Source organism: Triticum urartu, chromosome 4A, assembly GCF_056163025.1.
Source record: "Triticum urartu cultivar PI428250 chromosome 4A, HENAU_Tu73, whole genome shotgun sequence".
NCBI classification, from domain to species: domain Eukaryota; kingdom Viridiplantae; phylum Streptophyta; class Magnoliopsida; order Poales; family Poaceae; genus Triticum; species Triticum urartu.
Genome location: NC_141876.1, coordinates 378803462 through 378947640, shown reverse-complemented (window position 1 = coordinate 378947640; position 144179 = coordinate 378803462).

The following is a 144179-nucleotide window of genomic DNA, read 5'->3' as shown; positions in this document are numbered from 1 at the left end:
ATATAAAGGCCACCTTCCCCTCCATTTTTTCGCAGACGAAACACTTGCTTCTTCCTCCCCGCGCCGCCGGACATGTCCGTCCACGCCAAACACGTCCGCCGGCCACGTCGCCCGGCCAATCGTGCGCCGCCACCTCAGCAACCGCTGCCCCGCGCCCAGTCCTCCGCCGCCACGTGTCGCCTCGCCGTCACCCTCCACCGCGCGCCGTCGAAGCACGCCCTCGGCCCGCCCCAGGCCGATCTGGGCCCGAGGCGCCCGCAGTCGCCGCCACCTCCTCCCGCTGCCCGGTGCACCTCGCCGTCACCGGACTTCACCACCGACCTTGCCTGCTCTGTCGTGCTGCCACCGCACGCCGGCACGCGCCACCGCCGCCTTGCCTTCGCCCACGCGTCGCTCCTCCTCCCTAGCGCCGCCGCCCGCCGCCCCACCGCGCCGCCCTAGCTCCGCCGTGCTGCCGTGCGCCGCCAGGCCGTTCCCCGCCATCTCTCCGGCCAGATTCGGGCCGGCGCCGCCCGGATCCGCCGCCGCCGACCTCCCCCGGCGCATCTCCGGCCACCCCGCGTCGCGCCGCCGCTCGTGGGCCGCGCTGGCCACCGACAGCCCAGTGGGCCGAGGTGAGTGAGCCCGTTTACTATCCCACCCGAGCATCGTATAGCTATTCCACGCTCTCCATTTTTTTTTCCAGAAATTGACTAAGTCCGTGAAATTCATCATCATGTGTGCATGTTCATCTGGTCATAACATTGTGCATATTGCTCCGTTTTGCATGTATGGTATGTCAAAATGTTCATCACTGAGTTCTCTTCACGCTAGTGTCATTTGAATTCATGTTACTATTCATATTGATGCCTTTATCCCTGTCGCAAAAGTGCTAAATGTTATAACCTACTAAAATTGTCGTAACTTGCTGATTTGTCTTTTTCATTGCATTTTGTGTGTGCATCTTTTGTGCAACATGTCTACATGTTTTAGGAGCATATTCATGCCATCTTAACCGTGGTGCAATCCATGTATTTTTATGTGCCTTGTGGTGACTAGCACAAGCTTGTGAAGTGTGCTACTTGATGTTGCTGATTTCTAAGATTTAGTGATTTTGCTAAGAGTGTAACTATTACATTGTGTTGCTATGTTAGTTTGAAGCTACCATCCATTCCAAGCATAATCTGGAGGTGCCTAGTTGACATGTTTTGATGTCCTTGTTCTGCTCTATCATGAAATGCCTTTTGATGCCTCATACATGTCCTGTAGCATATGTTTCCATTGTCATGAACATGCCTAAATGATGTTCCAGTTTTCCGTTAACTTCATGATGCCATGTTGTGAGCTTGTTATCGATAAATCTATGCCTCTTTTGGAGATGCTCTAATTACATGAAGTGAAGTATGCTATGAGTACCTTTTACGCATGCCAAGTTTGTTAATTTTGGACTTCATATGACCTCTGGTCCAAGCTTGGAAACATGCTATGTTGTTGTTGCTGTTTTACACTTGCTGAAACTGTCACAACTTTCAAACTTGTCTTGATGGTTCCCACTAGTCCTTGAGTTATATGTATATGATGCCTTGATGTTATTTGCTCCTTGTTATGTGTAATTTGATGCCATGCCCTTGGTTGCCTTATAACTTGCTACAGATTGACTCTTTCTTGCTCTCAAGTTGCCATCATGCTAAATCTGTCATCCTGTTAACAGCATGTTCCATTTTGCAAGTATCCTAGTAATTACTCCATGCTTCATATGAACTTGTGCCCTTGGACTAAGTTCAAGTATATCATGTTTACTACATGCCCATGTCTTTTTCATCATTATTTAAGTTGCTATCCTTGCTGTTATGTGCCTCCAAAGTCAGCATCGTAATGTTATGTTTTGCATTCTCAGATTTCCTCAAGTCTGAGAATCAGCTTATATCATGTTGCATCTTGTCTTGTTGATTGCCTTTGATCTAGGGCTCATATGGAGATGCTTAGTAATCATATTTTGCCATGTTCAACCTGTTCTTTAATGCCATGCTTTTGTTTGCCATGATCTTGCACTATATCATCACTGTTTCATGTCTCCAACATGTCAACATGTTATTCCTGATCATGCATATGCTCTATTTTCGCTAAGTCATAATCTGTGTTATCAAGTTGCTTTTTGCATTGATCATCTTGGATTAATATTGATGCCTATGAACCTGAACCTTGATGATATTTGGAGCATGTTGTCTGTACTTGGAGAGCATGTCAAGTTTATGCCCATATGCTTTCTTTAGCTTGCTGTTTCCTTGATTGCAAAGTGCTTGGTTGCTGTTTGGGGCAGGTTGTGTTTGAATCTTGTATTGAGTGTATGTGTTGAACCGTGGCTCCGTTTTGAGCATGCTCTATCTGAAACTTGCTTCATTTTGCATGTAGTTTCATGTTACCTTGTTGCATTCATGTTTTGGAGTGTTTGTGATGTTGTTTTGCCTGCATTTGCATCAATGCCATGTTTAACTTGTTTTGCTCATATCTTCTAGGCCGTAGCTCCGAATTAAACAAACTTTATATGTAACTTGACTAGAAAACCGTGTAGATCATCTTTGTGCACTTTAACTTCACATTTAACAACTTCAACATTGTGTTCTAATCAGATCTGGACCAATTTCGAAAATTGCATATGAGGACTTACCGGAATTGTTATATGTTGTTCCTGGCCTCTTTTAAACTTGCTTTGATGTGTTGCTCTTGTATGCATCATCTCTTGCCATGAGTAACATCATGTAGCCTTGTCATGAATCATGCTTGGTTGAGCATCATGTCTTGTTTATGTATTGTGTGTTTACCATGTTGTTTGCTTCTTTCCGATTGTGCTCCTTCTTGATAGTTCCTGTTTCATTGCGATTGTGAGGATTCGTTCAACTACGTGGCTTCATCTTCTTCATGGACTCGTTCTTCTTCCTAGCGGGATTTCAGGCAAGGTGACCGTCACCTTGGATCTCACTACTATCTTTGCTATGCTAGTTGTCTTGATGCTATCGCTATGTCGTGCTACCTACCACTTGTTTGTCAAGCCTCCCAAATTGCCATGATAGCCTCTAACCTTTTTACCCTTCCTAGCAAACCGTTGTTTGGCTATGTTACCGCTTTGCTCAGCCCCTCTTATAGCGTTGCTAGTTGCAGGTGCAGTTGCAGGCTGTTCCATGTTGGGACATGGATATCATGGATATTTTTGGGATATCACAATATCTCTTATTTAATTAATGCATCTATATACTTGGTAAAGGGTGGAAGGCTCGGCCTTATGCCTGGTGTTTTGTTCCACTCTTGCTGTCCTAGTTTCCGTCATACCAGTGTTATGTTCCTTGATTTTCTGTATCGAACACGGTGAGGGGTATGGGACCCTCTTGCCAGTTCGCTTTGAATAAAACTCTTTCAGCAAGGCCCAACATTGGTTTTACCATTTGCCTAATAACAACTAAAGCTTGCATAGGGACTTGCCGGCCCCCGTGGATTTTTAATCGACCCCCCGGGCCAGTGCTCCTTTCAGTGTTGGTCCAAACTAAGTAGACTGCGGGGCCACCTCGGGGAAACTCGAGGGTTGGTTTTACTCATAGGATGTCTCATCCGGTGTGCCCTGAGAACGAGATATGCGCAACTCCTATCGGGATTTGTCGGCACATTCGTGTTGGTGAACACAATATTTCAAAAAAATTCCTACGATCATGCAAGATCTATCTAGGAGATGCATAGCAACGAGAGGGGAGAGTGTGTCTATGTACCCTCATAGACCGAAAGCGGAAGCGTTGAGTAACGCGGTTGATGTAGTCGAACATCTTCGCGATCCAACCGATCAAGTACCGAATGCAAGGCACCTCCGTGATCAGCACACGTTCAGCTCGGTGACATCCCTCGAACTCTAGATCCAGCTAGGCCGAGGGAGAGTTTCGTCAGCACGACAGTGTGTTGACGGTGATGACGAAGTTGCCGACGCAGGGCTTCGCCTAAGCACTGCGACAATATGACCGAGGTGGAAATCTATGGAGGGTGGCACCGCACACGGCTAAGAAATCAACTTGTGTGTTTATGGGGTGCCCCCTCCCCTGTATATAAAGGAGTGGAGGAGGGGCCCGACCGGCCTCATAGGGCGCTCCCCAAGGGGGGAGTCCTACTCCTACTAGGAGTAGGTTCCCCCTTTCCTAGTCCAACTAGGAGGGGGAAGGAAAGGGAAGAGGGGAAGAAGGAAAGGGGGGCCGGCCCCCTCCCCAATTCGGATTGGGCTTGGGGGGGTGCCCCTCCTCTTGGCCGCCTCCTCTCTCTTCCAGTAAATCTCATGAAGGCCCATTAACCCCTCGGGGGGTTCCGGTAATCCCCCGGTACTCCGGAAAATGCCCGAACCTATGAAAAACCATTCCGGTGTCCAAACATAACCTTCCAACATATCAATCTTCATGTCTCGACCATTTCAAGACTCCTCGTCATGTCCGTGATCACATCCGGGACTCCGAACAACCTTCGGCACATCAAATCACATAACTCACAATTCATATCTCATCAAGCGTTAAGCGTGCGGACCCTACGGGTTCGAGAACTATGTAGACTTGACCGAGACTCATCTCTGGTCAATAACCAATAGCAGAACCTGGATACTCATATTGGTTCCTACATATTCTATGAAGATATTTATCGGTCAAACCGCATAACAACATATGTTGTTCCCTTTGTCATCGGTATGTTACTTGCCCGAGATTCAATCGTCGGTATCATCATATCTAGTTCAATCTCGTTATCGGCAAGTCTCTTTACTCGTTCCGCAATGCAACATCCCGTAACTAACTCATTAGTCACATTGCTTGCAAGGCTTATAGTGATGTGCATTACCGAGAGGGCCCAGAGATACCTCTTCGACAATCGGAGTGACAAATCCTAATCTCGATCTATGCCTACTCAACAAACACCATCGGAGACACCCATAGAGCATCTTTATAATCACCCAGTTACATTGTGACGTTTGATAGCACACAAAGTGTTCCTCCGGTATTCGGGAGTTACATAATCTCATAATCATAGGAACATGTATAAGTTATGAAGAAAGCAATAGCAATAAACTAAACAATCATAGTGCTAAGCTAACGGATGGGTCATGTCAATCACATCATTCTCTAATGATGTGATCCTGTTAATCAAATGACAACTCATGTCTATGGTTAGGAAACTTAACCATCTTTGATTAACGAGCTAGTCAAGTAGAGGCATACTAGTGACACTCTGTTTGTCTATGTATTCACACATGTACTAAGTTTCCGGTTAATACAATTCTAGCATGAATAATAAACATTTATCATGATATAAGGAAATATAAATATCCGATGTGAAGTCGCAACTTGCTGATAGGAGTTGCCTCCTTGCCTTTAAGGCGTTTCACACCGGTAACCCTATGGGACCTACTCCTTCCTATCACACACATGTGTGCTTTTAAAAACTATGTGTGATACTTACATGGCCGGTGTGTCACCGCCTAGCCTTCAATGAGCACCGACACTGGTAGCAGGAAACGATTGGAGAAGAGGGGGGAGACCAATGAGAGGAGTGGCGGGAAATGGTAGCCTATTTGGATATCACAACATTAATACAGAAAACTTAGTAGAGAACGAAGCGTGAGCTAGCACGATGCATGCGCATAGTGCTTATCAATATACTACATGTGCTTTTGAAAGGGCTGAGGATTGTCATTTGATCTGGGAGCATCCAACGATGCAGACGTATGATCCATGGGGTTTGGGTTCTGGCCTATCAGAATGCACGACCCAGATCGCATGCGTAGCAGGGGGAGGGGGCATCGGCCACGGTTTGGTAGACACACGACTTTCTTGAGTGAACCGTGTGCTATTTTGAAAACATTTTGTGAGAAGAATCTCGGTTTTTAAATCCCCGTAAATCCAAAACTCACCCGAAAATCATGAAACTTGGCATGGTGTCACGACATGGCACAAATATGTCGAGGAATTTTTGTGTCCATTTTGGCGCAAGTTTTAGTAGAAGCCTCTTACAAACCGGAGCTTCTCTCAAAGAAGCCTTGTGGTTCTGATAGGGAAACGTGTCCCCTTGTGGGCGAAGCGATAATCACTACCTCTTTTCGCCTTGTATTTTGTTCTATGGGCAACATGGAATGACAAGATATCCGTGCTAACATTTAAACTTATTCGGGGTTTGTTTGGCCTTTTTATACACTAATGGAGTTTCTAAGGCATTTAATGTCCATAATTCCAATCTGAACTACAAATACGTGCTCCAGTTCACCAAAATGGCTAGAAAAATTATACATGTGAAGATCAAGGACTCATATGAAGATATCACAACACAACTCTAGACACAAAAAAATACAAGCTTTATATTACAAGCCAGGAGCCTCGAGGGCTTGAATATAAAAGCTTAAAAACAAACGAGTCAGCAGAAGCAACAACATCTGAGTACGGACATAAGTTAAATATGTTTGCCTTAAGAAGGCTAGCACAAATTAGCAACGATCGAAAAGGCAAGGCCTCCTGCCTGGGACATCCAAACTACTCCTCGAAGTCGAACTCCATGTAGAATTATCCTCAAGATCCTCTGGCTCCTGGACTCCATCATATGATTGCAATAACCGGGAAACGGGGAAAAAGAAGTAGCAAAGCAACTGTGAATACTCATCCAAAGTACTCGCCAGCAAGGCTCAACACTACATACGCATCGGTATCACTCAAAAAGGTAGTATTTGTGGACTGAACCGCGTAATGCCAGAATAAGAGGGGAATAACTAGTCCTATCAAAGACTACGCTTCTGGCAGCCTCCATCTGGAAGCATGTATAAGAGAGTAGCTGGTAAGTTCACCAAGTAACAACGTATAACATAAGCCTACCCAGCGATTCTCTCCTCGTGGCCCTGTGGGAAAGCGATCATCGGGTTATCTCTGGAACTTACCTGGGTTTATTTCATTAAGTTCTTGGTTCTAGTTGTCATGAGATCGGAATACAACTCCAGGTCGTCCTGTTACCATGAACACGGCTATTCAAATAGATCAATCTTCCTTGTAGGGGTGCACCACATTGCCAAACACGCTTTATCCCTCTGGCCGGACACACTTTCCTTGGTCATGCCCGGCCTCCAAAGATCAACACGTCGTAGCCATACCTAGGCCTAATAGAGAGGCAGCACACCAGTCTAAATCCTATGCCTGCAGGGGTCTTGGGCCCATCGCCCGTTGCACACCTACACATTGCATACACGGCTGGTGAGCAGACCTGGTAGCCTCCATTGCAAAGGAGCATGCTTTGCGTGGTCCAACCCGCCACGCGCCACTCTGTCGTTGACGTTTAGGAGGCTTCGGTTGATACTACGACGTCGAGTGCCTGTAACTGTTCTCACGTGGTGGTTAGTGCGTATAGGCCAGTGGCCAACTCAGATCAAATAGCCAGTCTCCTTAAGCATGTTATTTGAAGTAACCATGGACATTGACCAGTGATAAGGCCCACATGTCTACTAGGTGGTCACAACCTGCCCTGTCGCTCCGCCACAAAGTAACACTCGGGGGCCGTCGGGAACCCAAGCCCACCACTACCTGGATGGAACCACCTATCATTTCAGCCCCCACATCGGAATCCCTTATGGGTAGTCTACGAGCCGACCCGACTTTAGTCATATCATGTAACCTGCATAGTATGCATGTATATACCCATGATCACCTCCCGAAGTGATCATGGCCCGATAGTATAGCATAGCAGACGGACAAGTATGTAAGGCCACTGATGACATTCTAGCAAGCTATACTAAGCATTTAGGATTTCAGGTAAAGGTATGAACAATAGTAACAAGGACATGTTATCAAGCAGAATAGGATCATCTGAAAATAGTAACAGTACTCTAATACAAGCAGTAGAGGGAAAGAGTAGGCGATATCGGGATGATCAAGGGAGGGTTTGCTTGCCTGGTTTCTCTGGCAAGGAGGGATCGTCGTCGATGTAGTCGATCATAGGGGTATCCCTATCGGTCTTGGGGTCTACCAAAAAGAAGTAACAGAGGGGGAACACAATAAATAACAAAGCAATCAAAGCATCACAAAGCAAAACATGGCAATACGCGGGGCTAGGGGTGACCTAACTGAAGGAAATATGCCCTAGATGCAATAATAATGTTTTTATTTATATTTCCTTATATCATGATAAATGTTTATTATTCATGATAGAATTTTATTAACCGGAAATTTAGTACATGTGTCAATACATAGACAAACAGAGTGTCCCTAGTATGCCTCTACTAGACTAGCTCGTCAATCAAAGATGGTTAAGTTTCCTGACCATAGACTTGTGTTGTCATTTGATAAACAGGATCACATTATTAGAGAATGATATGATGGAAAAGACCCATCTGTTATCATAGCATAATTATCGTTTAGTTTTATTGCTATTGCTTCCTTCATGACCTATACATGTTCCTCTGACTATCAGATTATGCAACTCCCGAATACCGGAGTAACACCTTGTGTGCTATCAAACTTCACAATGTAACTGGGTAATTATAAAGATGCTCGACAGGTGTCTCCGATGGTGTTTGTTGAGTTGGCATGGATCGAGATTAGGATTTGTCACTCCGTGTATCGGAGAGGTATCTCTGGGCCCTCTCGGTAATACACATCACTATGAGCCTTGAAAGGTCACTAATGAGTTAGTCACGGGATGATGCATTACAGAACGAGTAAAGAGACTTGCTGGTAACGAGATTGAACTAGGTATGGTGATACCGACGATCGAATCTCGGGAAAGTAAAATACTGATGACAAAGGGAACAACGCATGTTTTTATGAGGTTTGATAGATAAAGATCTTTGTACAATATGTACGAGCCAATATGAGCATCAAGGTTTCGCTATTGGTTATTGACCGGAGATGTGTCTCGGTCATGTCTACATAATTCTCGAACCCGTAGGGTCCGCACGCTTAACATTCGATGAAAATTTGTATTATGAGTTATGTGATTTGATGACCAAAGTTTGTTCGGAGTTCTGGATGAGATCACGGACATTAAGAGGAGTCTTGAAATGGTCGAGACATAAAGATTGATATATTGGACGATGATTATTCAGACACCGGATGAGTTCCGAGAGGTACCGGATAATTATCGGACTTCCGGAGGGTTATCGGATCCCCCTGGGGAACTAATGGCCCTTCATGGGCCTTCGTGCGGAGAGAGAAGGGCCACAAGGGGCTGGCCACGCGCCCCCCCTCCTTGGGTCCGAATTTTACTAGGGGAAGGGGGTGGCGCCCCCCTTTCCTTCCCTCCCCCCTCTCCCTTCCTTCTTCCCCTTTCCTCCAGGTGGAATCCTACTAGGACTTGGAGTCCTAGTAGGACTCCCCTCTCCTGGCGCGCCTACTGGGGACGGCCAGCCTCCCCCTCCCCTCCTTTATATACGGGGGCAGGGGGCACCATAGAACAGACAAGTTTCTCTTAACCGTGTGTGGTGCCCCCCTCCATAGTTACAAACCTTGGTCATATCGTCGTAGTGCTTAGGCGAAGCCCTGTGCCGGTAACTTCATCATCACCATCACCACGCCGTCGTGCTGACGGAACTTGTTGGAAATATGCCCTAGAGGCAATAATAAAATATTTATTATTATATTTTCTTGTTCATGCTATAATTGTATTAACCGGAAACCGTAATACTTGTGTGAATACATAGATCACAATATGTCCCTAGTGAGCCTCTAGTTGACTAGCTCGTTGATCAATAGATGGTTGTGGTTTCTTAACCATGGTCCTTGGATGTCATTGATAACGGGATCACCTCATTAGGAGAATGACGTGATGGACAAGACCCAATCCTAAGCATAGCACAAGATCATGTAGTTCGTTTGCTAGAGCTTTTCTAATGTCAAGTATCGTTTCCTTAGACCATGAGATTGTGCAACTCACGGATATAGTAGGAGTGATTTGGGTGTATCAAATATCACAACGTAACTGGGTGACTATAAAGGTGCACTATAGGTATCTCCGAAACTGTCAGTTGTGTTGGCACGAATCAGGACTGGGATTTGTCACTCCGTATGACGGAGAGGTATCTCTGGGCCCACTAAGTAATGCATCACCATTACGAGCTCAATGTGACTAAGGAGTTTGTCACGGGATCATGCGTTACGCAACGAGTAAAGAGACTTCCCGGTAACGAGATTGAACGAGGTATGGGGATATCGACGATCGAATCTCGGGCAAGTAACATACCGATGGACAAAGGGAATTGTATAAGAGATTGATTGAATCCCTGACATCGTGGCGCATCCGATGAGATCATCGTGGAACATGTGGGATCCAACATGGGTATCCAGATCCCGCCGTTGGTTATTGGCCAGAGAGATGTCTTGGTCATGTCTGCATGGTTCCTGAACCCGTAGAGTCCACACACTTAAGGTTTGGTGATGCTAGGGTTGTTATGGGAAATTGTATGTGGTTACTGTCGGTGTCAAAACCGGCGGATCTCGGGTAGGGGGTCCCGAACTGTGCATCTAGGATCAATGGTAACAGGAGGCGGGGGACGCGATGTTTACCCAGGTTCGGGCCCTCTCTATGGAGGTAATACCATACTTCCTGCTTGATTGATCTTGATGAATATGAGTATTACAAGAGTTGATCTACCACGAGATCGTAATGGCTAAACCCTAGAAGTCTAGCCTATGAATATGGTAATGAGTATATGTAGTGTCCTTTCCGGACTATCCCCTTCGGTTTATATAGACACCGAGGGGATCTAGGGTTTACATGGAGTCGGTTACATAAGAAGGAATCTTCGATCGCCAAGCTTGCCTTCCACGCTAAGTAGAGTCCAATCCGGAAACGGTGCAATCTTCGATCTTCATGTATTCACAGCCCATCAGTCCAGCCCATGGATAACAGGCCGGACGCCCAAGGACCTCTTAGTCCAAGACTCCCTCAGTAGCCCCTGAACCTGGCTTTCAATGACGAGGAGTCCGGCATGCAGATTGTCTTCGGAATTGCAAGGCGGGTTCCCCTTTCACCGAAATCCAAGATAGTCTTCAGATGCGATGATAGTATCCGGACCTGTCACATACCACACACAATCGTAGAGAGAATATATATTTTCACATGAGTTCTATCTGCCGATAGCTTTTCACAACATGACATTACGTCTGTCTGGCCATAATTTCGAACCGCTTTTCGTTTGCCGTTCCATGTTTTGAGACGCGGTTGCCATTGGCACGTCTCATCAAAGCAGAGATCGTGTCCCCTTATCGCGGGATTCTCATCAATGCGGGCATGGGTAACCCAACCATGTCGTTTATACAGCCCAACCGTGTCGTTCATAAGGGGATAAGGACACTCTCCCTTTACCCACACGCTTCTTCATCTTCAGCCCTTCCGTCCTCGAGCTCTAGTGCCCAAGCTTTAGCTTTTCCTCTTTCGAGAAGGCACTGCAATCATGTCCGGATCCGGAGCTGGAGGCAAGTGGATGGCCTCCTCCGTTGAGAAGAAGAACATCACGGAGCTCCGGGAGGCCGACTATTTAGCCAAGGAGATTGCTCACCGACTCCCGGCAAAAGGGCCAATCGTCCCTACCCCCGAGCCCCATGAGAGGGTTGTGTTTCTCACACACTTCAGCCGCGGGCTGGGATTCCCTCTTCATCCATTCGTCTGTGGATTGATGTACTACTATGGGTTGGACTTCCACGATCTGGCCCCCAACTTTATTCTCTAAAGCTCTGCATTCATAGTTGTGTGCGAAGCCTTTCTCCGCATCCCCCTCACTTTGGCCTATGGCTGAAGACTTTTTATGTAAAGCAAAAGGTGGTGTGCGGCTAACAGGCCGAGTGCGGAGGTGCCATGGTGGGCAAGATGCCCAATACCACCTGGCTCAAAGGCTCCTTTGTAGAGACGGTGAAGGGATGGCAATCGGGGTGGTTCTACATCACCGAGCTGCGCGACGCCAACTGGGTGGTGGCTCCCAAATTCCGATCCGGAGTCCCGATGCAGCTTACCTCCTGGCAAGAGAAGGGCCTGACCTGGGAATCTTTGGAAGAGATCATGGGGCTCCAAACGTGCCTCCAGAATATGATCTAGGTCATGCTTGTACGCCGGATCCTTCCGTGTCAGCGTTGGACCTGCTATTTGTGGGAGTTCGATTCGGCCAAGCACCAGACGCTGCTAAGGCTTTTCGGCACGATGCACGAAGATATCTGGAAGGTGCTCTTCAAGGGCAGCGAGACCGCCACCCTTGACCAAAGACCGCGGGTTCAACTTTAAGCGTCAGGCCAATTCGGTAAGCCATCACGGTATAGTCTTTAAGGACAAACTTCAAGGAAGGATACTAAGCCTTCTTATCAATTTCTTTTTCAGGCCTGGGTTGACCTAGCGAGACGGATTAATAGTCCGGCTCCGCTGCCTGAAGACGAAGAAACCCCACTCCTTACGAAGATGCTATTTCCGGCGCCTTACGACGTACCGGAGAAGAAGGTCAAAACCACGACCAAGGGGACTAGGAGTGGGCTTCACCAAAGGAGCACCTTGGTCATCTTGTCTAACGTTGAGATAGACCCCTCAGCCGCCGATGATGACGACGAGGAGGGAGGTGACTCCCCTCCTGCGAGAGGAAGGGACAAAAGGGAGGCCTCCACGAGTTTGGAGGCGGAGGCGCCCAAGAGGGGAAGAGGCCCCCTTGCGAATAACGCCGCGTGGGATGTTGATAGCAGTCCAGAGCGACCTCGCTGGACCAAGCCTCGGGCCACCTCGTGAGTACCAGAATCAAAAACATCTGGCCTTCTCGGTTTGTAATATTGATACATCTTAAACCTTGTCATTGCAGTCCAGCACGCGATGGATCCTCATGTTGGAAATATGCCCTAGAGGCAATAATAAATTGATTATTATTATATTTCCTTGTTCATGATAATCGTTTATTATCCATGCTAGAATTGTATTGATAGGAAACTCAGATACATGTGTGGATACATAGACAACACCATGTCCCTAGTAAGCCTCTAGTTGACTAGCTCGTTGATCAATAGATGGTTACGGTTTCCTGACCATGGACATTGGATGTCGTTGATAACGGGATCATATCATTAGGAGAATGATGTGATGGACAAGACCCAATCCTAAGCATAGCACTAGATCGTGTAGTTCGTATGCTAAAGCTTTTCTAATGTCAAGTATCATTTCCTTAGACCATGAGATTGTGCAACTCCCGGATACCGTAGGAGTGCTTTGGGTGTGCCAAACGTCACAACGTAACTGGGTGGCTATAAAGGTACACTACAGGTATCTCCGAAAGTGTCTGTTGGGTTGGCACGAATCGAGACTGGGATTTGTCACTCCGTGTAAACGGAGAGGTATCTCTGGGCCCACTCGGTAGGACATCATCATAATGTGCACAATGTGATCAAGGAGTTGATCACGGGATGATGTGTTACGGAACGAGTAAAGAGACTTGCCGGTAATGAGATTGAACAAGGTATCGGGATACCGACGATCGAATCTCGGGCAAGTATCGTACCGCTAGACAAAGGGAATTGTATACGGGATTGATTAAGTCCTTGACATCGTGGTTCATCCGATGAGATCATCGTGGAAAATGTGGGAGCCAACATGGGTATCCAGATCCCGCTGTTGGTTATTGACCGGAGAACGTCTCGGTCATGTCTGCATGTCTCCCGAACCCGTAGGGTCTACACACTTAAGGTTCGATGACGCTAGGGTTATAAAGGAAGTTTGTATGTGGTTACCGAATGTTGTTCGGAGTCCCGGATGAGATCCCGGACGTCACGAGGAGTTCCAGAATGGTCCGTAGGTAAAGATTTATATATGGGAAGTCCTGTTTTGGTCACCGGAAAGGTTTTGGGGTTTATCGGTAATGTACCGGGACCACCGGGAGGGTCCCGGGGGTCCACCAAGTGGGGCCACCAACCCCGGAGGCTTGCGTGGGCTAAGTGTGGGAGGGGACCAGCCCCAGGTGGGCTGGTGTGCCCCCCACAAGGGCCCAAGGCGCCTAAGAGGTGGAAAGGGGGCAAACCCTAAGGGGTATGGGCCTTAGGGCCCATCCTGGTGCGCCTCCCTCTCCCCTCCCCTCTTGGCCGCCTCCCCTTTCCCATCTAGGGCTGCCGCCCCCCTAGGGGTGGGAACCCTAGAGGGGGCGCACCCTCCTCCCTCTCCCCTATATATAGTGAGGCCTAGGGGTTGCCCATGAGACGCGATCTGATCTCTGCCTGTTGGTGCAGCCCTCCCTCTCTTTCTCCTCATATCCCGTGGTGCTTGGCGAAGCCCTGCAGGATTGCTACACTCCTCCACCACCACCACGCCGTTGTGCTGCTGCTGGATGGAGTCTTCCTCAACCTCTCCCTCTCTCCTTGCTGGATCAAGGCGTGGGAGACATCGTCGGGCTGTACGTGTGTTGAACGCGGAGGTGCCGTCCGTTCGGCACTAGGATCATCGGTGATTTGGATCACGACGAGTACGACTCCATGAACCCCGTTCTCTTGAACGCTTCCGCTTAGCGATCTACAAGGGTATGTAGATGCACTCTCCTTCCCCTCGTTGCTAGATTACTCCATAGATTGATCTTGGTGATGCGTAGAAAATTTTGAATTTCTGCTACGTTCCCCAACAGTGGCATCATGAGCTAGGTCTATGCGTAGTTTCTATGCACGAGTAGAACACAAAGTAGTTGTGGGCGTTGATTTTGTTCAATATGCTTGCCGTTACTAGTCTTATCTTGATTCGGCGGCATCGTGGGATGAAGCGGCCCGGACCAACCTTACACGTACGCTTACGTGAGACCGGTTCCACCGACAAACATGCACTAGTTGCATAAGGTGGCTGGCGGGTGTCTGTCTCTCCCACTTTAGTCGGATCGGATTCGATGAAAAGGGTCCTTATGAAGGGTAAATAGCAATTGGCATATCACGTTGTGGTTTTTGCGTAGGTAAGAAACGTTCTTGCTAGAAACCCATAGCAGCCACGTAAAACATGCAAACAACAATTAGAGGACGTCTAACTTGTTTTTGCAGGGTATGCTATGTGATGTGATATGGCCAAAGGATGTGATGAATGATATATGTGATGTATGAGATTGATCATGTTCTTGTAATAGGAATCATGACTTGCATGTCGATGAGTATGACAACCGGCAGGAGCCATAGGAGTTGTCTTTATTTATTTATGACCTGCGTGTCAATATAAACGTCATGTAATTACTTTACTTTATTGCTAAAGCGTTAGCCGTAGTAGTAGAAGTAATAGATGATGTGACAACTTCATGAAGACACGATGATGGAGATCATGATGATGGAGATCATGGTGTCATGCCGGTGACGATGATGATCATGGAGCCCCGAAGATGGAGATCAAAAGGAGCAATATGATATTGGCCATATCATGTCACTATTTGATTGCATGTGATGTTTATCATGTTTATGCATCTTGTTTACTTAGAACGACGGTAGTAAATAAGATGATCCCTCATAATAATTTCAATAAAGTGTTCCCCCTAACTGTGCACCGTTGCGACAGTTCGTTGTTTCGAAGCACCACGTGATGATCGGGTGTTAGATTCTTACGTTCACATACAACGGGTGTAAGACAGATTTACACACGCGAAACACTCAGGTTGACTTGACGAGCCTAGCATGTGTACAGACATGGCCTCGGAACACAGAAGACCGAAAGGTCAAGCATGAGTCGTATGGTAGATACGATCAACATGAAGATGTTCACCGATGTTGACTAGTCCGTCTCACGTGATGATCGGACACGGCCTAGTTGACTCGGATCATGTAATCACTTAGATGACTAGAGGGATGTCTATCTGAGTGGGAGTTCATAAGATGAACTTAATTATCCTGAACATGGTCAAAAGGTCTTCGCAAATTATGTCGTAGCTCGCGCTTCAGTTCTACTGTTTAGATATGTTCCTAGAGAAAATTTAATTGAAAGTTGATAGTAGAAATTATGCGGACTAGGTCCGTAAACTGAGGATTGTCCTCATTGCTTCATAGAAGGCTTATGTCCTTAATGCACCGCTCAGTGTGCTGAACCTCGAACGTTGTCTGTGGATCTTGCGAACATCTGACATACACATTTTGATAACTACGTGATAGTTCAGTTAAACGGTTTAGAGTTGAGGCACCGAAGACGTTTTGAAACGTCGCGAAACATATGAGATGTTTTGAGGGCTGAAATTGGGATTTTTGGCTCGTGCGCACGTCAAGAGGTATAAGACCTCCGACGATTTTCTTAGCCTGCAAACTAAGGGAGAAAAGCTCAATTGTTGAACTTGTGCTCAGATTGTCTGAGTACAACAATCGCTTGAATTGAGTGGGAGTTGATCTTCCAGATGAAATAGTGATGGTTCTCCGAAGTCATTACCACCAAGCTGCTAGAGCTTCGTGATGAACTATGATATATCAGGGACATATATGATGATCCTTGAGATATTCGCGATGTTTGACACCGCGAGAGTAGAAATCAAGAAGGAGCATCAATTGTTGATGGTTGGTGAAACCACTAGTTTCAAGAAGGGCAAGGGAACAAAGGGATACTTCATGAAACGGCAATTCAGCTGCTGCTCTAGTGAAGAAACCCAAGGTTGAACCCAAACCCGAGACTGAGTGCTTCTGTAATAAGGGGAACAGCCACTGGAGCAGAATTACCCTAGATACTTGGTAGATGAGAAGGCTGGCAAGGTCGATAGAAGTATATTGGATATACATTGTGTTGATGTGTACTTTACTAGTACTCCTAGTAGCACCAGGGTATTAGATACCGGTTCGGTTGCTAAGTGTTAGTAACTCGAAATAAAAGCTACGGAATAAACGGAGACTAGCTAAAGGTGAGCTGACGATATGTGTTGGAAGTGTTTCCAATGTTGATATGATCAAGCATCGCACGCTCCCTCTACCATCGAGATTGGTGTTAAACCTAAATAATTGTTATTTGGTGTTTGCGTTGAGCATAGACATGATTGGATTATGTCTATCGCAATACGGTTATTCATTTAAGGAGAATAATGGTTACTCTGTTTATTTGAATAATATCTTCAATGGTCTTGCACCTGAAATGAATGGTTTATTGAATCTTGATCGTAGTGATACACATGTTCATGCCAAAAGATAGTAATGATAGTACCACCTACTTGTGGCACTGCCACTTAAGTCATATCGGTATAAAACGCATGAAGAGGCTCCATGTTGATGGATCTTTGGGATCACTCGTTTTTGAAAAGTTTGAGACATGCGAACCATGTCTATTGGTGTATATGCATGAAGAAACTCCATGCAAATGGACCGTTTGGACTCACTTGATTTTGAATCACTTGAGACATGCAAATCATACCACATGGGCAAGATGACTGAAAGCCTCGTTTTCAGTAAAATGGAACTAGAAAGCAACTTGTTGGAAGTAATACATTTTGATGTGTGCGATCCAATGAGTGCTGAGGCATGTAGTGGATATCGTTATGTTCTTACTTCACAGATGATTTGAGTAGATGTTGAGTATATTTACTTGATGAATCACGAGTCTGAATTATTGAAAGGTTCAAGTAATTTCAGGGTGAAGTTGAAAGATCATCGTGACAAGAGGATAAAATATCTATGATATGATCATAGAGATGAATATCTGAATTACGAGTTTGGCACAGAATTGAGACATTGTGAAAATTATTTCACAACTAATACAGCCTGGAACACCATAGTGTGATGGTGTGTCCAAACATCATAACTGCACCTTATTGATGGGTTAGGCATTAGAGACAACCACATTCACTTTAAAAGGGGCACCACGTAATTCTGATGAGATGACACCGTATGAACTATGGTTTAGGGAAACCTAAGCTGTCATTTCTTAAAAGTTTGGGGCTGCGACTCTTATGTGAAAAAGTTTCAGGCTGATAAGCTCGAACCCAAAGCGGATAAATACATCTTCATAGGACACGCAAAACAGTTGGGTATACCTCCTGTCTCAGATTCGAAAGCAATAAGGGATTGTTTCTATAATCGGGTCCTTTCTCGAGGAAAAGTTTCTCTCGAAAGAATTGAGTGGGAGGATGGTGGAGACTTGATGAGGTTATTGAACCGTCTCTTCAACTAGTGTGTGGCAGGGCACAGGAAGTTGTTCCTGTGGCACCTACACCAATTGAAGTGGAAGCTTATGATAGTGATCATGAAACTTCAGATCAAGTCACTACCAAACCTCGTGGGATGACAAGGATGCGTACTACTTCAGAGTGGTACGTGATCCTGTCTTGGAAGTCATGTTGCTAGACAACAATGAACCTACGAGCTATGGAGAAGCGATGGTGGGCCCGGATTCCGATAAATGGCTCGAGGCCATAAAATCCGAGAAAGGATCCATGTATGAAAACAAAGTGTAGACTTTGGAAGAACTACTTGATGGTCGTAAGGCTATTAGGTGCAGATGGATTTTAAAAGGAAGACGGACAATGATGGTAAATGTCACCATTAAGAAAGCTCGACTTGTCGTTAAGATGTTTTCCGACAAGTTCAAGGAGTTGACTACGATGAGACTTTCTCACTCGTAGCGATGCTAAGAGTCTGTTGGAATTATATTAGCAATTATTGCATTATTTATGAAATCTTGCAGATAGGATGTCAAAACATTGTTTTCTCGACGATTTTCTTGAGGAAAGGTTGTATGTGATACAACCGGAAGGTTTTGTCAATCCTGAAAGATGCTAATAAGTATGCAAAGCTCCAGCAATCCTTCTAAGGACTGGAGTAAGCATCTTAGAGTTGGAATGTATGCTTTGATGATGATCAAAGATTTTGGGTTTATACAAAGTTTATGAGAAACTTGTATTTCCAAAGAAGTGAGTGGGAGCACTATAGAATTTCTGATGAGTATATGTTGTTGACATATTATGGATCAGAAATGATGTAGAATTTCTGGAAAGCATATACGGTTATTTGGAAAGTGTTTTTCAATGGAAAGCCTGGATTAAGCTACTTGAACATTGAGCATCAAGATCTATAAGAATAGATCAAAACGCTTCATGGTACTTTCAAATGAGCACATACCTTGACATGATCTTGAAGGTGTTCAAGATGGATCAGTCAAAGAAGGAGTTCTTGCCTGAGTTGTAAGGTATGAAGTTAAGACTTAAAGCTCGACCACGGCAGAATAGAGAGAAAGGACGAAGGTCGTCCCCTATGCTTAAGACATAGGCTCTACAGTATGCTATGCTGTGTACCGCACCTGAAGTGTGCCTTGCCATGAGTCAGTCAAGGGGTACAAGAGTGATCCAAGAATGTATCACAGGACAACGGTCAAAGTTGTCCTTAGTAACTAGTGGACTAAGGAATTTTTCTCGATTATGGAGGTGATAAAGAGTTCGACGTAAAGAGTTACGTCGATGCAAGCTTAACACCTATCCGGATAGCTCTGAGTAGAGATGCCGGATACGTATAATGGAGCAGCAATTTAGAATAGCTCCAAGTAGAACATTTATTTGGAATAGCTCCAAATAGAACGTGGTAGCTACATCTAGGAGATGACAGAGAGATTTGTAAAGCACACACGGATCTGAAAGGTTCAGACCCGTTGACTAAAACCTCTCTCACAAGCAACATGATCAAACCCAGAACTCATTGAGTGTTAATCACATAGTGATGTGAACTAGATTATTGACTCTAGTAAACTCTTTGGATGTTGGTTACATGGCGATGTGACCTGTGAGTGTTAATCACATGGCGATGTGAACTAGATTATTGACTCTAGTGCAAGTGGGAGACTGTTGGAAATATGCCCTAGAGGCAATAATAAATTGATTATTATTATATTTCCTTGTTCATGATAATCGTTTATTATCCATGCTAGAATTGTATTGATAGGAAACTCAGATACATGTGTGGATACATAGACAACACCATGTCCCTAGTAAGCCTCTAGTTGACTAGCTCGTTGATCAACAGATGGTCATGGTTTCCTGACCATGGACATTGGATGTCGTTGATAACGGGATCATATCATTAGGAGAATGATGTGATGGACAAGACCCAATCCTAAGCATAGCACTAGATCGTGTAGTTCGTATGCTAAAGCTTTTCTAATGTCAAGTATCATTTCCTTAGGCCATGAGATTGTGCAACTCCCGGATACCGTAGGAGTGCTTTGGGTGTGCCAAAAGTCACAACGTAACTGGGTGGCTATAAAGGTACACTACAGGTATCTCCGAAAGTGTCTGTTGGGTTGGCACGAATCGAGACTGGGATTTGTCACTCCGTGTAAACGGAGAGGTATCTCTGGGCCCACTCGGTAGGACATCATCATAATGTGCACAATGTGATCAAGGAGTTGATCACGGGATGATGTGTTACGGAACGAGTAAAGAGACTTGCCGGTAACGATATTGAACGAGGTATTGGGATATCAACGATCGAATCTCGGGCAAGTAACATATCGATTGACAAAGGGAATTGCGTACGGGGTTGATTGAATCCTCGACATCGTGGTTCATCCGATGAGATCATCGTGGAGCATGTGGGAGCCAACATGGGTATCCACATCCCGCTGTTGGTTATTGACCGGAGAATCGTCTCGGTCATGTCTGCTTGTCTCCCGAACCCGTAGGGTCTACACACTTAAGGTTCGGTGACGCTAGGGTTGTGAAGATATGTATATGCAGTGACCCGAATGTTGTTCGGAGTCCCGGATGAGATCCCGGACGTCACGAGGAGTTCCGGAATGGTCCGGAGGTAAAGAATTATATATAGGAAGTGCTGTTTCGGCCATCGGGACAAGTTTCGGGGTTATCGGTATTGTACCGGGACCACCGGAGGGGTCCTGGGGGCCCACCGGGTGGGGCCACCTGTCCCGGGGGGCCACATGGGCTGTAGGGGGTGCGCCTTGGCCTACATGGGCCAAGGGCACCAGCCCCACTAGGCCCATGCGCCTAGGGTTTCCATGGGGGAGGAGTCCCACTAGTGGAAGGCACCCCGAGGTGCCTTGGGGGGGAGGGAAACCTCCCCTTGGCCGCCGCACCTAGGAGATTGGATCTCCTAGGCTGCGCACCCCCCTGGCCCTCCTATATATAGTGGGGGAGAGGATGGACTTGATACACCAGCCCCTGGCGCCTCCCTCTCTCCCCGTTACGTCTCTCTCGCGTAGTATAGGCGAAGCCCTGCTACTGTGACGCCCTGCATCCACCACCACGCCGTCGTGCTGCTGGATCTTCGTCAACCTCTCCTTTCCACTTGCTGGATCAAGAAGAAGGAGACGTCTCCCGTCCCGTACGTGTGTTGAACGCGGAGGTGCCGTCCGTTCGGCGCTTGGTCATCGGTGATTTGGATCACGTCGTGTACGACTACATCATCACCGTTCTTTGAACGCTTCCGCACGCGATCTACAAAGGTATGTAGATGCATCTGATGGCTCGTTGCTAGTTGAACTCCTAGATGGATCTTGGTGAAACGAGTAGGAAAATTTTTGTTTTCTGCAACGTTCCCCAACAGTGGCATCATGAGCTAGGTCTATGCGTAGTTCTTCTTGCGCGAGTAGAACACAATTTGTTGTGGGCGTAGATTTGTCAACTTTCTTGCCGCTACTAGTCTTATATTGCTTCAGCGGTATTGTGGGATGAAGCGGCCCAGACCAACCGTACACGTACGCTTACGTGAGACCGGTTCCACCGACTAACATGCACTAGTTGCATAAGGTGGCTGGCGGGTGTTTGTCTCTCCCACTTTCGTTGGAGCGGATTCGATGAACAGGGTCCTTATGAAGGGTAAATATAAGTTGACAAATCACGTTGTGGCTTTAACGTAGGTAAGAAGACGTTCTTGCTAGAACCCTAATTCAGCCACGTAAAACTTGCAACAACAATTAGAGGACGTCTAACTTGTTTTTGCAGCAAGTGGTTTGTGATATGATATGGCCAAAGTTGTGATGAATGATGAATGATCTATATGTGATGTATGAGATGTTCATGCTATTGTAATAGGATTCACGACTTGCATGTCGATGAGTATGACAACCGGCAGGAGCCATAGGAGTTGTCTTTATTCTTTTATATGACCTGCGTGTCATTGAGTAACGCCATGTGAATTACTTTACTTTATTGCTAAACGCGTTAGCCATAGTAGTAGAAGTAATAGTTGGCGAGCAACTTCATGGAGACACGATGATGGAGATCATGATGATGGAGATCATGGTGTCAAGCCGGTGACAAGATGATCATGGAGCCCCAAGATGGAGATCAAAGGAGCTATGTGGTATTGGCCATATCATGTCACGTTTATTATTTGATTGCATGTGATGTTTATCATGTTTTGCATCTTGTTTACTTAGAACGACGGTAGTAAATAAGATGATCCCTCATAACAATTTCAAGAAGTGTTCTCCCCTAACTGTGCACCGTTGCTAAAGTTCGTCGTTTTGAAGCACGCCGTGATGATCGGGTGTGATAGATCCTTACGTTCACATACAACGGGTGTAAGACAGTTTTACACATGCAAAACACTTAGGGTTAACTTGACGAGCCTAGCATGTACAGACATGGCCTCGGAACACAGAAGACCGAAAGGTCGAGCATGAGTCGTATAGAAGATACGATCAACATGAAGATGTTCACCGACGTTGACTAGTCCGTCTCACGTGATGATCGGACACGGTCTAGTTAACTCGGATCATGTAATACTTAGATGACTAGAGGGATGTCTAATCTAAGTGGGAGTTCATTAATTTGATTAGATGAACTTAATTATCATGAACTTAGTCTAAAATCTTTGCAATATGTCTTGTAGATCAAATGGCCAACGTAGTCCTCAACTTCAACGCGTTCCTAGAGAAAACCAAGCTGAAAGACGATGGCAGCAACTATACGGACTGGGTCCGGAACCTGAGGATCATCCTCATAGCTGCCAAGAAAGATTATGTCCTACAAGCACCGCTAGGTGAAGCTCCCGTCCCACAGAACCAAGACGTTATGAACGCTTGGCAGACACGTGTTGACGACTACTCCCTCGTTCAGTGCGGCATGCTTTACAGCTTAGAGCCGGGGCTCCAAAAACATTTTGAGAGACATGGAGCATACGAGATGTTCGAAGAGCTGAAAATGGTTTTTCAAGCTCATGCCCGGATCAAGAGATATGAAGTCTCCGATAAGTTCTTCAGCTGTAAGATGGAGGAAAATAGTTCTGTCAGTGAGCACATACTCACTATGTCTGGGTTACATAACCGCTTGTCTCAGCTGGGAGTTAATCTCCCGGATGATGCGGTCATTGACAGAATCCTCCAGTCGCTTCCACCAAGCTACAAGAGCTTTGTGATGAACTTCAACATGCAGGGGATGCAAAAGACCATTCCTGAGTTGTTCTCAATGCTGAAATCAGCGGAGGTAGAAGTCAAGAAGGAACATCAAGTGTTGATGGTCAATAAAACCACTAAGTTCAAGAAAGGCAAGGGTAAAAAGAACTTCAAGAAGGACGGCAAGGAGGTTGCCGCGCCCGGCAAGCAAGCTGCCGGGAAGAAGCCAAAGAATGGACCCAAGCCCGAGACTGAGTGCTTTTATTGCAAGGGAAGCGGTCACTGGAAGCGGAACTGCCCTAAATACTTAGCAGACAAGAAGGCCGGCAAAACAAAAGGTATATTTGATATACATGTAATTGATGTGTACCTTACCAGTACTCGTAGTGACTCCTGGGTATTTGATACCGGTGTCGTTGCTCATATTTGTAACTCACAGCAGGAGCTGCGGAATAAACGGAGACTGGCGAAGGACGAGGTGACGATGCGCGTCGGAAATGGTTCCAAGGTCGATGTGATCGCCGTCGGCACGCTGCCTCTACATTTACCTACGGGATTAGTTTTAAACCTCAATAATTGTTATTTAGTGCCAGCTTTGAGCATGAACATTGTATCGGGATCTCGTTTAATTCGAGATGGCTACTCATTTAAATCTGAGAATAATGGTTGTTCCATTTATATGAGAGATATGTTTTATGGTCATGCTCCTATGGTAAATGGTTTATTCTTAATGAATCTCGAGCGTATTGCTACACATATTCATAGTGTGAGTACCAAAAGATGTAAGGTTGATAATGATAGTCCCACATACTTGTGGCACTGCCGCCTTGGTCACATAGGTGTTAAACGCATGAAGAAGCTCCATGCAGATGGACTTTTAGAGTCTCTTGATTATGAATCATTTGACACGTGCGAACCATGCCTCATGGGTAAAATGACCAAGACTCCGTTCTCAGGAACAATGGAGCGAGCAACCAACTTATTGGAAATCATACATACTGATGTGTGCGGTCCAATGAGTGTTGAGGCTCGCGGTGCTATCGTTATGTTCTCACCCTCACTGATGACTTGAGTAGATATGGGTATGTCTACTTAATGAAACACAAGTCTGAAACCTTTGAAAAGTTCAAGGAATTTCAGAGTGAGGTTGAGAATCAACGTGACAGGAAAATCAAGTTCCTACGATCAGATCGAGGAGGAGAATACTTGAGTCACGAGTTTGGCACACACTTAAGAAAATGTGGAATAGTTTCACAACTCACGCCGCCTGGAACACCTCAGCGTAACGGTGTGTCCGAACGTCGTAATCGCACTCTATTGGATATGGTGCGGTCTTGATGTCTCTTACTGATTTACCGCTATCTTTTTGGGGCTATGCTTTAGAGACTGCCGCATTCACTTTAAATAGGGCTCCGTCGAAATCCGTTGAGACGACACCGTATGAATTATGGTTTGGGAAGAAACCTAAGCTGTCGTTTCTAAAAGTTTGGGGATGCGATGCTTATGTCAAGAAACTTCAACCTGAAAAGCTCGAACCCAAGTCGGAAAAATGCGTCTTCATAGGATACCCAAAAGAAACTATTGGGTACACCTTCTACCTCAGATCCGAAGGCAAGATCTTTGTTGCCAAGAATGGGTCCTTTCTAGAGAAAGAGTTTCTCTCGAAAGAAGTAAGTGGGAGGAAAGTAGAGCTTGATGAAGTATTACCTCTTGAACCGGAAAGTGGCACAACTCAAGAAAATGTTCCTGAGGTGCCTGCACCGACTAGAGAGGAAGTTAATGATAATGATCAAGATACTTCTGATCAAGCTCCTACTGAAATTCGAAGGTCCACAAGGACACGTTCTGCACCAGAGTGGTACGGCAGCCCTGTCTTGGAAATCATGTTGTTAGACAACGGTGAACCTTCGAACTATGAAGAAGCGATGGCGGGCCCAGATTCCGACAAATGGCTAGAAGCCATGAAATCCGAGATAGGATCCATGTATGAAAATGAAGTATGGACTTTGACTGACTTGCCCATTGAACGGCGAGCCATAGAAAATAAATGGATCTTTAAGAAGAAGACAGACGCGGATGGTAATGTGACCATCTATAAAGCTCGGCTTGTCGCTAAGGGTTATCGACAAGTTCAAGGGGTTGACTACGATGAGACTTTCTCACCAGTAGCGAAGCTAAAGTCCGTCCGAATCATGTTAGCAATTGCCGCATTCTACAATTATGAGATATGGCAAATGGACGTCAAAACGGCATTCCTTAATGGTTTCCTTAAGGAAGAATTGTATATGATGCAGCCGGAAGGTTTTGTCGATCCTAAGAATGCTGACAAGGTATGCAAGCTCCAACGCTCGATTTATGGGCTGGTGCAAGCATCTCGGAGTTGGAACATTCACTTTGATGAGATGATCAAAGCGTTTGGGTTTACGCAGACTTATGGAGAAGCCTGCGTTTACAAGAAAGTGAGTGGGAGCTCTGTAGCATTTCTCATATTATATGTAGATGACATACTTTTGATGGGAAATAATATAGAACTCTTGGACAGCATTAAGGCCTACTTGAATAAAAGTTTTTCAATGAAGGACCTTGGAGAAGCTGCTTATATATTAGGCATCAAAATCTATAGAGATAGATCGAGACGCCTCATAGGTCTTTCACAAAGCACATACCTTGATAAGATATTGAAGAAGTTCAATATGGATCAATCTAAGAAGGGGTTCTTGCCTGTGTTACAAGGTATGAAATTGAGCTCAGCTCAATGTCCGACCATGACAGAAGATATAGAAGAGATGAGCGTCATCCCCTATGCATCAGCCATAGGTTCTATTATGTATGCCATGCTGTGTACCAGACCTGATGTAAACCTTGCCGTAAGTTTGGTAGGAAGGTACCAAAGTAATCCCGGCAAGGAACACTGGACAGCGGTCAAGAATATCCTGAAGTACCTGAAAAGGACTAAGGAAATGTTTCTCGTTTATGGAGGTGACGAAGAGCTCGTCGTAAAGGGTTACGTCGACGCTAGCTTCGACACAGATCTGGATGACTCTAAGTCATAGACCGGATACGTGTATATTTTGAATGGTGGGGCAGTAAGCTGGTGCAGTTGCAAGCAGAGCGTCGTGGCGGGATCTACATGTGAAGCGGAGTACATGGCAGCCTCGGAGGCAGCACATGAAGCAATATGGGTGAAGGAGTTCATCACCGACCTAGGCATCATACCCAATGCGTCGGGGCCGATCAAGCTCTTCTATGACAACACTGGAGCTATTGCTCTTGCCAAGGAGCCCAGGTTTCACAAGAAGACAAGGCACATCAAGCGTCGATTCAACTCCATTCGTGAAAATGTTCAAGATGGAGACATAGAGATTTGTAAAGTGCACACGGACCTGAATGTAGCAGATCCGTTGACTAAACCTCTCCCTAGGGCAAAACATGATCAACACCAGAATTCCATGGGTGTTCGATTCATCACGATGTAACTAGATTATTGACTCTAGTGCAAGTGGGAGACTGTTGGAAATATGCCCTAGAGGCAATAATAAAAGCATTATTATTATATTTCCTTGTTCATGATAATTGTCTTTATTCATGCTATAATTGTGTTATCCGGAAATCGTAATACATGTGTGAATAACAGACACCAACATGTCCCTAGTAAGCCTCTAGTTGACTAGCTCGTTGATCAACAGATAGTCATGGTTTCCTGACTATGGACATTGGATGTCATTCATAACGAGATCACATCATTAGGAGAATGATGTGATGGACAAGACCCAATCCTAAACATAGCACAAGATCGTATAGTTCGTTTGCTAGAGTTTTCCAATGTCAAGTATCCTTTCCTTAGACCATGAGATCGTGTAACTCCCGGATACCGTAGGAGTGCTTTGGGTATACCAAACATCACAACATAACTGGGTGACTATAAAGGTAGACTACGGGTATCTCCGAAAGTGTCTGTTGGGTTGACATGGATCAAGACTGGGATTTGTCACTCCGTATGACGGAGAGGTATCACTGGGCCCACTCGGTAATGCATCATCATAATGAGCTCAAAGTGATCAAGTGTCTGGTCACGGGATCATGCATTACGGTACGAGTAAAGTGACTTGCCGGTAACGAGATTGAACGAGGTATTGGGATACCAACGATCGAATCTCGGGCAAGTAACATATCGATTGACAAAGGGAATTGCGTACGGGGTTGATTGAATCCTCGACATCGTGGTTCATCCGATGAGATCATCGTGGAGCATGTGGGAGCCAACATGGGTATCCAGATCCCGCTGTTGGTTATTGACCGGAGAATCGTCTCGGTCATGTCTGCTTGTCTCCCGAACCCGTAGGGTCTACACACTTAAGGTTCGGTGACGCTAGGGTTGTGAAGATATGTATATGCAGTGACCCGAATTTTGTTCAGAGTCCCGGATGAGATCCCGGACGTCACGAGGAGTTCCGGAATGGTCCGGAGGTAAAGAATTATATATAGGAAGTGCTGTTTCGGCCATCGGGACAAGTTTCGGGGTTATCGGTATTGTACCGGGACCACCGGAGGGGTCCCGGGGGCCCACCGGGTGGGGCCACCTGTCCCGGGGGGCCACATGGGCTGTAGGGGGTGTGCCTTGGCCTACATGGGCCAAGGGCACCAGCCCCACTAGGCCCATGCGCCTAGGGTTTCCATGGGGGAGGAGTCCCACTAGTGGAAGGCACCCCGAGGTGCCTTGGGGGGGAGGGAAACCTCCCCTTGGCCGCCGCACCTTGGAGATTGGATCTCCTAGGCTGCGCACCACCCCCCCTTGGCCCTCCTATATATAGTGGGGGAGAGGATGGACTTGATACACCAGCCCCTGGCGCCTCCCTCTCTCCCCGTTACGTCTCTCTCGCGTAGTATAGGCGAAGCCCTGCTACTGTGACGCCCTGCATCCACCACCACGCCGTCGTGCTGCTGGATCTTCGTCATCCTCTCCTTTCCCCTTGCTGGATCAAGAAGAAGGAGACGTCTCCCGTCCCGTACGTGTGTTGAACACGGAGGTTCCGTCCGTTCGGCGCTTGGTCATCGGTGATTTGGATCACGTCGTGTACGACTACATCATCACCGTTCTTTGAACGCTTCCGCACGCGATCTACAAAGGTATGTAGATGCATCCGATGGCTCGTTGCTAGTTGAACTCCTAGATGGATCTTGGTGAAACGAGTAGGAAAATTTTTGTTTTCTGCAACGTTCCCCAACAGTCTTATCTTGATTCGGCGGTATCGTGGGATGAAGCGGCCCGGACCGACCTAACACGTACTCTTACGTGAGGCAGGTTCCACCGACTGACATGCACTAGTTGCATAAGGTGGCTAGCGGGTGTCTGTCTCTCCCACTTTAGTTGGATCGGATTCGATGAACAGGGTCCTTATGAAGGGTAAATAGAAATTGGCAATTCACGTTGTGGTTTTGGCGTAGGTAAGAAACGTTCTTGCTAGAAACCTATAGCAGCCACGTAAAAAAAACTTGCAACAACAATTAGAGGACGTCTAACTTGTTTTTGCAGCATATGCCGTGTGATGTGATATGGCCAAAAGGATGTGATGAATGATATATGTGATGTATGAGATTGATCATGTTCTTGTAATAGGAATCACGACTTGCATGTCGATGAGTATGACCACCGGCAGGAGCCATAGGAGTTGTCTTAATTTATTTATGACCTGCGTGTCAACATAAACGTCATGTAATTACTTTACTTTATTGCTAACCGTTAGCTGTAGTAGTAGAAGTAATAGTTGGCGAGACAACTTCATGAAGACACGATGATGGAGATCATGATGATGGAGATCATGGTGTCATGCCGGTGACGATGATGATCATGGAGCCCCGAAGGTGGAGATCAAAAGGAGCAAAATGATATTGGCCATATCATGTCACTATTTGATTGCATGTGATGTTTATCATGTTTTACATCTTATTTGCTTAGAACGACGGTAGCTTAAATAAGATGATCCCTCACTAAAATTTCAAGAAAAGTGTTCCCCCTAACTGTGCACCGTTGCGAAGGTTCGTCGTTTCGAAGCACCACATGATGATCGGGTGTGATAGATTCTTACATTCGAATACAACGGGTGTTGACGAGCCTAGCATGTACAGACATGGCCTCGGAACACATGCGCAACACTTAGGTTGACTTGACGAGCCTAGCATGTACAGACATGGCCTCGGAACACGGAGGACCGAAAGGTCGAACATGAGTCGTATAGAAGATACGATCAACATGAGATGTTCACCGATGATGACTAGTCCGTCTCACGTGATGATCGGACACGGCCTAGTTGATTCGGATCATGTATCACTTAGATAACTAGAGGGATGTCTATCTGAGTGGGAGTTCATGAAATAATCAGATGAACTCAATTATCATGAACATATTCAAAAGGACTTTGCAAATTATGTCGTAGCTTACACTTTAGTTCTACTGTTTGATATGTTCCTAGAGAAAATTTAGTTGAAAGTTGATAGTAGCAATTATGTAGACTGGGTCCGTATACTGAGGATTGTCCTCATTGCTGCGCAGAAGGATTATGTCCTTAATGCACCGCTCAGTGAGCTGAACCTCAAGCGTCAGTTGTGGATGTTGTGAACATCTGACATACACGTTTTGATGACTACATGATAGTTCAGTGCGTAATGCTAAATGGTTTAGAATTGAGGCACCAAAGACGTTTTTGAAACATCGTAGAACATATGAGATGTTCCAAGGACTGAAATTGGGATTTCAGTTTAGTGCCCACGTCAAGAGGTATGAGACCTCTGACAAGTTTCCTAAGCCTACAAACTAAGGAGAAACGCTCAATCGTTGAGCATGTGCTCAGATTGTATGAGTACAACAATCGCTTGAATCGAGTGGGAGTTGATCTTCCAGATGAGATAGTGATGGTTCTCCAAAGTCACTGTCACCAAGCTACTAGAGCTTCGTGATGAACTATAACATATCAGGGATAGATATGATCCTTGAGCTATTCGCGACACCGCGAAAGTAGAAATCAAAAGGGAGCATCAATTGGTGATGGTTAGTAGAACCACTAAGTTTCAAGAAGGGCAAGGGCAAGAAAGGGATACTTCATGAAACGACAAATCAGTTGCCGTTCTAGTAAAGAAACCCAAAGTTGAACCCAAGCCCGAGACTAAGTGCTTCTATAATAAGGGGAACGGTCACTGAAGCAGAACCACCCTAGATACTTGGTAGATGAGAAGGCTGGCAAGGTTGAAAGAAGTATGTATTGGACATACATTATATTAAATGTGTACTTTACTAGTACTCCTAGTAGCAGCAGGGTATAAGATACCGGTTCGGTTGCTAAGTTTTAGTAACTCGAAATAAAAGGCAACGGAATAAACGAAGACTAGCCAAAGGTGAGATGACGATAGGTGTTGGAAGTGTTTCCAAGGTTGATGTGATCAAACATCGCACGCTCCCTCTACCATCGGGATTGGTGTTGAACCTAAATAATTTTTATTTGGTGTTTGCGTTGAGCATAGACATGATTGGATTATGTTTATCGCAATACGGTTATTCATTTAAAGAGAATAATGGTTATTCTGTTTATTTGAATAATACCTTCAATGGTCTTACACCTAAAATGAATGGTTTATTGAATCCTGATCGTAGTGATACACATGTTCATGCCAAAAGATATAAGATAGTAATGATATTACCACATACTTGTGGCACTGCAATTTTAGTCACAATGGTATAAAACGCATGAGGAAGCTCCATGTTGATGGATCTTTGGACTCGCCTGATTTTGAATCACTTGAGACATGCAAATCATACCACATGGGCAAGATGACTGAAAGGCCTCGTTTTTCAGTAAGATGGAACGAGAAAGCAACTTGTTGGAAGTAATACATCTTGATGTGTACAGTCCAATGAGTGCTGAGGCATGTAGTGGATATCGTTATGTTCTTACTTCACAGATAATTTGAGTAAATGTTGTATATTTACTTGATGAATCACGAGTCTGAATTATTGAAAGGTTCAAGTAATTTCAGGGTGAAGTTGAAAGATCGTCGTGACAAGAGGATAAAATATCTATGATATGATCATAGAGATGAATATCTGAATTACGAGTTTGGCACAGAATTAAGACATTGTGGAAATTGTTTCACAACTAATACCGCCTGGAACACCATAGTATGATGGTGTGTCCGAATATCATAACTGCACCCTATTGGATATGGTGCATACCATGATGCCTCTTATCAAATTACCACTATAGTTTATGGGTTAGGCATTAGAGACAACCACATTCACTTTAAATAGGGCACCACGCAATTCCGTTTGAGTCGCCACCGTATGAACTATGGTTCAGAGAAACCTAAGCTTTCGTTTCTTAAAAGTTTGGGGCTGCGACGCTTATGTGAAAAAGTTTCAGGCTAATATGCTCGAACCCAAAGCGGATAAATGCATCTTCATAGGACACCCAAAACAGTTGGGTATACCTCCAGTCTCAGATCCGAAAGCAATAGGGATTGTTTCTAGAATCGGGTCCTTTCTCGAGGAAAAGTTTCTCTCGAAAGAATTGAGTGGGAGGAAGATAGAACTTGATAAGGTTGTTGAACCTTTACTTCAACCAGAGAGTAGCGCAGCACAGGAAAAATGTTTCTGTGGCACCTGCCTCAGTTGAAGAGAAAGCTAATGATGATGATCATGGAGCTTCAGATCGAGTTACTATCGAACCTCATAGGTTGACAAGGGTGTGTACAACTTCTAAGTGGTAACCCTGTCTTAAAGGTCACGTTGTTGGACAACGATGAACCTATGAGCTATGGAGAAGCTATGATGGGCCCGGATTCTGAAAAATTGGCTCGAGGCCATAAAATCCGAGAGAGGATCCATGTATGAAAACAAAGTGTAGACTTTGTAAGAACTACTTGATGGTCGTAAGGCTGTTAGGTACATGTGGATTTTAAGAAGAAGACGGACGTGGACGGTAATGTCACTGTCTATGAAGCTCGACTTGTGGCAAAGAGTTTTTCACAAGTTCAAGTAGTTGACTACGATGAGATTTTCTCACCCGTAGCGATGCTTAAGTCCGTCGGAATCATGTTAGCATAAGCTGCATTTATGAAATCTGGCAGATGGATGTCAAAACAAGTTCCCTTACTAGTTTTTGTAAGGAAAGGTTGTATGTGATACAATCAGAAATGTTTTGTCGATCCTAAGGATGCTAAAAGGCATGCTAGCTCCAGCGATCCTTCCATGGACTAGAGCAAGCATCTCGGAGTCGGAATATAGACTTTGATGGAGTAATCAAAGTTTATGGGTTTATACAAAGTTTGTTAGAAACTTGTATTTATAATAAAGTGAGTGGGAGCACTACGACATTTCTGATAAGTATATGTGGATGACATATTGTTGATCCGAAATGATGTAGAGTTTCTGGAAAGCATATAGGGTTATTTGAAAGGTGTTTTTCAATGGAAAACCTGGATTAAGCTACTTGAACATTGAGCATCAAGATCTATAAGGATAGATCAAAAACACTTAATGGTACTTTCAAATGAGCACATACCTTGACATGATCTTGAAGGTGTTCAAGATGGATCAGCCAAAGAAGGAGTTCTTGCCTGAGTTGTAAGGTATGAAGTTAAGACTTAAAGCTCGACCACGGCAGAAGAAAGAGGAAGGACGAAGGTCGTCCCCTATGCTTTTGTCATAGGCTCTATACGGTATGCCATGCTGAGTACCGCACCTGATGTGTGCCTTGCCACATGTCTGGCAAGAGGGTACAAAGGTGATCTAGGAGTAGATCACCAGATAGCGGTCAAAATTATCCTTAGAGGAATAAGTATATGTTTCTCGGTTATGGTGGTGATAAAGAGTTCGACATAAGGAGTTACGTCGATGCAAGCTTAACACCGATCTGGATAGCTCTGAGTAGAGATACCGGATACGTATAATGGAGCAACAATTTAGAATAACTCCAAGTAGAACAGTTATTTGAAATGGCTCCAAATATAGCGTAGAGATTTGCAAAGTACATACGGATCTGAATGTGACAGACCCGTAGACTACAACCTCTCTCACAAGCAACATGATCAAACCCAGAACTCATTGAGTGTGAATCACATAGTGATGTGAACTAGATTATTGAACTCTAGTAAACTCTTTGGATGTTGGTCACATGGCGATGTGACCTGTGAATGTTAATCACATGGCGATGTGAACTAGATTATTGACTCTAGTGCAAGTGGGAGACTATTGGAAATATGCCCTAGAGGCAATAATAAATTGGTTATTATTATATTTCCTTGTTCATGATAATCGTTTATTATCCATGCTATAATTGTATTGATAGGAAACTCAGATACATGTGTGGATACATAGACAACACCATGTCCATAGTAAGCCTCTAGTTGACTAGCTCGTTGATCAATAGATGGTTACGGTTTCCTGACCATGGACATTGGATGTCGTTGATAACGGGATCACATCATTAGGAGAATCATGTGATGGACAAGACCCAATCCTAAGCCTAGCACAAAGATCGTGTAGTTCGTATGCTAAAGCTTTTCTAATGTCAAGTATCATTTCCTTAGACCATGAGATTGCGCAACTCCCGGATACTGTAGGAATGCTTTGGGTGTGCCAAACATCACAACGTAACTGGGTGGCTATAAAGGTACACTACGGGTATCTCGGAAAGTGTCTGTTGGGTTGGCACGAATCGAGACTGGGATTTGTCACTCCGTGTGACGGGGAGGTATCTCTGGGCCCACTCGGTAGGACATCATCATATGCGCAATGTGACCAAGGAGTTGATCACGGGATGATGTGTTACGGAACAATTAAAGAGACTTGCCGGTAACGAGATTGAACAAGGTATCGGATACCGACGATCGAATCTCGGGCAAGTACAATACCGCTGGACAAAGGGAATTGTATACGGGATTGACTGAATCCTTGACATCGTGGTTCATCCGATGAGATCATCGTGGAACATGTGGGAGCCAACATAGGTATCTAGATCCCGCTGTTGGTTATTGGCCGAAGAGGTGTCTCGGTCATGTCTGCAGGATTCCCGAACCCGTAGGGTCTACACACTTAGGGTTTGATGACGCTAGGGTTATAGGGAAAGTATGTACGCGGTTACTGAATGTTGTTCAGAGTCCCGGATGAGATCCCGGACGTTACGAGGAGTTCCGGAATGGTCCGGAGGTAAAGATTGATATATTGGACGAAGGGTTTTGGACTCCGGGAGTGTTCCAGAGGTACCGGGTGATGACCAACATGACCGAAAGATGTTTCGGGAGCCCCGACAAGTGTTGGGGGGCTTCATGGGCCAAGGGAAGGGGGCAAACCAGCCCACTAAGGGGCTGTGCGCCCCCCTCACCTATTCCCACATGACCAGGGGGTTTGGGGCACCCCATCTAGGGTTCCCACCTCCTGGCTTGGGGGCCAAGTCACCCAAGGGGGAGATCCCATCTGCCCTAGCCGCCCCCCCTAGGGGAAATCCTAGGGCGCCTCCCCCTCCCCCTTGCCCCTATATATAGTGGAGGTTTTGGGGCTGCCCAAGACATGAGATGAACTCTCCCAAGGCGCAGCCCTACCTCTCTCCCTCCTCGTCTCTCGTAGTGCTTGGCGAAGCCCTGCTAGAGTTCTGCGCTCCTCCACCACCACCATGCCATCGTGCTGCTGCTGGACGGAGTCTTCCCCAACCTCTCCTTCTCCCTTGCTGGATCAAGGCGTGGGAGACGTCACCGGGCTGCATGTGTGTTGAACGTGGAGGTGCCGTCCGTTCGGCACTAGGATCATCGGTGATTTGGATCACGGCGAGTGCGACTCCATCAACCCTGTTCACTTGAACGCTTCCGCTTAGCGATCTGCAAGGGTATGTAGATGCACTCTCCTTCTCTCGTTGCTAGATTACTCCATAGATTGATCTTGGTGTTGCGTAGAAAATTTTGAATTTCTGCTACGTTCCCCAACACCTCCAGCGTTATTGAGCCCGTACAATGGGCCTCTACGCCTGGTATGACTCCTTTAAATGTAGTCTTCGTGGGCTTGACCCATGAGGGGTCGATGCTCATTTTACGCACTGTATCCTGATATACCAGGTTGAGGCTGCTAACACCGTCCATTAGGACTCGCGTGAGGTGAAATTCGTCGATGATTGGGTCGACGACTAGTGCGGCTGAACAGCCGTGGTGGATGCTGGTTGGATGATCTCGGCGGTCGAAGGTGATCGGGAATAACAACCACAGATTGAATTTCGGTGCGACTGGCTCTAGCGCATAGACGTCCCTAAGTGCTCGCTTGCGCTCCCTTTTGGGGATGTGTGTAGCGTATATCATGTTCACCGTTTTGACTTGAGGGGGAAATTTCTTTTGCTCCCCAGTGTTCGGCTGCCAGGGCTCCGCGTCATCGTCCTCGCTTTGTGATTCTCCTTCATTGTTTCTGTTGTTGACCTTGCTAGCTTGTTTAAATACCCAGCAATCTCTGTTAGTATGGTTGGCCGGTTTATCTGGGGTGCCATGTATCTGGCAAGGACGATCGAGTATGCGGTCCAAGCTGGATGGTCCTCCGCTGCTCCTTTTATAGGGCTTCTTTCGCTGGCCGGACTTGGAGCCACTGAATCTGGCATGAACTGTAGTGTCATCGGCGTTATCGCCATTGCTTCGGCGTTTGTGTCTGTTGCGCCGGAGCTTGCCGGTGCTATTTTTGTCCTCGGGGGGGCCTGTTTCATTGGCTGTGTTTGTACTGCGAGCCAGCCAACTATCCTCTCCAACGCAAAAGCGGGTCATAAGTGCCGCGGGGGTTGCCATGGATCTCGGCTTTTCCTGGTCGAGGTGGCGGGCATGCCATTGGTCCCGGATGCTATGCTTAAAGGCCGCTAGGGCTTCAGCATCCGGACAGTTGACGATCTGGTTCTTTTTGGTTAGAAACCTAGTCAAGAATTTTCTGGCTGATTCTCTAGGTTGTTGAACTATGTGGCTTAAGTCATCAGCATCCGGTGGCCGGACATATGTACCCTAGAAGTTGTTGAGGAAGGCCTCTTCCAAGTCCTCCCAGTTGCCGATGGAGTTCTTAGACAGACTATTTAGCCAGTGTCGAGCTGGTCCTTTGAGCTTTAATGGGTGGTATTTGATGGCATGGAGGTCATCTCCTCGGCCATGTGTATGTGAAGAATAAAATCTTCGATCCATACTGCGGGGTCGGTTGTTCCGTCGTATGATTCAATATTGGTAGGCTTGAACCCCTCGGAGAATTGATGATCCAGCACCTCGTCTGTGAAGCAGAGAGGGTGTGCGGTGCCTCTATAGCGGGCCGTGTCTTGGCGTGTCTCCGACGACGTCCTTCTGTGATTATCGGCCCGGGTGTGATTAAGTTTGTCACATCCGAATAGGTAGCTGTCGTCCCGAGTATGGGAACATCCTCGCGATTCGTATATAGATCTGGTGTGTCCTGCTCTATTGTCCAATTTCTACCGAAGATCGTATTATGGTCCCGAGCTGGTCTGTCCCTGTTTTTGTGAGGCGGTGGGACATGCTTTTTTTCTGTCTGAGTTGCCGTTTTATCCCGACCACGGGGTGCCCAGTTTGCATTGTGTGAGGGAGGTATGGGTTCTGTTGCCTCCTCATCGAACTGAGGTAGCAGTCTGCGTTTTGGGTACCTCTTGGCTAGGCGCTTGAGGCCGTATTCCTCAGTTGTCAAGACATCAGTCCATCTGTCGACGAGCAAGTCTTGTTCAGCTTGAAGCTGCTGTTGTTCTTTTTCAGGCTTCTTGTAGTGGCTATGAGATGAAGCTTAAAGCGCTCCTGCTCGAGAGGATCCTCAGGCACGATGAAGTCTTCGTTGCCAAGGCTTGTCTCCTTCTTGGCGGGTGGATGGTAATTATCATCCTCCGGGTCATCTTCTATGGCCTGTTCGTCAGGGTTGTTTTGCCTGCTGTCGTGTTCCTGTTCGGATGTAGCCCCGACAGGGCCTTCATTGTTTTTGGCATCGCCCGGAGTACTATTTTCTCCAGTGCCAGTGTTTCCGTCCTTTGAGCGGCGGTGCTTAGAGCGGTGTTTGGGCCACCGGCGCTTGGACTGTGTCTCGGAGGTTTTATTCTTGTCTGGCTCTTCTTTGTCATCGCCGGATCCTTTAGGTGTATCAAACATGTACACGTCGTATGAAGAGGTAGCCATCCAAGATCCAGTGAATGGTGGGTCTTGGCTTTGCTCCTCGTCAGCATCATCATCCATACCGTCGATGTCTTCGAAGCCATAGTCAAGCACGTCGGTTAAGTCATCAATGGTGGCTATGAAGTGGGTGGCGGGTGGGGAGCAAAACTCCCCATCATCCGTTTCTAGCTCGAACCGGACATAGTTAGGATCTTAGTCCTTCTCCGAGGACAAATTCTTTAAAGATTTTAGGATGTCACCCCAAGGTGAGTGCTGGAAAACGTCAGCGGCGCTGAACTCGAAGATCGATAATCGATCTAGCTCGGTCTCCGCAGGCGTACACAATCCGGAACTTATAGCCGCAGACGAGTCTGAAGTTCCATTAAAGCGAATATTGCAGGGCATCGAGTCCATGTGTGGCTCCAACGTCGCGGACTATGAGTCCTCGGATGGCTCGATTTGCTTCGGCTCTAAGGTCGTTGCTGCCGCAGGAACCATCTCCTGGGTGTGATCCAATGATAGATTTAGGTCACGTTCATCGAGATGAGGGGGAGCGATCACCGCGGGCTCGAATGCCTCGAAGATCAAGTCTCCACGGATATCCGTGATGTAGTTCAAGCTTCCGAATACAACCGGATGGCCAGGGGTGTAGCTGTCGATCTTGTCCAGATGGCCAAGCGAGTTGTCCCGCAGTACGAAGCCACCGAATATGAAGATCTGTCCGGGGGGGATGTTCCTCCTTGGGCAGCGTCATTATTAACGATTGAAGGGGCCATCGAACCTTTTGTCGACGGAACAGTGGAACTCTCAATGAGAGCACCAATGTCGGTGTCAAAACCGGCGGATCTCGGGTAGGGGGTCCTGAACTGTGCGTCTAGGATTGATGGTAACAGGAGGCGGGGGACACGATGTTTACCCAGGTTTGGGCCCTCTCTATGGAGGTAATACCCTACTTCCTGCTTGATTAATCTTGATGAATATGAGTATTACAAGAGTTGATCTACCACGAGATCGTAATGGCTAAACCCTAGAAGTCTAGCCTATGAATATGGTAATGAGTATATGTAGTGTCCTTTTCGGACTGTCCCCTTCGGTTTATATAGACACCGAGGGGATCTAGGGTTTACATGGAGTCGGTTAAATAAGAAGGAATCTTCGGTCGCCAAGCTTGCCTTCCACACCAAGTAGAGTCCAATCCGGACACGGTGCAATCTTCGATCTTCATGTCTTCACAGCCCATCAGTCTAGCCCATGGATAATAGGCCGGACGCCCGAGGACCCCTTAGTCCAGGACTCCCTCAGTTACCGAAGGTTGTTCGGACTCCCGGATGAGATCTTGGATGTCACGAGGAGTTGCGGAATGGTTTGGAGGTGAAGATTTATATTTGGCATGCCCAGTTTCAGTCGCTGGAATAGTTTCGGGGGTTATCGATATTGTACCGGGACCACCGAAAGGTGTCCGGGGGTCCGCCGGGTGGGGCCACCTGCCCCGGGGGACTTAATGGGCTGAATATGGGAGGGAACCAGCCCCTGGTGGGCTGGTGCGCTCCCCCAAGGGCCTAAGGCTCCTAGGATTGGAAACCCTAGGGGAGGGGGCGTCTATCACCTTGCTTGGGGGGCAAGTCTCCCCCCTGGCCGCCGCCCCCATCTAGATGCATCTAGGGGGGCCGGCCCCTCTCCCCTTCACCCTATAAAATAGAGGGGGTTGGGAGGGCAGCTGCACCCCTTCCCTGGCGCAGCCCCTCCCTCCTCCAGCACCTCCTCCTCCTCCATAGTGCTTAGCGAAGCTTTGCCGGAGAACGACCAGCTCCACCACCACCACGCTGTCGTGCTGCCGTAGTTCTCCCTCAACTTCTCCTCTCCCCTTATTTGATCAAGAAGGAGGAGACATCCCTAGGTTTTACATGTGTTGAACATGGAGGTGCCTTCCGTTCGGCACTTGGTCGGATCTTCCGCGATTTGAATCACCGCGAGTACGATTGCATCAACCGCGTTCTTGTAACGCTTTCGCTTAGCCATCTTCAAGGGTATGAAGATACACTCCTTCTCTCTCGTTGCTTGCATCTCCTAGATTGATCTTAGTGACACGTAGGAAAATTTTGAATTATTGCTACGTTCTCCAAAAGTGGTATTACAGCCAGGTTTATGCGGAGATTCTATGCACGAGTAGAACGCAAAGTAGTTGTGGGCGATGATTTGTTCAATTTTCTTACCGTTACTAGTCTTATCTTGATTCGGCGACATTGTGGGATGAAGCGGCCCGGACTGACCTTACACGTACGCTTACGTGAGACTGGTTCCACCGACTGACTTGCACTTGATGCATAAGGTGGCTAGCAGGTGTCTATCTCTCCCACTTTAGTCGGATCGGATTCGATGAAGAGGGTCCTTATGAAGGGTAAATAGCAATTGGCATATCACCATTGTGGCTTTTGCGTAGGTAAGAAATGTTCTTGGTAGAAACCCATAGCAGCCACGTAAAACATGCAACAACAATTAGAGGACGTCGAACTTGTTTCTGCAGGGTATGTTATGTGATGTGATATGGCCAAAAGGATGTGACGAATGATATATGTGATGTCTTATAATAGGAATCACGACTTGCATGTCGATGAGTATGACAACCGGCAGGAGCCATAGGAGTTGTCTTAATTTATTGTATGACCTGCTAGTCAATGTAAACGCCATGTAATTACTTTACTTCATTGCTAACCGTTAGCCATAGTAGTAGAAGTAATAGTTGGCGAGACAACTTCATGAAGACAGGATGACGGAGACCATGGTGTTGTGCCAGTGACAAAGGTTGATCATGCCGCGCCTCGAAGATCGAGATCAAAGGCACAAGATGATATTGACCATATCATGTCACTTCATGATTTGCATGTGATGTTTGTCATGTTTACATCTTATTTGCTTAGAACAACGGTAGCATAAATAAGATGACCCCTCACTAAAATTTCAAGAGAAGTGTTCCCCTAACTGTGCACCGTTGCGAAGGTTCGTTGTTTCGAAGCACCACGTGATGATCGGGTGTGATATATTCTAACATTTGCATACAACGGGTGTAAGCCATATTTACACATGCGAAACACTTAGCTTGACTTGGCGAGCCTAGCATGTACAGACATGGCCTCGGAACACGAGATACCGAAAGGTCAAACATGAGTCGTATAGTAGATACGATCAACATGGAGATGTTCACCGTTGATGACTAGTCTGTCTCACGTGATGATCGGACACGGCCTAGTCGATTCGGATCATGTATCACTTAGATGACTAGAGGGATGCCTATTTGAGTGGGAGTTCATTAAATAATTTGATTAGATGAACTTAATTATCATGGACTTAGTGTAAAATATCTTTACAATATGCCTTGTAGATCAAATGGCCCACGCTAATGTTGCACTCAACTTCAAGGTGTTCCTATAGAAAACCAAGCTGAAAGACGATGGTAGCAACTATATGGATTGGGTCCATAACTTGAGGATCATCCTCGTAGCTGCCAAGAAATCATATGTCCTTGAAGCCCCGCTAGGTGAATCACCCATTTTCCCAGCAACTCAAGACGTTATGAATGCTTGGCAGTCGCGTAGTGATGATTACTCCCTAGTTCAGTGCGGCATGCTTTATAGCTTAGAACCGGGGCTCCAAAAGCGTTTTGAGCAGCACGGAACATATGAGATGTTCCAAGAGCTGAAAATGGTTTTCCAAGCTCATGCTCGGGTCGAGAGATATGAAGTCTCCGACAAGTTCTATAGTTGTAAGATGGAGGAAAACAGTTCTGTCAGCGAGCATATACTCAAAATGTCTGGGTTGCACAACTGCTTGTCTCGCCTGGGAGTTAATCTTTCAGATGACTCGGTCATTGACAGGATCCCCCAGTCGCCTCCACCTAGCTACAAGAGATTTGTGATGAACTACAATATGCAAGGGATGGAGAAGTCCATTCCTGAATTATATTCAATGCTGAAATCAGCGGAGGTGGAAATCAAAAAGGAACATCAAGTGTTGATGGTGAATAAGACCACTAGTTTCAAGGAAGGCAAGGGTAAAAAGAACTTCAAAAAGGATGGCAAGGGAGTTGCTGCGCTCGGTAAATCATTTGCCGGGAAGAAGCCAAAGAATGGACCCAAGCCCAAGACTTAGTGTTTTTATTGCAAGGGAGATGGTCACCGAAAACAGAACTGCCCCAAGTACTTAGTGGATAAGAAGGCCGGCAACGCCAAAGGTATATGTGATATACATGTGACTGGTGTGTACCTTACCAGCGCTCGTAGTAGCTCCTGGGTATTTGATAATGGTGCGGTTGCTCATATTTGTAACTCAAAACAGGAGCTGCGGAATAAGCGCAGACTTGCGAAGGACTAGGTAATGATGCACATCGGGAATGGTTCTAAGGTCGATGTGATCGCCGTCGGCACGCTACCTCTACATCTACCTTTGGGATTAGTTTTAAACCTCAATAATTGTTATTTAGTGCCAGTTTTGAGAATGAACATTATATCTAGATATCGCTTAATGCGAGATGGCTACTCATTTAAATCCGAGAATAATGGTTATTCTATTTATATGAGTGATATGTTTTATGGTCATGCCCCGCTGGTCAATGCTTTATTTTTATTGAATTTCGAACATGATGTTACACATATTCATAGTGTGAATGCCAAAAGATGTAAAGTTGATAATGATAGTTCCACATACTTGTGGCACTGCCGCCTTGGTCACATTGGTGTCAAACGCATGAAGAAACTCCATGCAGATGGACTTTTGGAGTATCTTGATTATGAATCATTTGACACGTGCGAACCATTCCTCGTGGGCAAAATGACCAAGACTCTATTTCTCTGGAACAATAGAGCGAGCAACCAACTTATTGGAAATTACGTTCTCACCCTCACTGATGACTTAAGTAGATATGGGTATGTCTACTTAATCAAACACAAATATGAGTCCTTTGAAAAGTTCAAGGAATTTCAGAGTGATGTAGAGAATCAACGTGACAGGAAAATAAAGTTCTTACGATCAGATCGTGGAGGGGAATACTTGAGTCATGAGTTTGGCATGCACTTCAGGAAATGTGGAATTGTTTCACAACTCATGCCGCCTGGAACACCTTAGCATAATGGTGTGTCCGAACGACGTAATTGCGCTCTTTGGATATGGTGCGATCTATGATGTCTCTTACCAATGTACCGCTATCATTTTGGGGTTATGCTTTAGAGACTGCCACATTCACTTTAAATAGGGCTCCGTCGAAATCCGTTGAGACGACACCGTATGAATTATTGTTTGGGAAGAAACCGAAGCTGTCATTTCTGAAAGTTTGGGGATGCTATGCTTATGTCAAGAACTCCAACCTGAAAAGCTCAAACCCAAATCAGAAAAATGTGTCTTCATAGGATACCCTAAGGAAACTATTGGGTATACTTTCTACCTCAGATCAGAAGGCAAGATCTTTGTTGCCAAGAATGGATCCTTTCTGGAGAAAGAGTTTCTCTCAAAAGAAATAAGTGGGAGGATAGTAGAACTTGATGAGGTAATGCCTCTTGAACCGGAAAATAGCGCAGCTCAGGAAGTTGCTTTTGTGATGCCTGCACTGACAACAGAGGAAGTTAATGATGATGATCATGAAACTTCGGATCAAGTTGCTACCAAACTTCTAGGACCACAACGACACGTTCCGCACCAAAGAGGTATGGCAACCCTATCGTGGAAATCATGTTGTTAGAAAACGGTGAACCTTCGAACTATGAAGAAGCGATGGCGGGTCCGGATTCCAACAAATGGCTTGAGGCCATGAAATCTGATATAGGATCCATGTATGGAAACGAAGTATGGACTTTGATAGACTTGCCCGATGATCGGCAAGCCATAGAGAATAAATGGATGTTTAAGAAGAAGACTGACTTGGATGGTAATGTTGTTGGGGAACGCAGTCATTTCAAAAAAATTCCTACACACACGCAAGATCTATCATGGTGATGCATAGCAACGAGAGGGGAAGAGTGTTGTCCACATACCCTCATAGACCGTAAACGGAAGCGTTATGACAACGCGGTTGATGTAGTCGTACGTCTTCACGATCCGACCGATCATAGTAGCGAAAGTATGGCACCTCCGTGGTCTGCACATGTTCGGCTTGGTGACGTCCCACGAACTCACGATCCAGCAGAGTGCCGAGGGAGAGCTTCGTCAGCACGACGGTGTGATGACGGTGATGATGAAGCTACCGGCGCAGAGCTTCGCCTAAGCACTACGACGATATAACCAAGCTGGATTATGGTGGAGGGGGGAACCGGACATGGCTAAGGGATCAATGATCAACTTGTGTGTCTATGGGTTGCCCCCTGGCCATGTATATAAAGGATGGAGGGAGGAGGAGGCCGGCCCTCATAGGGCGCTCCAAAGTGTGGAATCCTACTAGGACTCCCTAGTCCTAGTAGGATTCCACCTCCCACATGGAATAGGAAAAAGGGAAGGGAGAAGGAGAAGGAAGGAAGGGGGTGCCCCCTTTCCCTCGTCCAATTCGGACCAGTCCATGGGGAAGGGGCGCGACCACCCTTGAGGCGTTTCTCTCCTTTCCCATATGGCCCATTAAGGCCCAATACGAATTTCCGTAACTCTCCGGTACTCCAAAAAATACCCGAATCACTCGGAACATTTCCGATGTCCGAATATAGCCTTCCAATATATCGATCTTTACGTCTCGACCATTTCCCCGATCTCATCGGGGACTCCGAACAAACTTCGGTCATCAAACCACATAACTCATAATACAAATCTTCACAAAACGTTAAGCGTGCGGACCCTATGGGATCGAGAACTGTGTAGACATGACCGAGACTCATCTCCAGTCAATAACCAATAACGGAACCTGGATGCTCATATTGGTTCCCACATATTCTACGAAGATCTTTATCGGTCAAACCGCATAACGATATACGTTGTTCCCTTTGTCATCGGTATATTACTTGCCCGAGATTCGATCGCCGGTATCTCAATACCTAGTTCAATCACGTTACCGGAAAGTCTCTTTACCCGTTCCATAATGCATCATCCCGTAACTAACTCATTAGTCACATTGCTTGCAAGGCTTATAGTGATGTGCATTACCGAGAGGGCCCAGAGATATCTCCGATACTCGGAGTGACAAATCCTAATCTTGATCTATGCCAACTCAACAAACACCATCGGAGACACATGTAGAGCATCTTTATAAGCACCCATTTACGTTGTGACGTTTGATAGCACACAAGGTATTCCTCCGGTATTCGGGAGTTGCATAATATCATAGTCTGAGGAACATGTATAAGTCATGAAGAAAGCAGTAGCAATGAAACTGTAATGATCATCGTGCTAAGCTAACGGATGGGTCAAGTCAATCACATCATTCTCTAATGATGTGATCCGTCTTATCAAATGAAAACTCTTTGTCCATGGCTAGGAAACTTAACCATCTTTGATTAACGAGCTAGTCAAGTAGAGGCATACTAGTGACACTCTGTTTGTTTCTGTATTCACGCATGTACTAAGTTTTCGGTTAATAAAATTGTAGCATGAATAATAAACATTTATCATGATATAAGGAAATATAAATAATAACTTTATTATTGCCTCTAGGGCATATTTCCTTCAGTCTCCCACTTGCACTAGAGTCAATAACCTAGTTCACATCGTCATGTGATTTAACACGAATAGTTCACATCTTTATGTGATTAGTTCACATCTCCATGTGACTAACACTCAAATGGTTTACTAGAGTCGATAATCTAGTTCACCTTGCTATGTGATTAACACCCAAAGAGTGATCATGTTTTGCTTGTGAGAGAAATTTAGTCAACGGGTCTGCCACATTCAGAGCCGTATGTATTTTGCAAATTTTCTATGTCTACAATGCTTTGCACGGAGCTACTCTAGCTAATTGCTCCCACTTTCAATATGTATATAGAAAGAGACTTAGAGTCATCCACATTGGTGTCAAAGCTTGCATCGACGTAACTCTTTACGACGAACTCTTTGTCACCTCCATAACCGAGAAACATTTCATTATTCTACTAAGGATAATTTTTGACCGCTGTCTAGTGATCCACTCCTGGATCACTATTGTACCCTCTTGCCAAACTTATGGTGAGGTACACAATAGGTCTGGTACACAGCATATCATATTTTATAGAACCTATGACCGAGGCAGAGGGAATTACTTTTCATTCTCTTTCTATTTTCTGCCATGGTCGGGTTTTGAGTCTTTACTCAACTTCACACCTTGCAACACAGGCAAGAACTCCTTCATTGATGGTTCTATTTTGAACTACTTCAAAATCTTGTCAAGGTATGTACTTATTGAAAATATATCATGCGTCTTGATCTATCTCTATAGATCTTGATGCTTAATATGTAAGTAGCTTCACCGAGGTCTTTCTTTGAAAAACTCCTTTCAAACATTCATTTATGCTTTCCAGGAAAATCTACATTATTTCCGATCAAAAATATGTTCACATATACTTATCAGAAATGCGGTAGTGCTCCCACTCACTTTCTTGTAAATATAGGCTTCACCGCAAGTCCGTATAAAACCATACGCTTTGATCACTTTATGAAAGCATATATTCCAACTCCGAGATGCTTGCACCAGTCCATAGATGGATCGCTGGAGCTTGCTCACTTTGTTAGCACCTTTAGGATTGACAAAACCTTTTGGTTGCATCATATACAACTCTTCTTTAAGAAATCCATTAAGGAATGCAGTTTTGACATCCATTTGCCAAATTTCTTAAAATGCGGCAACTGCTAACATGATTCGGAGAGACTTTTAAGCATCGATACGAGTGACAAAATCTCATCGTAGTCAACACCTTGATCTTGTCGAAAACGTTTTGCGACAATTCGAGCTTTGTAGATAGTAACACTACTATCATCGTCTGTCTTCCTCTTGAAGATCCATTTATTCTCAATGACTCACCGATCATAGGGCAAGTCAATCAAAATCCATACTTTGTTCTCATACATGGATCCCATCTCAGATTTCATGACCTCAAGCCACTTTGCGGAATCTGGGCTCATCATCGCTTCCTCATAGTTCGTAGGTTTGTCATGGTCTAGTAACATGACTTCCAGAACAAGATTACCGTACCACTCTGGTGTGGACCGTACTCTGGTTGACATACGAGGTTTGGTAGTAACTTGATCTGAAGTTTCATGATCATCATCATTAGCTTCCTCACTAATTGGTGTAGGAATCATTGGAACTGATTTCTGTGATGAACTACTTTCCAATTAGGGAGAAGGTACAATTACCTCATCAAGTTATACTTTCCTCCAACTCACTTCTTTAGAGAGAAACTCCTTCTCTAGAAAGGATCCATTCTTAGCAATAAAATATCTTGCCTTCGGTTCTGTGATAGAAGGTGTACCCAACAATTTCTTTTGGGTATCCGATGAAGAAGCACTACTCTGATTTGGGTTCCAGCTTATCAGTTTGAAACTTTTTCACATAAGCATCACAACCCCAAACTTTAAGAAACGACAGCTTTGGTTTCTTGCCAAACCATAGTCCATATGGTGTCATCTCAACAGATTTAGATGGTGCCCTATTTAACATGAATGCAGCTGTCTCTAATGCATAACCCCAAAACGATAGTGGTAAATCGGTAAGAGACATCATAGATCGCACCATATCCAATAAAGTACGATTACAACGTTCAAACACACCATTAGGCTGTGGTGTTCCAGGTGGCGTGAGTTGCGAAACTATTCCACATCGTTTCAAATGAACACCAAACTCATAACTCAAATATTCGCCTCCGCGATCAGATCGTAGAAACTTTATTTTCTTGTTACGATGATTTTCCACTTCACTCTGAAATTCAATGAATTTTTCAAATGGTTCAGACTTATGTTTCATTAAGTAGATATACCCATATCTGCTCAAATCATCTGTGAAGGTCAGAAAATAACGATACCCGCCGCGAGCCTCAACACTTACCGGATCGCATACATCAGTATGTATTATTTCCAATAAGTCAGTTGCTCGCTCCATTGTTCCAGAGAACGGAGTCTTAGTCATCTTTCCCATGAGGCATGGTTCGCAAGCATCAAGTGATTCATAATCAAGTGATTCCAAAAGTCCATCAGCATGGAGTTTCTTTATGCGCTTTACACCAATATGACCTAAATGGCAGTGCCACAAATAGGTTGAACTATGATTATTAACTTTGCATCTTTTGGCTTCAATATTATGAATATGTGTATCACTACGATTGAGATTCAATAAATCATTTAGCTTGGGTGTATGACCACAGATGATTTTATTCATGTAAACAGAATAACAATTATTCTTTTACTTAAATGAATAACTGTATTGCAATAAACATGATCCAACCGTATTATGCTCAACGCAAACACCAAATACCATTTATTTTAGGGTCAACACTAATCCCTAAGGTAAAGGGAGTGTGCGATGGTGATCTTATCAACCTTGGAATCATTTCCAACACACATCGTCACCACGTCCTCAACTAGTTTTTGTTTATTTTGCAACTCCCATTTCGAGTTACTACTCTTAGCAACTGAACTAGTTTCAAATACCGAGGGGTTTGCTATAAACACTAGTAAAGTACACATCAATTACATGTATATCAAATATATACCTTTGTTCACTTTGCCATCCTTCTTATCCGCCAAGTATCTAGGGCAGTTCCACTTCCAGAGACCATTTCCTTTGCAGTAGAAGCACTCAGTTTCAGGCTTGGGTCTAGCTTTGGGCTTCTTCATGGGAGTGGCAACTTGCTTGCCATTCTTCTTGAAGTTTCCTTTCTTTCCCTTTCCCTTTTACTTGAAACTAGTTGTACAGTCAACCATCAACACTTTATGCTTTTTCTTGATTTCTACCTTCGTCGATTTAAGCATCGCGAAGAGCTTTGGGAATCATTTCCGTTATCCCTTGCATATTATAGTTCATCACGAAGTTCTAGTAACTTGGTGATAGTGACTAGAGAACTCTGCCAATCACTATCTTATCAGGAAGATTAACTCCCACTTGATTCAAGTGACTGTAGTACTCAGACATTCTGAGCACATGCTCACTTGTTGAGCTATTCTCCTCCATCTTGTAGGCAAAGTACTGTCAGAGGTCTCATACCTCTTGACACAGGCATGAGTATGAGATAGAAATTTCAACTCTTGGAACATCTTATATGCTCCGTGGTGTTCAAAACATTTTTGAAGTCCCGGTTCTAACCCGTAAAGCATGGTGCACTAAACTATCAAGTAGTCATCATACCGAGCTTGTCAAACGTTCATAACGTTTGCATCTGCTCCTGCAATAGGTCTGTCACCTAGCGGTGCATCAAGGACATAATTCTTCTGTGCAGCAATGAGGATAATCCTCAGATCACGGACCTAGTCTGCATCATTTCTATTATCATATTTCAACATAATTTTTCTCTAGGGACATATGAAAAATAAACGGCGAGCTACATAGCGAGCTATTGATCTACAACATAGTTATGCAAATACTATCAGGACTAAGTTCATGATAAATTAAAGTTCAATTAATCATATTACTTAAGAACTCCCACTTAGATAGACATCCCTCTAGTCATCTAAATGATCACGTGATCCAAATCAACTAAACCATGTCCGATCATCACGTGAGATGGAGTAGTTTTCAATGGTGAACATGACTATGTTGATCATATCTACTATATGATTCATGCTCGACCTTTTGGTCTCCAGTGTTCTGAGGCCATATCTGCATATGCTAGGCTCGTCAAGTTTAACCTGAGTATTCCGCGTGTGCAAAACTGTCTTGCACCCGTTGTATGTGAACGCAGAGCTTATCACACCCGATCATCACATGCTGTCTCGGCACGATGAACTGTCACAACGGTGCATACTAAGAGAGAACACTTATACCTTGAAATTTAGTGAGAGGTCATCTTATAATGCTACCGCCGAACTAAGAAAAATAAGATGTATAAAGGATAAAGATCACATGCAATCAAAATATGTGACAAGATATGGCCATGATCATCTTGCGCCTTAGATCTCCATCTCCAAAGTACCGTCATGATCAATATCGTCACCGGCATGACACCGGAAATACTGCGTTACACAACAGTGGCATCCGAGCTAGGTCTATGTGTAGATGTTATATGAACGAGCAGAACACAATGAATTGTGGGTGATAATAGTCATACTGCTTACCAGCAATGTCTTACTTTGATTCGGCGGTATTGTTGGATGAAGCAGCCAGGACCGACATTACATGACCGCGTTCATGAGACCGGTTCTACCGACTTGCCTCACACACAGGTGACTAGTGGGTGTCTGTTTCACCAACTTTAGTTGAATCGAGTTTGACTATGCCCGGTCCTTGTTTAAGGTTAAAACAACACACTTGACAAAATATCATTGTGGTTTTGATGCGTAGGTAAGAATGGCTCTTGCTAGTAGCCTGTAGCAGCCACGTAAAACTTGCAACAACAAAGTAGAGTATGTCTAACTTGTTTTTGTAGGGATTGTTGTGATGTGATATGGTCAAGACGTGATGATATATAAATTGTTGTATGAGATGATCATGTTTTGTAAAAGTTATCAGCAACTTGCAGGAGCCATATGGTTGTCGCTTTATTGTATGAAATGCAATCACCATGTAATTGCTTTACTTTATCACTAAGCTGTAGCGATAGTTGTAGAAGCAATAGTTGGCGAGACGACAACGATTCTCGATGGAGATCAAGGTGTCAAGCCGGCGATGATGGTGATCATGATGATGCTTTGAAGATGAAGATCAAAGGCACATGATGATGATGGCCATATCATATCACTTATTTTGATTGCATGTGATATTTATCTTTTATGCATCTTATTTTTCTTAGTACGGCGGTATCATTATAAGATGATCTCTCACTCAATTTCAAGGTATAAGTGTTCGCCCTGAGTTTGCACCGTTGCTACAGTTCGTCGTGCCGAGACACCACGTGATGATCGGGTGTGATAAGCTCTACATTCACATACAACGGGTGCAAGCCAGTTTTGCACACACAGAATACTCGGGTTAAACTTGACTAGCCTAGCATATGCAGATATGGCCTCAGAACACTGAGAAAGAAAGGCTGAGCATGAATCATATAGTAGATATGATCAACATAGTGATGTTCACCATTGAAAACTACTCCATCTCATGTGATGATCGGACATGGTTTAGTTGATATGGATCACGCGATCATTTAGATGACTGGAGGGATGTCTATCTAAGTGGGAGTACTTAACTAATATGATTAATTGAACTTTAATTTATCATGAACTTAGTACCTGATAGTATTTTGCATGTCTACGTTGTTGTAGATCAATGGCCCGTGCTACCGTTCCTTTGAATTTTAATGCATTCCTATAGAAAGCTAAGTTGAAAGATGATGGTAGCAACTACACGAAATGGGTCCGTAACTTGAGGATTATCCTCATTGCTGCATAGAAGAATTACGTCCTGGAAGCACCGCTAGGTGCAAGATGTGCTGCAGGAGCAACTCCTGACGTTTTGAACGTCTGGCAGAGCAAAGCTGATGACTACTCGATAGTTCAGTGTGCCATGCTTTACGGCTTAGAACCTGGACTTCAACGATGTTTTGAATGTCATAGAGCATATGAGATATTCCAGGAGTTGAAGTTAATATTTCAAGCAAATGCCCGGATTGACAGATATGAAGTCTCCAATAAGTTCTACAGTTGCAAGATGGAGTAGAATAGTTTTGTCAGTGAACATATACTCAGAATGTCTGGGTACCACAACCACTTGACTCAACAAGGAGTTAATCTTCCTAATGATAGTGTCATTGAGTGAGTTCTTCAATCACTACCACCAAGCTACAAAAGCTTCATGATGAACTATAATACGCAAGGGATGGATAAGGCAATTCCTGATCTCTTTGCGATGCTAAATGCTGCGGAGGTAGAAATCAAGAAGGAGCATCAAGTGTTGATGGTTAAAAAGACCACTAGTTTCAAGAAGAAGGTCAAAGGGAAGAAGGGGAACTTCAAGAAGAACGTCAAGCAAGTTGCTGCTCAAGTGAAGGAGCCCAAGTCTGGACCTAAGCCTGAGACTGAGTGCTTCTACTGCAAAGGGACTAGTCACTGAAGCGGAACTTCCCCAAGCATTTGGCGGATGAGAAGGATGGCAAAGTCAAAAGGTATATCTGATATACAAGTTATCGATGTGTACCTTACTGCTACCTCTTGAGCTTGCGTTGGATTTCCTCGAAGAGGAAGGGATGATGCAGCAGAGTAGCGTAAGTATTTCCCTCAGTTTTTGCGAACCAAGGTATCAATCTAGTAGGAGGCCACGCTCAAGTCGCTCATACCTGCAGAAAACGATAGCTACTCGCAACCAACGCGATTAGGGGTTGTCAATCCCTTCACGGTCACTTACGAGAGTGAGATGTGATAGATATAATATTTTTGGTATTTTTGGTATAGAGATGAAAAGTGAAAAAGTAAAAGGCAAAGTAAAAAAGCAAAGCAAGATTAAAGTGATGGAGATTGATATGATGAGAATAGACCCGGGGGCCATAGGTTTCACTAGTGGCTTCTCTCAAGAGCATAAGTATTCTACGGTGGGTGAACAAATTACTATTGAGCAATTCACAGAATTGAGCATAGTTATGAGAATATCTAGGCATGATCATGTATATAGGCATCACGTCCGTGACAAGTAGACCGAAACGATTCTGCATCTACTACTATTACTCCACTCATCGACCGCTATCCAGCATGCATCTAGAGTATTAATTTAACAACAGAGTAACGCTTTAAGCAAGATGACATGATGTAGAGAGATAAATTCATGCAATATGAAATAAACCCCATCTTGTTATCCTCGATGGCAATGATGCAATACGTGCCTTGATGCCCCTTCTGTCACTTGGAAAGGACACTGCAAGATCGAACCCAAAGCTAAGCACTTCTCCCATGGCAAGAACTACCAATCTAGTTTGCCAAACCAAACGGATAATTCGAAGAGACTTGCAAAGATAACCAATCATACATAAAAGAATCCAGAGAAGATTCAAATATTATTCATAGATAGACTTGATCATAAGCCCACAATTCATCGGTCTCAACAAACACACCGCAAAAAGAAGATTACATCGAATAGATCTCCATGAGAGAGGGGGAGAACTTTGTATTGAGATCCAAAAAGAGAGAAGAAGCCATCTAGCTACTAACTATGGACCCGAAGGTCTGAGGTAAACTACTCACACTTCATCGGAGGGGCTATGATGATGTAGAAGCCCTCCGTGATGACGGCCCTCTCCGGCGGAGCTCCGGAACAAGCCCCAAGATGGGATCTCATGGATACAGAAAGTTGCGAAGGTGGAATTAGGTTTTTGGCTCCTGTTGTGATCGTTTGGGGGTACGCAGGTATATATAGGAGGAAGGAGTACGTCGGTGGAGCACCGAGGGGCCCATGAGGCAGGGGGCACGCTCTAGGGGGGTGCGCGTGCCCCCCACCCTCGTGACCGCCTCTTTGACTCCTTGGAGTAGGGTCCAAGTCTCGTGGATCACGTTCAGTGAGAAAATCACGTCCCCGAAGGTTTTATTCCGTTTGGACTCCGTTTGATATTCTGTTTCTTCGAAATACTGAAATAGGCAAAAAACAGCAATTCTGGGCTGGGCCTCCGGTTAATAGGTTAGTCCCAAAAATAATATAAAAGTGGAAAATAAAGCCCAATATAGTCCAAAACAGTAGATAATATAGCATGGAGCAATCAAAAATTATAGATACGTTGGAGACGTATCACTTACTAATACTCGTAGTAGCGCCTGGGTGTTTGATACTGGTTCTGTTGCTCATACTTGCAACTCGAAATAGGGGCTACGAATTAAATGAAGACTGGCTAAGGACGAGGTGACGATGCACGTGGGAAATGGTTCCAAAGTAAATGTGATCACTGTCGGCACGCTACCTCTACATCTACCTTCGGGATTAGTTTTAGACCTAAATAATTGTTATTTGGTGCTAGCATTAAGGATGAACATTATATCTGGATCTTGTTTGATGCAAGATGGTTATTCATTTAAATCAGAGAATAATGGTTGTTCTATTTATAGGAGTAATAACTTTATGGTCATGCACCCTTGATGAGTGGTCTATTTTTGTTGAATCTCGATAAGAGTGATACACATATTCATAGTATTGAAGCCAAAAGATACAAGTTTAATAATGATAGTGCAACTTATTTGTGGCACTGCCATTTAGGTCATATTGGTGTAAAGTGCATGAAGAAACTCCATGCTGATGGACTTTTGGAATCACTTGATGCTTGCGAACCATGCCTCATGGGCAAGATGACTAAGACTCCGATCTCTGGAATAGTGGAGCGAGCAACAGACTTGTTGGAAATAATACATACTGATGTATGCGGTCCAATGAGTGTTGAGGCTCGCGGCGACTGTTGTTATTTTCTGACCTTCATAGATGATTTGAGCAGATATGGGTATATCTACTTGATGAAACATAAGTGTGAAACATTTGAAAAGTTCAAAGAATTTCAAAGTGAAGCGGAAAATCATCGTAACAAGAAAATAATGTTTCTATGATCTGATCGTGGAGGAGAATATTTGAGCTATGAGTTTGGTCTTCATTTGAAACATCGTGGAATAGTTTCACAATTCACGCCACCTACAACACCATAGCGTAAGGGTGTGTCCGAACGTCGTAACCGCACTTTATTAGATATGGTGCGATATATGATGTCTCTTACTGATTTACCACTATCGTTTTGGGGTTATGCTTTAGAGACGGCTGCATTCACATTAAATAGGGCACAATCTAAATCCGTTGAGACGACACCATATGAACTATGATGTGGCAAGAAACCCAAGTTGTCATTTCTTAAAGTTTGGGGCTGCGATGCTTATGTGATAAAGCTTCAACCTGATAAGCTCGAACCCAAATCATATAAATGGGTCTGCATAGGATACCCAAAGGAGACTGTTGGGTACACCTTCTATCACTGATCTGAAGGCAAGATATTCATTGCTAAGAATGGATACTTTCTAGAGAAGGAGTTTCTCTCGAAAGAAGTGAGTGGGAGGAAAGTAGAACTTGATGAGGTAATTGTACCTTCTCCCAAATTGTAAAGTAGTTCATCACAGAAATCAGTTCCAGTGATTCCTACATCAATTAGTGAGGACGCTAATGATGATTATCATGAAACTTCTGATCAAGTTACTACCGAACCTCATAGGTCAACCAGAGTAAGATCCACACCAGAGTGGTACGGTAATCCTGTTCTGGAAGTCATGTTACTTGACCATGACGAACCTATGAACTATGAGGAAGTGATGATGAGCCCAGATTCCGCAAAATGGCTTGAGGCCATGAAATCTGAGATGGGATCCATGTATGAGAACAAAGTGTGGACTTTGGTTGACTTTCCCGATGATCGGCAAGCAATAGAGAATAAATGGATCTTCGGGAAGAAGACTGACGCTGACGGTAATGTTACTGTCTACAAAGCTTGACTTGTTGCGAAAGGTTTTCAATATGTTCAAGGAGTTGACTATGATGACACCTTCTCACCGTAGCGATGCTTAAGTCTGTCCGAATCATGTTAGCAATTGCTGCATTTTATGATTATGAAATTTGGCAAATGCATGTCAAAACTGCATTCCTTCATGGATATCTTAAATAAGAGTTGTATATGATGCAACCAGAAGGTTTTTTCGATCGAAAAGGTGCTAACAACGTGTGCAAGCTCTAGCGATCCATTTATGGACTGGTGCAAGCCTCTCAGAGTTGGAATATACGCTTTGATAGTGTGATCAAATCATATGGTTTTATACAGACTTTTGGAGAAGCCTGTATTTACAAGAAAGTGAGTGCGAGCTCTGTAGCATTTTTGATATTATATGTGGATGACATATTGTTGATTGGAAATGATACTGAATTTCTAAACAGCATAAAAGGACACTTGAATAAGAATTTTCAATGAAAGACCTCGGTGAAGCTGCTTATATATTGGGCATCAAGATCTATAGAGATAGATCAAGATGCTTAATTGGACTTTCACAAAGCACAAACCTTGATAAAGTTTTGAAGAAGTTCAAAAATTAGTCAAAGAAAGGGTTCTTGCCTGTGTTACAAGGTGTGAAGTTGAGTCAGACTCAATGCTTCACCACTGCTGAAGATAGAGAGAAAATGGAAGTCATTCCCTATTCCTCAGCCATAGGTTCTATCATGTATGCAATGCTGTGTACCAGACCTGATGTGTGCCTTGCTATTAGTTTAGCAGGGAGGTACCGAACTAATTCAGGAGTGGATCACTGGATAGTGGTCAAGAACATCCTAAAATACCTGAAAAGGACTAAGGACATGTTTCTCGTTTATGGAGGTGACAAAGAACTCATCGTAAATGGTTAAATCGATGCAAGCTTTGACACTGATCCGGATGACTCTAAGTCACAAACCGGATACCTATTTATATTGAATGGTGGAGCTGTCAGTTGGTGCAATTCTAAGCAGAGCGTCGTGGCGGGATCTATGTGTGAAGCGGAGTACATAGCTGCTTTGAAAGCAGCATATTAAGGAGTCTGGATGAAGGAGTTCATATCCGATATATGTGCCATACCTAGTCCATCGGGTCCAATGAAAATCTTTTGTGACAATACTGGAGCAATTGCCTTGGCGAATGTATCCAGATTTCACAAGAGAACCAAACACATCAAGAGACGCTTCAATTCCATCTGCGATCAAGTCAAGGAGGGAGACATAGACATTTGCAAGATACATACGAATATGAATGTTGCAGACCCATTGACTAAGCCTCTCTCACGAGAAAAACATGATCAACACCAACACTCCATGGGTGTTAGAATCATTACCATGTAATCTAGATTATTGACTCTAGTGCAAGTGGGAGACTAAAGGAAATATGGCCTAGTGGCAATAATAAAGTTATTATTTGTATTTCCTTATATGATGATAAATGTTTATTATTCATGCTAGAATTGTACTAACCGGAAATTTAGTACATGAGTGAATACATAGACAAACAGAGTGTCCCTAGTATGCCTCTACTAGACTAGCTCGTCAAAGATGGTTAAGTTTCCTGACCATAGACATGTGTTCTCATTTGATAAATAGGATCACATCATTAGAGAATTATGTGATGGATCAGACCCATTGGTTAGCTTAGCATAATGATCGTTTAGTTTTATTGTTATTGCTTTCTTATGACTTATACATGTTCCTCTGACTATGAGATTATGCAACTCCCGAATACCTGCGGAACACCTTGTGTGCTATCAAACGTCACAACGTAACTGCGTGATTATAAAGATGCTCTACAGGTGTCTCCCATGGTGTTTGTTGGGTCGGCATAGATCGAGATTAGGATTCGTCACTCCGTGTATCGGAGAGGTATCTCTGGGCCCTCTCGGTAATACACATCACATTGAGACTTGCAAGCAATGTGACTAATGAGGTAGTCATGGGATGATGCATTACGGAATGAGTAAAGAGACTTGCCGGTAATGATAATGAACTAGGTTTGGTGATACTAACGATCGAATCTCGGACAAGTAACATACCGATGACAAAGGGAACAATGTATGTTGTTATGCGGTTTGACCGATAAAGATCTCCGTAGAATATGTAGGAGCCAATATGAGCATCCAGGTTCCGCTATTGGTTATTGGCCGGAGATGTGTCTCGGTCATGTCTACATAGTTGTCAAACCCGTAGGGTCCGCACGCTTAACGTTCGATGACGATTTGTAGTATGAGTAATGTGATTTGATGACCTAAGTTTGTTTGGAGTTCCAGATGAGATAACGGACGTGATGAGGAGTCTCCAAATGGTCGATACATGAATATTGATATATTGGACGATGATTATTCGGACACCGGATGAGTTCCGAGAGGTACCAGATAATTATCGGAGTGCCGGAGGGTTATCGGAACCCCCCGGGGAACTAATGGGCCTTCATGAGACTTAGTGGGGATAGAGAAGGGCCACGAGGGGCTGGCCACATGCCCCCCTTCCTTGGGTTCGAATTTGACTAGGGGAAGGGGGCGGCACACCCTTTCCTTCCCTTCCCCCTATCCCTTCCTTCTTCCCCCTTCCTCCAGGTGGAATCCTACTAGGACACGGAGTCCTAGTAGGACTCCCTCTCCTGGCGCGCCCTACAGGTGCCGGCCGGCCTCCCCCTCCCCTCCTTTATATACGGGGGCAGGGGGGCACCCTAGAACACACAAGTTTCTCTTAACCATGTGCGGTGCCACCTCCATAGTTACACACCTCGGTCATATCGTCGTAGTGCTTAGGCGAAGCCCTCCATAGGTAACTTCATCATCACCGTCACCAGGCCATCGTGCTGACAGAACTCTCCCTCGTCCTCAACTGGATCAAGAGATCGAGGGATGTCATCAAGCTGAACGTGTGCTAAACACGGAGGTGCCATACGTTCGGTGCTTGGATCGGTTGGATCGCGAAGACGTTCGACTACATCAACCGCGTTACTAAACGCTTCCGCTTTCGGTCTACAAGGGTATGTGGACACACTCTCCGCTCTTGTTTCTATGAATCTCCTAGATAGATCTTGCACGATTGTAGGAATTTTTTTGAAATACTACATTACCCTACACTAACGCAGTACTAGACCATACTAGCGAAGGGGGAAAACATCGGGAAAGTATTCCTAGTGTTTAACGTTTTTGGGCAGACAGACTTGAGTGGGATGGTTGGATGCTCTCTATGATAGGGACGTGTGGCAGACGAACGGAATGCGTATTCGGATTTGTCTCGAAAATTTGAGCTACTTTCATGTGCAAAGTATTTTCATCGGAGTTACAGTTTATTTTATATTATTTTCCAAAGTTTATTAATATTCTATAATTTATTTAAACCAAAACAAATGGTTAAATCACTATGGGTACACAGAAGTGTACCTAGCTATTTGCACCAGGGTCTGACAGATGGGGTCCAGTTGACTGCCCAGTCAGCAGTCAACTGGGACAATTAACTAGTCAAAGTGCCTAGTGGGCCCCCTGTCAGTGTCACAGACTAGATTATATTTATTTTAACTGTTTATTCAAATGAAAGGGCCCACATGTGAGTGTCAATTAGAGCTATCAGGGGGTAGGCCTAACTTAATTAGGCCTTCCTAATTATCTTGGGCAGGAGCCCATGTGAGAAAGGCCCAGCCGGGCGGCCACGCACTGGGCACACATGCGCGTGCGCACAAGCGCCCAGCGGCTGCGGCCAGCGACAACCTAGGTGGCCAGGCGATGAGGGGTGAATGGTGCGAGGCTGGGAGGCACTGCCGGATCTAGCGGCAGGCGGCGGCGGCCGCAAGCGCAAGAAGCGATAGCGGCAGGAGGTGAGCAACGGCAGCAGGAGCAGGTGAGCAGCAACAACAAAAAGGACGAGCAGCAGCGGGCAGCGCAGGAACGGGAGCAGGTGGATAGCTGCGAGCACAGGCGGCGCAGGGGCACTAGAAGCCAAGGCAGCTCTAAGGCATGTCGGGCTGGCTAGCAGGACGAGTGAGAGCATGGCTGAGGGAGTCCTGGACTAAGGGGTCCTCAGGTGTCCGGCCTGTTAGCCATGGGCCGGACTGATGGGCTGTGAAGAACACGAAGATAGAAGACTGCACCCATGTCCGGATGGGACTCTCCTTGGCGTGGGAGGCAAGCTTGGCGACCAAATATTTAGATTCCTTTCTTTGTAACCGACCTTGTGTAACCCTAGATCCTCCCGGTGTCTATATAAACCAGAGGACTTAGTCCGGAGGGGAGAGATATTCATTACCAAAGCCATAAAAGCTAGACCTCTAGGGTTTAGCCATTACGATCTTGTGGTAGATCAACTATTGTAATACTCATATTTGTCAAGATCAATCAAGTAGGACATAGGGTATTACCTCCATAGAGAGGGCCTGAACCCGGGTGAAACATTGTGTCCCCTGTCTCCAGTTACCATTGACCCTAGACGCACAGTTCGGGACCCCCTACCCGAGATCCACCGGTTTTGACACTGACATTGGTGCTTTCGTTGAGAGTTCCACTTTGTCATCGTCATGAGGTTCGATGGCTCCTTCAATCATCTACAATGATGCTGTCCAGGGGGGAGTCTTCCTCCCCGGATAGATTTTTGTGTTCGGCGGCTTCGCACTGCTGGCCAACTCGCTTGGCCATCTGGCGCAGATCGAAAGCTACATCCCTGGCCATCAGGTTAGATTTGGGAGCTTGAACTACGTCGTGGACATCCGTGGGGATTTGATCTTCGCCAGATTTGAGACCGCGGTGACCGCTCCTGGTCACCTCGATGAACATGACCTAAATATGTCATCGGACCGCATTCAGGAGATAGCTCTTGCAACCGCTCTGGCCTTAGATCCGGAGCATACTGTGCCATCCAAGGATCGGAGGCTCAACCCCACCACAGAGGCCACAAATTTCCCGGCATTGGAGCCGCACATGGACTTAACCTCACATGATATCTGTCTCACCAGAACCCCGGACTCATCTCCGGTCATAAGTTCCGAACCATGTGAGCCTGCGGACGCCGAACTTGATCATTTATCGATCTTCGAGTTCAGCGCCGCAGACATCTTCCAGCACTCGCCCTTGGGCGATGTGCTAAACTCATTAAATAAATTATCCTTAGCGGGGGATTCACAGCCGAACTATATCCGGTTCGAACTAGAAGCTGATGACAGAGAATTTTGCTCCCCACCCACCACCCACTTCGTAGCCACTGTCGAAGACTTAACTAACATGCTCAATTATGGCTCCGACGACATCAACGGTATGGACACGACGCCGGAAAAGAAGAGGCCCAGAACCCGCCGTTCATCGGACACTGGACGGCCACTTGCTCGTATGATGTATACATGGTGGATGCACCAAAGGAGAATAACGGCGATGACAAAAGAAGATCCAGTTGAGAATAAACCTCCTGAGATACAATCGAAACGCCGGCGTCAGCAGCGCTCCTCTAAGTAATGCCGCAGTAAAGATAGTAACACCGACACAGGAGAAGATAACACCCCGAAAGGTGCCGAAGACAACGAAGACCCTGTTGACGCAGCTACCGAACAAGAGGAACGGGAAGATGGGCAGGTTAGCCCTTGTAAGCAGGCCATGTAGGAGGACTCAGAGGACAGTAATTATCTTCCACTCTCCGAGGATGAGGCGAGCCTCGGCACCGAGGATTTCATCGTGCCTGAGGAACCTCTGGAGCAGGAGCGCTTCAAGTGCTAGCTAATAGCCACTGCAAGAAGCCTGAAAAAGAAGCAGCAGCAGCTTCAAGCTGACCAAGATATGCTCAACGCTAAATGGACTGACATCCTAGCAGCCGAAGAATACGGCCTCAAGCGCCCGGCCAAAAGCTATCCGAAGCGCAAATTACTACATCAGTTTGATGACGAGGCACCGGAACACATACCACCATCGCGCAATGTGGCTGACCGACCACCACGTGTCTAGGACAAAGCGGCAACCCAAGCCGAACACCAGCCCGCCCCGCCTCATCAAAGAGGCAGAGGTAAATCAGCTCCCGGTCATACATATGACCTTTGACATGACCTGAACAATAAAGCAAGACATACCAGATCGATCTACGGATCGCTATGACTTGCCCCGACACGCGACGACGGCCATCTATTCGGACATGATGAACCTAGTCTTGCGCGGGCTGAAAGCCGCAGACGGACCCCATCAGAGCTATGTCGCGATACGACCCGATATAGAGGCACTGCATACCCTCATTGCTTCACCGGCGGAGTCATCGAACATGAATTCCCGGATGGGTTTAAACCCGTGAATATAGAATCATATGATGGCACCACAGACCCCGTGGTATGGATCGAACACTTCATCCTCCACATTCATATGGCCCGCGACGATGACCTTCATGCCATTAAATACCTCCCCTTGAAACTCAAAGGACCAGCACGGCACTGGTTGAACAGCCTGCCCGAAAACTCCATCGGCGGCTGGGAGGACTTGGAAGAAGCCTTCCTTGATAACTTCCAAGGTACATATGTTCGACCTCCGGACGGCGATGACTTAAGCCATATAGTTCAATAGCCCAGAGAGTCCGCCAGGAAATTCTGGACGAGGTTCCTAACTAAAAAGAACTAGATAGTCAGCTGTCCAGGTGCCGAAGCCCTAGCGGCCTTTAAACACAGCATCCGTGACGAACGGCTCACCCACCACCTCGGCCAAGAGAAGCCAAAGTCCATGGCGGCCCTCACGACACTCATGACCCGCTTTTGCGCGGGCGAGGATAGTTGGCTGGCCCATAGAAAAAACAATGCAAGCGCCACCGGCATCCCTGAAGCTAAAAATAGCAACGGCAAGTCTCGACACAATAGGTGCAAACATCAAAATAACAATGACAATACCGAGGATACGGCGGTCAATGCCGGATTCAGTGGCTCTAAGCCCGGTCAGCGAAAGAAGCCGGTTCAAAAGAACAATTCGTGCCCATCTAGCCTAGACCGCATACTCAATCATCCATGCCAGACTCATGGCACCCCAAACAAACCACCCAATCATACCAATAGAGATTGTTGGGTTTTTAAATAGGCCGGCAAGTTAAATGCCGAAAACAAGGATAAGCGATCGCAAAGCAAAGACGACGATGAGGAGCCACGGCCACCGAACAAAGTGGGACAGAAGAAGTTCCCTCCTAGGTCAAAACGGTAAACATGATATACGCTACACACATCCCTAAGGGGGAGCGCAAGCGTGCACTCAGGGACGTCTATACGATAGAGCCAGTCGCACCAAAATTTAATCCATGGTTGTCATGCCTGATTACTTTTGATCGCCGGGATCATCCGACCAGTATCCGTCACGGAGGTTCAACCGCACTGGTCCTGGACCCAATAATTGATGGGTTCCACCTGAAACGAGTCCTCATGGACGGTGGCAGCAATCTCAATTTTCTCTATCAGGATACAATGCACAAAATGGGCATTAACACATCACGGATCAAGCCCACAAAGACTACCTTTAAAGGAGTCATACCGGGTGTAGAGTCTCACTGTACGGGCTCAATCACACTAGAGGTTGTCTTCGGATCTCCGGACAACTTCCGAAGCTAGGAGTTAATCTTCGATATCGTCCCCTTTCGGAGCGGCTATCATGCACTGCTCGTACAAATAGCATTTGCTCGATTCAACACAGCGCCGCACTATGCTTATCTCAAGCTCAAGATGTCGGGTCCACGTGGCATCATAACTGTCAACTGAAATACGGAACGCTCCCTCCGTACAGAAGAGCACACAGCTGCCTTAGCAGCAGAAGGATAGAGCGGCCTTCTCGAGCAGAACCTTAATTCGGCTACCGAGCCCATGGACACCTTTAAAAGGATCCGGACTACCCTGCAGCAGGACAGCTCGGCTCGTCAGGAGCTCTACTAGCAATCCGGCCTCCGTCTCAGTGCCGATCAAGTGGTGGCATTTGTACCACACATACATAACTACGCACTCAAAATTCCACGGGCATCGACGGAGGCATAGCTAGCTTATGATCCACAGTACGGCTCTACTGATACCAGACACACACATATTGTCACTTATATTCGTTTCCTTTTCTGGCTTCAATCGCGCAGGCCCATCTGATGGCCTGATCATCGGTACTCTTGAAGGACAAATACACCAAGGCGGCAAGAAGCACAGGCATATGGGGGACTTCTCTAGGTGGTTTCGTTGACGATCACTCTACCTGTTTTTCAGGACCCACGTGCAGCTCTCCCTTGGTTAAGGCATAGTAACTAGCCTCCTGCTTATTACATTACTTGTATAAATGCGCTTTAACGCATCAATGAAAATATAATAAGAACAATTTGTGGCTCATATTTTATGGCTCTAACTTACCACTTGTTCTTCTTTTTGCTTCCTTTTTATCTTGCCTTTTTCTGGTATCTTTATCAGGTAGCACCCGTACACTTTGGTACGTTTGATGTTTGCCAGGGGCTTCATAGCACCCCACACTACGGCAACAAAAGTCCGAACACTTTTTATAGTATAGTTCGGCACCCCGAATTTAGCATTATATGCATTGGCTCCGAATCATGTCTTTGGTCAATAGTTGGGTTTCCCGGCTCCTGTGCTTGCTACCTTACGTTCCGCTATATCAGCTAAGGTAGTAAAGGGAGAACTACTGCGATTTTGCCTTGGCTTATCCAAAGAAGCACCTTAGTAGAGAAAGCCGAAAACTGACTGTCATGATGCGGCGAGAGCCGGTCAGCTGTTCGGAGGTTGCAAATCATTGGAGATTTCTTCCGCATTACGTAAAGGATCAGTACTTCCCGGTCAGACGCTTATAGCACTCTAGTTCGGATACTAGGGGTTGCGCCCATGTTTTTATTGTCGAACTCCTATGGCTAAGTGAGGGCGTTAAAGTCGCATAGTCTGGTTGCCTAGTTCGTTTCCATAAACAACTCCTTCAAGCACCATATAATTGGATCAAGATTGTTTAGATTACCTCCCGAACACCCCCGTACTACCTATGTGGGGGGCAGAAGCCGATGACTGGCCAACCCTCAGATTTCATACAAAATGGCCGCACAGGAGGTAAAATTTAAAAACATAACAAACATTATATCACAAACCCACTTTGTTTTATCATACAAGGTAGAAGGAACTCGAATAAATTCATTCAAAGATAATATCCTATGAACACTGCGTTGCTACAATGCGAGACCCCTCTAGGACACCTACAAAATAGCGCTCGGGTGTGCGCTGCTCCTTGCGCTCCGACGACCCCTTGGTCAACTCGACAGTGTCCATGTTCGCCCACCACATCTTGCAGCGGGCGAAGGCCATGCGTGCACCTTCAATGCAGGCCGATCGCTTGACGACGTCCAGCCAAGGACAGGCGTTCACCAGCCGCTTCACAAGTCTGAGGTCGCTCCCGGGCATAGCTTCGGCTGGCCACAGGAGGATTACCAAATCCTTCATGGCCCGTTCGGCCACCCTATGTAGCTCCACCAGCTGTTTTAGCTGATCGGTGAAGGGCACAGGATGCTCTGGCGCAAGATACTGCGACCATAGCAATTTCTCCGCGGAGCTCCCTTGTTCGGCTCGGAAGAACTCCGCGGCGTCGGACACACTGCGCGGCAGATCTGCGAAGGCTCCTGGAGAACTCCGAATACAGGTTAGTAAGAAATACTTCTTCTTTATATATTTGCTTTGCATACTAAACGGCTTACCCGCCGCGATCTTCCTGGCCTCTTGGATCTCCCGGAGGGCACCCTGGGCTTCAACCCGGGCCACTTCCGCGCTTTGACGAGCCTTGGAGAGTTCGGTCTCTCGAGCCGAAACATTGCTCCCCAGGGTCTCGTACTTCTTCACCACATCTTGGAGCTCTTGATGGACCTCGTTCAGCCGGGCCTTGAGCTTCTTGCGAGCGTCCTGCTCCTTGACAGCTTTCCCCTCGGCTTCGGCCAGGGCCTCTTTCATGGCCGCGACCTCGGTCGTCGCCCCTACACATATAATGACACTACAGTCAGTATACATCATTTACTCTTTCCAAATATATAGCGAGCTATGGCATACCTTGCTGGTCTTCCAACTGCTTCGTCGCCTGGTCGAGCTCTTCTTCGGCTAGCTCCAGCTTCTTCTTTAGTCCGGCGACTTCGGCAGTGTGAGAAGTCGCGGCCAGCAGTGACGCCTGCTTATTCACATCAGACACAGTTTGGTTAGTTTCCGCGAAATTTAATTGATCCTCTATCCGATTTCTCTTTCCAAACACCGGACAGTGTCTCAGGGGCTACTGTCTATGTGGGGATTTTCTCGGTTAAATGCCGCTTACCTCATAATCTGTCAGTAGGCTGCTGCAGGCTTCGGTCAATCTGCTTTTAACAGACTGAACCTTCTCAATCACCGTACCCATAAGGATACGGTGTCCTTCCACAATGGAAGCGCCTCGCAGTGTTTCTAGTAGATTGTTCGGCGCCTCTGGTTGGACAGAGGTCGCCGGCGGGACGGGCATGCCTCCTTCTTTTGAAGGAGGCTGCTCGTCGGATTCCGGGGCCGTATGGGTCCCCGGATCCATGCTCATATGGGGGCCGAATTGACAGTCTCCATGGGGGCTTGCTCCCCCATGTGTCCGGCGGCCGAGGTATCACCCTCTAGGGCCACCTTGACGGCCTCCTGAACCTCCCCTGGCACGGGAAGGTACGTTGGGAGAACACCTCGTCGTCTCCCTTGGCCTATGGAAAGTAAGCGGCCGGCGGTGTCTCGCTGGCCATCTCCTTTGAGTCCAACGAGCCTCTTGATGAGGATCGCTGGGAGCTGTCGTGGGCCGGACAGCAATAGCATAATTAATCATGTCAATGGGACAAAGAGGAGAGGTTGGATTTATGGGCATGTACGACTTTTAGCACTTACGATGCGGCCTGAGGCTTAGTGCGGGGGCGTCGCTCCGGACTGCTGTCGATGTCCCATGCGGAACTACGCGCGAACATGCCTTTCCCCTTCAAAGGTGCCTCCGACTCTAGAATTGTGGAGGCTGCCCTCTTCTTTCTCCCCCCATCAGGGGGAGAGTCGCTCTCCTCCTCCTCCTCCTCCTCCTCGTCGTCGTCGCCTTCTTCGGCGGCGGAGGAACGGGTCTTGTCTTCGGACGTCATGTCTGAAGTAACCTTGCGGCGGGGGCCGCTCCGGACCCCCTTGACCTTCACCATGGCCTTCTTCTCCGGCGCCTTATAGGGCGCCGGTACCAGCATCTTCGCTAGATGCGGGATGACTGGTTCTTCAGGCAGCGGAGCAGGACACGGGATCTGCTTCGCCCTCTTCATCCAGTCCTGAAGAAGCAATGATAACAATAGCTTAGATATCATCCTTGAAACAAACAAGTAGAGGATGCGTTGAAAACTTACCTCATTGGCGGGGTGGTTAATATTGTGCCCACGGTCCGAATCCGTTGCTGGCGGTACCTTGTTGCCCTTGAAGAGCAACTTCCATGCATCTTCGTGAGTTGTTTCGAAGAGCCTCTCCAGGGTCTAGTGCCTCTTCGGATTGAACTCCCAAAGGGGCGTTTTCGGCTTTGGCAGGGGAGGATCCGGCGAACTAGCATCACTTGGACTACGTGGATGAGCTTGATTTCTTTATCCACCATGCTCTGAACGCGCGTCTGCAGCTCTATCAGCTTGTCTGATGAAGACCAATTCGGGCTCTTCTCGACCCAGGAGGTGAGCCACATTGGAGCGCAGGAATTGAATTCGGCAGCTGTGGCCCAGTTAGCGCCACGGGGCTCAGTGATGTAGAACCACTGTTTCTGCCATTCCTTGACAGTTTCCACGAAAGTGCCTTTCGTCCAAGAGACATTGGTCAGCTTACTCATCATAGCGCCACTGCACTCCGCGTGCTGGTCATCCACAACCTTCGGCTTCACGTTGAAGACTTTGAGCCACAGCCCGAAGTGGGGTTGGATGCGGAGGAAGGCCTCACACACGACGATGAACGCCGAGATGTTGAGGAAAGAGTTCGGGGATAGATCATGGAAGTCTATCTCATAATAGTACATTAGCCCGCGGACGAAAGGGTGGAGTGGAAACCCTAGTCCGTAGAGGAAATGAGGGAGGAATACCACCCTCTCGTTGGGCTTCGATGTGGGGACGACTTGCCCCTGGGCTGGAAGACGGTGGGCGATTTCCTTCGCCAAGTACCCGGCCGCCCGAAGCTCAGTAATGTCCTTCTCCTTGATGGAGGAGACCATCCACTTGCCTTGACCTCCGGATCCGGACATGGTTGAGTGCTAGCTTGAGTGGAAAGGAGATGATAACCTGGGCGCTGGATGTCAAGAGTGGAAGGGCAGAGGAAGAGAGAGGGCGTGGGAGAAGAAAGGGGATTCTAATCTCCTTATAAGGGCAGTGAATATTGAACGCCTCCCCACTCGCCTTAAAATTCGCCTACTCCCAAGGGATGTGTAAACGACACGGTTAGGTTACCCATGCTCGTATTGACGAGAATCCCGCAATAAGGGGACATGATCTTTGCTTCGACGGGACGTGCCAATGGCAACCGCGTCTCGAAACATGGAGCGGCAGACGAAAAACGATTCAAAATTATGACCGGGCAGATGTGATGTCATGTTGTAGAAAGTTGTCAGCAGATTGGACTCATGCATTATTATATTCTCTCTGCGGTTGTGTGTGGTGTGTGTGTGTTACAAGTCCGTACACGATCAATACGTCCGAAGACTATCTTGGAGTTCGGAAGGAGGAACCCACCTTGCAATGCCGAAGACAGATCTACACGGTGGATACCTTGTCATTGAAGCCAGGTTTAAGAGCTACTGAGGGAGTCCTGGACTAAGGGGTCCTCGGGCGTCCGGCCTATTAGCCATGGGCCGGACGGATGGGCTGTGAAGAACACGAAGACCAAAGACTGCACCCGTGTCCGGATGGGACTCTCCTTGGCGTGGGAGGCAAGCTTGGCAACCAAATATGTAGATTACTTTCTTTGTAACCGACCTTGTGTAACCCTAGATCCTCCCGGTGTCTATATAAACCGGGGGACTTAGTCTGGAGGGGAGAGTTATTCATTACCATAGCCATACAAGCTAGACCTCTAGGGTTTAGCCATTACAATCTCGTGGTAGATCAAATCTTGTAATACTCATATTTGTCAAGATCAATCAAGCAGGATGTAGGGTATTACCTCCATAGAGAGGGCCCGAACCTGGGTAAAACATTGTGTCCCCTATCTCCTATTACCATCGACCCTAGACGCACAGTTCGGGACCCCTACCCGACATCCGCCGGTTTTGACACCGACTACGGCCACGGGCATGAGCGCGAGATCTAGTGTTCGGCCGCAGCGGTATATGGTTTCCACAGCGACGGATTTGATGGGAGGCTATCAAGGGATGGAGGAGGCGTAGCCTGGTGGAGCCGGCGGGGCACGGGCAGACGCGGTGTGCGTGCGGCCGGAGTTGCCATGGCGCGGCTCGGGCGCAGCAGGGGGGAGCGATTGGGTGTGGCTCGCACGTGTAGGGCGCGCGGGTTTGGTCGCCTCCAGGGAAGGGAGAGTGCGTCAAGGAGGCGAACTACGGTAGAGGAGGGTGGCGCGGTGGCTACAATCGACAGGGCAAGGGGAGAACGGGGGATCCGGAGGTGAGGCCCACTAGGGAGCACACGTAGGCTCGCTGGGGGCTTAGTAGCAGTAGGGAAGATGAATTTGACGATGATGGCCAGTGTGACCGATGAAGAAGAAGATGTAGGCGATGGCTACATGGACCCCCCTGCCTCGATCTTGAAGGAAATATGCCCTAGAGGCAATAATAAAGTTGTTATTTATATTTACTTATATCATGATCAATGTTTATTATAAATTCTAGAATTGTATTAACCGGAAAGTTAGTACATGTGTGAATACATAGACAAAACAGAGTGTTCCTAATATGCCTCTACTTGACTAGCTCGTTAATCAAAGATGGTTAAGTTTTCTAACCATAGACATGTGTTATAATTTGATAAACGGGATCACATCATTAGAGAATGATGTGATGGACAAGACCCATCCGTTAGCTTAGCATTATGATCGTTTAGTTTTTTTGTTATTGCTTTCTTCATGACTTATACATATTCATCTGACTATGAGATTGTCCAACTCCTGAATGCCGGAGGAACACCTTGTGTGCTATCAAACATCACAATGTAACTGGGTGATTATAAAGATGCTCTACAGTTGTCTCCGAAGGTCTTTGTTGAGTTGGCATAGATCAAGATTAGGATTCGTCACTCCGTGTATCGAAGAGGTATCTCTGGGCCCTCTCGGTAATGTACATCACTAGAAGCCTTGCAAGCAATGTGACTAATGAGTTTGTTGCGGGATGATGCATTACAAAACGAGTAAAGAGACATGCCCGTAATGATATTGAACTAGTTATGATGATACCGATGATCGAATCTCGGGCAAGTAACATACCGATGACAAAGGGAATAACGTATGTTGTTATGCAGCTTGACCGATAAAGTTCTTCATAGAATATGTAGGAGCCAATATGAGAATCTAGATTCCACTATTGGTTATTGACTGGAGGTGTGTCTCGGTCATGTCTACATATTTCTCGAACCCGTAGAGTCCACACGCTTAACGTTCGATGATGATTTGTATGATGAATTATGTGTTTTGGTGACCGAAGTTTGTTCTGAGTCCCGGATGAGACCACGAACATGACGAGGACTATCAAAATGGTTGAGAGGTAAAGATTCATATATTGGAAGGTTATATACGGACACCGGAATGGTTCCGAAGAGGTTCAGGGATTTTTCAGAGCACCGGGAGGTTATCGGAACCTCCCGGGAAATTTAATGGGCCTAATGGGCCATAGTGGAGGAGAGGAGTCAGGCCACGGGAGGTGGCGCGCGCCCCCCTTGCCCAATCTGAATTGGACAAGGGGAGGGGGCGCGGCCCCCCTGTAACGCCCCGTATGTAACTTGCCATATTTGTAAGCCAACTCTGTACCTCTTTCTTATTCAGTACATGGGATGTGTAAAGATTACCCCTCTTGTGACATGCCTACAATGCGGTTATGCCTCTAAGTCGTGCTCTGACACGTGGGAGATATAGCTGCATCGTGAGTGTTACACCCCCTTTCCTTATCCTACTCCCTCCTTTCCCCTTTCCCCCTCTCCGTTGGAAGGAAAGGAGTGGGCCGAGTCCTACTAGGAATGAAGTCCTAGAAGGACTCCCCCCTCAAGGTGTGCCACCCTTGGCCAGCCATCTCCTCCCCCCTCCTTTATATACGGGTGCAAGGGGCACCCCAAACACACACCAAGATTTCTCTTAGCCGTGTGCGGTTCCCCTTCCACAGTTTACTCCTCCAGTCATAGCGTCGTAGTGCTTAGGCGAAGCCCTGCATGGATCACATCACCATCACTATCACCATGATGTCATGCTATGGGAACTCTCCCTCGACCCTCTATTGGATCAAGATCTCGAGGTATGTCATCGAGCTGAACGTGTGCTTAACATGGAGGTGCCATACGTTCGGTACTTGGATCGGCTGGATCGTGAAGACGTTCGACTAGATCAACCGTGTTAACCTAACACTTCCGCTTTCAGTCTACGATGGTATATGGACACACTCTTCCCTTCTTGTTACTATGCATCTCCTAGATAGATCTTGCATGATCGTAGGAATTATTTTTGAAATTCCATGCTTTGTTTCCCAACAGATCTGCTAGTGTAGACGATGAAGACGGCTACGGTGGAGCAGATGGCCACCTCCCTACGACGGAGGGCACTCGTACGACGGTGGTGATGGTGCTGGCGGCTTGCTGTAGTGAGGGGAGGAGTGGAGCCACTCGGGAAAGGGAGAAACGAGGAATTGGGGGCTAGGGTTTGCATGGGGGGGGGGATTTTTATCCAACGCGGGAAACTGCGAGATGGCCGACACATGGTGGATCCCTACCATGGACGATGTTCGAGCGGCCACCACACTCGGGTGAACAGGGAAGAAGGAGAGGCCACTGGTGGGCTGGGCCTCCCTGTTGTATTAAGGTCCAGTTGACTAGTGGGCATTGCCAGTTCTCTTTTCTCTTCTCTGTTTCTTTAATTCTTTCATTGTTTTATTTCTTAGCCATTGTTCTTAAATATTTACGCTACTAAATGAATTTGGTAAAAAAATGTGAGACTTTGCACATAAATCAAATGCAACATTTTTAGGGAACACACAAGGTCTCAAGTGGTTTGGGAATTGTATAATTATTTGTTAATAATTAAAAAAACTATATTATTTGTTATTGGACCACTTTATAATTTTCTAGGTATTACTTGGTGAGTCAAAAGATGTTAGTTTCAACATGACAAATGAGTAGGGGAATTTGTAGAATAAAGAGAACATTTTAGTTTTACTGTTCGAAGAAATAATAAATTCACCTGCAAATTAAATTTGAATTTGACTTCATTTTGGACAAGTGGCAATTTGCATAGTAATCATGATGACACGGCCACCATTGGAGGGAGATTACTGTAGCATGATTCTCGGGGTGTTACAAATCTCCTCCACTACAAGAAATCTCGTCCTGAGATTTAGGTGTTGGGGTAAGGGGGAAAGTTCTCGTTACAAAATTGTAACAGATCTTCTCGGTCTTGGTTGCTCTTCTCAAAGAGGTCGATCCATTACGTTGATTCCTTCATTTCTCTATTTCAGGGCATCATGACGAAGTCGTCATTCTTCCTTCAGGATCTCCATCGTACTTACGGAAAAGATAAGGGGGAAAACTCGGGAAGGTCGGAGCTCAACACATGTTAGGTACCTGGGGGCTATATCTGTGAACGAGGTGTAGGGGCTTCTCTCGTGTAGAAATTCAAGAAAGTCATCGAGAGCAAAGTAAGAAGGTGCAATAAGAAGTTTCAAGTGGATAGGTAATCGTTCTGTGCAAGGTTGTCAGAATTGCGAGTTTGAATCAGATCGGAGCTCCAACGGTAGGATCACAAATCGTAGAATATTCACTATCGGGATCGTAAAAACATAGATTCTATGAACTAAAATCGTAGAACCGGAATGTTTTTTTTGGATCGTTAAGTCGTAGAATTGTATAACAGAATCACCATTCTGACAACCTTGGTTCTATGCCTGAAAGAAAGTGTAAAAGGGGACCAGAGTAACGAGAATAAGTATTGCGTCTGATACCATAATAGATTACTTGGAAGGTGACCCTGGGAATAACATACGAAGTCAAGTGCGAGGAATAACCTTGGCAACAGGGGTGTTGTAACGCCCCGAGTCCGATGGGCCATGTGTCTTCCTGTTATTCGCCGTCGTTGCCATGTAATCCGCTTGTGTGTTGCATCTTGCCATGTCATCATGTGCATTCCATTTGCATGTTTTCAGAACTTGCATTCGGTCTCTTTCTCTGTTGTCCATTTCGACATCCGACGCTCTCTCTCGCACCCGTTGCACCTCTCAAACCGTGTTTCGTGAGCGGGAGAAAAACTACTCGGAATGGGCCGAGATTTTTCAAGTGGTCTTGGTATATCACCGGTAGACCGCCTGTCAAACTTCGTTCCATTTGGAGGTCGTTTGATTCCCCAATGGTTAACGCGTTAACCGAAAGCCTCTTTCTATTTGAAGCCCAACACCCCTACACAACAGCCACCTAGCCCATCTAAACCCCCTCCATGCTCTCCGTCGTTGGATCACGATCATGTGGGCGAAAAGCGCACCTCATTTAGACTCTCCTAGCTCCCTCTACCTATAAATTAGTGTCCCCCTCCGGAATCTCAGGCGAAACCCTATTCTTCTTCATCCTCGTGCCGCCGGACACGTCCGCGCGGCGCCGGACATGTCCAGCCTCCACATCACCCGGACAAGTCCGGGGACGCCATGTCATCACCACCGCCTCCTCAACCAACCGCACTGCGCCACCTCACCCCGCCGCAGTACCACCACCGCACCGGCCAGCTCGGGCCCATCGCAGACCCTCCCGGCCCGAGTCTGAATGAGTTTATGCGCTTTTGGATAACTCCACTGTGCAACATATAAATATTCAGGGGATTTTTGTCACTGGTTTTGGATTTGTTCTATTTGAAAACAGTGGCAAAAGAGATTCAATAAAACAAAAAAACAGAAGGGAAATAAAACAGAACACAAACTTACCTGTAGCCTACCTCGGCCCAGTTACTGTGAAGCCCAACCCACGCAGCCATCTGCCAGTCGTCGTCGTCCTCTGTAGCGACCAGACCTCAAATAGTCTGATCTCTGTGCTCCGGTGTCATCCCTGGATCAGTAATGCTGACACCACACAGTACTCGGAGGATTTATAGCAGAGTAGCAATCACACACTTATTACATCGAGTGTCTCAAAAGAGAAGTTATTACAATAAATATGGCTTAAGGCCATCTAGTAACGATAACAGCGGAAGGCTTGGAAGATAAGTGAGTCCATCAACTCCAACGGCATCACTGAGTATAGAACCACGACCTAAAACTCCTTAATCGTCGTCTGAAAAGTCTGCAACATTAACGTTGCAGCCCGAAAACGGGTCAGCACATGGAATATGCTGGCAAGGTAACACATAGAGAGTAATGGAATGCAACAGCTATACTATATGCATATTTGGCTGGTGGAAAGCTCTATGGTTACTGTTTTTGCGTAAAGCCAATTTTTCCCTACTTCAAAGGAATAAAGTTAATTACTATCATGGTGGTTGTGAAACATTGAGAATGGTTGACAGCATCCTCAATCCCAATTAAGTATCATCATTAAAACCCATCAAAAATTAATTTAGAGTAACATGTTGAGATTCACATGAAAATCCAGGTACTAGATACTCAAGATGTCCATAACCGGGGACACGGCTAACCATGATTAGTTTATTACACTTTGCAGAGGTTTGCGCACTTTTCCCCACAAGACTCGATCGCCTCCCTTTGGTTTCTCGCACTACAGGGTGTTTGAGAAGACGGATGATCGAGACATAGTCTTTCAGAAGCGCTAGCACCTTACGATCGGGTAGACCGTACCACCTACATCCCCTACATCTGCTAGTTTACCACTTTAAGAGTTCGCACAACTTAGTCAACTATGCCAGAGCCCATAATGGCTTGTGGCTGCACACGGAAGTTTCTAGTATGAATAATCTCATGATCCCTTTGAGCCTGGGTGGCAGTCCAATAAAACCAGGCAGTCCTGGTAACCCCAGGTGCCTCAATCCACCCAGATGTGTGTTAGGTTGCCACCTTAGATAAATCATTAATTAACAATCTCACATCTGTCATGGATATCACTCACCCAATCCACGTCTACTAGCATAGCATGGCATAATAAGCAAACGTAGAAGTAACTCCCAAAGGTTTGATAATTAAACAGGTAATAGGTACTACCTCATCTACTTCCCATCCCACAATTTAATTAGATCCTAATCATGCAATGTGTGAGGATTGATCTAATGCAATAAAACTGGGTTGCAGAAAAGGTATGATCAAAGTGTTACTTGCCTTGCTGATGATCCGCGAAACCTAGAGATTCAACGTAACAGGCGGCGCACTCCGGGTATTCTATCGCAGACAAACAACAAGCATACAATAAGTACTCATCTAATGCACAGGTAAAACTCAAATAGAAGATCTAACCAGAAAGTTCAACTTAAGAACCCTGGTTGGCAAAAAGAATCAAATCGAACGACGCGAAAGAAATCAAACGGCGAAAGAAAACAACTTCGTTCTGGTAATATGGATCTAGGGCAAATTTTACAGTAGCAAAAACTTGTTTAAGTTGATTATTCGGAAAGAGGGTTTCGAGACGAAACTCCAGGCGCTTGAATCGCCTGATTCCGATAAACGAGCGGAAAATTATACTAAAACGAAAATCGGATCAGAAATCGCGATCAGAAAATAACCGCGGAAAATCCGACGAAAAAGACAAACGACGAACAGATTTTTTTTTTTAAAAAAACTACACCGAAAACGAGGCGGCGGCGAACCTCGAAAGGCGCGCAACTCCGGCGGGCGGCGGCGGCGGGACAGGGGCTAGGGTTAGGGTTTAGGTGGCGGCGGCGGCTGGGCTTTCGGGCCCCGGGGCGGCGGCTTTTATAGCTTTAGCCGGCGGAGTCCAGGCCGAATACGGCCCGTAGTCGGTTCGCGTTTTTTTTAAATCCGCTCGGAAGAAAAAAAATAAAAAGAAATACTAAACGGACTCCAAAAATCACGAAATAAATTTTGCCGGGTTCCTAAAATCAAGCCCGATAAAGTGAACATTTATCTGGGCCCAAACTACAACTTTGAAAAACGTGCATTTTTTCTAAATTCAAATAAAAATACCGAAAAACTCCGAAATAAAACTTATTTGATTTTTTTATTAAATCCTCAATATTTCTATATTTTGGGAAAGTCATTTTATTCCCTCTCTCATATTTTTGTAATAGAAATAATTGATGATAAAATAAATAAAATCAAATGATCCTGTTTACATAATTTGAGAAAACTCAAATATGTAAATAACGAAATCCCCAACTCTCTCCGTGGGTCCTTGAGTTGCTTAGGATTTTCTAGGATCAAAACCAAAAGCAAAATAAAATATGATATGCATGATGACCTAATGTATAACATTCCAAATTGAAAATTTGGGATGTTACAAACCTACCCCCCTTAAGATGAATCTCGCCCTCGAGATTCGGGTTGGCTAGAAAATAGGTGAGGGTGGTCTTTGAGCAAATCTTCCTCTCGCTCCCAGGTGGCTTCATCCTCCGTGTGGTGGCTCCACTGGACTTTGCAAAACTTGATAACCTTGCTACGAGTAACTCGGCTGGCAAACTCGAGGATCTTGACTGGTTTCTCCTCATAGGTCAAATTGTTATCCAACTGAATTGCTTCTAATGGCACTGTGTCTCTCAAAGGTATGTCAGCCATCTCCGCGTGACACTTCTTCAACTGAGAAACGTGGAACACATCATGCACTCCGGCCAATCCTTCTGGCAATTCCAACTTGTAGGCCACTTCTCCCATACGCTCCAAAACTCGATATGGTCCTACAAATCGTGGCGCTAACTCCCCCTTAACTCCAAAGCGCTTAATCCCTCGAAGTGGGGATACTCGAAGATAAGCTCTATCTCCAACTTCGTAAACTGTCTCCTTGCGTTTAGAATCTGCATAGCTCTTCTGCCTGGACTGGGCTACCTTGAGCCTATCGCGAATCAACTTCACTTTCTGTTCAGACTCTTTGATCAGATCTGGTCCAAACAATTGGCGGTCTCCAACTTCGTCCCATGACAACGGTGTCCAACACCTCCTTCCGTACAAAGCCTCAAAAGGTGTCATCTTCAAACTGGTCTGATAGTTATTATTGTAAGAAAACTCTGCATATGGCAAATTATCGTCCCAACTAGATCCATAATCTAGCGCACAAGCTCTCAGCATATCCTCCAAAATCTGATTGACTCTCTCAGTCTGTCCATCTGTCTGCAGGTGAAAAGCTGTACTAAACTCTAGCCTAGTACCCAAAGTCTCATGCAACTGCTTCCAGAACTTTGAGGTAAACTGGGTTCCTCTATCCGATACGATGCTCCTCGGAACTCCATGCAAACATACGATCCTGGTCATGTATATCTTTGCCAACTTAGCACTGGTGTAAGTGGTCTTTACTGGGATGAAATGTGCTACCTTCGTCAATCGATCAACTACAACCCAAATCGAGTCATAGCCTGAGCGAGTCCTTGGCAATCCCGTGATAAAATCCATACCTAGTTTATCCCACTTCCATTTGGGTATCGGCAATGGTTGCAACAATCCTGCTGGCTTCTGATGCTCTGCCTTTACTCTCTGGCATACATCACAAACTACTACATACTCCGCAATATCCTTTTTCATTCCGGTCCACCAGAAAATATCCTTCAAATCCAAATACATCTTGGTACTTCCTGGGTGAATCGAATACGGTGAGTAATGTGCCTCTCGCAGAATCAACTTTCTGACCTCCGGGTCATTGGGCACGTAAACACGGTCTTCAAACCATAGGGTGTCGTGCTCATCCTCACGAAATCCTTTAGCTTTTCCTTTGCTCAGTTTCTCCTTTATGGCGGCAATCTCTTTGTCCGTTTTCTGAGCGTCTCTAATTCTATCCATCAAAGTTGACTGAATCTCTAGTGCTGCTACATAGCCTCTCGGAACTATTTCCACACATAGTTCACGAAGATTTTCTGCTAACTCCTTGGGTATTACTCCCGTCATTAGTGTATTGACATGGCTCTTGAGGCTTAATGCATCAGCTACTACATTAGCCTTCCCGGGATGATAACGCAATTTCATATCATAATCCTTGATAAGCTCCAACCATCTCCTTTGTCTGAGATTCAACTCCTTCTGCGTGAAAATGTACTTCAAACTCTTATGATCCGTGTACACCTCACAATGATTTCCAATGAGGAAATGTCTCCATGTCTTCAATGCATGCACTACGGCTACTAACTCCAAATCATGCGTAGCATAATTCAATTCGTGGGGCTTCAGTTGTCATGAAGCATACGAAACAACTCTCCCTTCCTGCATAAGCACTGCTCCAAGTCCTCGACGTGAAGCGTCGCAATACACCTCATAATCCTTGGTTTGATCTGGCAAAATCAACACTGGTGAGGTCACCAAATGTTTCTTCAACTCCTGGAAACTTGCCTCACACTCCTCGGTCCATTTGAACTTAGTATCCTTCTTCAGCAACTCCGTCATAGGCTTTGCAATCTTTGAGAAATTCTCAATAAATCTCCGGTAGTATCCTGCGAGTCCAAGAAAACTCCGAATCTCTCCAACTGTTGTTGGTGCTTCCCACTTGGTCACGGTTTCAACTTTAGCGGGATCTACTGCTATACCTTCTCCAGATATAACATGTCCGAGGAATCCTACTTCCTTCAACCAAAACTCACATTTGCTGAATTTGGCATATAACTGATGTTCTCTGAGCTTTCCAAATACCAAACGCAAATGCTCCTTATGCTCATCTTCATTCTTCGAATAAACCAGGATATCATCAATGAACACTACGACAAACTTATCCAAAAATTCCATAAACACTTTGTTCATCATGTTCATAAAATAGGCAGGTGCCTTAGTCAGTCCAAATGACATAACGGTATACTCATATAGTCCATATCTTGTGGTGAATGCTGTCTTAGGAATATCCTGTTCTCGAATCTTCAACTGGTGGTATCCTGATCGCAAGTCGATCTTGGAAAACACTTTAGCTCCTTGCAATTGATCAAACAGATCATTGATCATTGGTAGTGGGTACTTGTTCTTGATCGTTACTTCGTTCAATCCTCGATAGTCAACAACCATCCTTAACGATCCATCCTTCTTTTCCACTAGAAGTACTGGTGATCCCCAAGGCGAAGAACTTGGGCGAATATATCCCTTATCCAGTAACTCCTTAATCTGCTTCTTAATTTCCACAAAATCTTTTGCTGGCATCCTATATGGTCTCTTCGATATTGGCCCAGTGCCTGGAAAAAGCTCAATCAAAAACTCAATGTCTCTATCCGGTGGCATGCCTGGCAACTCTTCGGGAAATACATCTGGAAAATCCTGTACCACTGGTACTTCCTCCTGCACAACTCCTGTTAGGCAATTCACTTGTGTCCTTTTTGGTACATGCCGGGATACATACTTGATCCTTCTCCCTTCTGGTGTGGTAAGCAAAATTGACTTACTAGCACACTCAATATTCCCTTTATACTTTGATAACCAATCCATGCCTAATATCACATCCAATCCTTGAGATTCCAATACTATTAGGTCTGAGGGAAAACATAGTTACCAATCCTTAATGGTAACCGTTCACACCATAAACTTGCCACATACTCTGCTCCTGGCGAGGTTACTAACATGGGTGACCTAAGGGCTTGGGTTGGTAAGTTATACTTATCCACAAATCCCCTTGATATGTATGAATGCGATGCACCAGTATCAAAAAGAACGAGTGCAGTAAATGACTTAACCAAAAACTTACCTATTACTGCATCGGGCTGAGCTTCAACTTCCTCCACATTAACGTGGTTCACCTGTCCCCTATTGAAAGGGTTCGTCTTCTTCCCAGAACTTCCATTGCCGTTTTGGCCTTCAGGACATTCATTTGCAAAATTTCCTGGCTTCGAACACTTATAGCAAGTGACGTAGCTCAAATCCTTCTTGGCTGGGGTCGATGGGGTGCTGCGGTTCTGTCCATTACTTCCTCCATTCCCATTACCATTCTTGGTGCCATTGTAATTGTGCGAGCTACCTACTCCATGGGTATGCTGAAAATGTCCTCCTGGTCTACGGGTAAAACGAGGCTTCTGCTGAGCTCCTGAATTATACTTTCCTTGTCCATACTTCCTCTTGCGGTTCTCAATTTGCTGCTGCTTCCCTTCAATCATAAGAGCACGATCTACCAACTCCTGGTAGTTGTTGATGGTGGCTACCATCAACTGCATACTCAACTCATCATTCAGTCCTTCCAGGAATTTCTCCTGCTTAGCTGCATCTGTAGCAACGTCATCTGGGGCATAACGTGCTAGCTTACTAAACTCCTCCACATACTGGCCAACTGTCCGTCCTCCTTGGCGCAAGTTACGAAACTCACGCTTCTTCATGGCCATTGCTCCTGCTGTAACATGGGCAGTACGAAAAGCTTGCTGAAATTGGTCCCATGTGACAGTGTCGACTGGGAAGGTGGCTGTGAAATTCTCCCACCAAGAGGCTGCGGGTCCTTCTAACTGATGTGCGGCAAACTTCACCTTCTCCACATCTGTGCATCCTGCTGTGGTCAACTCCCTAGATATCTTGTGGAGCCAATCGTCTGCTACTATCGGCTCGGTGCTACTGGAAAACACCGGCGGATTCAGCCTAAGAAAACGGGCTAAGTGGTCAATAGGTGGTGGTGGTGGTGGGTTGTTGTTGTTGTTCCCCTGATTCTGATTCTGAACTAGCAACTGCATCAGGGTGTTCTGCTGCTGGATCAACTGGGTGAGCTCCGGCGGAAAGGAAAATCCGGGGTCACGTCTCGGAGGCATCTGAGGGTTTAGAAAAGATGAGATGTAAGAATAGAGGGGGTCTAAAGGGAAAACACTACCCATATGCACATGAGGCAAAAGCACACAATTCACTTCAATCAATCAAACAAGACATACAATCGATCTAACTATCGCAAAAAGTGCTCGGACTACTATATTTACATGGTGGACTACTACTACTGATGAGGTGGTCTACTAAAAATATTCTACGGTTGTAGACTCCATGATATCCGCTCCTGCTTCATCAACATAGTCATCATCGCTACTATCTTGTTCTGAGTCGGTGCCGTCAATGATGATGCAGTCCTCCGGGCTAATCTCCTTGGGTTCTTCGTCTTCATCTACTGGTGTCGGGCCTCCCATAAATATGCCAATCTTCTTGATCAGGTCGTCATTCTTCTCCACCAATACTTCAATTTCTTCTTCATAACCTTCGCGTGTAGCCTTGAGTTCTTCCTCCAGTTCCTTGATTCTAGTCTTAGCCTTCTTCAGATCTATCATGTCGGCGCACATGTGATTCTCCTGTCCTCGAATGTGCTGGTTTAACTCCTGAATAAAAGCTGCAATTGATCTATCTTTCCTGGTGCTGATCATCTCCCAATGTTCATCTCGGCGCCCACAAATCTGGTAGATAGTATCCTTGAGATCCTTGCGGTAGACTTCTCCAATGCATCTCATGGCGATGTGAGCTGCCATACTCTTTCCTAGACTCCAAGTTGGTGCATCAAAAGAAAACTCTATGGGCTCAGTGACTGGAATGAACGTCCTTCCTGGAACTTGAACTTGAATCATCCAGCGCTCTTCTTCAGGTAAAGTGGCGTTGTAGATTCCCATGAAGCTTGGTATTCCTATGTTCAGGTATCTAGTGACTTCCTTCAAGTGGCGTCCAAAGGGTGTATCTTCATCCGGTTGGGTGAACTTGTTCCTTGCATCCGCCATCCTAAAGAGTAGAAAATATGAGGAGTCAGAAGAGAAGAGAATGAGTAGTGATCTAGGTCTTTAGCTTAGTGGTCATGTCCTACAGTCAGCGTGTGCTCTGATACCATCTCTGTAGCGACCAGACCTCAAACAGTCTGATCTCTGTGCTCCGGTGTCATCCCTGGATCAGTAATGCTGACACCACACAGTACTCGGAGGATTTATAGCAGAGTAGCAATCACACACTTATTACATCGAGTGTCTCAAAAGAGAACTTATTACAATAAATATGGCTTAAGGCCATCTAGTAACGATAACAGCGGAAGGCTTGGAAGATAAGTGAGTCCATCAACTCCAACGGCATCACTGAGTATAGAACCACGACCTAAAACTCCTTAATCGTCGTCTGAAAAGTCTGCAACATTAACGTTGCAGCCCGAAAACGGGTCAGCACATGGAATATGCTGGCAAGGTAACACATAGAGAGTAATGGAATGCAACAGCTATACTATATGCATATTTGGCTGGTGGAAAGCTCTATGGTTACTGTTTTTGTGTAAAGCCAATTTTTCCCTACCTCAAAGGAATAAAGTTAATTACTATCATGGTGGTTGTGAAACATTGAGAATGGTTGACAGCATCCTCAATCCCAATTAAGTATCATCATTAAAACCCATCAAAAATTAATTTAGAGTAACATGTTGAGATTCACATGAAAATCCAGGTACTAGATACTCAAGATGTCCATAACCGGGGACACGGCTAACCATGATTAGTTTATTACACTTTGCAGAGGTTTGCGCACTTTTCCCCACAAGACTCGATCGCCTCCCTTTGGTTTCTCGCACTACAGGGTGTTTGAGAAGACGGATGATCGAGACATAGTCTTTCAGAAGCGCTAGCACCTTACGATCGGGTAGACCGTACCACCTACATCCCCTACATCTGCTAGTCTACCACTGCAAGAGTTCGCACAACTTAGTCAACTATGCCAGAGCCCACAATGGCTTGTGGCTGCACACGGAAGTTTCTAGTATGAATAATCTCATGATCCCTTTGAGCCTGGGTGGCGGTCCAATAAAAACAGGCAGTCCTGATAACCCCAGGTGCCTCAATCCACCCAGATGTGTGTTAGGTTGCCACCTTAGATAAACCATTAATTAACAATCTCACATCTGTCATGGATATCACTCACCCAATCCACGTCTACTAGCATAGCATGGCATAATAAGCAAACGTAGAAGTAACTCCCAAAGGTTTGATAATTAAACAGGTAATAGGTACTACCTCATCTACTTCCCATCCCACAATTTAATTAGATCCTAATCATGCAATGTGTGAGGATTGATCTAATGCAATAAAACTGGGTTGCAGAAAAGGTATGATCAAAGTGTTACTTGCCTTGCTGATGATCCGCGAAACCTAGAGATTCAACGTAACAGGCAGCGCACTCCGGGTATTCTATCGCAGACAAACAACAAGCATACAATAAGTACTCATCTAATGCAAAGGTAAAACTCAAATAGAAGATCTAACCAGAAAGTTGAACTTAAGAACCCTGGTTGGCAAAAAGAATCAAATCGAACGAAGCGAAAGAAATCAAACGGCGAAAGAAAACAACTTCGTTCTGGTAATCTGGATCTAGGGCAAATTTTACAGTAGCAAAAACTTGTTTAAGTTGATTATTCGGAAAGAGGGTTTCGAGACGAAACTCCAGGCGCTTGAATCGCCTGATTCCGATAAACGAGCGAAAAGTTATATTAAAACGAAAATCGGATCAGAAATCACGATCAGAAAATAACCGCGAAAATCCGACGAAAAAGACAAACGACGAACATAATTTTTTTTTTAAAAAAAAACTGCACGGAAGACGAGGCGGCGGCGAACCTCGAAAGGCGCGCAACTCCGGCGGGCGGCGGCGGCGGCGGCGGCGGGACAGGGGCTAGGGTTAGGGTTTAGGTGGCGGCGGCGGCTGGGCTTTCGGCCCCAGGGCGGCGGCTTTTATAGCCTTAGCCGGCGGAGTCCAGGCCGAATACGGCCCGTAGTCGGTTCGCGTTTTTTTTTAAATCCGCTCGGAAGAAAAAATATAAAAATAAATACTAAACGGACTCCAAAAATCACGAAATAAATTTTGCCGGGTTCCTAAAATCAAGCCCGATAAAGTGAACATTTATCTGGGCCCAAACTACAATTTTAAAAAACGCGCATTTTTCCTGAATTCAAATAAAAATACCGAAAAACTCCGAAATAACACTTATTTGATTTTTTTATTAAATCCTCAATATTTCTATATTTTGGGAAAGTCATTTTATTCCCTCTCTCATATTTTTGTAATATAAATAATTGATGATAAAATAAATAAAATCAAATGATCCTGTTTACATAATTTGAGAAAACTCAAATATGTAAATAACGAAATCCCCAACGCTCTCCGTGGGTCCTTGAGTTGCTTAGGATTTTCTAGGATCAAAACCAAAAGCAAAATAAAATATGATATGCATGATGACCTAATGTATAACATTCCAAATTGAAAATTTGGGATGTTACATCCTCTTGACAAAAGGACGCGAGGGCGTGTGCCCACCGCACGCCGGCACGCGCCGGCCACCTCCTGCTTATCTGCTCGCCGCTGGAGGCACCAGAAGGCGCCACACACTCCCCTCGACCCCTTGCACCTCCCCCTCTCTCCCAGTACTCCCTCTCGCTCCTCTGCTCGCTTCCGCAGCGCCACCGAGTGCTGCCGTCGACGCCGCTCGCCACCACCGCGGCCACCGGCCACCCCTCGCCCTGCCGATGAGACCTTGAGCTCCGCATCGTCGTCTTCTTCATCCACACCGAGCCAAGCAACCGGGGAAGCCCCGAATCGCCGCCCCCGCCGTCTTCTTCAACCTCGGTCCGCCGGAGATCCCCTTCGCCGCCCGCTCGCTCCGACGCTTCCCCGAGCCAAACGAGCCGCCCATCCGACTCCCTGTGAGCCCTGCCGTCATCTCCCCCTCTCCCCATTGTCGGTTTCTCGCTGCAACACCGATGACCGCTAGTCCCGTATGCCTCCGCCGCACGAGCTCGTCGCCGACGAGGCTCCGGTGATGAAATGGTCCTGTGCGTGCCTCCGTTGGGTTTGTGAGCTCTCGTAGAACATGTAGGTGCAAACCGCTGGTCCTCCCGCGCGCCGTGAAATCGTTTCCATCGACACCCGAGCTCTAGCCGCCGCCCAGCTCGCTGCTGCCGCCGCTACAAACCATCTCGCGCCCTCTCACTACCACCGATGGATGCGCACGAGCCCCAGCTCGCCGTAGGACCCAACCGCGTCGGAAGCGGTGCCCTGTAGCGTGAACCCGACGCGTCTCCACCGCGGTTTGTGTCACCAGCGGCTAAACGCCGGCGGGCTGACGTGGCTACATCATTAGCTGCCTAAGCACACCACTAACCACCCTCAGGCCCACTGACAGCCGGGCCCCACTGCCAAATTAACCATGGTTTGGTTTCTGTTTAGCTCTAATTAAACATAGTGGCCCCACGCGTCAGCTTTGACCGTGCTGATGTGGCTGTTGACCTGGGCCCACACGTCAGCCTCTGTTCCTGCCATGTTACACTGACATGTGGGCCCCACTGGTAAGGTTTGACCTAGACCAGCCCCTGTTGACTTGCTGACATCGTCATGATGTGGTGCTGACGCAGTAATGCTTTCTGGGATTTTAATAAATCAGAAATGATTTATTATTTTCAGAAAATATCCAAAACTTCTAAAATTCATAGAAAATCAACCGTAGCTCCAAATCAAATAAATTATATATGAAAAATGATTAGAAAAATTCAATCTATCCATCTGTACTAGTTTCATGCATGACAAACCAACCTAAACCTGCTGTATAGATGAAAACACATAAAGGGCATTTAAAATGCTTAAGTTTGGAGTTGCATTTGAATCCTTGATTCAAATGAGCTCCATTGAACTTGTTGCTGTTTGCATTAGCACAAAAAACATCACATATACATGCCATGTTCATGCAACATATTGTGCATTGCATTGATTGTGTTTATTCTCTGTTTGCCGGTGTTGTTCCCCACTCAGTAGACGAGGTTCCGACGAAGAGTTCGATGACACCGATGAAGAGCTATACTATCTTCAAAAGTGCCAGGCAAGCATAACCCCCTTGTTCATTCTGATACAATCCCACTCCCTCGCTCCTGCTCTCTTTTACTGCATTAGGACAACAACGTTTCAACTGTTACATGCTGCAATAGCTGAACCCCTTTCCTCTACATGACCTGTCATTGCCATAGTAAATAGATGAAACCCACTAGCATGAGTAGGAGTTGTTTGAGCCCAGATGTGCCTACTCATTCATGTTTTTTTGTCATGCCTGCTACTGCTTAGAGTTGAGTCAGGTCTGATTCATCGGGGATGAATTGGAATGTGGTGAACATGTCCTTCTTTGAGAGCTAATTGTGTGAACACGATTTTGTAAAGGTAGAGGTGAGAGGCCATGTAGGAGTACATGGTGGGTTGTCTCATTGCAGCCATCCTCGGGAACTGAGTTCTATGTCTGTGATCCATGAACAGTTACTACCACACATTGGGTTCCGGTAACTCGACCCCTCTCGACTTATTGATCAACTCGATCTCTGTCCAGGAGTTGCAACTAGTTTCTGGTGTTTGTAGGTAGTGTTAGTAGTCTACCAAGTGGCACCCGGTACAGGTGGGCTTGGGACAGACTAGGCACAGTGGCCCGGTGTACCAATTGGCACCCGGATGGTGGGCTTGGGAACCCTGTACACATCGTTTGGGGCCGTGAGCGACACCCCGGCCGGATCTCCTTGCGGATGGAACCCAAATAGGCGATAAACCTGGACTAGAGACTTGTTGGTTAGTCAGGTCATGGCCGACTCCCTCGCCAAGCTTCCGCTTGAAGGTTGCCAAGATACACGACGTGTACATGGTGGTAAGTGGCGAGAGCGTGTGTGAAGAAGTACACCCCTGCAGGGTTATCATTATCTATTCGAATAGCCGGATTCCTCGGATATGGAAACTTGGACCCCTTGCATAGTTCATAGACAATTGAAAGTGGATACTCTAAAATGCGCAAGATAAGTGTGAGTGCTATGGATGGCATTCTCGCAGGGAGATGGGAGCGGATCCATAGTGGTGTATTGGTATGGTGAATTTGTGGACTCGTGTGTGCCACCTCAAAAGTGTTACTTGCAGTCATAGTTCAGGATAGCCACTGAGCAAAGCTGGCTTGCTGCAGTTAAACTCCACCACCCCCCTTTGTTGATACCGATGCATATGTAGATAGTTCTGATGTAAGCCTTGCTGGGTACATTTGTACTCACATTTGCTTAATTTATGTTTTGCAGAGAGACGTCAGTCTCGCTAGTAGTTTCGTGTGGACTTCGACGTTTAGCTTGATACCTCAGCTACGATCTTGTGCCTTAGCAGGATCTGGTAGATAGTCAGGCTCCTCAGCCTTCTTCATTTTTAGTTGTCTGTACTCAGACAAGTTGAGCTTCCGCATGTGCTTTGACTTGTATGCTCTGAATGTTGGGTCATGAGACCATGTTTGTAATGTCTCGCTCCTCGGAGCCTAATGAATAAATCCTTGAGTCGTAGAGTTATGTTGTGATGCCATGTTGTATTTACACATATCGAGCATATTGTGTGTATGATTGAAATCCTTGGTATGTGTGGGATCCGACAATCTAGTTGTTTATCCTTGGTAGCCTCTCTTATGGGGAAATGTAGTTTTGTGCTTTCATGAGCCATAGTAGTCCGCTACAGCCCGGTTCACCGGAGTCCTGCTAGCCCAGCACTACTTCTCCGAAACACTTGACTAGCCGGCATGTGACTCACTTCGTTCCTGTGTCTGTCCCTTCGGGGAAATGTCACGCGGTGACATCCGGAGTCCTGCCTAGCCTGCTACAGCCCGGGTTCCCGGAGTCCTGTTAGCCCAGTGCTACAACCCGGATTCACACGCTGCTGACCGACATGCTCGATGTGATTCATGTATGCATGTCCCCATAGGTTAGTGCCGCTTTGGGTTCATGACTAGCCATGTCGGCCCGGGGTTCTCTGTCATATGGATGCTAGCGACACTATCATATAGGTGAGCCAAAAGGCGCAAACGGTCCCGGGCCATAGTAAGGCGACACCCGTGGGAATACCGTGCGTGAGGCCGCAAAGTGATATGATGTGTTACCGGCTAGATCGATGTGACTTGGAATCGGGGTCCTGACAGTTTTGGTATCAGAGCCTGACTGCCTGTAGGATTACCAAGCCAAACTGGTCGAAGTTGAGTCTAGAAATGCCTTAGTTATATAAGGGAATTGATTGTGGGATGGAACGTAAGGCTCTTTTACTCCTTATATCTCATGCCCTCTGTTCTGAGTCATCCTCTTCCTTTCTACGGGGATTAAGAACTAGGCTTTCTCATCTATCTATCAGGATGATGAGTTACTATGTTAGAGATTTATAGGATTAATGGATTCAAGCCTCAGTTCAGTCTCTACTACTTCCGTGTGTTTATAGCTGGCCTCAGAACCTTGATATGATGTTGTTGAGTGGTTATGCCACCATTTTGCAGGATGTCTCAATTCTTTTTGAGCATTTATAGCCGTTATGCTGTCTGAGTCATCCCAGGTTACTAAATAGTCTGATGCATTTGAAAATACTTTCTTTCTGTTCCCGATGTCCTTTTTGGTCAGAATAAGCACACTATCCGATACATTGAGGTACTCTATTGCCTCGGTATATATGTTGGGGCTATTTTTATGACCCTAGGTGTTTTAGGGAGTCACCTAGTAAACTAGCCATGTTTTGTGTTCCCGGTGTGATGATTCTGGCCGTCATCCCCGAAAGCATCCCGTGATGCCATTTAGTTAGTAGGCATTCTATTCCTGGGTTTTGAACCCGAGATTCACCCTACTTATTTCATGTTGATAGTGTTTGCTCATTCCTTTAGGTTATTAGTAACCTTGTGATAGTCCTCGAGGTCCGTGGTATCTCCTTCTTCCAAATACCATGAACTGCTTATGGCAGAAGTTCTTTGGACCAAAAGATCACAACAAGAGTGCTCTTGAGGAGTTCTCCATTCTTCATTGTGAATCTACCAGTCCTACCTTTCTGCATGGATCATCTGGAAGAAATATGTTGAGCTTTGTTCAACATACTAATCTATGCATCCACAACTCAGAAAGTGCTATGTTCCTTTGAGTTGTCCCTCTTCGGTTGTATTCCGACCCTCGTGTATCAGTTGATAGTCAAGAGTATGTCGTGCATTTGTGCTCATGGATGCCTATTATTCTTGTGGTCCGTCAAGCCATTCTATTCCGGAATGACTAGGAAAACCAAACTCCAGTACCTCATCCATTTCCAGGATTGGGTCAAAGCAGTTGTATTCCGCGGATCAAATGGAATCAAGCTTTTGGTGTGTTCTACCCTGAAGTATTACCCACTTTATGTCAGGAATGTCATGAGAATTGCACCTTCTCTTATGAATTCTTGACGTAGTGATACTTCTTGCCATCAATACCATTTCCTCGGTGTCGTGTTGTCGCAACCGGAATGCTGACAAGGGAATCCGGGTGTGTGAAATCAATACTCCTAGCAACTGTGTTGCTTGGTAGTAAATGGACAATATTCTCATTCTTAGCATGTTGGTTATTGAGCCATCATCCTAAGAATGATCGTGCTACCTAATCCACATTTCCTGGTGCACCCTCCGATCAATGAGTTAGGATTGCGTCAATCTCTCGCTCTTTTGATCATATCATCTTGTTTCAAAAGCAAGATTGCTCCCGAGCTTAATAACATATCGGTGGTTCGTAATTTTCTGAATATCTTCTCGAAAGTATTACCAGGTTGTTCCCTGACTGCTATGTTGAGTTCGTGATCATGTTAGTTTTTCGCTAAACCAGCCATCCTCCGAGAATCTGTGTTGGATACCCTGAGCTAGTTGGTTAAGCTAAACAACAACTTGGAGAGTTGGAAGATAAAAGCTTGTCTGACTTAGTTCGTGTTAAGGGATATCTTTGTGTGTGTGTTGGAGAAAGATGATATCTTCATCGATTGTTCCTCGTGACCGGTTGTTGGATCTATTGTCTTGTCAAAACTTTGACTTGAGTATGGGCTATCGTCAAGTCAAATCAGAACCAATGATGTTCGTAAGGTTGTCTTACTAGTGGTTGATCCCTCGAGCATACACCATTACATCTTTTGGTCTGACCAACACTATCACCGTGTTCACCTGATAGTGGAAGTCCAGTGATATGGAAATTCCGATGAGTTGCTATTGAGTCCATCAACAGCATTTTGTATCCTCCATGATTTGTGTTGAACATCCAGCTAGTGTTGGAAACTTGTGTAAGCATTTTCTTCATGCCCCGTTCATGAAGTATATGTTTGGATGAAAGAAGTGACTTTTTCTAAGTTCACGTGCATTAGGTGTAAGTTGCCACCATGAATTTGAGAAAGGTTTGTTTTGTTTCCCTTGGAATCATCCCAAATCAGTCATGCATACGTGGGAAGTATTCTATGGTTTGGTAGATTAATTACCTCCACTCCATATGTGTTCCTAGCACACCAAGCCACTGATTGATTTGTTCAAGGAGAAGAAGTTCCTTTTTAAGAGCTAACCCGGGCTTAATCAAGGACTTCGTTATCCGCAATGATGGTTCCCCACCTGAACTCGGTAGTGTTTCATTGTAAGACTACTACGTGGTCATGCTTGTCTGGGACAACGTGTTCACATGTTTGTAGCAGAACCAGCTCATGTTTTGGAGCTTACCACCGTAGTCCATTTCCCGAGAATCCTGCAACGTCATCTCGTCGACTTGTGTTGCAAACTTTCATTTTTCTCTCTATACTTGATGAGTCTGGAATATCCTGACACCAACCAGATCTGAATCTCAGGCGGATATGATGGTTGGAACGTTTTCCAAGAACTATAATATTGGTCTCTCTATAACCGGTAAAGTGGATGTCATGGCCAACACACCCAGCCGGAAGACCTATTATTGTAGTATGTTCATTGAGGAAGTTGGCCACCTCCCCATAAGGATTTCGTAGGATTTACTCCATAAGTTGTTCTTTATGGATCCTTTGTATTCCAAAGTCTGAAAACTACTTGATGGCTATGTTGATGCTTTAAGCATGACCGTAGTAACCAGTACATCAAGGAGAACATTAGAAGCAGAGTGCTAAATGTCTCTCGGTCGATCATCCAGATTTCGTTTCCTTGGCCTCGCTATGGTGAAATTTGAGAAAGGGTTGTCTTTCTATGCATCTGCATTGTCCATCTCTATTCGTCAAGGTAGTAAGATGTGTTGCCAGGATCCTCGATACGGATGTTGGTAGAACCTTGATGAATATGGAAATGCTCAAGTTCTTGAGAGCACGCGCAAGCAAAATCATCCCTTGCGTTGTCTTCAACAAGGTAGTGCACATCATCCATTCGAACTCCGCCAAACGATCGATTGTGATTGCCTTAGGCTGGTATAAAGAGTTTCAATTATCTATGTACCAAAAGTAATTATTTTGCCACTTAAAGGAATAATTCCATGAGTCACCTTTCCTGAGGTGCCCCGTTATGGAATCATGGCAATTTTTCCTCGCTATTTTGAAACCCTTGTCAAATTGTTTCTTCCGTCCCTCCTGATGCCTGTTTTGCCTCTCAGCTCCAGAGATGTTTCTATGTCTCATTCCATGAGTTGATCTTGTGATCATTAAGATGATCCTAAGTTGCTCGAACATCAGGAAGGTCGATTCTTCTTAAATTCTCCCTTTCTACTCGTTGTCATGTTGGATGTAGTTCTCAAAGCAAGACGTCGAGATCAAGGTGATGCAATGAATCAACATCCTCGAGAAAGACATCTGGATCGTGAAGATTGTGTTAGCTTGTGTCCCTCTGTCTTCTTACCTCACAACTTGAATCTCGGGACGAGATCCTTGTTTAGTAGGGGTGAGGTGTCACATCCCTAGCTTCTGGTGCTGCCTAGTGTTTGCATCTTGCTTGCATCATGTTTAAATTTCTGAAAGTTGAATTGGGGAAAGCTGAAAGCCTCAGAAATCATTTTAATAAAGGGGCAAGAACCCTAAAATTGTAATCAGTGAATCCAAAATACCCTAGAAATAGTTCTGAGAATTTTGGAAAGAGTTATAAATCAAACCAAAATTTTGGAACATTTCTAAGGAATTATTTGGGCTCTGATTTTAAATCAATATTTTATTTGGATTTGGATTTATATTCTTAACATATGGAATATAATTTCAAATAACTCTGAATGAGTTTATGTGCTTCTGGATAACTCCACTGTGCCACATATAAATATTCAGGGGATTTTTGTCACTGGTTTTGGATTTGTTCTATTTGAAAACAGTGGCAAAAGAGATTCAATAAAACAAAAAAACAGAAGGGAAATAAAACAGAACACAAACTTACCTGTAGCCTACCTCGGCCCAGTTACTGTGAAGCCCAACCCACGCAGCCATCTCCCAGTTGTCATCATCCTCTTGATAGAAGGACGTGAGGGCGTGTGCCCACCGCGCGCCGGCATGCGCCGGCCACCTCCTGCTTATCTGCTCGCCGCTGGAGGCACCCGAGGGCGCCACACACTCCCCTCGACCCCTTGCACCTCCCCCTTTCTCCCAGTACTCCCTCTCCCTCCTCTGCTCACTTCCGCAGCGCCACCGAGTGCTGCTGTCGACGCCGCTCGCCACCACCGCGGCCACCGGCCACCCCTCGCCCTGCCGATGAGACCTAGAGCTCCGCATCGTTGTCTTCTTCATCCACACAAAGCCAAGCAACCGGGGAAGCCCTGAATCGCCGTCCCCGCTGTCTTCTTCAACCTCGGTCCGCCGGAGATCCCCTTCGCCGCCCGCTCGCTCCGACGCTTCCCCGAGCCAAACGAGACGCCCATCCGACTCCCTGTGAGCCCCGCCGTCATCTCCCCCTCTCTCCATGGTCGGTTTCTCGCTGCAACGCCGATGACCGCGAGTCCCGTATGCCGCCGCCGCACGAGCTCGTCGCCGACGAGGCTCCGGTGACCAAATGGTCCCGTGCGTGCCTCCGTTGGGTTCGTGAGCTCTTGTAGAACATGTAGGTACAAACCGCTAGTCCTCCCGCGCGCCGTGTCATCGATTCCGTCGACACCCGAGCTCCGGCCGCCGCCTAGCTCGCCGCTGCCGCAGCTACAGACCACCTCGTGCCCTCTCACTACCACCGCTGGATGCGCACGAGCCCCATGTCGCCGTAGGACCCATCCGCGTCGCAAGCGGTGCCCTATAGCGCGAACCCGACGCATCTCCGCTGCGGTTTGTGTCACCGGTGGCTAAACGCCGGCGGGCTGACGTGGCTACATCATTAGCTGCCTAAGCACACCACTAACCACCCTCAGGTCCACTGACAGCCGGGCTTCGCTGCCAAATTAACCACGGTTTGGTTTCTGTTTAGCTCTAATTAAACATAGTGGCCCCACGCGTCAGCTTTGACCATGCTGACGTGGCTGTTGACCTAGGCCCACAAGTCAGCCTCTGTTCTTGCCCTGTTACACTGACATGCGGGCCCCACTGGTAAGGTTTGACCTAGACCAGCCCCTGTTGACTTGCTGACATCTTCATGACGTGGTGCTGACGCAGTAATGCTTTCTGGGATTTTAATAAATCAGAAATGATTTATTATTTTTAGAAAATATCCAAAACTTCTAAAATTCATAGAAAATCAATCCATAGCTCCAAATCAAATAAATTATATATGAAAAATGATCAGAAAAATTCAATCTATCCATCTGTACTAGTTTCGTGCATGACAAACCAACCTAAACCTGCTGTATAGATGAAAACACATAAAGGGCATTTAAAATGCTTAAGTTTGGAGTTGCATTTGAATCCTTGATTCAAATGAGCTCCATTGAACTTGTTGTTGTTTGCATTAGCACAAACAACATCTCATATACATGCCATGTTCATGCATCATATTGTGCGTTGCATTGATTGTGTTTATTCTCTATTTGCTAGTGTTGTTCCCCTCTCAGTAGACGAGGTTTCGACGATGAGTTCGATGACACCAATGAAGAGCTATACTATCTTCAAAAGTGCCAGGCAAGCAAAACCCCCTTGTTCATTCCGATACAATCCCACTCCCTCGCTCCTGCTCTCTTTTACTGCATTAGGACAACAACGTTTCAACTGTTACATGCTGCGGTAGCTGAATCCCTTTCCTCTGCATGACTTGTCATTGCCACAGTAAATAGATGAAACCCACTAGCATGAGTAGGAGTTGTTTGAGCCCTGATGTGCCTACTCATTAATGTTTGTTTGTCATGCCTGCTACTGCTTAGAGTTGAGTCAAGTCTGATTCATCGGGGATGAATTGGAATGTGGTGAACATGTCCTTCTGTTGAGAGCAAAGTGTGTGAACACGATTTGGTAAAGGTAGAGGTGAGAGGCCATGTAGGAGTACATGGTGGGTTGTCTCATTGCAGCCGTCCTCAGGAACTGAGTTCTGTGTTTGGGATCCATGAACAGTTACTACCACACATTGGGTTCCGGTAACTCGACCCCTCTCGACTTATTGATCAACTCGATCTCTGTCCAGGAGTTGCAACTAGTTTCTGGTGTTTGTGGGTAGTGTTAGTAGTCCACCAAGTGGCACCCGGTACAGGTGGTCTTGGGACGGACTAGGCACAGTGGCCCGATGTACCAAGTGGCACCCGGATGGTGGGCTTGGGAACCCTGTACACATCGTTTGGGTCCGTGAGCGACACCCCGGCCGGATCTCCTTGCGGATGGAACCCGAATAGGCGATAAACCTGGACTAGAGACTTGTTGGTTAGTGAGGTCATGGTCGACTCCCTCGCCAAGCTTCCGCTTGAAGGTTGCCGAGATACACGACGTGTACATGGTGGTAAGTGGCGAGAGCGTGTGTGAAGAAGTACACCCCTGCAGGGTTATCATTATCTATTCGAATAGCCGGATTCCTCGGATATGGAAACTTGGACCCCTTGCATAGTTCATAGACAAGTGAAAGTGGATACTCTAAAATGTGCAAGATAAGTGTGAGTGCTATGGATGGCGTTCTCACAAGGAGACGGGAGCGGATCCATAGTGGTGTATTGGTATGGTGAATTTGTGGACTCGTGTGCGCCACCTCAAAAGTGTTACTTGCAGTCATAGTTCAGGATAGCCACTGAGTCAAAGCTGGCTTGCTGCAGTTAAAATCCACCACCCCCCTTTGTTGATACTGATGTATATGTAGATAGTTCTGATGTAAGCCTTGCCGGGTACATTTGTACTCACGTTTTCTTAATTTATGTTTTGCAGAGAGACGTCAGTCTCGCTAGTAGTTTCGTGTGGACTTCGACGTTTAGCTTGATACCTCAGCTACGATCTTGTGCCTTAGCAGGATCTGGTAGATAGTCAGGCTCCTCAGCCTTCTTCATTTTTAGTTGTCTGTACTCAGACAAGTTGAGCTTCCGCATGTGCTTTGACTTGTATGCTCTGAATGTTGGGTCATGAGACCATGTTTGTAATGTCTCGCTCCTCGGAGCCTAATGAATAAATCCTTGAGTCGTAGAGTTATGTTGTGATGCCATGTTGTATTTACACATATCGAGCATATTGTGTGTATGATTGAAATCCTTGGTATGTGTGGGATCCGACAATCTAGTTGTTTATCCTTGGTAGCCTCTCTTATGGGGAAATGTAGTTTTGTGCTTTCATGAGCCATAGTAGTCCGCTACAGCCCGGTTCACCGGAGTCCTGCTAGCCCAGCACTACTTCTCCGAAACACTTGACTGGCCGGCATGTGACTCACTTCGTTCCTGTGTCTGTCCCTTCGGGGAAATGTCACGCGGTGACATCCGGAGTCCTGCCTAGCCTGCTACAGCCCGGATTCACACGCTGCTGACCGACATGCTCGATGTGATTCATGTATGCCTGTCCCCATAGGTTAGTACCGCTTTGGGTTCATGACTAGCCATGTCGGCCCGGGTTCTCTGTCATATGGATGCTAGCGACACTATCATATACGTGAGCCAAAAGGCGCAAACTGTCCCGGGCCATGGTAAGGCGACACCCGTGGGAATACCGTGCGTGAGGCCGCAAAGTGATATGATGTGTTACCGGCTAGATCGATGTGACTTGGAATCGGGGTCCTGATAAATAGTTTCCCTTTTTGTGTCAAGCGATAATCCCTAAAGTATTCACGTTGATCCAACGTTACTCCCATTACATAATTGAATGGGGTTTTCTCAGGATTATTAAAGCAGTACAAAATATCTTTCACATAACCAGCATCGAGGGTTTTAAGAGGTTCCCCATCTCCATGAGCAGAAAGTACACCTAATTTTTTTGGTATTTCGTGTTCCATATCCATAACTAAAAATAGAGAACAACTAAGAACAGCAAACAAGCACACACAAGAATATTCACCCCACACTATTTCTCCCCGGCAACGGCGCCAGAAAAAGGTCTTGATAACCCACAAGTATAGGGGATCGCAACAGTTTTCAATAAGTAAGAGTGTCGAACCCAACGAGGAGGTAAAGGTAGAACAATTATTTCCTCAAGTTCTATCGACCACCGATACAACTCTACGCACGCTTGACGTTCGCTTTACCTAGAACAAGTATGAAACTAGAAGTACTTTGTAGGTGTTTTCGGAAAGGCTTGCAAGAGAGTAAAGAGCACGAAAATAAAACTAGGGGCTGTTAAGGTAAAGAAGCAACTAAAGTAAATATAGCAAGTGTGGAAAAGTGGTGGTAGGAGTTGCGAAATTGTCCCTTAAGCAATTGACTACTTTACTAGACCGATAGCAAGTATTATGTGGGAGAGGCCACTGCTAGCATGTCATCCCTGACTTGGAATTCTATGCACTTATGATTGGAACTATTAGCAAGCATCCGCAACTACTAATGTTCATTAAGGTAAAACCCAACCACAGCATTAAGATATATTGGTCCCCCTTCAATCCCGTATGCATCAATTTCTATGCTAGGTTGAAGCTTCTGTCACTCTTGCCCTCCAATACATAGTCCTATCAACATACAAACTAACCCTAGGGTGTGATCCACGTGCGCAATCATATGATGTGAACCAAAGGATAGCAACATAACCACAAGAAAATTAAATCAATCATAGCAATTCATCAACAACCGATAGGACAACGAAAATCTACTCAGACATCATAGGATGGCAACACATCATTGGATAATAATATGAAGCATAAAGCACCATGTTCAAGTAGAGGGTACATCGGTTTGCGGGAGAGTGGACCGCTGTAGATAGAGGGGGGAAGGTGATGGAGATGTTGGTGAAGATGGCGGAGGTGTTGGTGTAGATCGCGGTGATGATAATGGCCCCTGGTGGCACTCCGGTGCCACCGGAAGCGAGGGGGAGAGAGCCCCCTCCTTCTTCTTATTCCTTGACCTCCTCCCTAGATGGGAGAAGGGTTTCCCCTCCGGTTCATGGCCTTCATGGCAAGGGAGGGGCGAGAGCCCCTCCGAGATTGGATCTGTCTCTCTGTCTCTCTCTGTTTCTGCGTTCTCAGATTCTTCCCTTTCACCATTTCTTATATTCCCGGAGATCCATAACTCCGATTGGGCTGAAATTTTGAGACCATCTCTATCCAGAAATTAGCTTTCTTGCGGCGAAAGAAGGGCTCCAACCGCCTTACGGGGTGGCCACGAGGGTCAGGGGCGCGCCCGCTACCTCGTGGGCCCCTCGTGGGCCACGGGGACTCAGCAATCTCACACCCTCGCGATCAAGACTATTTAAGCTTAAGGGTAGGAAAGGTAGTGAGGTGGAGCTGCAGCAAGCACTAGCATATATGGTGACTAACTTACGCAAATGAGAGCGAGAAGAGAAGCAAAGCACGGTCGAGAAGCTAAAATGACCAAGAAGTGATCCTGAAACTACTTACATTCAAACATAACACGAGACCGTGTTCACTTCCCGGACTCCGCCGAGAAGAGACCATCACGGCTACACACGCGGTTGATGCATTTTAATTAAGTTAAGTGTCGAGTTCTCTACAACTGGACATTAACAAATTCCCATTTGCCCATAACCGCGGGCGCGGCTTTCGAAAGTTCAAAACCCTGCAGGGGTGTCCCAACTTAGCCCATCACAAGCTCTCACGGTCAATGAAGGATATTCCTTCTCCCAGGAAGACTCGATCAGACTCGGAATCCCGGTTGCAAGACATTTCGACAATGGTAAAACAAGACCAGCAAAGCCAACCGAATGTGCCGACAAATCCCTATAGGAGCTGCACATATCTCGTTCTTAGGGCACACCGGATTGTCCAAACTTCTGGTAGGCCAGCCCAGAGTTGCCCCTGGTGGCCACCGGCAGCTGACAAGTTGGACCAACACTCAGAGGAGCACTGGCCTGGGGATTCAAAATAAAGATGACCCTTGAGTCTGCAGAACCCAAGGGAAAAAGGCCTAGGTGGCAAATGGTAAAACCAAGGTTGGGCCTTGCTGGAGGAGTTTTATTCAAGGCGAACTATCAAGGGGTTCCCATTGTAACCCAACCGCGTAAGGAACGCAACATCAAGGGACATAACACCGGTATGACAAAAACTAGGGCGGTAAGGGTGGAACAAAAGACCAGGCATAAGGCCGAGCTTTCCACCCTTTACCAATTATATAGATGCATTAATTAAATAAGAGATATTGTGATATCGCAACAATATCCATGTTCCAACATGGAACAAAACTCCATCTTCACCTGCAACTAGCAACGCTATAAGAGGGGCTGAGCGAAGCGGTAACATAGCCAAACAACGGTTTGCTAGGACAAGGTGGGTTAGAGGCTTGGCATGGCAATATGGGAGGCATGATAAAGCAAGTGGTAGGTATCATGGCATACGCATAGCAATAGGGCGAGCAACTAGCAAGCAAAGATAGAAGTGATTTCGAGGGTATGGTCATCTTGCCTGAGATCCCGCAAGGAAGAAGAACGAGTCCATGAAGAAGACAAACGGACGAAGTCGAACGGATCCTCACACACGCGACGTTATCGGAACTAACCCGAAGAAGTAACACCAAAAAGAAGCAAAAAACATAGTCAAAAAACATAGTCAAAAAACATCACATAAACATGGCATGATGCACAACCAAGTATGATGCATGTCCGGTTTAATGATACATGGCATGGCAAAGTGCACAAGCAAAACTAAAAATTAAGTGGAGCTCAATATGCAACTCCATTGCATAATGACGGAACACCACGTAACTTATTTAGTTCACTCTCGTTTAGGTACCCAACAATATTAAATGTTGTTAAACATGGCAAGAGGTGGAGCATATGAAAACTACCTATCTAGGCAAATTTAAATGAGGCCGGAACAACAAGCAACAAGTCCGGAGAAATCCTCATGAGCATATATATTAGATTTGGAGCTGTTCTGCCCTAAAGCATAATTTTAGAGATGTTAAACATGCAAGATGAGTGCAGCATGTTAAACTAGGCATTTTTGTACCCCATTTACATATAAAGTTTGTTAAGTTTGGAGCTACGGTTATTTAATTATGAATTAAAGTATTTTAGCATGGCATATGAGCAAAATTTATCAAACAACATTTTAAACATGTTAAACATGGATGAAAGTTGGATAATATGAATCTACACAAAATTCTAAACATTTTTCATATTTAGAACATTTTAATCCGGTGCACGGATGATGAGTTATTAAATGCACAAACATGGAGGGTTTTTCTGCAAATCTGTAAAACACTGGATAATAGCTAAATTCATCTTGAGGGAAAAAAATACTACATGGGCCGAATCTTGTTGGCCCAATAGGAAGAGGGGATCTGGAGGGCAGCTCACATCAGGCTTTGGCCCGGCTGGTGGAGAGGGGAGGCCGGCAGGGGGCACGCAGCTGGGTCTGCTAGCCCTGCGCTCGGTCAACGCGTGCGAGACAAGCTGCTGCTGTTCTCGTTCCTGAAGAAACATAAACAAAAGCAGAACCATGGCAATGGAGAAGACAATGGCAAGGGTCTTGGTGACAGGGTCGACGGGAACCGGCCGGAATGGGCGGAACTGAGCGCGGGGAGGTGCCTGGGTTCAACTCCGGCAAGGGGCGTCGCGGATTGGAGCTCGGAACGGTCAGCGCGCGATGAGCTCCTGCAGGACACGGGCACGAGAAAGGGTCAGGGAGTAAGAGATGGAAAGAGAAGGAGGATCTGGGGCGCACGGCGACCTGCGGAGCTCCGGCGAGGTCCACGCTGGATGAGGTCCGCAGCGAGGCGGCAGGGTCGAGCAGGAGGAGGCTCTCGGGCTCCTCCCGAGGCTACGGTCGCTCGAGCGAAGCGGCGGCGGTGGTCTTGGCTAAGCAGGGAACTCAGAGACGAGCGGGACGCGGGAATGGACGGCGCAAACTCATCGGGGCTCCCTAGTGCACAAGCAGAGAGAGCACGTGAGAGAGGAAGGAGGGAAGGAAGAAGAAAGGTAGAGGCACATGTGTCAGTTCCAACGACGACGCAGATGAAGCAGGGGAGGTCGACGTGGGGTTGCGGGCACGTGGTGACTCGGCCTCGGGAACCAGAGGAGGCGCGACCGAGGACAAGCTCGCGGTCGCGAGGAGACGAGGACGACGAGGCGAGGTGGACCGCGGGGAGGTCGGGGAGGTCGGGGACGGCGGGGCCCTCGGGCGGGGGCGCGTGGCCGGCTTGCAGGTCACCGGAGTGGCCAGACAAGGAGGAGGTTGCGGGATTGGGTGGATCGAGGGGAGGAGGAGGTTGTCCCGGTGCTAAAAACGAGGGAGGTGGTCGGGATCGGCTGGGAATGGGTGAATGGATCTGGGAGGATCCCGATGGGGATGGTCAGTGGGTGGCGGCGGCGGAGACGAGAGGGATTCGGTGGATGGGACAATGTCCCTAGATTTTAGGGTTTGCCCTGTATATATAGCATGCCGATTAGGTTCAGGGGTAAAAGGTCCCTCCGATCTTAATCAGACGGTCCCGGATAAATAGGCCACCCCCTTGACGACCCTGGTTGTGCTAAACTCCAGCTGGAACCCCTGTTGCTCGATGTTCCACTCGGTGACTCTTCCTGCTGCGTTGGGGCTTCAGAGCACCCTCTCTAGTGGGTAGGCTGAGACGACCTTAATTCGGTGGCCTTGGAAATATTGACGCAACTTGCGTGAGGCCACCAAGAGCGTGAGTAGGAGCTTCTATGGAACGGGGTATTGTGCCCTTGCGTCCTATAGCACCATGCTGTTGAAGTAGACCGGGTCCTCGACAAGGGCGAGAGCGTCAGTGGAGCAGGCGGCATCCGAAGGTTGTGGCGCCTCCCGAGGTACGGGGTCCTCAGGAGCTTGGTTTCCCACCATGGCCTTCGCAGGCCCAGATACGCCATCTTGCAGGGTCTGATCGCCCGAGGGCTTTGTCGTGGCCTTAGCAGTTCCATCCTGATGGCACTACGTCCCGGCTGGAGGTTTGTCATTACGTGGCGTTCCCTTGGCGTGGCGCTCCTCTCGGACAGCCACCAACGCCGCGCTGGCTAAATGGGGCATGGCGGCCAGGTAGAGCACCAGGGGCTCGAGGGGCCGAGGCGCGACCATCACCGGAGGGCTGGTCAAATATCTCTTAAGGTCTTGAAATGCCAGATCGGCCTCTGGGGTCCACTCAAACGGGCCCTTCTTCTTCATCAGCTTGAAGAATGGCATGGCGCGTTCTCCCAGTTTGGAGATGATGCATCCCAATGACGTCACGCAAACTGCAAGCTTCTGCATTTCCTTGAGAGTTTGGGCCGGGCTCATATCTTCTATCTCCTTGACCTTCTCCGGGTTTGCCTCGATCCCCCGGTGCGACACGAGGAAACCCAACAACTTGCCCGATGGGACGCCGAACACGCACTTCTCTGGATTGAGCCGCGGGTCCACCTGTCGCAGGCTGGCGAAATTTCCTCCAGGTATTGTATGAGGGTCGTCAACTCTCGAGATTTCACCACGATGTCGTCGACGTAGGCCCCAGCGTTCCTCCCAAGCTGCTGGCCCAGGGCGATGTGCATCAGCCGCTGGAAGGTTGCCCCAGCATTGCGCAGGCCGAATGGCATGTAGGTGTAGCAGTATACCCCGCACGGGATCAGGAAGGCCGTCTTCTCCACATCCTCCACCGCCATCTTGATCTAGTGATAACCTGAGAAGGCATGTACAAAACATAGGAGCTCGCATTCGACGGTGGAGTCGACGATCTAGTCGATGCGTGAAAGTGGGAACGGGTCTTGCGGGCAGGCTTTGTTGAGGTTGGTGAAGTCGAGGCACATATGTTCCTTTCCACCTTTCCTGGGCACAACGACGGGGTTCGCCAGCCATTCCGGGTACCGGACCTCGCGAATGACGCCCGCAGCTTGTAGCTTCCGGGTTTCCTGGACAATGAAAGACTGCTTCTCCATGGATTGCAGTCGCGCCTTCTGCTTCACGGCGCTCACATTGGGGCACACCCTTAAGTGATGCTCGATTACTCCCCTTGGGACTCCCACTAGCTTCTTGGGCTCCCAGGCGAATACCTCCTCGTTCGCACGCAAGATCCTCACCAGCGCCTCTTCTTGGTTGGCGCCCATGGTGAAAGTGGCTCCCGAGGCCCCGTCTTCCTCAAACGGCACTTTCCTAGTTTCAGCCTGATCTTGAGTGAACAGTTGTTTCTTTTTTGCTGGTGCGGCCCCCTTAGCCCCCGAGGCAGCCTCATCGGCTGGGCATGCCGGCGCGGCGGCTCTGAAGGCGAGCTTGATAGCCGTTAGGACTTCCTTGGTGTCCCCTGCCATGGTGAGAGCACCGCTGCTCCCCAGTATCTTCATGAGGTTGTAGGCTGGATGGGTTGCTGCCACGAACTGAACTAGGGCAGGGTACCTGAGGATGGTGTTGTACGGGAGGCTGATGTGGGCGATGTAGAAGTCGATCAGCTCGGTGCGGTAGTTGTTGCAGGTACCAAAGGTGACCTGGAGGGGCATATTTTCCCCAGGGGGCTGGTGGAGCCGACGCTGGCCCCAGAGAAAGGCTTGGTGGGACGGAGCCTGCGGTATGGTACATGAAGAAAGCCGAAGCCCTCCATAGAGAGCATGTTGAGACCGGCTCCGCCGTCGATGAGGGTCTTGGTCACCGCCACGCTGCAGATGGTTGGTGTGCACAGCATCGGTAGCACGCCTGAGCCCACAATGATAGCTGGGTGGTCCTCCGAGCTGAAGGTGAGGTCGGCTTGGGGCGCCACCCATCCCGGGGGAGCCCCCGGCTGGACATGGGTAGTGCGCACCTGGAGGAAGAACTGCTTGACGTGGCGATCCATGGGTGGCACCCGCGAACCTCCGAGGAGGGCTGCAACGACGAGAGGCACCTGTGCCGTGAAGCACGCGATGAAGAGGCAGCGCAGCTCCTCCAAGGAGGCCACCGAAGATCCTTGCAGGCTGGGCAGCAACGCGCGTGGCACGCCGGCCAGGGCCAGGATGAACCAGTTGGCCATGACTCGGTCGTCGCCTCTGGCTTCGAGGACAGCCTCCACATATGCCTGCAGGAAAGCCGCCAGATCCGCCGCACCGTCGTAGCGGGGCGGCATATCCGGCTTGAACTTGCGCAGCCACTTCACCTGCCACAAAGCATGGGTGAAGGCCCGGACACCCATGGCGCACCTGCAGGCGCCCGCCAACCTAAATGGGGGGATGACGTCAGCCATGGAGCTAGACAAAGTAAGCGGAGAGGCGAAGCTTCAGCGTACCCCTACCTGGCGTGCCAAATGTTGGATCGTGGGTTCCGGCAAACCCTTGAGGTTCGAACACTGGGGTGTGCACAAAGATCTCTCTCTCGCTCTCGCAATGATCTCTAGGCCTAGCTCGCCAAACCCAAGGAACAAGAGACACGAGAGTTTATACTGGTTCGGGCCACCGTTGTGGTGTAATACCCTACTGCGATGTGGTGTGGTGGCTTGCCTCATCGGCTGAGGATGAACTAGTACAAAGGATGACCAGCCTCCTGAGGAGAGGTGTTCTTGTGCTCGGTGAGCTTGTGTGTGTGAGGATGGTCTGAATCATCCGTCCCTGCTAAGGTGGTCGCTAGTCCTATTTATAGAGGCATTGGTCCTCTTCCCAAACTTTTAGGCGGGAAGGGATCCCATAACGGCCAATTTCGAAGGGAGATAACTAGTACGAGTTATCCTAACAAAAGGTGGTCTTCGCCTGCCAAAGGCTCTGGTGGTGACGCCACCGTGAGCTCCGCGGTGACGTCCATCCTACTGTCCTGCTGGTCTTGGTCTTGTTGCACTGATATGGAAACCTTTGCCTGATGCCTCAGGACTCCTCGCCTACGCTTGCCTATTTAGTACCAAAGAGGAAATGGAACCCTGCGCCCGCTGGCGCCCGCCTGGCTTTGGTCGTCATGGCTCACGTCACGTGAACCTCGCGAGGTACCCCTTGTATAGATATCTCCGCTCCTCGGGAGCCGGCCTAGGGAGGCTGCCCCGGAGGAGGTCTTGGTGTCACCCACCTCGCGAGGCTTGGCCCCTCGCGAGGGTCTTGAGTGGTTGCTGGTGAAGATGGGCCGTACCAAGCCGGTGGATGAGCCACGCCCTGGACCGCGGGCAGGCAAGTTTGAGTACCCCGTTCCCAGGACGCCGACAACCATGTACACAACGTGAGCTTTGTCCAGTTTCTCCATCCAGGCCGAGTGCTAGGCACGCTTGTCCTTGTTGTACAAATCCTTCATGTCTCTATAGTAGGGGTCGATGATGGCCTCGGCGAGGTGAACCAGTGAGTCCTTCCGATGCTCCTTGCTGCCCTAGATCTTGTATTGGCCCTGGATGTCGACAAGATTCTTGCAGGCGATACCCGAATTCTCGAGCACCTTTACATCGTTGGTGATGATGATGTCCACCATAGCAAACATGTAGTGGGGGCTATTGACAAACCTAGCGAAACGCTCGCAAGGCCTTGTGGCCATGCAGTAGTGGTAGACGAGGATGTGGTGGCACACACACATCTGGGCAATGGCGACTGTCGGTGTCAAAACCGGCGGATCTCGGGTAGGGGGTCCCGAATTGTGCGTCTAAGCTGGATTGTTACAGGAGGCAGGGGATACGATGTTTTACCCAGGTTCGGGCCCTCTTGATGGAGGTAAAACCCTACGTCCTGCTTGATTATTCTTGATAATATGAGTAGTACAAGAGTTGATCTACCACGAGATCAGAGAGTCTAAACCCTAGAAGCTAGCCTATGGTATGATTGTATGTTGTCCTACGGACTAAAACCCTCCGGTTTATATAGACACCGGAGGGGGCTAGGGTTACACAGAGTCGGTTACAAGGAAGGAGAGCTACATATCTATATTGCCAAGCTTGCCTTCCACGCCAAGGAGAGTCCCATCCGGACACGGGACGAAGTCTTCAATCTTGTATCTCCGTAGTCCAACAGTCCAGCCAAAGGATATAATCCAGCTGTGCGGATACCCCCTAATCCAGGACTCCCTCAGTAGCCCCTGAACCAGGCTTCAATGACGATAAGTCCGGCGCGCAGATTGTCTTCGGCATTGCAAGGCGGGTTCCTCCTCCGAATACTTCATAGAAGATTTTGAACATGAGGATCGTGTCTGGCTCTGCAAAATAAGTTCCACATACCACCGTAGAGGGAATAATATTTACACAAGTGTAATGTGCCAAAGTTCCCCATAGTGTGACATCACACCACAGCCAGGTCTTTATTCGAATCGTTTTTCATAACCTATCTCAGCGTGTTTCGCGAGGCTGTTTCCTTGGCATGTCTTGTCAAAGCAGAGATCGTGTCCCCTTATTACGGGATTCCCATTAATACGGATGTGGGTAACCCAACCGCGCCATCAATTACGGCGCTTGGGGGATAAGCAAGTTTTACCAGGCTGCTGGGGGTGCATAGTTTTGTCCGCCCTTATAAAGGGATAAGGTCTCACCTTTTTCTACCCATGCCTTCTTCCTCCTTGCCCATCCATTCTCGCGCACTCGAGCTCCAGCGCCCAAGTCCACATCCTTTTCCTCAACTCCCTCCAAACATATCTGGAGCGGGAGGCAAGTGGATGGCCTCCTCCGTCATGGAGGGACACATCAAAAAACTACTTGGAGCCATATACTTAGCCGCAGATATCGCGCACCAGCTGCCAGCCGCGGGGCAGATCGTCCCTACCCTGGAACCTCATGAAAGGGTGGTTTTCCTCTCCCACTTCGTCCGTGGACTGGGGTTTCCCCTCCATCCATTCGTCCACGGCCTTATGTTCTATTATGGGCTGGACTTTCATGATCTGGCCCCGAATTTCATCCTCAACATCTCGGCGTTCATCGTCGTGTGCGGGGCTTTCCTCCACATCTGGCCCCACTTCGGCCTATGGCTGAAGACCTTCAATATCAAGCCGAAGGTAGTAGGCGGCCAACAAGAGGAATGCAGCGGAGCCATGGTGGGAAAAATGCCCAACGTTACATGGCTCGAGGGCTCCTTCGTGGAGACCATAAAGGGGTGGCAATCGGGGTGGTTCTATATCACTGAGCCACGCGACACCAACTGGGTGGTGTCCCCCGAGTTTTGATCCGGAATCCCCATGCGGCTCACTTCCTGGAAGGAGAAGGGCCTGTCTTGGGGCTCATCGGTGGAGCTGGACGTACTCCAGAAGTGTATCCGGAACATGACAAGCAAGAAACTTAAGCTTGTCAACATAGTCCAGGTCATGCTCTTCCGCCGGATCCTCCCGTGTCAACAACGGGCTTTCAACTTATGGGTGTTCGACCCGGCCCAGCACCAGACTCTGCGCGAGCTCTTCGACACGACGCATAAGGACGTCTGGAAGGTGCTGTTCAAAGGTGCCGAGGTCCCCCTTTCTCTTACCGAGGACCATGGGTTAAGCACGAAGCACCCTGCGAAACCGGTAAGCTCTGTACACCGGGTAGGGTATTTATTTCCCATAGATTAACCATGTGTGGGGTCTGAGCTCGCATGCCTTTGACAGGAGTGGGTGGATACATCGGAGCAGATTAACTTTCCGGCCCCTATGCCCGAAGACCCTGCAGACGCTCTCCTAACGGAGATGCGGACTCCGGCTCCTTATGAGGTGCCGGAGAAGACCAAGAAGAAGGCCACGGGAACCCGAAAGAGTTCCCGATGCCAGGTGGTATCGGACACATCGTTCGATAACTCCGAGATGCACTCCTCCCATGAAAACGAGGAGAAGGAAGATGAAGATTCTCCCCCTCCAGCCGAGGGAGACAAGAAAAGGAAGGTCGCCCCAACCAGGGAGGCCGAAGGGTCCAAGAAGGGAAGGACTCTCCTTACGGACTGCTCCACCACCGCCGCTGACGGCGAAGACGAGTGGCTGCTCAGGGCCAAGCCCCTGGCGAAGTCGTAAGTATTCGGATACCAGAGTAACTCATAGCATACTTTTGTTGCACTGCTTCTCCTAACGTCGAATATGATTATGCAGTCCGCCCCAAGCCCGTATCGACGTATCCTCGTCGGACGGTTCCTTGGACTTGTCGGACATGAATAGTGATACACTTCCAACCGCCTCCTCTCCTTGCCCTACGGACAATGCCAAGGTATTGTCTCAAGGGGCACCGAGCCGGGGGAGATAGTCCCGGAGGCGCCTCAATGTGACCTTCCGGACTCCAGGAGAAAAGGGAGCAAGGCTCCCAGGGGCTACAAGTTCGGCCCTCAGCCGAACACCGCGCTGGAACCTCCAGTGGTTCCGGACTCGGGCAGGCGGCCCCCTTCCAAGAGGGGCAAGCCATCTGTGCCGGTGACCTCTGTCCATCCAGAGGCACCGGACGACCTGCTGGGAGCGCTTCGCGGCGCTTCCATCGACGAAGAGCACCGCACTATTATGAGTGCGGTGATCAAGAAGGTTCAGTCCGCCAAGAGTGGACTGATTGAAGCCTGTGCCAGCCTTCTAACAGGCTTTGAGGTAAGTACTTAAAATATAGGAAAAATATTACCGCATAGACAGTAGCCCCTGATGCTCTATTTGGTGTTAACAAAAAAAGCCGAATAGAGGATCAAATAATATCTGCATGAGTCTAATATAAGTATGTCTATATGCGTATGCAGGCTTCGCTGCTGACCTCTGCCGCACAGACTATGGAGGTCGCCGCACTGAAGCAAAACCTCGAGCGGTCTGAGAAAGAGCTCGGCCTTGCCAAGAGGCAGCTCGAGGAGAACAAAGGTAAATAATACCATGTCTATATAAAAAGAAAATGTGGTTGCGAAATGACAGGATCATCATGAATGTGCCAGGGGCCACGACCAAAGTGGTGACCCTGAAGCAAGCATTGTCCGAGCCCAAAAACAAAGCAGCCAAGGAGCGCACCGAGCGGGAGAAACAAGAGGCACGGGTGGGCGAGGTGCAGCAAGAGCTCCAGGCTCTCGTGAAGAAACACGAGACTTTGGAGCTTGACTCGAAGACGCGAGAGTCCGAGCTTGCTGCGGCCCTCAAGAGCACAAAGCATGCCAAGGCTAAAGCCCAAAAGGCCCTCCAGGAAATTGAGGTGATGAGGAAGATAGCGGTGGGTAAGGCATTAAATATGCAAAGCAAGCATGTGAAAGTAAATTACTTGCTACTTACCCGAGTCCGGAGCTCTCTAGGAGCATTCGCAGATTTTCCCCGCAGCGTGTCGGATGCTGCGAAATATTACCAGGCCAAGGAGGGAAGCTCGACGGAGAAGTTGTTCTGGTCTCCGTATACTGGGACCGAACACCCGATGCCTATGAGCGACTAGCTGAAGCAACTGGTCGAGCTGCACCAGGCGGCCAAATAGGCCATGAGGGGTCTTATAGTCCGGATGTGGCCTGGCGACTCCCTTCCCAACAGCTACTTCGGCCTGGTGAGGCGGCTTGTGGATGCCTGCCCCCGGCTGGAAGTCATCAAGCGGTCCGTCTGCATCGAAGGTGCCCGCCGGGCTTTTGCCCGTGCGAAGGTGCACTGGGCCAAGATGGACGCCGAGAAGCTGGTGAAGGAGGGGCCGCCGCAGGGCAAGGAGGATCGCCACTCCGAAATGTATTATGAGGGTGTCCTGAAGGGTTCCCGTCTTGTGGCGGACGAGTATGCGAAGGATGCAATTTTTGAATGAACTTGGTCGTGTGATCATGTATTATGAAAACTTGTTCATATGCGCTATGCAACGCTTGTTTGAATTTAAAATATTACCTTCTGTGCGGCTGTTTATTAAATCTGAGAGATGGCCAGTCGTCGTCTTCTGCCCCCATGCCCTGAGTGCTGGGGTGTTCGGGATAAATCTGAGCACTCTTTTTCCCGTTGTTGGGTCCTTCGAGAGAGGCGCTCAGCACAACGAACACGGCAATCGAACTATAATGTTTTATCACTCTCACTTAGCCATAGAAGTCTACAATTTTAAATTTTGGCAAAGCCCCTAGTATTCTGAAGGCCGAATTCGGGGCGCTATACACGCCTTAAGCCGGACAAAGCCGACTCCTCGCTCTAAGCGGCATAAGTCTTTAGGGACTCGAGACCTCTCGAACAGCGACCAGCTCTCGCCTTATCATGATAGTCAGTTTTAGCTTTCTCTACTGAGGTGCTTGCCCAGATGAACCGGGGCACAATCACAGTTGTTCTCCCAGTGCTACCTTAGCCGATATAGCGGAACATAAGGTACCAAAACATGGGAGCCAGGCAAACCCAACTATTGACCCAAGACAAGATTCGGAGCTGATGCATATAATGCTATAAGTTCGGGGTGCCGCACTGTTGAAAGTGTTCGGACTTCTCACGCCGTATTATGGGTTACGCTTAAGCCCCCAGCATATTGGCTGTACCAAAGTGTACGGGTGCTGAATGTTGTGAATGAACATATATATATAAAGAAGAATAGAGAATGCGGTAATAGTCTAGTGCTATGCATTGTTTATTCAAAAAGGTGCGTCGAAGCAGAATGATACAAGTAGTGCGATAAGCAAAAAGTAGGACTATTTGACATGTCCCCTCCAAGGGCAACCTGAGGAATGGTATTTGAAGCAAGTATTTCACTCGTTATCAGAGACCACCTGGGAGTTCCGTGGTGCGACGTAACTTTCTGCCTCCTTGGTTGTTGCATCGTGTGTCCGGCAATTGTACTGCCGGACGGGATTTCCAGATATTAAAGTCCTGAAAGAGAGAAAAATAACAAAGCGGGAAGCCCCTAGTGTGGTTGAGCCGCGTCTTGGGGCATGCCGTAGTCGTGCCCCCCTCCCCACCTGTGCCCAAGGTATTTTCAATGCATAATTATGTACGCGTGGCACAGATTTCGCCGTTTGGTTGGGACTAGGGTGGGGGCCGCATTGCTATGCGAGTTCGAACGTGCCAGGCGGCCTTGTTGCTGATTACTCTGGGCGCGCTTGAAGGTGTCCGGGTCTTTAATCGCCGAACTGGTGGATTGCCTTAAGAGGCTGCTTTGCGCTTCTGCTGCGAGGGCCCCAGTGTGCTCCTCCGTGCGGAGAGAGCGCTCTGTGTTTCCATTGACTGTGATGACCCCCCGAGGTCCTAGCATCTTGAGCTTGAGATATGCATAGTGCAGTACCGCGTTGAATCTCGCAAATGCCGTTCGCCTGAGCAGTGCATGATAGCCACTGCGGAACGAGACTATATTGAAGATTAACTCCTTGCTTCGGAAGTTATCCGGGGATCCGAAGACCACTTCCAGTGTGACTGAGCCTGTGCAATGGGCCTCTACACCTGGTATGACGCCTTTGAAGGTCGTTTTTGTGGGTTTGATCCTTGAGGGGTCTATACCCATTTTGCGCACTGTGTCCTAATAAAGCGGGTTCAGGCTATTGCCGCCGTCCATAAGGACTCGAGTGATGTGAAATCCGTCGATGGTTGGGTCTAGGACCAGTGCGGCGAATCCGCCATCACGGATACCAGTGGGATGGTCCCTGTGATAGAAGGTGATCGGACAGGAGGACCATGGGTTAAACTTTGGGGCGACTGGCTCCAACGCATATACATCCCTTAACGCATGCTTCCGCTCCCGCTTGGGGATGTGGGTTGCGTATATCATGTTCACCGTCCGCACTTGTGGGGGAACCTCTTCTGTCCTCCGGTGTTCGGCTGCCCGGGCTCTTCCTCGTCATCTCTATGTAGCCCCTTATCTTTGTTTTCGGTGTTTAACTTGCCGGCCTTCTTGAACACCCAACCTTCCCTGTTGGTGTGGTTGGCTGGCTTGTCGGGGGCGCCATGTATTTGGCACGAGCGATCGAGTATACGGTCCAAACTGGACAGGCCCGGAGTGCTTCTTTTGAATGGCTTTTTCCGCTGACCGGGTTTAGAGCCTCTAAATCCGGCATTGACTGCCCTATCCTCGGTATTGTCGCTATTGACACGGCTCTTATGTTTGTTGCGACATGACCTGACATTGCTATCCTTGGTATCTGAAGTATTGTGGTTCTTTGATATGTTATTGCTGCGAGCCAGCCAACTGTCTTCTCCCGTGCAAAAGCGGGTCATGAGTGTCGTGAGGGCTGCCATAGATTTTGGCTTTTCCTGGCCAAGGTGCCGGGCGAGCCACTCTTCGCGGATGTTGTGCTTAAAAGCTGCTAGGGCCTCTGCATCCGGACAGTCGACGATTTGATTTTTCTTTGTCAGGAACCGTGTCAAGAATTGCCTGGCTGATTCCTCTGGCTGCTGAATTATGTGGCTCAAGTCATTGGCATCTGGTGGTCGCACATAAGTGCCCTGGAAGTTGTCGATGAATGCGGCTACCAGATCTTCCCAACAGCCTATGGATTCTGCTAGCAGGCTATTGTGCCAATGCCGAGTTGGTCCTTTGAGCTTGAGTGGGAGGTATTTGATGGCGTGTAGATCGTCACCGCGGGCCATGTGGATGTGCAGGAGGAAGTCTTCGATCCATACCGCAGGATCTATTGTGCTGTCGTATGATTCGATATTTACGGGTTTGAAACCCTCTGGGATTTGGTGATCCATTACTTCGTCTGTGAAGCATATGGGGTTTGCGGCGCCTCTGTAGTGGGCTATGTCGCGACGCAGCTCGAATGAGTCTTGTACGCTGTGTTCGGCCTGGCGGGATTTACTTTTACTATATCCGGCGTGACGGTTATCATCTCGCATAGTGGCGCGCCCTCGTGATCCGTAGATCGATCTTGCGTGTTTTTCTTTGTCCTCCAATACGTCTCGCAGGTCTAGCGTGTTTCCCCATGCCTTGTCGTTTTTATTTGAGTGGCGTCGGGGTGCGGGCTGAGTTTTTGGCTAAAATGCCTCTCTGTCGCGGCCACGAGGTGGCCGATCAGCCGCGTCATATGCTGGAGATGTAGGTTTTAATGCTTCCTCCTCCAGTCGGGGTAGCAACCTGCGCTTTGGGTAACTCTTGGAGGGGCGTTCGAGTTCATATTCCTCGGCCGCAAGGACTTCAGTCCATCTGTCAGCTAGCAAATCTTGATCAGCTTGAAGCTGTTGCTTCTTTTTCTTAAGGCTATTTGCCGTGGCTATAAGCCGGCGCTTGGAGCGCTCTTGCTCGGTGGGATCCTCCGGCACGACAAATTCGTCATCGTCGAGGCTTGCCTCATCTTCGGAGGGAGGCATTTAATTATCATCCTCCGCCTCTCCATCTGCCGCTCTCTCGGGAGGGCTGGCTTCTCCATCCTCATGCTCTAAAGCTTGCTGGAGGGGATTGTTGTCGTCTTCGGCACTGTCCGGAGTGCTATTATCTCCTGTGCCGGTGTCACCGCTTTTGCTTTGGCGAGACTTAGAGCGGCGGCGCTGACGTCGGCGCTTGGGTTGCTTCTTGGAGGGGTCATCCTCCGTTGTCCCGTCGCCATTGCCTTATTTGGGTGTGTCCACCATGTATATATCATATGATGAGGTGGCTGTCCAGTGCCCTGTGGGCAGTGGTTCCTCTTCGTCTCCCGCATTGTCGTCCATACCATCGATGTCTTCGGAGTCGAAGTCGAGCCTGTCAGCCAAATTGTCGACAGTGGCTACTAAGTGGGTGGTGGGTGGGCGGCAAATTTCTTCGTCATCCGCATCCCAATCTTGCCGAACATAGTTCGGCCAGGACTCTCCTGACAGGGAGAGATACCTTAATGAGTTCAGCATGTCGCCGAAGGGCGAGTGCCGAAAGATATCTGCGGAGGTGAACTCCATGATCGGCGCCCAGTCGGATTCGATAGGCACGGGCGCAGGCGGTTCGGAGTCCGTGGCCGGGGAAGAATCTGGCAATTTGGCGTCACGGCTCTCATGAAGGGTTAGGTCGATACTTGGCTCGATCGACGCTGAGAATGCGGCCTCCATGGCGGGGTCTATCCCCCCATCCATGGATGGCGCAATCGGCTCCGAATTGAGGGTCGGAGTGGTTGCTGGTGCGATCTCCTGCACACTGTCCGATGATAGAGCTAAATCATGCGCATCGTGACCGTGCGACATACTCGGTAGGGGCTCGAATCCATCAAACATCAAGTCTCCGTGGATGTTGGCCGTGTAATTTAAGCTTCCAAACCTGACCTGGTGGCCAGGGGCGTAACTCTCGATCTGCTCCAGATGGCCAAGCAAGTTGGCCCGCAGTGCGAAGCAGCTAAATACAAAGATCTGTCCAGGGAGAAAAGTCTCACCCTAGACTGCATCGCTATCGATGATCGAAGGAGCCATCAAGCCTAATGATGACGACCCAGAGGAACTCTCAATGAAAGCACCAATGTCGGTGTCAAAACTGGTGGATCTCGGGTAGGGGGTCCCGAACTGTGCGTCTAATGTGGATGGTAACAGGAGGCAGGGGACATGATGTTTTACCCAGGTTCGGGCCCTCTTGATGGAGGTAAAACCCTATGTCCTTCTTGATTATTCTTGATAATATGAGTAGTACAAGAGTTGATCTACCACGAGATCAGAGAGGCTAAACCCTAGAAGCTAGCCTATGGTATGATTGTATGTTGTCCTATGGACTAAAACCCTCCGGTTTATATAGACACCAGAGGGGGCTAGGGTTACACAGAGTCGGTTACAAGGAAGGAGATCTACATATCCGTATTGCCAAGCTTGCCTTCCATGCCAAGGAGAATCCCATCCGGACACGGGATGAAGTCTTCAATCTTGTATCTCCATAGTCCAATAGTCCGGCCAAAGGATATAATCCAGCTGTCTGGATACCCCCTAATCCAGGACTCCCTCAGCGACCTTGGGACGAGACCCGACACAAGCGTGGGTGTACTCGAGGTCGAACTCGACCACCTTGTACTTGTCCTCGGCAAGCATCAACTCCATGATGTGGATGGAGTGCTCCACCCAAACCGTGTCGTTGGTGTACACCACCAAGAGGTCCATGAACCTTCTGTGGGTGTCCATCATGGCACGCATGGTGAACTGCTGCTCGTTGTCGGCAGCCGCTCGGAGCTCCATTGGAGCCATGCAGGATACCCTCTAAGAATATCTGGTGGTGGGTGTGCTTCTTGCAATGGCGGGGTGCGATCGAAAGGTTGAAGAGACACAAGGGTTAAATTGCCACTGTAATAAATGGGGGTTGGCCGGCCTGTAATCGTCACATCTTGTCACGATGTTCATAGCAGAGGATTCCATTGCACTCTTGACAACTGCCATGCAGTTTACCGTGCAAGCTTTCCACCCGCCTAGTTTGACCACGCGTCGGCTAGAAGAGGGGCAAATCATGGGTGTTTATTGGCAAAAAGATTTGTAAAAATGAAGTGTGTGGAATGACTTCGGTCATAAGTTTACCCATGGATGATGAGGTCAAAGTTACACAGAAGGGTGATCATGGACACTCGAGTGCGATAATTAATTATGCGCTCTACAGGGCACATGGTGGAAGAAACCAATTGTGTGCAATAATGTCGAAGATCACAATCGAGTTATCTATACAGCCCGTGTGCTGTGAGATCGACATGGTAAACAGATTCGAGAATGGTTAATAAAATCTAAGACGATTGCATATTAAGGTCAAAATAGTGCTACCAATATACGAGTCTCATACGATGCCATTTCAATGATTGTACCACAAAAGCTCAAAATATTACAAGGTTCAAATTCCAGAGTTATATTGCTCAAATTCTATGATTACAAGGTTCAAACTAATATTAGAAATGAAATTAAGCTAATCAGGTGCAAATGCTCGCGCTGATTCGGTAAACATCGATATAAAAGAGGTTCAAACTAATATTACCACTTCCAAGTCTCGTTTCGGAACCTCACAATTTTTGCAAAAGGTGTCAGCCACTGAGAAGTCATGTATGGGGTTGACATGATTACTTCCGATTACTCTGTCATCTGAAGTTCCAAAATGAAATTCAGGATTTTTGGAGCCTATTCCATTCCGCTGCAGGCGCCAACGCTGATCAACAAACCATTCATTTTTGTGAAATAAATGTAGGGCAAACCTCCTTACCTTCAACACCCTTGCTCTAAGAACAAAGAACCTGGTGAATATAATCTCTGGTAAGGTCCCTCGGTAGGAGTTCAAAGTAATTTCTGAGAGATGCAGATCTAGGCATTCGACATGATTGTTATATTGTATCACATTATCCACCACTAGGCCTAATTTTATCTGCAAAATAAGAAAATGTGTTAGTGCCTACATGCAGTTTTGGACACTACTACATGCCTATTTGGTTTGCAGGATTTGTAAAATGCACTATCATGCCATCTTCGATCTAACATGATTAACATGGGCATTTGATTACATTCTAGAAAAATGTAGCCTTCTTCACAAGAGGTTGGAGTGGATGAAAAGTTCCCTATGAAAAGTAGAAGAAATGACTCCAAAGGAGAAATGCTTGTTGATTGTAACCATATGGATGAAGCAACCAATATGGGGGGGGACATGTATGTACTGAGATCCTCTAAAAGAATCCTTCAGAAATCATATTACATTGTCATAGTAAACTTGGAAAAAGGTGTCACAAATTGAACTCCCTTATGGTTAACATTTAACAGGAAAGGAACATCACCTCGATATATAGCTTCTCTAGGCACGAAAAGCATATTAGGAAACTAACAGCTTGCTCCAGGTTGGGGCCGATAGATTCTAGTGCTAAGACCTTCACTGTGCACAGTTTTGGGGTCAAGCTTGTCAGAATCATTTTCTAAATGACAGACAAACAAACATCTTAAAAATTAGAAATAATGTTAATTTGTAGAAGGAGAGGTAGAAGACGGCTGTTGTACCTGAACGGGTGAGGATCCATAAAAAGATCGGAGTATTTGTCAGACGAGTAGCCCACCACTGTTAATTTCGGTGCAGAAATGAAATTGATTCTTGTTGAACCTTCTTGATCAACTACAAGTAATATCTCAAGTGCAGGAGCGTCCTCATTGACCATACCGTGGAGCACATCTTGTGATGTCTTCCTGCCGCACTAGCAACACAGATAAATAGTTTGGAGACTCATGGAGGTGATGTGGAAGGTACTCAACCCATTGATCGCCTGAAGATGAAGGTACTCGAGTGCAGTACAGCCACAGAGCAGGCGCTCCATGTCACCGTTTGAGAGGCAGGCGGTGACGACTTCGAGGTTCTTCAGTAGTGGTAGAATAAGAACGGGCACGTAATTATGGGGGGATGGCAGTTCCTGAACTTGGCGGCGCGTAGCATGGGCGTGACGCGGAGCGTGGACATTGCCAACGAGCGCATATGCCCATCATCAAAAGTGAGCTCCTCCAGCTGACCTAGGGCAGGGGATCAGAACCAGTCGTCAAGCTTGGCTCGGTCCTTGTCATTGGATTGGAACTTGCCCATTCTAAGGCCTCTGGTTGGGCCAAGGTGATTGCTGAGGATCTTGGAGAACGCATCCAAGCTTTTGCGATAGCCATGGAAGAGCACGTGGGTGTCAATGAGGTCAAGAGGGCTGAAGTTCCATAGGGGGCGTGTGGCACCCCAGCTCAGAGCAAATGGTTTACACTGCATTGCCAGCCCCGAGATCAAGTCTTCTGGCAATACAAAACAACTTGGTACAGAAACAATCGCTTTATTGATGCTAGCGGATTACATAAGTCTGATATTACATCGAGATACAAGGCCAAGCGGCATGCATGGTGCAGTTGAACAGTATGTACATTATTTAATGAACATGATGAGGGCCTCGATCACACGAACTACGCGGCAATGGAAGAACGACGAAGTGGAACTCCATAGCACAGGGACACCGACGTGGACACGGCCTAGACGCGAGATGCGCTCCGATGAGAATCGACTTGCCTGAAAGTTGGCATGACACGCCAGGTCAGTACATTGAATGTACTCGCAAGCTCACAACAAACATAAGCACGATGATAGACAATATCATGACAATTAATCAAATTAATGCAAAAGCAAGAGTCACTAATCATGCAATGAAACCAATAGGTGCACCGAGTCTCATAGACTCGCTTACCAGACGGTTAACTCGTAACCAAGCGGTGACCATACCGGGGTCACAACTGAAAACCAACCGCTCATGAACAACTCGAGAGTTCATGAAACACACAGCATCACAACAACCATTTAGTTTGCAAGATTAATTATAAAAGTTGATCCATGGTTTGACTTCCTTCTGAGCTATGCCCATAACCGAGGACGCGACTATCGATAGATTAAATACACTCCACAGCGGTAGCGCACTTTACCCACACTATGGAACACCTGGCTTCGCACTCCCATTCAGGTGGACCAATGTGTTCCGACGAAACCCTCCCTTTGTCATGGCACTCTCCCGGACACTCCGACCAACTCCCTCTCAGGGCTAGGTCTTTGGTGGCCCCGTGCCTACCAAAGGCACCAACGGCAAACGTCGTGGCAAAACGGTCACAAACGGGGACAAGGTACCATAAAAACAAAAACGAGCACACAAGGTTATGTCTGCTTACCGGGCCAGGGTATGCACACCCATAACCTTCCCTCGCGGGAGGCACCGGTGAGATGCACAACAAAGGACTGAATCAAGACCTTCCCACAAGGTAAATGTGGTCACACTGAATAAAAACCCGATTCAGTGGCACCATGATGGTATCAACATCATATTCAAGTTGAACTTAATCAAGTTTATCTTTGACAAAAACTTTTTATAAATAACAATGATATTGTGACTTAATCACGCAACTAATCGACATGCAATCAAACAACACAAGGATATGGATCAAACTTATCTACATAATTAACTTGCAATATTCAGGATCCAAAAACTTCACTAGTCCTAATTCATTTTTATTATCCAGCATTATTTTAATTAACTCATCATTTTTATGAAAATCTCACTTAGTAAAAGAACTATAATTTTCTACCATAGCAAAATGACTAATGCAAAATTTTACTCTACTTGACCAAACAAGTTCATGCAATTTACCAGTAACTAAAACAAGCATATCAAACATGGTAAAGTAACTAGAAATTAACAAAATTCATTTATCAAATTTTAAATGGAGGTAAAAAACTCATATTCAAGTAGAAAATCATAGATATTGAAATAACACCATCCAAATGCTAGTGTGGCTTGCCTTAGTGTAGGGGAGGATCACACCCCTCTTGGTTTGCTTCAAGACAAGCTTCTCCTTCTAAAAATAATTAAACACCACCAAAAAAAATATCAAAACCCATTCTAAAAATCACAAGAAATTCTAGACATCAAGGAAAAATCCACCTTTTGCTGTGCTACTAGAGCTTTCTAAAACAAAGACATTGCAAAAAGAATCAAGTCATTTGGACTTATGGTTTAGAAATGGGGGCTGGTCAAAGTTTGGGTCAATTTATTAATAAATTTGAATTAAACAGAAATTCCGGGGGGTGATGTCGAAGGCGTAAAAGATAAATATGCCTCCACTCGTACGGCTTCGGGTGCGAGTGGTGAGGCTGACGGGCGGGCCCCGCATGTTAGGAGAGAGAGGGGGGAAATGAGATCTGAGCGCGACGGCGATTCTCCGGAGCGCACGCGGCGAGGAGGGGCTTTGAGGCTATTTTAGAGGGATAGGATTGAACCTGGGCTCGCGGCGCACCTGCCCGTACCCATCGCTTGCCGTGGGATGGCCGGAGTTGCTCGCGGTCAAGCTCGCAAGCTTCCATGGCAGACGGGGTTCACCGGAGTGGATGAAGACGATGGCTAGAGGCAGCTCCGGGGGCTCAGCAGCATCCAGACAGCACCAAGAGACCTCCAATGCCACACCCGAGCAGCTGGTCGAGCTCGAGAGGAACTGGAGCGAGGTGGCCGAGCTGCGGAGGTCGCCGAAGTTCTCTGGTCGGGGCAGCCGGCCAGAGGCTTGCCCAACCGGGCTGTGGCCCTTCTAAGTGTTCGTGGAGGTGATGAGGAGGTGTGCGTGGGTATGAAACGAGGAGGGAGGCTCTATATATAGCCGAAGCGAGGGGGGTAATGTGTCGCCGCCAGAGCTCTCTAGAAGCCGGCGAACAGCGACGAAGCGCTCCAGTGTGAGGGGGCAAGCGTGAAGCGTTGCTGTGGGAGGTTGTCCGCGCCCGTGGATGAACACAGGGCGCAGGGGGGAAGTAGACAAGTGCACGCTTGCACTGTGGCTTTTTGCCGCAACGTGCCCGTGCTTGCTGCGACGTCTCTGGCGTCAGCGAGCGCTAGGGAGAGGTCAAGGGTGATGGGTCGGGGCTGGTGGCACGGAGCGGCAGTCGTCGGCGAGCGCTGGATCAAGCACGCGTTGAACAAAGGAGATGGCGACACCCAGAGCGCGTCGAGTAGCTGCCAGGCATCGTGTCTTAATGCGGTCACCATGCTAGCATGGTCAAGACGATGCCCAAACGCGGCCAGACCTTGTCTATGCCCTAGTCCACGCAGTGTTTAGTCTAGGAAAGTTGAAAGCTCATACCCAGGCCGACCAGAATTGACTCAACCAAGCTGGCAAGTTTCTGACCAGAAACTTGGTCGCCAAGTTTGGCTGGCTTCTAGATGGCCATTAGGGCTGTTCTCCTGGGGTTTAGGTTATCTTAGGAGGGTAGTTATGCTCAAGAAAGATCAGGGCCTAAAGATCAAGGAAAAATGCACTTGCTGTACAATGTGCATTTCTGGTCTAGAAGAGAAATGATTTTCGATAGCAAAAATATTACAAGAAGTCAGGAAATATTTTTGCTTGGGAAGGTGTGCCAAGGTCTAAAGAATATTCGGGAATTATCTCAGATTTTTAGGAGCATTAAAAATGAGGGTTGCTTTGGAGCACAAGTTTCTGAAAAGGGTTTCAGGGAGGAAAATGAATATTTTTCCTTTATGAAAAATTTTCATTTGATTATTTTGTGGATTTATCAGAGAGATAAGGTTGAATGGGAAGTAGATAGGTCACTTGGGTGAAAGTCATGGGTATGCCCAAGTGACAAGTCCATTTGAAATGATTCCAAAATCTGAATCAAGGCAAGGCAAAAACCATGTCCTGAAACAGAGAGAAGGCAAGTCCGAAAAAAGAGGGAAGGCAAAATCCAGGCTGTCAGAAACCTCCCCCACTTAGGATGAATCTCGTCCTCGAGATTCGGTTGTTTGGGAAAACAATTCTGGGTATGCAATCCTTCAAAATTCCTCTCTTTCCCAGGTTGCTTCCTCTTCGGTGTGATGCTCCCATTGAACCTTGTAAAACCTTATTGCTTTGCTGCAAGTGACCCTTTCTGCCTGATCCAATATTCTGATTGGCTTTTCCTCATAAGTGAAATCCTTAGCCAATTCTATCTCTGCCATATTAGTCCTTTTCTCCGGTGGCGAGATGCATCTCCTCAACTGCGAGATATGGAACACATTGTGTACTTCTGGCAGTTCCGGTGGCAATTCCAATTGATATGCAACCGTTCCGACTCTGGCCATGACTGGAAACGGACCGATGTATCTGGGTACCAATTTTCCGCGGGTCTGAAACCTCTTGATTCCTTTCATAGGGGTGACTCGGAGATATACGTGTTCTCCAGGTTCGAAGCTGATCTGACGGTGTTTGGCATCATAGTAGCTCTTCTGTCGTGATTTGGCCAGCTGTAGTCTGTCTCGGATTTCCTTGACTTGCTTCTTTGCTTCGAGCATTAAATCAGTCCCGAAAATATGACTATCTCCGGTTTGAGACCAGTTTAATGGAGCGCGGCATTTCCGGCCATACAGAACTTCATAGGGTGACATCTTTAAGCTGGTCTGGAAACTGTTGTTGTAGGAAAACTCGGCATAGGGCAGACAGTCTTCCCACTTGATTCCTTGGACCAATGCACATGCCCGGAGCATATCTTCGAGTATTTGATTTACTCGCTCAGTCTTTCCATCTTTCTGGGGATGATAAGTCGTGCTATACTTCAGAGCAGTCCCCAAGGCTTGATGTAGTCGAGACCAAAATGCTGAAGTGAAGAGTGATCCACTGTCGGAGGTGATGGTCTTGGGTACTCCATGCAGACTGACAATTGGTGACACATATAATTGTGCAAGTTGATTTGCACGGTAGGTTGTCCAGATGGGAAGGAAATGTGCCACCTTTGTTTAGGTGTCCACTATGACCCATATTGCGTTGTTTCCTCGGTGAGACCTTGGTAATCCGGTGATAAAATCCATGCAGATATCTTCCCATTTCCATTGGGATACTAGCAGAGATTGGAGGAGTCCGGCGGTTTTTTGATGTTCCACCTTTACCTTGTTGCATATGTTGCAATAGGCCAAAAAGTATGCGATGTCTTTCTTCATTACATCCCACCAGAATACCTGACTAAGGTCTTCATACATTTTGGTACCACCTGGGTGAATTGAGTATGGCCCTTCATGTGCTTCTGCCAAAATGTTCTTCTTCAAACCTTCGAGGTTTGGTACGCAAATCCTTCCACGGAACCATAGCGTACCTCGTTGATCCCTAGAGAAATCCTGTGCATGCCCTTTGTGCATCTTCTGGACATATATTTTCAATAGTTTTTCATCTGCCTAAGAACAACGGATTTCTTATTCGAGAGTAGGGGCAACTTCGAATATGTGGGCAAGACGAACATCGGTGATCACCAAATTGAGCTGAGTGATTTCTTCATAAAGCTTAGGAGGCAATGAATCCATGAGAGCTTCAAGGTTGGCTGGTTTGCGGCTGAGGGCATCAGCCACTACATTAGCTTTGCCCGGGTGATAATTTATTCCGAGGTCGTAGTCCTTAACCAACTCGAGCCATCTTCGCTGTCGAAGGTTCAGATCGGGCTGAGTGAATATATACTTGATACTCTTGTGGTCGGTAAATATCTGGCACTTCTTTCCAATCAGGTAGTGTCTCCAGATCTTCAAAGCGTGCACCACCACGGCCAAATTCCAAATCATGAGTGGGGTAATTTCCTTTCTGTTGCCCCAGTTGTCGGGTTGCATAAGCCAAAACCTTACCATCTTGCATGAGTACGCATCCAAGACCTTTTCTGGAGGCATCAGAGTAGACATCAAAACTGCGGTAGATGTGTGGAAGAGTCAATACTGGTGCTGGCGTCAGCGTGATTTTTAACTCATTGAAACTCCGTTCGTAGTCCTCAGTCCATTCAAAGTTTTTATCCTTCTTGAGGAGCTCAGTCATTGGCTTGGCAATCTTGGAGAATCCTTCAATAAAACGATGATAATATCTAGCTAGTCCAAGGAAACTTTGGATTTCTGAGACAATCATGGGTGCAGACCAATCAAGTATGTCTTTCACCTTGCTTGGATCCACCGAGATTCCTTCTGCCGAGAGGACATGCCCGAGGAATCCAAGTTGTTGGAGACAGAACTCACATTTGCTGAACTTGGCATAAAGCTGATGGCCGCGAAGCCTTTGCAAAACTGCTCGGAGATGTTCCTTGTGTTCGTCTTTTCTCTTGGAGTAAATGAGGATGTCAGCAATGAACACCACCACAAATTTGTCCAAGAAATCCATAAACACCTTGTTCATCATATGCATGAAGAAGGTGGGGCATTGGTGAGGCCGAAGGACATAACGGTATACTCATAAAGACCGTACCAAGTGGTGAACGCGGTCTTGGGAATATCCTCCTTCTTTATCGAGCTGATGATATCGGGTCCTCAAATCAATTTTGGAGAATACTTTGGCTCTGCTGAGTTGATCAAACAGATCGTCAATCCTTGGCAGCAGGTACTTGTTTTTGATGGTGACGACATTCAGCTGTTGGTAGTCTACGCACATTCGTAGGCTGCCATCCTTTTTATCCACGAATATCGCGGGTGATCCCATGGTGAAGAGCTTCGACGGATGTATCCTTTCTACAGAATCTCATCTAGTTGTTTCTTTATTTCCACCAATTCCGATGAAGGCATCTGATAATATTTCTTGTGTATTGGTGTGGTTCTAGGCACCAAATCAATTGCAAATTCCAGTTCTCTGTCAGGCGGCATGCCTCGTAATTCTTCTGGGAATACATCTGGGTACTCACTAACCACTGGAATTAGCTCCAACTCTTCTGCCACGGCTGTGAACATCATATCCTTTTTAGGTATGCTCTTGCGGGCATAAAAACTTATGGTGCGACCTTCCGTATTTGTCATGGTAACTTCTCTGGTCGCATAGTTGATGCATGCTTGGTATTGGGTTGACCAATTCATGCCTAGAATAATATACAATTTGTTGGAATCAATGATTATTAGAGATGTTGGAAACTTGACGCCCTTGATGTCAATTTCTAGATTGCGGCAGACCAGATTGCTTTTGAGCAAGGATCCCAGGGATTGTACTAGCACGTGTTTTCCCAAAGTCGAGCAAGGAAATTTGTTTTGGGCAAAAAAACTCCGCAAGATAAAAGAGTGGTAAGCCCAAAGTCAAATAAAATTACAGCGAGTATGTCGTTAACAAGGAATATACCAATGACGACTTCTGGGTCCTCTTGGGCATCGTCTGTAGAGATATGATGGATTTTTGTAGGATCGAAAGTATGTCTAGAGGGGGGGGGGTGATTAGACTACTTGACCAAATAAAAACTTAACCTTTTCCCAATTTTAGTTCTTGGCAGACTTTAGCTATTGTAGGACAATCAAGCAATCATCACACAATTCAAGCAAGCATGCAAAGAGTATATTGGAAGCGGAAAGTAAAGCATGCAACTTGCAAGAATGTAAAGGGAAGGGTTTGGAGAATTCAAACGCAACTGGAGATACAGATGTTTTTCCCGTGGTTTGGATAGGTGGTGCTATCCTACATCCACGTTGATGGAGACTTCAACCCACGAAGGGTAACAGTTGCGCGAGTCCACGGAGGGCTCCACCCATGAAGGGTAACGGTTCCGCGAGTCCACGGAGGGCTCCACCCACGAAGGGTCCACGAAGAAGCAACCACCCACGAAGGGTTCACGAAGAAGCAACCTTGTCTATCCCACCATGGACATCGCCCACGAAGGACTTGCCTCACTAGCGGTAGATCTTCACGAAGTAGGCGATCTCCTTGCCCTTACAAACTCCTTGGTTCAACTCCACAATCTTGTCGGAGGCTCCCAAGTGACACCTAGCCAATCTAGGAGACACCACTCTCCAAGAAGTAACAAATAGTGTGTTGATGATGAACTCCTTGCTCTTGTGCTTCAAATGATAGTCTCCCCAACACTCAACTCTCTCTCATAGGATTTGGATTTTGTGGAAAGAAGATTTGAGTGGAAAGCAACTTGGGGAAGGCTAGAGATCAAGATTCATATGGTAGGAATGGAATATCTTGGCCTCAACACATGAGTAGGTGGTTCTCTCTCAGAACATATGAGTTGGAATTGTGTATGTGTTCTGATGGCTCTCTCCACGAATGAAGAGGAGGTGGAGGGGTATATATAGCCTCCACACAAAATCCAACCGTTACACACAGTTTTCCAATCTCGGTGGGACCGAATCAACAAACTCGGTCGGACCGAAAAGGTAAACCTAGTGACCATTAGAGATTTTCGGTGGGACTGACATACAACTCGGTAGGACCGATATGGTTAGGGTTTGGGCATAACGTAATCTCGGTGAGACCGATTACACAAACTCGGTGAGACCGATTTTGGTAATTAGCTAACCAGAGAGTTGGTCAGGCAAACTCGGTGGGACCGATTTGCTCTTTCGGTGAGACCGAAAAGTTACAAAAAGGAAACACTGAATTTACATTGCAATCTCGGTGGGACCGATTCGCTCTTTCGGTGAGACCGAAAAGTTATGAAAGGGAAACAGAGAGTTTGCAATCCCATCTCGGTGAGACCGAGATCCCTATCGGTAGAACCGAATTGCTAGGGTTTGGCAGCGGCTTATGACAAGTGAAACTCGGTGGCGCCGGATAGAAAGAATCGGTATGACCGAGTTTGGCTTAGGGTTTAGGTCATTTGTGGATATGGGAAAGTGGTTGAGGATTTTGGAGCATATCACTAAGCACATGAAGCAAGAGGCTCATTAAGCAACACCTCATCCCTCCTTGATAGTATTGGCTTTTCCTAAAGACTCAATGTGATATTGGATCACTAAAATATAAAATGAAGAGTCTTGAGCTTTTGAGCTTGAGCCAATCCTTTGTCCTTAGCATTTTGAGGGTTCCACTTTCACATCCATGCCATGCCAATCATTGAGCTTTCCTGAAATAGTCATCTTGGAATAGCATTTGCTCAATGAGCTATATGTTGTTATGAATTACCAAAACCACCTAGGGATAGTTGCACTTTCAATCTCCCCCTTTTTGGTAATTGATGACAACATATAGATCAAAGCTTCGACAAATGATAATAAGCATGAAATATATCGTCGCTTTGAGAAGTATGTGACAAGTAAGAGCTCCCCCTAAATTTGTGCATATTTAAAATTTGCTTTGGACTGCAAATGCACAAAGAGTTAGAGTCATGGGTTACTCTTCCATGTCACATACATCTTGGTGGAGCGCTTAAAATGATAAGAATGAAATACATGCACTCATCACCAAGAATAGTGAATGATCACATAAGATAGATAAGATGATAATAATAAGCAAACATTAAGTGTAGCTTATGATCAAACACATGATCATCAATGTCTCACGAGCAATGACAAAGTATCTCACACAAAAGCAAACAAAGTTCGAAAAACCACCAAATAAAACAAGAGAGAATAAAAGCAACACTCTCTCTCGAAGCCTATAATCTATACATTTTCTCCCCCTTAGGCTTGATCGACACTTAGGCTTGATCTTCAGGTGGTGGTGGAGTCCGGAGCACTCCAAGGATGAAGCCTTCTGTAGACGTGGTTGGAGTTGAGGCTGAAGTAGATGCTGGAGCTGGTGGAACTGAGGCTGTAGCTGGTGCAGAAGTGGTGGCTCTGGTGTCAGCAACTAGCACTGCATATGATCTCTGACCTCGTGGCACTCTGGCAAAGGCATCAGTTGTAGTCTTGCCTCTCCTCTCCTGCATGTCATCCTGGAGCTGCTCCACTGTAGTCTGAATCTCTGTTACTTTCACATCCAAGTCATAGAACTTTTGTTCCATGATTCTCTCTAAGCTCTGCTGATTCTGAGTGAGGGTGGCCAGTCCTTGCTCAATCCTCGGTGTGGATGCAATCAAGTAACCAAGAAGCTCTTGTTTGGTTTTCAAGAAATACTCAGATGCCTCCTCTTGAGTTGGCATCTTGGCAGCTTTCTCCTTCCTCGCCTTCTCCTTCTTGGCTTGTGCTTGGGCAGATGATGGCTCATTCTCAGTCATGACAACTTGGTTGTCCTCAAAGTCTGGATGAATAGGCAAGTGTTCCTTGTCCAACAAGTATATGCTTGTGCCCATCTTCGAGTTGATAGTTGGCAGCCCTGACAGAAGATAATGCACTGAGCCAAACTTGAAAGTATCAAGTGCTTCATTTGGAATTTCCTTGTACATATTGGACATAGAGTTGTGGTCCATCTTATTGTTGGCATAGATATCCAAGTCATCCTCATGCTCCTCTGGGGCATTGATGAGCTGTGCCCACTCAGCAACAGTAGATTGGTACCTCGTACCTTCAGACATCCATGTTATCCTACCATCTGGATAGAAGTGTGCCGTGGAGTAGAATTGCATAGTAAGTTCCTCGTTCCACTTTGTGAGCTTCTGCCCAACAAAGTCTGCTACTCCACCAGCATTGAAGCTGTCTTGCACTCCAGGATAGTGCTCTTCATTGTCCTTGATGTACGCCCAATCAACCCATCTCATGTCACAAACTATGGGCTTCTTGTCCAACAAAACTGTCTCATAGAAGTCCTGCTGTTCCTTAGTGTGAAACCTGTAATCAACAGCAGTTCTTCTCCTTGAAGCATACGGATCTGCTTCTCTCCACTTCCTGAGCCCTGAGTCTCTCCTGAGCTTCATGTCCTCAGCCACAAGATGGGCATCACTATGGTCTGGGATCTTGGGCTTGAGCTTTCTGAGCACTTGACCTTCTTCTTCTTCAGCAATGTCAGGCACTGGGGCCTTGTTCTTTTCAGCTGCAGGTATGCTCCTTGTATTCCTCTTTGGCTTTGGCTTTGGAGCTGGCTTGGCCTTAGAAGCAGTTGACCCTAATCTTATGGCATCACCCATCAGCTTGGGTGCCTTAGGTGCTGGTGCAGCAACCTCTTCTTCTTCATCCTCATCTTCCATGATGGAAGCCTTTCCAAGCACTCTGGCTATGGTCTTCTTGACCCTTTCCTTCCTTTTCTTTCCTTCAGCAGCAACTGGCTCTATGGTTGCAGGCTTCAGGAATCTGAGTTGAGGCTCTGGCCTTTGGCATAGGCTGCCTACCTGCTGGCCTTTTGATTTTCATCCCTGGCTTTGTGCCTTGAGCTGAGCCATGTTCCTTCTCGAGCACTACTCTCTTTGAAGTTGCTTCCTCTTCTGCCACATAGTCCTCATCCTCTGATTCTGAGGTTCTCTTCTTCCTTTGTCTTGTGGCAGCTTTTGGCAGATTGCTAGGGGTGCTCCTGCTACCTTCATCTGAGGAACTTGAGGGACTAGTGCCCTCACTCATCTGCACTTGCTCTTCTGACATGTTCTGGCTATCACTCTGGTCTGACATGATGAACAAGCTGACTGCTGACCCTGTGAACAGTTTATAGATGAGGTAGAATAGATGAGCATCACAAAATGCAGAGATTTTTGCAAAAGAATGACTCAAAATCTTAGTTTTAGTTTCCCACTGAAATCATCTCGGATCTACCGATTTTCAAACTCGGTGATACCAAAGCAGTTTTTGGAACCTAAACTAGTGAACTCGGTCAGACCGAGTCACAATTCGGTGGCACCGAGACTGCTAGGGTTTCACAAAGTTCCAAAATCGGTCACACCGATAAGTAATTCTCTGTCAGACCGAGTCTCACTTGTGCAATGGCATAAGCCAAATCGGTGGGACCGAGGTTTTCAACTCGGTGGGTCCGAGATGGTTTTGGCGGAAACCTAACCCTAAAATTTTCGAATCAAAACTAATTTACGAACGCATTGACTGGATAGGAGTGTTTCAATCGTGGCAAGAATCATTAAGAACACAATGTGCTAGGAATCGGACGGGGAATAGCACTGTGATCGAGTCCATACCCTAGTTCGGCGGAGACTCACTACGGCGGCAACGGCGGGGTTGAATTCCATTGACGGCGATGGAGACCAGCGACTGGAGGCGGATGGCGGCGAGGAGACGATCCGGAGACCAAGTTGGCAGAGCAGGCTATCGTGCAGGCGAAGGGGTTCGGAGAAATTTCCAAATTTTTGCCCGTGACTATATATAGCCCGACCCTGTTGGTGTGACCGAGTGGAACAACTCGGTGGCACCGAGATGCAAAACTGTATACAGTTGTTGCAACTCGGTGTGACCGAATGGTTCAAATCGGTTGCACCGAGATCGAAAACCTAGATCAACTTAATGATCTCGGTAGGACCGAAAGTAGGGTATCGGTCAGACCGAGAATCATAAAGAGGTTTTGGAAGTTTAAGTCTATGACGAATCGGGGACTCCGAGCGCTCCTCACACAGAGTGGTTCGAATCTGACTTGATCAAATTTTGTGATGTAGCATGAATAGAGTTTGAGACGAGAAAAGCATAGATAGCTAGAGGAGGTTCTTAGGCATTCTTGTCCATCCACTTGGCAAAAGGAAATAAAACCAAACAATCAAAACAACAAGTGGATGTCCTCGAATGAGTAAAATATGCAACCTGCATGCTCACACAATAAGATGGCAAATGAAATATGTGACAAGGCATGCACAACCAATTCTAGCATCTATCAAGCAATTTGCGATGACAAGGTCATCTATATATGAGTATATTGACTTAGGAGTCAAGTGAGAACACTTGATCATAGGTCATACTCATCGTTTAAGCTCAAGTGGGGTTACCACTTTTACATAAAGCATTGTTGTGTTCACATCTTTAGAGTTTCTTTAGCTCAAGTCTTAGAGTAAAGCTCCCCCTAGATGTGATATCCCCTGTTAGAGGGATGAACTAACCTCGGGTTTTGTCAATGATGACTTCATGTAGATGTTGAAGATGTGGATGCTCAATGTTGATGTAGATCACTTGGAGCTATCCATTTGAGTGAATTGCACTTTCAATACCTACATGGGTTAGTCCCACAAGGAACAAACAAGGATATCCATAGACATAGAGTGATGCACACACAAGATGATGTCCATGAAAACTTTTAGGTTACCTTGTCCCTTGTCTTACCAACAAGAGGGTTTGTGACTCCTTGAACTAGCGCAAGATGTGGAAGTTGATTGCACTTGTTCTTGCCAAAATGATAAGAGTGAAGTATGTTGGCGGAGTCACCCTCAAGAACTCTCTAGTTCTTCTTCTTTTGGATCCACACCATCTTGATGGGAATCCTTGGAGTTGTAGTCGTACTTGATGAAGTGGAACTTGAAGTAGTCTTGGGAATCCACTTGACTAAGGTCTTAGGAGCTTCTTCAAATGCATCAATTTCCTCTTGAAGCTTGTCCTTGCCTTTTTGCTTGTAGTCTTGTGGTGGAAGATCATCTTGAGCTTGTGTCCCCTTGAAAGAAGTATCATACTTCTCTTGTTGAGGAACAAACTTTGTCTTGGGGTATTGATCTTCTTCCCACTCAACTCCATTGGCATTGAACTTTCGTTCAAAACCAACACCTTGATTCTTCCGGTGCATTCCTTGCTTGCGCACAATTTCCTTGAATTGCTTACTCCCGGCAAGGCTTTTGTACACTCCTTTCTCTATAATTCCCTTCAATAAGCTATTTTCTTGCTCAAGTGTAACTTGGCTAAGAGAATCATTAGTGGAATCAAGAGAACTACTAGAAGCAACAATATTGGATTTAGCATGATCATTGTTACTGCTAGAGGAAGAATCTTTCTTGTTCTTGTTACTAAACTTGACTTGAGGCATGTAAGTGGATAAGAGTAAACGCTTGGCAATGTAAGAAGAACTTTTCTTGCGGAGATCATTATTGATTGCTTTTAAGAACTCATGCTCTTGCTCAAGATTGAGCTTTTCAAAGCGTAATTTCTCATGAGCTCTTAAAAGTTCTCGATGATCTTCGAAGATAGTTTCATGAGCTAACTTAAGAGTGTTTAGTTCTTTAGTTAGAGCCTCAATCTTCTCCTTATAATTGTCATTCATTTTATCTTGATTAGCATGATTAATTGACGTTTCATCATAGTATTCATTACTAGAGTTGTCAACAAGCAAATCATCACCTAACAAGTCATCTTCATCACTATTGAAATCAACATACTCGGGGTGTGTTACCTTAGGACCTTTGGCCATGAAGCATCTTCCAATTCCTTCATTTGGTGAGTCAAATATGTCATAGGAGTTGGTTGACACAAGTGCTAGACCGGCAACACCTTCATCTTGAGTATCTTTGGAGTCGGAGTGATAACTTCTCTCGCAGTGGCTGTCGGAGTCGGAGCCGGATACCCATTCACCAACATGAGCTTGATGTCTTCGTTTTGTGTAGCTCCTTGATGATTTTTCCTTCCTTTCCGAATCCTTGCTTCTCCGTGAGTATCTTCGTTCATAACGATCATCTCTACTCCTTCTCTCTCTTGGTGGTGATTCTTTGCTTCTTCTTTTTGGAGAATCTTCTCTTCTCTTGTAGGGAGCCATACACTCATTGGAATAGTGTCCGGGTCTTCCACAACTGTAGCAGTTTCGCTCTCGACTAGAAGATCTTTTGTCATTGTAGGACCTTGACTTGAAGCTTCTATCTTTGCTTCTACTCTTGTAGAACTTGTTGAAGTTCTTCACCATTAAGCTCAATTCTTCACTAAAGTTTTGCTTCTCACTTGATGATGTAGGGGCTTCACATGAGGCTTTGTAGGCTCCACCTGATTTGTTGTGAAGTTCCTCTTTATCCTTAAGTGACATCTCATGAGCAACAATTCTTCCAATCACCTCCGTTGGCTTGAGATCTTTGTAATTGGGCATCATTTGGATCAATGTGCACACGGTATCATATTTTCCATCCAAGGCTCTTAGAATCTTCTTGATGATGAATGTATCGGTCATCTCTTCACTTCCTAAGCCGGCAATCTCATTTGTGATGAGAGCAAGCCTAGAGTACATTTCAGCGACACCTTCACCATCCTTCATTTTGAACTTGTCAAGTTTACTTTGAAGCACATCCAACTTGGATTCCTTGACGGAGTCGGTACCTTCGTGCATATCAATCAAAGTGTCCCAAATTTCCTTTGCATTCTCAAGACGGCTGATTTTGTTGAATTCTTCGGGGCACAATCCGTTGAAGAGAATATCACAAGCTTGAGCATTGTATTGCAACATCTTCAACTCATCCGCGGTAGCTTCACGGTTTGGTTCTTTCCCATCAAAGAAGTCACCTTGCAAACCAACACACACAATAGCCCAAACGGCGGGGTTATGTCCAAGAATATGCATTTTCATTTTATGCTTCCAACTAGCAAAATTAGTACCATCAAAGTAAGGACCTCTACGGTGATAATTTCCCTCGCTAGACGCCATACTCTCCTAGGTTGTGAAACCAAGGCTATGACCACCAAAAGCTATGGAGATAAAAGCAAATGGAGACCAAAGCTCTGATACCACTTGTAGGATCGAAAGTATGTCTAGAGGGGGGGGGTGATTAGACTACTTGACCAAATAAAAACTTAACCTTTTCCCAATTTTAGTTCTTGGCAGATTTTAGCTATTGTAGGACAAGTCAAGCAATAATCACACAATTCAAGCAAGCATGCAAAGAGTATATTGGCAGCGGAAAGTAAAGCATGCAACTTGCAAGAATGTAAAGGGAAGGGTTTGGAGAATTCAAACGCAATTGGAGACACGGATGTTTTTCCCATGGTTCGGATAGGTGGTGCTATCCTACATCCACGTTGATGGAGACTTCAACCCACGAAGGGTAACGGTTGCGCGAGTCCATGGAGGGCTCCACCCACGAAGGGTAACGGTTGCGCGAGTCCACGGAGGGCTCCACCCATGAAGGGTCCACGAAGAAGCAACCACCCACGAAGGGTCCACGAAGAAGCAACCTTGTGTATGCCACCATGGCCATCGCCCACGAAGGACTTGCCTCACTAGCGGTAGATCTTCACGAAGTAGGTGATCTCCTTGCCCTTACAAACTCCTTAGTTCAACTCCACAATCTTGTCGGAGGCTCCCAAGTGACACCTAGCCAATCTAGGAGAAACCACTCTCCAAGAAGTAACAAATGGTGTGTTGATGATGAACTCCTTGCTCTTGTGCTTCAAATGATAGTCTCCCCAACACTCAACTCTCTCTCATAGGATTTGGATTTTGTGGAAAGAAGATTTGAGTGGAAAGCAACTTGCGGAAGGCTAGAGATCAAGATTCATATGGTAGGAATGGAATATCTTGGTCTCAACACATGAGTAGGTGGTTCTCTCTCAGAACATATGAGTTGGAATTGTGTATGTGTTCTGATGGCTCTCTCCACGAATGAAGAGGAGGTGGAGGGGTATATATAGCCTCCACACAAAATCCAACCGTTACACATAGTTTTCCAATCTTGGTGGGACCGAATCAATAAACTCGGTCGGACCGAAAAGGTAAACCTAGTGACCGTTAGAGATTTTCGGTGGGACTGACATACAACTCGGTAGGACCGATATGGTTAGGGTTTGGGCATAACGAAATCTCGGTGAGACCGATTACACAAACTCGGTGAGACCGATTTTGGTAATTAGCTAACCAGAGAGTTGGTCAGGCAAACTCGGTGGGACCGATTTGCTCTTTCAGTGAGATCGAAAAATTACAAAAAGGAAACACTGAATTTACATTGCAATTTCGGTGGGACCGATTCGCTCTTTCGGTGAGACCGAAAAGTTACGAAAGGGAAACAGAGAGTTTGCAATCCCATCTCGGTGAGACCGAGATCCCTATCGGTAGAACCGAATTGCTAGGGTTTGGCAGTGGCTTATGACAAGTGAAACTCGGTGGCCCCGGATAGAAAGAATCGGTATGACCGAGTTTGGCTTAGGGTTTAGGTCATTTGTGGATATGGGAAAGTGGTTGAGGATTTTGGAGCATATCACTAAGCACATGAAGCAAGAGGCTCATTAAGCAACACCTCGTCCCTCCTTGATTGTATTGGCTTTTCCTAAAGACTCAATGTGATCTTGGATCGCTAAAATATAAAATGAAGAGTCTTGAGCTTTTCATCTTGAGACAATCCTTTGTCCTTAGCATTTTGAGGGTTCCACTTTCACATCCATGCCATGCCAATCATTGAGCTTTCCTAAAATAGTCATCTTGGAATAGCATTAGCTCAATGAGCTATATGTTGTTATGAATTACCAAAACCACCTAGGGATAGTTGCGCTTTCAATTTTCCCTGGGATCATATCGGGGGCGGAACATGGCTCCATGTAGTTGACTTGCGGATGGAATGGAGTTGTTTGCTTGTTGTTCTTGGGGCACTACCTGGCGTAATGTCCTGTTTGCCCATAGCTGAAACAGGAGTTGTTGCGCTGACAATCTTCGCGCACCAGGCTGGTCATGATATTCTTGACTTGATTGGTGGTCTTGTTGACATTTTGCTGCCAGTTGGGTTTGTACTCCACCTGAGTCTGTTGCCAAGTACGAGCCTTCTACACTGGTTGCATCTCCTTCTTCGGCTAGAATTTGCGCTTGTGGTCATTAATAGCTGGCTTGTTGTCATGTGGGAGCTTGTGTTTGTAAATCAGAGTCAGGAAGTCTGTAAAATCAAACATGCTGAGGGTGCACCTGAGATGCTGATTCAGGCCTCCAAGAAATCCGTCGATCTTCCGCTCTTTTGTAGCCACATCATAGAGAGAATAGCGACACAAATGGTTGAACATATTCAGATACTCGTTGACTTTCATGCTGCCTTGAGTGAGGGAAAGGAATTTGCGCTGCTTGATTTTCATACTCCCGGTGGGAATATGATACTTGCGGAAATGATCCTTGAATTTAGCCCAAGTAATTTCCTCATCCACGGGCCATATTGCTTTAGCATTATCCCACCATATAGCAGCAACTCCTTCGAGATAATGCGTTGCGAAGGGAACCTTGTCTCCCTCTTCAATGCGAGTAATCTCCAGTTTCCTCTCAATAGTCCTTAACCAATCATCGGCGTCCAATGGATCAATAACTTGGCTGAAGCTGGGAGGCTTGGTTCGCTGAAAATCTGACAGCCATGACACATGCGACTACACTCATACATCATACTCACGATGAAAGCGATACTGTAGCGGTCTACTGCTTGGACTGCGCTCCTGCGGGCTCCTCTCGTGAGCCGGACCCAGATCCTGAACTGATGGTAGAGACCTCCGGGTTAAGAGAGGCGCAGCGGCGCTGCCTTGAGGGCTCTCCCTCAGGGGTAGGCGCGGGATGGGATCGAAGCACAGGAGCGACAGGAGTAGCGACAAGGGAAGCCCACGCAGCAGGAGCACTCCGAGGGGTCACCATCAGACGGTTAATGGTACCCTACGAAGTCACCGGGGGAATGGAGGCGGGAGGAATTGGAGTAGTGTAGATGACAATGGGAAGAGGGTTTCTAGTACAAGCAGCAGCGAGAGCTGTCCGGGCGCGTGAAAGCTCCCGAGCTAACTCGTAGTACAGGAGATAACTGGCAGTGATATAGTGAGAAAGGTGGCTAGTGGGACGATCGCACGCCGGATTAATCAAAGGAAAGCGGATACGCCCATTCTCGTGTAGAGATGGGTAGTAGAAGAAACCTGGGTGGGTGTCATGCGAAACTCGTTGTAGCGCAAGTCTACAAGAGCCTCGATAGCAGCAAACTAAACCGCCTGAGATGGCGTAGAAGCAAGACCACCCTTAGTAGAACAAGTGTAAGCGCCGGAAGGGGGACTGTGGTGTAGAGTGACCTTAGCATAATACTCATACAATGCACTAGCCAGATTCTCCCGATACAGCCGATACTCTGGATCAACACCCTCTGGATAGAGTCGTCGCCACATGTTCTAAAGCAGGTGCGGTGATGTGTATGGAGCTGGCTCAGGATGGTACAAGATCGGTACTAGAGCCATCTACGCTCACAAACCATACGGTTAGTAGTAACAACAAATAAACACGCATGCAATGCAGCAACTAATTTCTATGACTACTGGCACTCAGACGAAGCTATCTACCATTTCACTAACGCACTAACGGTAATTATCCTCTGATAGCAAGCGTTGTGGCACCCCGACTCAGAGCAAACGGTTTACCCTGCATTGCCAGCCCCGAGATCAAGTCTTCTGGCAATACACAACAACTTGGTACAGAAACAACCGCTTTATTGAAGCTAGCGGATTACATAAGTCTGATATTACATCGAGATACGAGGCCAAGCGGCATGCATGGTACTCCTGAACAGTATGTACATTATTTAATTAACATGACAAGGGCCTCGATCACAAGAACTATGCGGCAGCGGAAGAACGACGAAGTGGAAATCCATAGCACAGGGACACCAACGTGGACATGTCCTAGCCGCGAGATGCGCTCTGATGCGAATCGACTTGCCTGAAAGCTGGCATGACACGCCAGGTCAGTACATTGAATGTACTTGCAAGCTCACAACAAACATAAGCACGATGACAGACAATATCATTACAATTAATCAAATCAATGCAAAAGCAAGAGTTACTAATCATTCAATGAAACCAATATGCGCACCGAGTGTCATAGACTCGCTTACCAGATGGTTACCTCGTAACCAAGCGGTGACCATACCGGGGTCACAACTGAAAACCAACTGCTCATGAACAACTCGAGAGTTCATGAAACACACGGCATCGCAACAACCATGTAGTTTGAAAGATTAATTATAAAAGTTGATCCATGGTGTCACTTACTTCCGAGCTATGCCCATAACCGAGGACACAGCTATCGATAGATTAAATACACTCTGCAGAGGTAGCGCACTTTACCCACACTACGGAACACCTGGCCTCGAACTCCTATTCGGGTGGACCAAAGTGTTCCGACGAAACCCTCCCTTTGTCATGGCACTCTCCCGGCCACTCCAACCAACTCCCTCTTAGGGCTAGGTCTTGGGTGGCCCCATGCCTACCAAAGGCACCAACGGCCACCATCGTGGCAAAACAGTCCCAAATGGGGACAAGGTACCATAAAAATAAAAATGAGCACACAAGGATATGGCTGCTTACCGGGCCAGGGTATGCACGCCCATAATGTTCCCTCGCGGGAGGCACCAGTGAGAGGCACAACAAAGGACCAAATCAAGACCTTCCCACTGGATAAAAACCCGATTCAGTGGCACCATGATGGGATCAACATCGTATTCAAGTTGAACTTAATCAAGTTTAACTTTGACAAAAACTTTTTATAAATAGCAATGATATTGTGACTTAATCACGCAACTAATCGACATGCAATCAAACAACACAAGGATGTGGATCAAACTTATCTACATAATTAACTTGCAATATTCAAGATCCAAAAACTTCACTGGTCCTAATTCATTTTTATTATCCAGCAATATTTTTATTAACTCATCATTTTTATGAAAATCTCACTTAGTAAAAGAACTATCATTTTCTACCATAGCAAAATCACTAATGCAAAATTTTACTCTACTTGACCAAACAAGTTCATGCAATTTATCAGTAACTAAAACAAGGGTATCAAACATGGTAAAGTAACTAGCAATTAACAAAATTCATTTATCAAATTTTAAATGCAAGTAAAAACTCATATTCAAGTAGAAAATCATAGATATTGAAATAACACCATCCAAATGCTGGTGTGGCTTGCCTTAGTGTAGGGGAGGATCACATCCCTCTTGGTTTGCTTCAAGACAAGCTTCTCCTTATGAAAATAAGTAAACACCACAAAAAAATATCAAAACCCATTCTAAAAATCACAAGAAATTCTAGACAGCATGGAAAAGTCCACCTTTTGGTGTGCTGCTAGAGCTTTCTGAAACAAAGACAATGCAAAAAGAATCAAATCATTTGGACTTATGGTTTAGAAATGGGGGCTGGTCAAAGTTTGGATCAATTTCTGAATAAATTTGAATTAAACACAAATTCCTGGGGGTGATGTCGAAGGCGTAAAAGAGAAATATGCCTCCACTCGTACCGCTTCGGGCGCGAGTGGTGAGGCTGACAGGCGGGCCCCGCACGTCAGGAGAGCGAGAGGGGAAACGAGATCTGAACACGACGGAGGGCACGCGACGAGGAGGTGGTTTGAGGCTAGTTTAGAGGGATAGGATTGATGCTGGGCTAGCAGCGCACCAGCCCGTACCTGTGGCTTGCCGTGGGATGGCCGGAGGTGCTCGCGGTCAAGCTCGCAAGCTTCGGTGGCAGACGGGGTTTGCCGGAGTGGATGAAGACGATGGCTAGAGGCAGCTCCGGGGGCTCAGCAGCATCTAGACAGCACCAAGAGACTTCTAATGCCATGCCTGAGCAGCTGGTCGAGCTCGAGAGGCACCGGAGCGAGGTGGCCGAGCTACGGAGGTCGCCGGAGTTCTCTGGTCGGGGCAGTCGGCCAGAGGCCTGCCCGACTGGGCTATGGCCCTTCTACGTGTTCGTGGAGCTGGTGAGGACTGGTGCGTGGCTAGAAAACGAGGAGGGAGGCTCTATATATAGTCGGAGCGAGGGGTAACGTGTCGCCGCCGGAGCTCTCTAGAAGCGGGGGAACGGCGACGAAGCGCTCCAGTGCGAGGGGGCAATCGTGAAGCGTTGCTGTGGGAGGTTGTCCACGCTCGTGGACGAGCACATGACGCAGGGGGAAGCAGACAAGTGCACGCACGCACTGTGACTTTTGGCTGTGACGTGCCCGTGCTTGCTGCGGCGTCTCCGACGTCGGCGAACGCCAAGAAGAGGTCAAGAGTGATGGGTCGGGGATGGTGGCGCGGCGCGGCAGTCGTCGGCGAGCGCTGGATCGAGCACACGTTGAGCAGAGGAGATGGCGACACCCAGAGTGCATCGAGTAGCTGCCAGGCACCGTGTCTTCATGTGGTCAGCACACTGGCATGGTCAGGACGTTGCCCAAACGCGGCTAAACCTTGTCTATGCTCTAGTCCACGAAGTGTTTAGTCTAGGAAATTTGAAAGCTCGTACCCAGGCCGACCAGAATTGACTCTACCAAGCTGGCAAGTTTCTGACCAGAAACTTGGTCGCCAAGTTTGGCTGGCTTCTAGATGGCCATTAGGGCTGATCTCCTGGGGTTTAGGTACTCTTAGGACGGTAGTTAAGCTCAAGAAAGATCAGGGCCAAAAGATCAAGGAAAAATGCACTTGCTGTACAATGTGCATTTTTGGTCCAAAAGAGAAATGATTTTCTATAGAAAAAATATTACAAAAAGTCAGGCAATATTTTTGCTTGGGAAGGTGTGCCAAGGGCCAAAGAATATTCAGGAATTATCTCAGATTTTTAGGAGCATTAAAAATGAGGGTTGCTTTGGAGCACGAGTTTCGGAAAAAGGTTTCAGGGAGGAAAATGAATATTTTTTCCTTTATGAAAAATATTCATTTGATTATTTTGCGGATTTATCAAAGAGATAAGGTTGAATGGGAAGTAGATAGGGCACTTGGTGAAAGTCAAGGGTATGCCCAAGTGAAAAGTCCATTTGAAATGATTCCAAAATTCCAAATCAAGGCAAGGCAAAAACCAAGTCCGGAACCAGAGAGAAGGCAAGTCGGGAAAAAGAGGAAAGGCAAAATCCAGGCTGTCACAGGGCGCCACCGCCCGGAAAGGACGGTTGTTCGCGCCCCATATTTGATTGGGAGGAGGGAGATGATGACTGTTAACATATCATTGGGGAGGCTGCTGATGAAGTCTAGGCCTGCTGGAGTCGCTTGCGGTTCTAGCTCGCCCTGCCTCCGCTTGTTGGCAGCCCCATTCTCCACCTCCGGAGTCTCCTTGTCAGCGGGCTTTCTAATAGAAATGGGAGTACAGGGAATATTTAGTAAAAACAGGGTAATAGAAAAGTGTTTTGGTAACTAGAAGTTATTAGGTAGGAATATAGTAAGAAAAGGGAATAACATTTGGTTTCTTAAATACTACACAATTCATTTGATATTGCTGGGTAAGTCAACATGCAGATAGTTGAAAATAAATCTTACTTCGAACAAAGTCTGGACGGATGATATCGTCGGGGAAGTTGGCATATATCACATGATCAGGCCCTTTTATGTGTAGTGCAATTCTAGTGCCAGCTTTCGGTTCATAAAACTTAGAAATTTCTTTCCAAAAGCCAGTGCCAAAATAGGACTAACCACATTCATCAAGTCTTACAGTAGCAACGATTGTAAATGCATGGTTTATGTGCAGTATGACATCCCTACTGTCTTGATTTATGTAAAGGGAAATATTTTGCACTACAGATTATGTTGCACCACAAGGGACAAGCTGCAGAAAATGGTAGGATTATTAAAGAAAATATGGTAACATGCAGACATGGGCCCAAATTGAAAGAACTGTACAGCAGTCGAAATTGAAGGACAAAAATCTATAATTAAACAAATAGAGCAAACATGATGTCATGGAAATATGAGAGTAAACGAAAGAACAATACATCATTAATTTGCCTAATATAGAAAGAAGAGGCGAAAAATCTCCTTTGACATATATGGTGCATGTGGCACCTTTTATCCAAATGTAGTAATATTTAGAATATATTCAGGAAAGTACGCAATGCCAGCAGATTTAGGGTGAGATTGAACATACAACGCGCATCCTCAAGTCATCTGGTACAGTGAGATGGAATGTGTGGCGGAGGCCGCAAGGTCCTGTTGTGTCTGCGCACTGTACACTCTATGAACGGTAGAAAACCCTCAAATCAGCTCGAATTAAAATGAATTCACAATGATTTTGGCCAGGTGATTAAAGGAGGCAGATGAACTGGGATAAGAGATGAGAAAATATCTCATTAAATTAGTTACCTTGTTGTCCATGAGAAAGAATCCTTGGTGCGGCAGATTTCCCAACCGAGCGGTGCTGGGTCAACAGCGAGGAGCGTCGAGAAAGTCGATGGTGATAGGCGGCGGCAAGCGGAAGTGGCGAAATGCAGTGGGCTTTGCCGGCAGCCTAGCCGCGGCCGCAGGCGTCGAGCTAAGTGGTTACCGCCGTGATAGGTAGTGCCATGCATAGACGTGGAGGATCTTGTGCAGGTGTGAATGGGGACCGGAGGAGGTGGCGGGTGGGGTGAGGGTTTTTGTGACGTGGGGATGGTGAGTGTTTTCTTTTTTTTCTTTTTTGAATTTGGTGGTGAGGGTTTTCAGTCCCACAAAGAATTTTGGAGACGACAGTTTTCTATAGCCAACCATGTGCGATTGACGCAATAGACAAAATGAAATTCATTGCACACAGTTCCAATTTTGGGAACCGTGTGTGATTGACGTACTACCTCTGTCCTGGTTTATTGGTCCCCTTTGTAATTTTTACCAAATTTTGACCAAATATTTAACTAAGAAATGTTTATGCATGTCACCAAAAATTATATCATTGAACACTATGCTCAAATACCCATCCAACGATATAATTTTTGCTGACCTACACTAACATTTTGTCAGTTAAACCTTTTGTCAAAATTTAACACAAATTACAAAAGGGACCAATAAACCAAGACGGAGGTAGACTCCATCAACCGAACTGATTGCATCCATATCCCACGGTTAGACATAAGTAAACATAGATTAAACATACTCGGACATAGATAATAAGCATACACGTACACAAGCATAGTTCAACCATAAGTACATAGTTCAACCGTCATTAAGCATACTCAAGCATAGATAGTTCGATCCCACATCTCATATCACATGCCGGCACGATCCTGAAGCTTCTCCAGGTACTCGGCGTACATGCTATGCGCCACCCTGCGAGAATACTTCTGCTCAAAGGAGCCAACGGCCCGTCCTCTTGCATGCACCAGAACACTTAGATACGTGTCATGAAGCCTGTGGTTGCAAAATGGGCATCGATAGCTGCCGTTCCAGGTCCTAATACGCTGGTTATGCTTTCGCGCATAAAGCTCCCTCAGGATTTGCCTCTTGTACCTCCTCTGGCCATCTTCATCCTCGTTGTCCACATCATCAGACAACACCTATACAAATAGTAAAACAAATTTGGCATCAAATCAATGTTTACATGCCATGAAGTAGGATTAGGAATTTATGCCTATTTATTTATATATATCTGGAGATTATGGTTTGATTTTTAAGTGCAGTCGTCTATGTATAGACAAATCTTGAAGAAAATAATGGCACAAACATATGTAGATCATTCAAAATCAATTGTCAAGTTCTGGCTAGGAATTATTAGCACGAAGACTAACCCTAGTCAGATTACTAGTAGAAATCATTTGCACACATGAAACATCTAATCACTTGTCACTTGTACCATTCAAAAAATCAATACACTACATGGATCTAACGAAACTTACTCACATTTCATGGATTAGGTGAACATAACCATAGGATTTATATTGCAACGAGGGGGAGGCAGGAGTAACCAGAGAAACCCTATGATCTATTTGACACATAAATGGGTATAGATGACTAACCAGGTGTCCATCGTCGTCGGAGTCGTCGCTGGATTGTTTGTCAGAGTCATCGCCGGGGCCGTCACCAGATTCGGTGTGGAACTCCGCCTCTGGCCATAGAAGCTCGACATCGTCGACGTCGTCAAGTGCAGCGATAACTGTCTAGTAGTGACGGCAACCTTTGTCTCCATCTCCAGGCGGTGCTCCATTGCTTTAGCAGCCCCGACGTCGCCACTCCCTCCGATGGGGCGCTTTGGCGGCATCCTCATACACTGACAACTTTGAGGACTGAGAGCGGCGTCGAGCATGCAAGCGGAGAGAGAGGATTGTGTGTGTGGCGAGGTGGGGGTGTGGCAGCGCAGGCGCACCATTAATATGGAGTAGTGGGAGTTGTGAGAGAGATGCGGGCGACGGACAAACCGATGGCTCGCCTCCCAGTGAGCCTGTGCACCAGACTGCTAGCATGCCTACCGTTGTTTCACATAGCTACTCGCACGCCTCCCAATGACACTATGCAGCGAGCACGCCTCCGTCAATTCACACACCTGGACGCACGCCTCCCGTTCTGCATGCGCGGCGGACTGCTCGCATGCATCCCGTCAACTCACTCCTTCTCGCACGGCACACAGGTCGCGCGGCGGCATGTATATTGTTTTTCTATTTGGATGATTAATGCTGCCACTTTATTGCTTAACCGAAGCATGGCACGTATCGATTGTTGGTCTAACGCTCATGGTTCGAATAAATAATTCATTTAGGATATTGGTTCCCAATTATTAATAATCTCCCATTTGTAATTAGATAAAGATTACATCAAAACTGGTGTCAAATTTGACCCAAAAAAGTACAATGCCACTTTGTATTGGTGTCCATATGACAACACGATAAGTTTCATGAACTTCAAATAAGTTTTGGATGTCTAGAATTTAAAAATCAAGATTCTCAATGTCGGAAATTCGTTGCACAGGGAGTAAACATGCACCCAGTGAGACAGATGTGTTTTTGCAATCCATTTAGGTGCATTGTCACGTGTGCATGTAGCTCAAATTTGATTTTTGAACATTATACCCGTATAAAATCAATCATTTAATGTACTAAAACATCTTAATGATCTCTATTTCTTTCGAAATTAAAACGTCCCTCCTTTGGTAACATATGTTCACCGCGGGATAATTAATTTAACATGCATCGTTGTTGCCATGGATTCATGGTGTGTGTGTGTGGGTGTGTGCGTCTGGGGGTGGCGGCTGGCTCGCAGTACACTATGAGTTGTGAGCCACCGTGTGGGTTGGCCGTTTTGTTAGGCAGGTCGGTGCCACATCAGAGTCGTGAATTCATTATTTAAAACATTACACAATGATACGTCTCCAACGTATTTATAATTTTTGTTGTTCCATGTTGTTATATTATCAATCTTGGATGTTTTATAATCATTTTATAGTCATTTTATCTCATTTTTTGGTAATAACCTATTGACATAGTGCCAAGTGCCAGTTTCTATTTTTCCATGTGTTTTACATCACAAAAAATCAATATCAAACGGAGTCCAAATGCCACGAAACTTTACGGAGAATTTTTATGGGCCAGAAGGAACACAACGGGTACTGGCTGCGCCTGGGGGTGCCCCGAGGGTGGCACAACCCACCAGGGCGCGCCAGGAGGCCCAGGTGCGCCCTGGTGGGTTGTGCCCACCTCGGGTGCCCCCGGACTGCCTCTTTGCTCTATAAATACCCCAATATTCCCAAAACCCTAGGGGAGTCGACGAAATATTCATCCAGACGCCACAGAGTCCAGAACCACCAGATCTAATCTAGACACCATCTCGGATGGGGTTCACAAATTCCATTGGTGCTTCTCTGATGATGCGTGAGTAGTTCTTTGTAGACCTTTGGGTCCGTAGTTACTAGCTAGATGGCTTCATCTCTCTCTCTCTCTCTCTTGATTTTCAATATAATGGTCTCTTGGAGATCCATATGATGTAACTCTTTTGTGGTGTGTTTGTTGGGATCGATGAACTTTGAGTTGATGATCAGATCTATGTTTTTGTATCCATGAAAGTATTTGAGTTTCTTTGATCTCTTTATGCATGATCTCTTATAGCCACATATTTCTCCTCCAAAATTTGGGTTTTGTTTGGCCAACTTGATCTATTTATCTTGCAATGGGAAGAGGTGCTTTGTAGTGGGATCGATCTTACGCTGCTTGATCCCAGTGACAGAAAGGGAACTGACACGTATGTATCATTGCTACTAAGGATAAAACGATGGGGTCTATCTGTACATAGATAGATCTTGTCTACATCATGTCATCGTTCTTATTGCATTACTCTGCTTCTATATGAACTTAATACACTAGATGCATGCTGGATAGCGGTCGATGTGTGGAGTAATAGTACTAGATGCAGGCAGGAAGTGGTCTACAAATCTTGGACATGATGCCTATATAATGATAATTGCCTGGATAATTGCCTATATAATGATAATTGCCTACAAACCAGTATTTGAATTTCTATGAATTGCCCAATAGTAATTTGTTCACCCACCGCTTTGCTATGTTTCTCGAGAGAAGCCACTATTGAAACCTACGGCCCACGGGTCTTTGTCTCATATTATTTGCCTTCGTGATCTACTTTTATTTTCTTTTATTTTCAGATCTATTAATCCAAAATTCCAAAAATACTTTGCTGCACTTTATTGTATTTGTGATCTATTTATCCAATCTATTACAATCTTTTTTCCGTCACATACCAATTTCTGGCACCGTTACCCGAAAGGGATTGACAACTCCTTTCACATGTCAGGTTGCGAGGATTTGTTATCTATGTGCAGGGGCTATTTACGTTGTGTTTCTTCGTTCTCCTACTGGTTCGATAACCTTGGTTTCATATATGAGGGAAATACCTACCACCCTTGTGCTGCATCATCCCTTCCTCTTTGGGGAAATACCAACGTAGCTTCAAACGACATCACAAGGAATTTCTAGCGCTGTTGCATGGAGGATCTTCAAGATATACCAGGTTCCTAATCAGAAATCTCATCTCCTTGCAATTTACATTATTAGCCATTTGCCTCTCATTTTCCTCTCCCCCACTTCACAAAAAATTGCCGTTTTATTCTCCTCTATTTTTCGTTCGCCTTTTTCTTACCAGATCTGTTTTTATGTGCAACCTTGTTTTTGGTTATTATCATTATGGATAGTTCTTCCTATATTTCTTGGCACTCCCGAGAACGAGGTTCTCAACTTTAAACAAAGGGGAGGAGAAAATTTAAAAGATGCTTGGTATAGGATTTGCAATGCTCATAATAGATATACCTGTAAGCAATCCACCGTTGTTCTTCTTCATTGTTTTTATGTTGGCATCAACACTTGGTATAGATTCATCCTTGATACGATTACCGGTGGAAATTTCTTGATGTGTCCCTCACTTGATGCCTTTAGTGCTATGGAAATTTAGTGGGCTCACCACCCCTAATGATTAATGAAACAACCTTGACTCTTGAGCATGTTATGGAAAGACTAGATGCTATGGAAAAGAAAATGCTCAACGAAGATCATATGGGAATTATAGATAAAAAGATACATAATTTTTCCACCAATATGGGGTCAA